At 56.3% G+C, this 144179-nt stretch overlaps 2 protein-coding genes across 2 annotated transcripts; both read left to right on the top strand.

The window, feature by feature from the left end:
- The first annotated feature begins 44958 nt into the window (after nt 1-44958).
- Nucleotides 44959-67752, top strand: LOC126285046 (nascent polypeptide-associated complex subunit alpha, muscle-specific form-like). Its single transcript, XM_049984368.1, has 4 exons — nt 44959-45741; nt 61352-62454; nt 62920-63362; nt 66251-67752. The coding sequence occupies exons 1-4, from the start codon at nt 44959-44961 to the stop codon at nt 67750-67752; spliced, it is 3831 nt and encodes a 1276-aa protein (XP_049840325.1).
- A 19134-nt stretch (nt 67753-86886) lies between these two features.
- Nucleotides 86887-93583, top strand: LOC126285044 (uncharacterized). Its single transcript, XM_049984367.1, has 2 exons — nt 86887-87786; nt 93497-93583. Exons 1-2 carry the CDS (start codon nt 86887-86889, stop codon nt 93581-93583), a joined length of 987 nt encoding a protein of 328 aa, XP_049840324.1.
- Nucleotides 93584-144179: the final 50596 nt, after the last annotated feature.

Genomic DNA, 144179 nt, shown 5'->3' with positions numbered 1-144179 from the left:
TTGTTGATGTTGGTTGTATTTTGCATTGAGTTTTACATCTCACTCAGAATATACTGTTTAAAACCTACGATGAATCGTTGTGACTGGTGCTTTTTGGCGGGGTTGGTCTTCCCCGCCGAGGGAATTTATAAGATGAAACTGTGAGTGATGACATGATGTGTAGAAGTCGATGGATTTGTGTTTGATGATGTGATAAATGGTAGGATGACCAAGCATGACTCTGACCTCCTCATTGCTGCAGTACCATGGTACCTCTGCTATTATTCTTAGTACTTTGTTTTGGAGTCTTTCTATCTTGGATAGATTTTTGTCTGCCGCCATGCTCCATACCTCTGAGCCATAGAGCACAGCTGGCAGTATTATCATTTTCCATATTTTTAATTTCGCTTCAGTTGAAAGTCCTCTACCTTTGAGGAGCGGATATAGTTTGATAAGTCTTGCCTGGCCTTTGTTGCAGGATTCTGTGATGTGTTGACCAAAGGTTAGCCTCTTATCAATCTGTAGGCCAAGATACGTAATAGAGTTTTTCCATGGTAGCTGTTTATTTCCAACTATGATGCTTCGTGTTGGTGGTTTTCTTTTGTTGGTGAAAAGTATTGCCTGGCACTTTTCCGCATTTATTTTAGTCTTCCATAGATTACACCATCTGATCACATGATTCATATGGCGTTGTAGCCTGCATACGATGTAATTTATGTTACTTCCACTATGATATAGTGCCGTGTCGTCGGCATAGAGGGCTATTTGGCCCCCCGGCTCCCGGGGCACATCATTAGTGTATAGAAGGTATAGGAGGGGACCTAACACAGACCCTTGTGGTACTCCTGCCTCTATGTCTCTGATGGGACTGTTGGCGCCATCCAACGAGGAGTAAAATTTTCTGTTTGACAGGAAGGATCTAATCATTTTTAGTATGTGCAGTGGGCAGTTAAGTTGGGACAGCTTATAAAGCAGGCCGCCATGCCACACCCTGTCGAACGCTTTCTCGATGTCCAGGAAAACGGCACCAGTGCTGTTTCCTTGTTGTCTTTCCGAACATACGTGCTCCACCAGGCGATTGGCCTGCTGGGTGGTGCTATGACCAGCACGAAAACCAAACTGTTCTGGGGTAAGGATGTTGTTGGTGGCAAGGAACTGTTGTAGTGGGATTTGTTTTAGTGTCTCAAGGAGTTTGGAGAAATGATTTAGAAGGGAGATGGGCCTGTGGTTTTGTGGGAATAAATGATTTTTGTTTGGTTTGGGAATCTAAATAATTTTTGCAACCTTCCAGGCTGAAGGGAAGTAGTTTAATTTAAGGCAGTTGTTTAGGATAGCAGTGAGGTGGGATATGGCGGACTGGGGGAGGTTTTTCAGGAAGGGTGGTTTGATATTGTCAGGGCCTGGGGCTTTAACGTTGCCGATTCGCCTGATGAGAGCACCCACTGTTTGCTCGCTGGTTTCATCGAACGAGGTGTCCGTCCTTTGTTGGAGTTTCGCTGTTAGGTGGCGTCTGACCTCCCGCTCGTTTCTCTCAACCTCCTCCTCGTCATCACCGATGTCGTTCTCCTGGAATTGGCGCTCGAGTGTGCGCGACATGGCGTCCGCTTTCTCCTCTGGTGTGTAGACTATTCCGTTTACGCCATGCAGAGGATTTATGGTCTTTTGTGGTCTTCTTCGGGTTCTGATTTTGTTCCAGAACTTTTCTGGGTTTCTCTCAGCTTCTTGTAGGCCTCTCTCCCATCGCTCGTACCTGAGCAGTTGTAGTCTTGTTCTGATTTCGCGGGCCATCCTCTCCATTGTCCTTTTGTCTTGTGGATCCCGAAATTGTTGCCACAGACGCCTCGTGCGCTTCTTGTCTCTAATTAGTTGCGCGAGGTCGGGTGGTAGATCCTCGCGTCTATGTTGGTGCGTAATTTTTATTGTGGCCCTCTCGCTGCACGTCGTCACAATGCGCGTGAACTCCTCCACTGCCGCGTCGATATCTCGCTTGTGAGGCATTTCTGGTGCAAAGTCTGGCATATGGTGGTCTACCAGTGTTTTGTACCTATCCCAGTTTGTGGTGAAGGTCACCCTCTTCCCCTTTGTAGGATCTGCCTGCTCATTTTCTAGCCTCAGGATGACGGGGTCGTGGTCGGAATCCAGCGCGTTTACGACCTCTGTCTCCGTTATGAGGTTTAGATTTTTGACCAGGAATATGTCCAGTTTATCTGGGCGGCACCTGTGGTCCCGGTGGAAATGCGTTGGTATTCCTGGGGGTATTACCTCCACTTCGGGGTGGGTGTCCAGATATCGTAGGAGTGTCCTACCACTGGTGTTCGTGGCACGACAGGTCCACGCCCTATGCTTTGCATTTAGGTCCCCTCCTATGATGACTCTATGGCTTTGGTTTAGAAGATTTGTGAGTTCTATTTCAGGTATGTTTCGGCCCGGCGGGTGGTATGCAGCAATGAGGTAGGTGGTCTGGTTTTCGATCATCATTTCAATGGCTGTTGCTTCTATTTGCTGGAGCTGTGGTAGGGGTATATGACGATGGCATAGACGTTGCTTTACTAGTACTGCCGTCCCACCACCCTGCCGGTTGGGTCGGTCAGTCCTGTAAATGACATAATTTCTGATCCGGAAGGTGTCAGTAGGTGCTAGATGGGTTTCGTTTACTAGCGCAACGTCTATTCCGTATTCGTCTAGGAACAGCTCCAGCTCGTGTCTCTGGTGACGAATGCCGTCGGCATTCCAGATGCATATAATTGGCTGTCGGTTTCTATTTGCCATTGGTGAATAGAGGCACGATTTTTGTGAGGACTACAGCGATTTTTGCCAGCATATCAGGTGCTGCACCCGCCGCACGCCGCCGCCGCACCTTTACCAGCTCGCCCTGCTGCGGCCGCCGACCAATGGGGCGCGCGCGCAACCGGCCGCCGCACCCGAGCCCATAAAGGACCCCCACCCCGCCGGCGCCGGCAAGCACTCCGCTGCTCGACTCGCTGCGGCTCGCACCGTTTGCGTTGTGCTTTTCTTTCTCGCTTCTTTCCAAACTAGCCCATCGCCATGTCCGGACGCGGAAAGGGAGGCAAAGTCAAGGGCAAGTCAAAGTCCCGCTCAAGCAGGGCTGGGCTCCAGTTCCCGGTCGGCAGAATCCACCGCCTCCTGCGCAAGGGAAACTACGCCGAGCGCGTCGGCGCCGGGGCGCCCGTCTACCTCGCCGCCGTCATGGAGTACCTCGCGGCTGAGGTGCTCGAGCTGGCCGGAAACGCGGCCCGCGACAACAAGAAGACGCGCATCATCCCGCGCCACCTGCAGCTCGCCATACGCAACGACGAGGAGCTCAACAAGCTCTTGTCGGGCGTCACCATCGCACAGGGAGGTGTCCTGCCCAACATCCAGGCCGTCCTGCTGCCAAAGAAGACCGAGAAGAAGGCCTAAAAGAGAGACAGCGCAATTCGCAACCGCCGCGTGCTCCCTTGGCACGCAGCGCGCCATTTGCCGCCTCGGCTCAAAAACAAAACACAATCGGCCCTTTTCAGGGCCACCACACAAACCTACGTCCAAAGCAGAATTCCAGTCGTTCGTCGCACCACTTTCTTTTTCTCTCTCTCTCTCTCTCTTTCTGTGTACGGTTTTTCCTTCTTACGCACACAGGCGCCGCCATCTTGTACACACGCACTTGGCCACCTCCTCCACTCCACTCCACGCACGCACAGTCTCGCGACCATTAACCAGCACACGTGGCGCACAACAACACACCTCAAAAATAACCCCTCGGCACTCAGCCGCGCCGCAACACACAGCCCATCCACCGACAAGAAGCATACAAGCAAAGAGGGAGGGGAAGGAAGGAAGGAGCTCACACAACGCAAGGGCACGCTTCCTTCCCTCCCAACCGCACCGCACACCACGTCAAAAAAAACTCCAAACAAAACTAAAAGGCCAAGTAGACTAAAAAGGAAAAGGAAAAAAAAAAAAAAAACCAGCAACACAGACTCTTTCGCACTTTTCAACTTCCGAACACTGTGGTGGCCCTGAAAAGGGCCGTTTTTCAATCTCTCTTTCCTTCCTTCGGTCTCACACCGCCTAACCGCCGAAACCGTACAGGGTGCGCCCCTGCCTCTTCAGGGCGTACACCACGTCCATGGCCGTCACAGTCTTGCGCTTGGCGTGCTCAGTGTACGTCACCGCGTCGCGGATCACGTTCTCCAGGAACACCTTCAGCACTCCGCGCGTCTCCTCGTAGATCAGACCAGAGATGCGCTTCACGCCGCCCCTGCGCGCCAGGCGGCGGATCGCGGGCTTCGTGATGCCCTGGATGTTGTCGCGCAACACCTTGCGGTGCCGCTTGGCGCCACCCTTGCCGAGCCCCTTTCCTCCCTTGCCGCGGCCTGTCATTCTTCTTCTTCAAGCGTCTCAACCACAATAATATAAAAAACAGAAAGCAAGGCAAGCTCCTCACCCGGCGCTAGCGAGTCGGCTACGGTTGTGGCGCCAGCGCGCGCGCCGCCCCCCTATATAGACTCTGGGGCCCCGCGGCCCGCCCTCCCCTCCCCCCACCACCGCGCACCGAGGGCATATAAGCGCAGCACCCGGGGCGCGCGGGCCCGTTGTCAAGGCAGCACCGGACGCCATCGTGCACGCATATCCACGCCGCATCCGCATCCGCAGTAGCCATGGCCCGGACAAAGCAAACGGCCCGCAAGTCCACCGGCGGAAAGGCGCCGCGCAAACAGCTCGCCACCAAGGCGGCGAGGAAGAGCGCGCCCGCCACCGGCGGCGTCAAGAAGCCCCACCGCTACAGGCCGGGCACCGTCGCCCTGCGAGAAATCAGGCGCTACCAGAAGAGCACAGAGCTGCTCATCCGCAAGCTGCCATTCCAGCGCCTAGTGCGCGAGATCGCCCAGGACTTCAAGACCGACCTGCGCTTCCAGAGCTCCGCAGTCATGGCCCTGCAGGAGGCCAGCGAGGCCTACCTCGTCGGCCTCTTCGAAGACACCAACCTGTGCGCAATCCACGCCAAGCGAGTCACCATCATGCCCAAGGACATCCAGCTCGCGCGCCGCATCCGCGGCGAGCGCGCCTAAACCCGCACACCGCCAAACAAACAAAACGGCCCTTTTCAGGGCCACTAACGTCTCTCCGTCGCGAGCAAAACTTTGTCGGTCGCAACGACTAGTTCCCCACTCACTCTCCAGTCCAGTCGTCCCACCCCCGGCCCGGCGCCGCCGTTTCCAAAAAAAAAAAAAGCACCGCACCGGCCGAGCCAAGTCGCAAGCGTCAATAGCGCCACCCACACAGGCCACGGCACAAAACGTGACGCCCGGAAAGCAAAGCCAAAAAAGAGTATTCCAAAACCACCACCAAGACAAACAAACAAACAAACGCGGCGCAAAATAAATAGGTAAAAATAATAAAAGTAAAATACACTTTATGTAACACCAACCGCGCGCCGCCGCCCACGCCCGCCAACGACCCCACAATCCAACCACCGCGGCACGCAAACACCATCCACACATGAAACAAACAAACGCCAGCAAGCAAGACAGACAGACAGACAGACAACAAGGCAACCGACCGACCACGACACGACAATCAACACCTTCCCGACGTGCTTTGATGGCCCTGAGAAGGGCCGTTTTTGTTTTTGTCCGGGACCGCGCGACAGCCTCTGGTTGCGCGCCGGCCACCAGGCGACGGTGTCAACCGCCAACCCTTCCCTGCCCTTTTTACTTCTTCTTCTTGGGCGAAGCCTTCGCCTTAGACGGCGTCGCCGTCGCCTTCTTCGGGCGCGGCGCCTTCGGCTTCTTCGTCGGAACCTTGGCGGCCTTCTTCGCCTTCGACGGCGACTTGGCCTTGGCCGGCTTGGCCGCAGCCGCCTTCTTCGCACCCGCGGGAGCGGCCGACGCCGCAGACGCCTTCTTGGCGGCGCCCGCCTTCCGACCGGTCGCCGCCTTCACGCCGCCAGCCTTCTTTGCGCCGGCCGCACGGGCCCCCTTCTTCTCCTTGCTGGCCGGAGCGGCGCGCTTCTTCTTCGCACCACCGCCGCCACCACGAGCCTTGCCGCCCTCGGCCGCCCCGCCGCCGGCGCCGGCAAGCTTGAAAGAGCCCGACGCGCCCTTCCCCTTCGTCTGCACCAGCTCGCCAGCCACGACGGCCGACTTGAGGTACTTCTTGATAAAGGGCGCCAGCTTCTCCGCGTCCAGCTTGTAGTGCGCGGCAATGTACTTCTTGATCGCCTGCAGCGACGACCCGCCGCGCTCCTTCAGACTCTTGATGGCGGCCGTCACCATCTCAGAGGTGCGCGGGTGCGCAGGCTTGGCGCGCGGCTTCTTCGCAGACGACGCAGACTTGGCCTTCTTCGTAGTGCCGGTGGCGGCGGGTGCCGCGGCAGTCTCGTTCGTAGCCGCCTGGTCTGCCATCTTTTGCTTGTTCTCTTTTCTTTTTTCCCCTTGGTTTCGCTTCCTTCTCTCCTTCGACGACGCACAACAGCGAGGGGCGCGCAGCAGAGAATAGCCGCGCACGCGCCTGGCCCAGCCAGTGTCGCGGGCGGCCGCGGACGGCCGAGAGAGCGGCCGCCACTCGGCGCGCCGCCGCGCCGCCGCGCCGCGCCTCCCGCGCTTGCTACCGCCCAACGTCCGACAGCCTGCGCGGAGCAGCCCCCAACCTGCGCCGCAACCACCCGCGCCATTCAAACCACCGAGGATGGGGCTACACACACCGACACCACGGTCGCCAACCAGTCGCCGCGGCGGCGCCGCCAACCACGGCCAAACTGCAGCCACCGCGCGCCACAGCCTGGGTCGGCCCGCCGAGAATCGCCGCCCCCGCCCAAATGCCGCCCCCACAGCCCCAGCCGACGACCCGCCACAATGGCCAAACCTTCGTCAAAACTCCCACACCGTCGCCGCGGCAGCCCGGCCACCGCGGCAGGCGCCACAGCCACACGAGCCGAGTCGTGCGGCGATGACGGCCGTGCACAAACGCACCTCCGCCGCCCCATCGCCTTCCGCCGTTTTCCCGATCGGCCCGCAGCCGTCGGGCCACGGCCGCGGGCCGTCCTCCTCCTCTCGCCTCGCCCGCCAACACCCACAGCCCTTCCAACACATTTTTTTTTCTTTTTTCTTTTTTTTTTTTTACTTTTTTACGATCGCCGCCTGCGCAACATGGCACCGGCCGACGGAGCGCCAACCCCCCCGCCACAGGCGAAAACAAAACAAAACAAAACAAAACAACGACAAACAAACAAACAAAATAAATTACCAGCCAGCCCCAACTGCAGACACACCGAATCTGCCCTCACAGCCGACCTTACACGCCTCAACGTCAAAACAAAGGTGGTTTCTTTCCTTCAACGGTTACCTTACCTTAGGTTACGTCAGGTTAGGCTAAGAAGGCGTCAGGGTTAGGTTAAGCGTTGACGTGACGTCACGTCTTAACGTAGGCGTTAAGCTAAGGTTGCGGTCACGTACGTTAGGTTAAGGCGACTTGCGGGTTGGCCTAAGAGCTTAGGTTAGGTTACGTTAGTTTAGGTGGCTGCGTTAAGGGCTTAAAGAAGTTTAGGAGGTTAAGGCGTCGAGGCGGCCGCACCCCCTTAGCTGCTGCGGCTCGGCCACGCCACGCCACGCCACGCTTTGGGGTTTCATAAGGTCGCGCGGCGGGTCGTCGGCACGCCGCAAAGGACAAAACTGCAAGACGACGTCGAAAAACAAACAACAGGTAAAAAATAAATAAGTAAGTAAAAATAAACGACGCCGACAGGCGGGGATCAAGCAGAACGAGCAGATTCCGGAGAGCGAACGAGACACACACGCACGCACACACACAAACCCCCCCGAGCCGAGAGAGCACAGCACCACCACGTGTCGGCCTCCGCTCACCCGACTCGGCTGGGCTGGGCTGGCGGCCGGGCCGGATGCACGTACACGTACGGCTACAGCCACTACCCGTACACAGCCGCTCTTCACGCAACACCAGCCAAATGGCGCGCCCGCGGCTCGTCGCGGTCGCGGTCGCGGTCGCAACGCCACGCCGGCACACTTTCGGCACCACCGTTTTCGCGCGCACCGCAAACAAAACGCAGCCGACACACACAGAAAAAAAAAAAAAAAAAAGAAAAAAACAGAGCGCGAGACGGGCGGCGGCGCACCTTTCGCCAGCCGGCAGGCAATCGACTCGCCCAGTACGACAAACGCGCACGCCACCCCACCCACCAACCAACCAACCAACCAACCAACCAGTCGTCTTCGTCGTCGTCGTCCTGAAATCAAACAAACTCTCAAAAGCACAGCCCCTGCTGCCAACAGACGCAGGCGCCACGCAGCTCCCTTCCCGCCACACTCGATTCGCAGCGCAACTCACCCGGCACACCGTCAAACGACGGGCTGGGCTCGCCGCATCGCCGCAACCTACACACCTTCCCCGCCACGACGCACAGCCCCACCAGACGCCCGTGCCGCAACGACACTACTGCACTACCACTACCGCACTACTCCTCTCGCCCTTGCCATACACGACACAACACGCCAAAAAATGAAAATCCAAATACAAACAAAAACACCGCCCCCACGACCCAAACACATGCACGGCGCGCCAACACACGCGAGGCAAGGCACGCAGCAAACGGCGTCCCCTCCGCGTCGCGCCATCAACCTACACACACAAGGCAACCAACAACAGCCAGCCAGCCAGCCAGCCAGCCAGCCAGCCCCACTCTCACGCCGCAAAAACAGAAAACACACCGAAACCGCCAAACGCCGCACATTCGCGCTTCGCACTTACCACACACCTCTCGGCATCCGTTTCGCACACAACGACGCGACGCACATACATCATCACGGGCTACGCACGCACACCGCGACCCACTTTTTTACGACGCCCTCGGCAGAGCACACGTGCCCACGCCCACACACAGTCGACACAACGACGCAGCGCGCAGCAGACGCGGCCGCAACACATACCTCCCCGACGACGCGCCAACACCGCCAGCCACTGCTCACTCGCCCAAGCAACCCGTGCACACAACTGCCACACGCGTCCACCACGCCGCCGCCAACCACCCGCCCGCCAGGGGGCGCTCACGTCCGCGACAACAGCGCGGCACCGCCGGACCGGACCGGACCGGGCCGGGCCGGGCCGGGCCGAACCGAGCCGAGCCGCCGCCGCCTCCTCTCCACTCGGCACGCCACGTCCTGCTTGCAAAACACATGGCTCGTCCCTCTGTACACACAACGCGCCTGCCTGCGGTCGCCGCCGGCATCTATCTACCTGAGCATCGGAGCCAGGCCGGCAAGCCCACACTTAAATAATGCACTTCACCAGCCAAACAAACCCACTCTTCCTTTCTTTGCACAGCGCATGCAACAGCAGCCCCAGGAGCCGGGCCCGCCGCCAGCGTCTCCTCCTCCTCCTCCTCCTCCTCCTCTGGGCACAGCCAGCCAGCCGTTCCCATCGCCCCGCCCCTGCTCTGCAGAACAAGAAAAAACGAAAAAGTACCAACACACGCACCCAAAGCGTAAGCCAGACAAGACCAGCCTCTCCAAGGCCACACACACGCAAAAAAAAAAACAAAAAAACAAAAACACTACAACAAAATAAAATAAAAAAAGAAAAAGCAAGCCTGTCGCCTCGCCCCCGCCCGTCCCCCCCACCACATTCGCCCCCTCCGCTTGTTTTCCTTTCTACAATTTCCCTCTTTTCCACCCAATATCGCGCCGCGGTTTACGGGCACCGGCCGATTTTGCGCCCGCCCACATGTGTGCCTACTCCCCACCACCATTCCCTCCGCAGCCCGCAGCCCGCAGCCCGCAGCCCGCTTTTCCCCCCTCCCTGCCCACACCACACCACACCGACGGTGCTGACGTCGACACGCACCCAAGACAGGGGCCACGACCGTCTTTTTTCCTGGGCCCATCCCCGCACCGCACCGCACCTCCTTCCAATCAACGCTGTGGCGCCTGCGTCCGCGCGAGACGCGTGCGCGCCGCCTCTCTCAACATCCGTCCGCCGTCCGCCGGCCGGCCCGTTTTTCGGCCCCCAGGCCATCCGTCAACCACCACTGCCCCTACCCCTGCCCCTGCCCCTGCCCGCCCCGCACCACACCACACACCGCTGCTTGCCCCGGCCGTTGCCACCAAAGGCGCCAACCGCAGCCCGCGCGCGCCAGAAAGAGATGGCAAAACTACAGGGACCCAGCCGACCGACGAAAATCAGAGCAATTGGCCGGGAGGATCAAAAAGAGAGCTCCGAAAACCACCGTAGCGAGGCGTGGGAGGAAACGTTACGAGAAGCAGAAAGGGACCAGGAAAAATTCTGGAAATTTCTTAAAACTCGTAAACTAAACACGAAACATCTACATCTACATGGGGAAGGAACGACCCCACAGACCGAGCTGAAGCACTGGCGGATTCACTAGAAAGGCAATTCCAAGCACCAGAAGCGGTAGATGACGAAACTGATGACCACCAGGAAATGGTACTCAGAAGGGTAAAACCGCATCCTAAGTGCCCCGATCAGAACATCTTTCACAATCCAATAAACGCAGAAACCCCATATCTTATCACATCACAAACATACACACATCCTAAGAAGGCATCAGGCCCAGATTCCATCAAACCGCAACTACTACATCACCTACCTCCAGCAACTATCAATTATCTATCTAACATCAATATATAATGCTTGCTTCAGACTAAACTACTTGGAAACAGGCCCGAGTCATCACATTACCAAAGCCAAACAAGGACTTATTATTTCCGCAAAACTATAGGCCAACTTCCTTGGAAAGGTTCTCGGAAAGCTCATTCAAACTGAACTGAAGAAATTCAATTCTTAAAGGATAACACCATAATCATCCCACAACAATTCCGATTCCGCGAAGAACACAGCACCACCCACCAGGTGACCAGACTAGTCGAGCACATATGTCAGGCCAGAAACATTAGACACAGTACTGGAGCAGTCCTGCTTGACATTGGAAAAGCATTCGGATAACGCCTTATCTACAAGCTCCACCACTACAACTGCCCCATCCACATTATTGGCTTCTTTTCTCCGCAACAGAGCATTCTATGTCCATGTACCAGGAGCGGCAAGTAACACTAGATCCATAGAGGCTGGAGTCCCGCAAGGCTCAGTGCTGGGGCCCATTCTCTACTCAATATACACAAACAAACAGCTGGGAGGACACTTGTCACTATTTGCAGACGACACTGCAGTCTACCGCAGCAGTTCTAACCTGCAATATAGAGTCACAAAAATAGAGCAACACCTACAATCCATCCAGAAATGGGCTAACCAATGGAAACAAAAAAAAAGAAAAAAAAACAATAAACGCGGAGAAAACCCAAGCAATACAATACGATTCACATTCAAAAAGAATACCTCCTAACCTGCATATACGCCTCAGAAATAACAATCTTCCATGGTCAGGCACAATAAAGTATCTAGGCATCAAGCTGGACAAGAGGTTGACATTTAGAGACCATGTTACACACGTTTGTAACAAGGCTGCAGCAGCAATATTCAGACTGTACCCAATCATCAAAGGAAACAGAATAAATATGCGCGCCAAAAAGAAAATCTTCAAAACCGTCATAGGAACCAGCCATCACTTACGGCTCTGAAAATCTGGTCAATGGCCGCAGACACCAACATAACAAGAGTAAAAAAGGGTGCAGAACAAATACTTCAGAATTACTGCTGATGCCGGCCGGTACCAGACAAACCGAGACATATACACAAACCATAACATACTCAAAATCCCGGAAATCATCCAAAGAAAAATCCATAAAGTTTTTTTTTTTTTTTTTTCCAAAAAACCACGGATTCGAACCACCCACTCATCAGAAATCTGGGACAAAATCCACCCGACCCAAGAACGACATTTCCCATCACGACAAAACACCACAAACTACAACATACCATGATAAACAAAAATAAAATACAAACACCATAACACTCACTTAAACAACAAACATCTACACACACCCAAGAGACCCTATCATCCCATCATTTTGTTACCCAACATAATCAGACAGAAGGCAGGGATCAAGGACAGATCCGGTCCTTCGAGTACAGGGGGTAAAAAATACCCATCAGACCAGCTCTCTCTCTCTCTCTCTCTCTCTCTCTCTCTCTCTCTCTCTCTCTCTCTCTCTCTCTCCTCCTCGCTTCTCCGTGCCGACGCTGCCCCGCACACGCGTTCGCGTTCGCGTTCGGCCGACACCACACGACAGGTCTTTGGGGCCCCGCCACTGCGCACACGCACGCCTCCTCCTCTTCCTTAGTTCTTTTTCGCTTTTCTTTTCTCCCCCGCCCCCCGCTCTCACCGCCACATCATCCCGCAACCCTTGGGGGATGTTTCCCAACATCAACGCGCCCCAATTCCACTCTCTGCCCGTGCCGCACTCTCCACTTTGCTTCTCCCCGTCCCCTACACACACGACTACCGAAACCCCGGTTGACACACCTTCTCGTAGGACAGGGGTGCGTGCGTGCGTTGTCTTGACGGTGACAGCAACAGCAACGGATCCGTCCATCCCATTCCCCCCCCACTCGGTAAAGAACCATGTTCAACCCACACTACACAACAAGGGGGGCACACACGAACGCGAAAGAAAGGGAAGGGCAGGGCAGGGCAGGGCAACTATCTCGTACACATTCTTCCTCAGAACCCACATATCACATCAACGGACGGCAGGCCAATTGCGGACTCAGCCGTGTCAGGCAAATCCAACCCAACCAACACCTCCCACGGAAACCCTGACACTGATCCAGCAGTACGTCCACATACATCGCCACACCAAATACGGGTGACGAGTGAGCAACAAATGGAACAATACACAACAAGGCTGACCTAATAAAAACTGCACGTCACGTCATACCTTCCAGACAGACGCAGTTCCGACGGGACGGCGGAACCGTATACGTACCTTTCAGCCACAACAACCGACCGACTGGACACGCCCGCGTCTCCAGCCAGCCAACCACCAGGGCCACACAGCCCGCAAGTTTCAGCGTCAACACTTCTTAACATACGTTGCAAACTTTTCAAAACATTGCCACACACACACACCACGAAAAGCGTCAACCTCTCTCACACTGGATACACTCAACACTTTTTGTCGGCGGAGCTTGAGGCCAACGGTTGACACACCCCCACCGGCCACACAGGTTTCCCTTTGAAAATTGCAGTGACGGAGACGCGGCATTACGAGAGGGTTGTTTCCGAGAGCGCGAGCTGGACGGAGCTGCGGCGCCGCCGCCGAGGGGTAATGAACGCACGCGATGCCGCATGACAGCCCATCACCCAAAGTTTCACCCACAACTGCACAGGTCGCACCCCCTTTTCGCGCCATACTAGTGTCGATCGTCAATTACAGCTCACGGTGTTCGCATTTGCCACTTGACGGGGGGGAAAAGAAAACAAACATCTGACACGCCATGTGTTTCTCTCTCTCTGTTATATCTAGGTCATTGGGCAGCCACTGTAAAAAAAAATATTTTTACGACATGGTTGGGTAAGTGATTTAAAGACAACAATTGTGGGTCACACACCATAGACCATTTCGATAGTGTTCTTGTTCTTCTCTTTTTCCTTTTTTTATCGCTCAATTGAAATAAAACCTGGGGATGATGCAATGCTGCGATATGGCACAACCGTCGTCCATTGTACACAACTCGGGAACAAAAAGAAACCAATTCAGGGAACGTTCGTTCCTTCACAACGTTTCTTTCAACGCACTTGGTCTTTACCATCCTGTATTCAACACACATTTCCTTTCATCAAACTAGGGCATTTCCATAACAGTTTGTTTCCGTTTCTGTGAGCACAATACTGCTCCTTCGACGTCATTTCACCATCTTAACTAGAGACAAACAACAAAATAGGAAAACAGCCTTGAGAACCCCGTCCACCAAATTTCAGTTAGCACGGCATCCAAGATTCTTTTCCGGGGAGCGCAGTGCAGCTGACGCTCCTCAGACCATATACCGTCGCCAGTCTCACTCAACTCTTGCGCATTCCATTCTACGCTACGTGACAATGCAAAAATGAATGAATCAAACCCGCCCAGAGAGCGTCTTGTGCGAGGGGACACACGATATAGAGAACAACAAAACACACAGGGGACACCACCAAAGTTGGAGAGAACGTTTCCACCACGGCAGCCGCGCCGTTACGCGCTTTTTTTTTTTTTTTCCTCCCCCCCACTGCACACCTCCGACACCACGGGAACGTTCACCGTCCCGTTGCCCTACACTGGCGTTTCTTTTCAACCCCCCACCCTATTCCTCGCTCCCCGGACATTCGACCGATCACAAAGTGCAACCTCTCGTTACCGTCGGGTGCCCCTCTTCATCCCCGGGGCGCCAACAACAAAACAAACAAAAACAACAAAAAAAAAACACCACCGACGCCGTCGTCTCGCGTCACCTCACTCAACTGAGCGGAAAATACACGTACATCCAGAATGACGACACCGCCTCCACAAACAAAAACCAGACGTCAGACGTCAGGTCGAAAGAGGGCACCGTACGTCGTGGCGCGTGGTCTCCTAACTCACCTCGCGCGTACAAATACAATACAATACAATACAATACAATACAATGCAATGCGTGTCACCTCACGTTCACACACACCTCCACGCTCCACTTTTACGTCGCCCAACCAACCAACTAACTTAACGCACCCGCTCGGCGTAGAAGCAGCTGTAGGCGGCAACGTGTTTCTCACCCTCGCCACCAACGGTGTGACATCCGACAATCGCGGTTTGCTTTCCGTTCCACACCTCCGGCCATACCATACAAAGGGGACAAAAAAAATATATCAAACAAGCCAACTCCAGCGATCCGCCCCCCTAACACCAACACGTCTCGAAACACCCACGCCCACGACCCGGCTGTGGCTAAAGTGCGTATCCCAACGTCACACCAAAACCAAAGGCGCCGGCGCCGCACCACACCACAAGCTACAGCTACAGCTGTGCCGCCGTCCACCCGCTCACAACAACAACAACAACAACAACAATTCCGCCCTTCCCGCAAAGGCATTTTGGTGGCCCAGAAAAGGGCCGTTTTTTTTTCTTTTCTTCGCCGCGCCGCGGACGAGCCTCCTATTTCCAAGAGCCACCTCCTTACTTGGAGCTCGTGTACTTGGTCACCGCCTTCGTGCCCTCGCTCACCGCGTGCTTGGCCAGCTCGCCAGGCAGCAAGAGCCGCACAGCGGTCTGGATCTCGCGGGACGTGATGGTCGAGCGCTTGTTGTAGTGCGCCAGGCGAGAAGCCTCGGCCGCAATGCGCTCGAAAATGTCGTTCACGAAGCTGTTCATGATGCTCATCGCCTTCGAAGAGATGCCCATGTCAGGGTGCACCTGCTTCAGCACCTTGTAGATGTAGATGGCATAGCTCTCCTTCCTCTTGCGCTTCTTCTTCTTGTCGCCCTTCGAAATGTTCTTCTGCGCCTTGCCAGCCTTCTTGGCGGCTTTCCCGCTAGTCTTGGGCGGCATCACGAACAAACAGGCAGGCAGGCAGGCACGCGCAGTCAGTCAGTCAAGCGCTCCGCTCCAGTCAGCGTCTCCCCACACAGTGGCACCCGCCGAGAGAGAGCTGGTCTGATGGGTATTTAACCCCTGTGTTCGAAGGACCGGATCTGTCTTGATCCCTGCCTTCTGTCTGATGATATGTGGTAACAAAATGATGGGATGATAGGGTCATGAGTGTATGTAAAAGTTTGTTGTTTAAGTTTAAGTGAGTGTTATGATGTTTTTATTTTATTTTATTTTTGTTTTGTATACTGTTTATCGTGGTATGTTGTAGTTTCTGGTGTTTGTCGTGATGGGAAATCTCGTTCTTGGGTCGGGTGGATTTTGTCCCAGATTTCTGATGAGTGGGTGGTTCGAATCCGTGGTTTGGTGGAAAAACTTTATGGACTTTCGTTGGATGATTTCCGGGATATTGAGTATGTTATGATTTGTGTATATGTCTCGGTTTGTCTGGTACCGGCTAGCATCAGCAGCAATTCTGAAGAATTTGTTCTGCACCCTTTGTACTTTTGTTATGTTGGTGTCTGCGGCCATTGACCAGATTTCAGAGCCGTAAGTGATGGCTGGTTCTATGATGGTTTTGAAAATCTTCTTTTTGGCGTGCATATTTATTCTGTTACCTTTAATGATGGGGTACAGTCTGAATATTGCTCCTGCAGCCTTGTTACAAATGTGTGTAACATGGTCTCTAAATGTCAACCTCTTGTCCAGCTTGATGCCTAGATACTTTATTGTGTCTGACCATGGAAGATTGTTATTTTTGAAGCGTATATGTAGGTTAGGAGGTATTCTTTTGAATGTGAATAGTATTGCTTGGGTTTTCTCCGCGTTTATTGTTATTTTCCATTGGTTAGCCCATTTCTGGATGGATTGTAGGTGTTGCTCTATTTTTGTGACTATATATTGTAGGTTTGAACTGCTGCGGTACACTGCAGTGTCGTCTGCAAATAATGACAAGTGTCCTCCCAGCTGTTTGGGGATATCATTTGTGTATATTGAGTAGAGGATGGGCCCCAGCACTGAGCCTTGCGGGACTCCAGCCTCTATGGATCTAGTGTTACTTGCCGCTCCTGGTACATGGACATAGAATGCTCTGTTGCGGAGAAAAGAAGCAATAATGTGGATGATGTGGTTGGGGCAGTTGTAGTGATGAAGCTTGTAAATAAGGCCCTGATGCCATACCTTATCGAATGCTTTTTCAATGTCAAGCAGGACTGCTCCAGTACTGTGTCTAATGTTCCTGGCCTGACATATGTGCTCGACGAGTCTGGTCACCTGGTGGATGGTACTGTGTTCTTCGCGGAATCCGAATTGTTCTGGGATGATTATGTTGTTATCCTTTAGGAATTTCTTCAGTTCCGTTTGAATGAGCTTTTCGAGGACTTTTCCTAGGAAGTCTAACAAGGAAATTGGCCTATAGTTTTGCGGAAATAATAAGTCCTTATTTGGCTTTGGTAATGTGATGATTCGGGCCTGTTTCCAAGTTTTGGGAAAGTAATTTAATCTTAAGCAAGCATTATATATTGATGTTAGATAATTGATAGTTGCTGGAGGTAGATGATGTAGTAGTTGCGGTTGGATGGAATCTGGGCCTGATGCCTTCTTAGGATGTATGTTTCTGATGTGGTATGATATGGTTTCTGCGTTTATTGGATTGAAAGATGTTCTGATCGGGGCACTTAGGATGCGGTTTACCCTTCTGAGTACCATTTCCTGGTGGTCATCACTTTCGTCATCTACCGCTTCTGGTGCTTGGAATTGCTTTTCTAGCGAATCCGCCAGTGCTTCAGCTCGGTCTGTGGGGTCGTAGACTATTCCACGTTCCCCATGGAGCGGCTGTATATATGTTTCGTTTAGTTTACGAGTTTTAAGAATTTTCCAGAATTTTTCCTGGTTCCTTTCTGCTTCTCGTAACGTTTCCTCCCATGCCTCGCTACGGTGGTTTTGGAGCTCTCTTTTGATCCTCCTGGCCAATTGTTCTGACTTTCGTCGGTCGGCTGGGTCCCTGTAGTTTTGCCATCTCTTTCTGGTGTTTCTTTTTTCCTCTATTAGGTTCCGGATGTGTGGGTGTAGTGTGTCTCTACCTGTGGTGTGGGTTATTGTTGTTGTAGATCTTTTGCTGCAATCCTTTATGATTGTTGTGATTTCTTCTATGGCTCTGTTGATTTGGGCTTTTGATTGAAGAGGAGGTAGTTCTGGAGTGTATGCTGTGAGTAGTTGGTTGTATTTTATCCAGTTTGTTGTGGATTCCTTGATGGTTCTGTTGTCATGAAAGTTGACCAGGTTTCCATTGATTTCTAATATTACGGGGTGGTGGTCCGAGTCCAAGTCGTTGACCACCTCGGTTGTCGTATTCCATGTCAGATTTTTTGATAGAAAAATATCCAGTATGTCTGGGCGGCATCTTGTGTCGTAGTGAATGTGTGTTGGCCTGTCTGGAGCTATGATGGAGATGTTCGGCTTGTTGTCCAGAAATCTACGGAGTGTTCTGCCATTGGTGTTTGTTATATGACAATTCCAGGATCTGTGTTTAGCATTTAGGTCACCACCGATCAGAACATTTTGATGCATTTGGAAAAGGTTCTCAAGGTCTTGCGGACATATGCTCCTTCCTGTAGGTGGATTGAAAGCTGCTGCTATGGTAATGGTTTTGTTGAATAATCTTGTTTCAATTGCTGTTGATTCCATTCTAGTGAGATGAGGTGAGGTGATATGTCTGTGTACAATTTTGTTTTTGACCAGAATGGCTGTTCCTCCACCTGGTCTGTTCGGTCTGTCATTTCTGTGGACCACATAATTCCTGATTTTGAAGGTCTGGTTTGGTTGCAGGTGAGTCTCTGTGATGAGCGCAATGTCGATCTTTTGCTCATCTAGGAATTCCGCTAGAGTATGTTTTTGAGTTATAATGCCATTGGCATTCCAATTCATGATTTTTACTGCTTTATTTGCCGCCAAGAATGCTAACTGCGGCTTGAAATAAAATTGTGATTTTGGTGAAATTGTCCTGTGCTTGTCTTAGCTGCTCTGCTGCTGTCTTGATTGTGTTTAATATGTTTGGAATGTCAAATTGTGTGATGAAACCTAGAAGTTCTTTGATGTCTGAACCAATTCCTGATGCTGGTTGTGATGTGGGTTCGGAGGTGTTGCTGTTTTCTTCTGTTGTGGGGGTAGCGTTTGGTTGTGCCCATCCTCTTGTTTTCCGCAGTGCTGGAAAGTTTGTGGGATTGAGTTGTACTGTTTGTTTGGCTCTTTCCTCCTCCAGCCTGTTTTGTGCAGGGGTTTTCGCTTTCTTTCTCTCTTGCTGAGTCTGCAAGAGTTTTAAATATACTGGGCATTTTTTGAAGCTACTCGTGTGTTCTCCTTTGCAGTGGTAGCAAGTTGGTTTTGCTTCTGGTTTCTTTAGGCAGTCTGCTGTTTTGTGTTGTTGTCCGCATTTGACACAATTTGGACGAAGGGTGCAGTTACGCGACCCATGTCCATAACCCTGGCAATTGTGGCATTGGGTCAAACCCTGTGGACTTCGATATGTTTCAACTGTCACCTGCATGTGAAACATTGCTTTGAGGTCGTATATTCTTTTCGCCTCTTCGGTATTTTCAAGTGTAACTTGAAAGTGACGTAAAGTCACTTTTTTCTGAGTGTTCTCATCGAATGATGTCATGTGCGCTACTTTGATGACAGGTAAGTTGTGATCTAAGAGGACCTCATGAATGATCTTGGGGTCTATGGTTGGTAGTAGCTTTTTGATAACTACTTTCAATGGCTTAAAGGCGTGCATATCGTGTGTGTAGTATTGTATGTTGTTTTCGGTCAGATATCCCTTGAATGCTAGGAAATCATCTGGGTGTGAGAATTGATATGTGATTTCGTCACTGTGACTTCTAGTTTTGAGGTCCCCTTTCAGTTTGTTGCGGAGTGCTTTGACTATTTCCAGGTATTGGGATGTTTCCTTGACAACGATCGGCGGAATACGCAGTCTCTTTGTCTGGGTTGCTTGCTGTTTTTCCCCTGTTCTGGAATTTCCCGCATCGTTATCGGGCAGTAGTTCGAACTTGTTAGAGACGGGGATCTCGTACTCCATTTGTTCGTTGTTTTCGTCTTCTGAGTTGGGGGTGGGATCATCTGTTGAGTCCTGGGTTTTCTTTTTGTTGCTGTTGTTCTGCAACTTCGTCTGACTGTCAATGGTTGCTTTGCGTTTCCCTGCTGTTTGTTTGGTAGCCGGTACAATGTTTGTGTTGTGGCTATCATTTGCTGGTGGTGTTTCTACCTGTGTTGTGGGTGAGGTGACTGGTGGTGATGTGAATGATGATGTGGATAGTTGGGGCGGTGGTTCTCCATCTGTCATGGAGGTCCCGTGGGACTCCATGGCGGAATTTGTGGTGTTACCTTGGCAAGGTGAGAATGGGGTGGCTGTTGAGAGAGAACAATCTGCCTTTGCCTCAGAGTGCGCGGGTTTACCCAACGTGAATGGGGCCCTGGTACTCTATATTCCCTGACTATCTTCCTAGCGTCCGGCTAGCCCGGAGGCATAATCTCGACACGGCGGTAACCAAGTACACAATCTCCAAGCTTCGAAGGCGGCTCGGTCGGTCGGTCGAAACGAGACGCGAGCAGCAGTCTGAATATTCCCAGCCGCAACAACACAAAGACACGCGAGCGCTGTGATAACAACGTCCGCTCTCTCCGCGCGCACGACTCGGAATGGCCTGGCTGGCACCCGCCGCACGCCGCCGCCGCACCTTTACCAGCTCGCCCTGCTGCGGCCGCCGACCAATGGGGCGCGCGCGCAACCGGCCGCCGCACCCGAGCCCATAAAGGACCCCCACCCCGCCGGCGCCGGCACGCACTCCGCTGCTCTACTCGCTGCGGCTCGCACCGTTTGCGTTGTGCTTTTCTTTCTCGCTTCTTTCCAAACTAGCCCATCGCCATGTCCGGACGCGGAAAGGGAGGCAAAGTCAAGGGCAAGTCAAAGTCCCGCTCAAGCAGGGCTGGGCTCCAGTTCCCGGTCGGCAGAATCCACCGCCTCCTGCGCAAGGGAAACTACGCCGAGCGCGTCGGCGCCGGGGCGCCCGTCTACCTCGCCGCCGTCATGGAGTACCTCGCGGCTGAGGTGCTCGAGCTGGCCGGAAACGCGGCCCGCGACAACAAGAAGACGCGCATCATCCCGCGCCACCTGCAGCTCGCCATACGCAACGACGAGGAGCTCAACAAGCTCTTGTCGGGCGTCACCATCGCACAGGGAGGTGTCCTGCCCAACATCCAGGCCGTCCTGCTGCCAAAGAAGACCGAGAAGAAGGCCTAAAAGAGAGACAGCGCAATCGGCAACCGCCGCGTGCTCCCTTGGCACGCAGCGCGCCATTTGCCGCCTCGGCTCAAAAACAAAACACAATCGGCCCTTTTCAGGGCCACCACACAAACCTACGTCCAAAGCAGAATTCCAGTCGTTCGTCGCACCACTTTCTTTTTCTCTCTCTCTCTCTCTCTTTCTGTGTACGGTTTTTCCTTCTTACACACACAGGCGCCGCCATCTTGTACACACGTACTTGGCCACCTCCTCCACTCCACTCCACGCACGCACAGTCTCGCGACCATTAACCAGCACACGTGGCGCACAACAACACACCTCAAAAATAACCCCTCGGCACTCAGCCGCGCCGCAACACACAGCCCATCCACCGACAAGAAGCATACAAGCAAAGAGGGAGGGGAAGGAAGGAAGGAGCTCACACAACGCAAGGGCACGCTTCCTTCCCTCCCAACCGCACCGCACACCACGTCAAAAAAAACTCCAAACAAAACTAAAAGGCCAAGTAGACTAAAAAGGAAAAGGAAAAAAAAAACCAGCAACACAGACTCTTTCGCACTTTTCAACTTCCGAACACTGTGGTGGGCCTGAAAAGGGCCGTTTTTCAATATCTCTTTCCTTCCTTCGGTCTCACACCGCCTAACCGCCGAAACCGTACAGGGTGCGCCCCTGCCTCTTCAGGGCGTACACCACGTCCATGGCCGTCACAGTCTTGCGCTTGGCGTGCTCAGTGTACGTCACCGCGTCGCGGATCACGTTCTCCAGGAACACCTTCAGCACTCCGCGCGTCTCCTCGTAGATCAGACCAGAGATGCGCTTCACGCCGCCCCTGCGCGCCAGGCGGCGGATCGCGGGCTTCGTGATGCCCTGGATGTTGTCGCGCAACACCTTGCGGTGCCGCTTGGCGCCACCCTTGCCGAGCCCCTTTCCTCCCTTGCCGCGGCCTGTCATTCTTCTTCTTCAAGCGTCTCAACCACAATAATATAAAAAACAGAAAGCAAGGCAAGCTCCTCACCCGGCGCTAGCGAGTCGGCTACGGTTGTGGCGCCCAGCGCGCGCGCCGCCCCCCTATATAGACTCTGGGGCCCCGCGGCCCGCCCTCCCCTCCCCCCACCACCGCGCACCGAGGGCATATAAGCGCAGCACCGGGGCGCGCGGGCCCGTTGTCAAGGCAGCACCGGACGCCGTCGCGCACGCATATCCACGCCGCATCCGCATCCGCAGTAGCCATGGCCCGGACAAAGCAAACGGCCCGCAAGTCCACCGGCGGAAAGGCGCCGCGCAAACAGCTCGCCACCAAGGCGGCGAGGAAGAGCGCGCCCGCCACCGGCGGCGTCAAGAAGCCCCACCGCTACAGGCCGGGCACCGTCGCCCTGCGAGAAATCAGGCGCTACCAGAAGAGCACAGAGCTGCTCATCCGCAAGCTGCCATTCCAGCGCCTAGTGCGCGAGATCGCCCAGGACTTCAAGACCGACCTGCGCTTCCAGAGCTCCGCAGTCATGGCCCTGCAGGAGGCCAGCGAGGCTTACCTCGTCGGCCTCTTCGAAGACACCAACCTGTGCGCAATCCACGCCAAGCGAGTCACCATCATGCCCAAGGACATCCAGCTCGCGCGCCGCATCCGCGGCGAGCGCGCCTAAACCCGCACACCGCCAAACAAACAAAACGGCCCTTTTCAGGGCCACTAACGTCTCTCCGTCGCGAGCAAAACTTTGTCGGTCGCAACGACTAGTTACCCACTCACTCTCCAGTCCAGTCGTCCCACCCCCGGCCCGGCGCCGCCGTTTCCAAAAAAAAAAAAAAAAAAAAAAAGCACCGCACCGGCCGAGCCAAGTCGCAAGCGTCAATAGCGCCACCCACACAGGCCACGGCACAAAACGTGACGCCCGGAAAGCAAAGCCAAAAAAGAGTATTCCAAAACCACCACCAAGACAAACAAACAAACAAACGCGGCGCAAAATAAATAGGTAAAAATAATAAAAGTATAATACACTTTATGTAACACCAACCGCGCGCCGCCGCCCACGCCCGCCAACGACCCCACAATCCAACCACCGCGGCACGCAAACACCATCCACACATGAAACAAACAAACGCCAGCAAGCAAGACAGACAGACAGACAGACAACAAGGCAACCGACCGACCACGACACGACAATCAACACCTTCCCGACGTGCTTTGATGGCCCTGAGAAGGGCCGTTTTTGTTTTTGTCCGGGACCGCGCGACAGCCTCTGGTTGCGCGCCGGCCACCAGGCGACGGTGTCAACCGCCAACCCTTCCCTGCCCTTTTTACTTCTTCTTCTTGGGCGAAGCCTTCGCCTTAGACGGCGTCGCCGTCGCCTTCTTCGGGCGCGGCGCCTTCGGCTTCTTCGTCGGAACCTTGGCGGCCTTCTTCGCCTTCGACGGCGACTTGGCCTTGGCCGGCTTGGCCGCAGCCGCCTTCTTCGCACCCGCGGGAGCGGCCGACGCCGCAGACGCCTTCTTGGCGGCGCCCGCCTTCCGACCGGTCGCCGCCTTCACGCCGCCAGCCTTCTTTGCGCCGGCCGCACGGGCCCCCTTCTTCTCCTTGCTGGCCGGAGCGGCGCGCTTCTTCTTCGCACCACCGCCGCCACCACGAGCCTTGCCGCCCTCGGCCGCCCCGGCGCCGGCGCCGGCAAGCTTGAAAGAGCCCGACGCGCCCTTCCCCTTCGTCTGCACCAGCTCGCCAGCCACGACGGCCGACTTGAGGTACTTCTTGATAAAGGGCGCCAGCTTCTCCGCGTCCAGCTTGTAGTGCGCGGCAATGTACTTCTTGATCGCCTGCAGCGACGACCCGCCGCGCTCCTTCAGACTCTTGATGGCGGCCGTCACCATCTCAGAGGTGCGCGGGTGCGCAGGCTTGGCGCGCGGCTTCTTCGCAGACGACGCAGACTTGGCCTTCTTCGTAGTGCCGGTGGCGGCGGGTGCCGCGGCAGTCTCGTTCGTAGCCGCCTGGTCTGCCATCTTTTGCTTGTTCTCTTTTCTTTTTTCCCCTTGGTTTCGCTTCCTTCTCTCCTTCGACGACGCACAACAGCGAGGGGCGCGCAGCAGAGAATAGCCGCGCACGACGAGGCACGACGAGGCAATGGTTGAACTTGATTGATTCCGAAGTGCCACTGGGCTGTGCCCGTCTGACTTCAAGTTGTGCGCTATGGGGTTTGGTGAAATGAGGGTTTGGTTTGTGTGCGTGTTTTTGTGTATATGTTTGATGTGTGAATTATGTTTGTGTTATCTAAATGTCCCGAAAGTGGCGTGAAAGTGTTAGTTTTGGGCGTTTGTGATGATGGTCGGGGTGTTCGCGGCCTAAGATTTGGATTAGGTTGTGGGGCGATGTTTCTGACTTCTCATAAAGTTTGACCGATTTCTCCTTTATGAGGGAGTAAATGGTTGGGTGTCCAAGAAAGTCTCTAATTTGAGTATTGCGGACGTATCTGTCAGCGCCTGTGATGACCCTGAACGTTTTGTTTTGGAGCCTTTGAAGTCGTGAGAGATTGGTGTCTGACGCCATCGACCATACCTCCGAGCCATATAAGATGGCCGGAAGCATGAGCTGGCGCCAGAGGAGCATTTTGCAATTTAACGTGAGTCCTGCACCCTTCAGAAGGGGGTATAGCTGGGATAGGAGTGCGCAACCTTTGTTCGCCGCCTTATTTATGTGCTGGGCCCATGTCAGGCGCCTGTCTATTTCAAGGCCTAGGTATGTCACGCAATTTCTCCAGGGCAGGTCCCGTCCACCAATGGTAAGTTGCTGGTCTGGGAGTTTTATTCTGCTGGTGAAATAAATGGCCTGGGACTTGTTTGCGTTTATTTTTATCTTCCACAGGTTACACCACTGTGTGATGGTGTCGAGATGGGCTTGTAGTTTTCGGCGTATGAACTCGAGGTTGCGACAACTCCTATAGATAGCTGTATCATCAGCATACAGGGCAATCTGTCCGCCGACCTGTTTGGGTATGTCGTTCGTGTAGATTGAGTACAGAATGGGACCCAGAACCGAACCTTGCGGAACTCCGGCCGCAATCGGTCGTGTCTGGCTCGACCGTGACCCACTCCTTACGAAGAATTGACGCTCCGCAAGAAATGAATCAATGATCTTTATGAGATGTTCTGGGCACCCTATTTGATCTAGTTTGTATATCAGGCCATCGTGCCAGACGCGGTCAAATGCCTTTTCTATGTCGAGGAATACTGCTCCTGTTGATTATCTCTTTGCCCTGGCCAGACAAATGTGCTCCACCAAGCGCAGGCATTGTTGGACTGTGGAGTGCTCAGCGCGGAATCCGAACTGTTCAGGTATCAGGATGTTGTTCTCAGTAAGGAACTTTTGGAGGGGTAATAGGATGAGGAGTTCAAGGATTTTGCTCAGGCCAGTGAGTAGGGAGATTGGCCTGTAGCTTTCTGGAAGGAGCAGGTTTTTATTAGGCTTGGGGAGGGTGATTACCTTAGCAGTTTTCCACGCTGAGGGGAAGTAGGTGAGTTTTAGGCAAGCGTTGAAGACGCTGGCCAGAAATGTTATGGCAGGAGGTGGAAGGTGCTTAAGGAGTGGGGTGCGGATACGGTCAGGGCCAGGAGCCTTGTGGTTTCCCTGTCGCTTGATGAGTGCACTAATTGTCCGCTCGTTAACGGGCACGAATTCTGTGTTTGGGCGCGTATTTCTTATCTGAGTCACTCGTCCGATGACTATTCTTTCCTGCCTGTCACTCTCGTCATCATCGATGACGTGAGTTCGGAATTGTGACTCTAGTGACTGTGCCATTATTTCCGCCTTTTCTTGTTCTTCATACACTAGACCGTTTTCGCCGTGGAGTGGCCTGTTTACTTTGGTGGGGGCTTTCCGCTGCCGGGCTATCTGCCAGATCTTGCGTCTACTGCTGTCGGTTTCGGCGGTTCGTAACATCTCCTCCCAGCAGCGGCTCCTGTGCTCCTGTAGTCGGAGTTTCACCTGGTCCTCAAGCCGCCTCAGCAGGCGGCGGTCAGCGGGGTCGCGATGACGCTGCCACAGCTTACGCAACCTGCGTTTGGCGACTATGAGGTCCCAGATGTCAGGGGGCAGGTCCCTGGTGCCAGGCTCTGTGGTGAGCCTGACACTTGTAGCGCGAGCACAGGCGTGGAGGACGTCTGTAAAATTTGTTATCACGTCGTCGATATCATTCTCTGTCTCCAACTGCGGGATTTCCTCCACGTGCTCACCCACCAGATATTTATAACGGTCCCAGTTTGTAATTACTTCTGTTTTTGCCATCCTCCCGGCATCGTCTTCAACACTGGCTATGTCCAGAACGACCGGGTTGTGATCAGAGTTCAGCTCGTGGTGCACACTGACTGTCGCTTCGAGAGCAAAGTTTTTTACGACGAAAATATCCAGGATGTCTGGATTTTTTGTCGGGTCTACAGGGATATGCGTAGGCTCATCGGGTGCGATGACGCTGAGGGCGGCACGCCTCTCAACGAGACTACGCAATCTCTCACCACTTCTGTTCTCGCCGCGACAGCCAAAGGCCCTATGCTTCGAGTTTAGGTCCCCTCCCACAATCACACGAACGCCAGTACCCAGTAGAGCCTGAAGGTCCCGCTGCAGTATGGTGGTGCCCGGGGGGTGATAAGCGGAAATGATTGTGTATGACTCGTTTGCAATTTTTATTTCTATACCGGCTGCCTCGATGCTGTTTGTCTGCGGTAGTTCCACGGTGCGGAAACACCTTCTGCCTTTTACGAGGACCGCTACTCCGCCGCGTTCGCGGCCTACGCGGTCAACTCTGTGTATGTTGTAATTTCTTACGGAGAAACGGTCCTCGGGCTTAAGGTGGGTCTCCGTCAGACACACTACATCGATAGCATGCCGGTCTAGGAATTCTTCGAGTACATACTTTTGTGATTTTACGCCGTTGGCGTTAAAGGTTGCTATTTTTAACTTGTTGGATTCACGGCGATCCATCTACAATTGTGAATAATGTCATTTCTCCCTCAGCGAGGGCCATAAATTTACTTAGGCCATCAGGCGCGGCACGCACGCGCGCCATGGTGTCCCTAAATGTGGTCAGTACATTTGTCAGGCTGAAGCCTGCAAACAGTTGTCGCAGCTCGTCTAAGAAGCCGAGCGGCGTTCCTGGCTGCTGGCCAGCGAACGACTGAGGCGGCGCGGCAGCTGCAGGCGCCTCAGCGTGCTGGGGGCGGGGTGGGGGTACCCAGGCGGCAGCGGCCGTCGGGGCGCGTGGTGGGGGAAGCGCAGGGAATGTTTCCCGACCCCGCACAGTCGTTCCGCGGCTGTTGGTGGCGGCAGAGCTGGCTGCCGTCGCCGTGGCCGCAGAGGTTGGCTGCGACCATGCCGCAGGCGCAGAGGCGCCTCGCGACAAAGCCGCGCCATTTGCCGACCGTGGGGGACGGGTAGACATGAGTTGTATACGTGTCGGGCAGCGACTGTAATTTGCCGGGTGGTCGCCCCCGCAGAGTGCGCATTTTGCCGGTGTTGCACGGCTCTTTTTACATGTGTTAGTTAAGTGTGGGCCGGCACACTTAAGGCACTTCGGGGGATGGTGGCATTGCTCCGCCGAGTGGAACAGTTGCTGGCATTGATGGCACTGTATAGGGCCTTCAGGCTGTCTATATTTTTCTATGGTGATTTTACAATTCATGAATAGCTCTATTTTGAGCAGTTCCCTGTTTCTCTCATCGGGGTGCAGGATCACCTTAAACGATGCTCTCTTTTTCCTTCCCTCGCCAGGGTTGCTCGGGTCAGAAGCACGCGTTTCTTGCTTCACTTCAATGACCCTGAATTGTCGTTGAAGCAGCAGTTCTTTAATTTCGGCGGGGTCTGTGTCTCGAGGGAGACCTTTAATCACCGCCTTATAGGTGTGTTTGTCAGCTATCGGGTAAGAGTGAAACGGGATCTTCTTTTGTGTGAAGTATTCCACCAGATACCTGTAGTCGGGTGGGGTAGATGGCTGAAATTTAACAGAGGAGCCCCTGCATGAGGTGTTTAGACCTCCTTTAAGGTGGGGGGCAACCTCTTTGATTATCTTCATCGTGCCGTTTACGATGGTGGCAATGATCGGCGGCACCTTTTCCCGTTTCTGCGGCGCTTGCGCACCTGAGGTTGACGGTCGGTTACGCGTCGCCTCGGTCGCTTCCGTGTTTTCGGGAGCGATCGGGGCGAAGCTATTTGATGTGGGGACATTGGCTACGACTGTTTCCCCCCCAGTGTCCATGTCATCAGCTCTTTCTGTCGTATGTTCCTCAGCGAGCCGGCTTGGGGCCGGGCGCTTAGGCGCTGGCATTACGTCCGCGACTTGTAGACGTGTCTTTGCTTTGGTAATGTTTGCTGTGGGTTGGCCGCGGGAACCCAATGACTGGGTGCCGCAGCGGACTGGGGCTTTGGGCTTACCCAATATGGCTGAATTAGCGGAACCTGAAGCCAGACATGCACTGCCAAGGGGCACTGGTTGTTCGTTCGTTGGCACCGTTAGGTCTCCCCGAACAGCGCCAGCCCTAGCATATACTACGCGCGGGTAACCGGGTAAGACCACGGGCCCTGACGTAGGAATTTCCCTACTCTCGGGGGGGCAGGGAGGATGCCCTGCGGCAGTGTCTGACCGGATCACGATGGCAGATCAGGCGACGATTGAACGAGAAAGCCGCGGCCCCCACCGCCACAGCGCTGCCAGTAGACCGGCAGCAGCTGCACCACAAAGGGACCACGTCCGAATCTGTCCACGACAATTTTGCGGCGTAATCGCGAAGCATACGCCCCCGCACACGACAATTTTGCGGCGTTGTGCGCGCACAACGCACACGACAAGTTTTGCTCGGCTACGGCTAGCGTAGCGCGCTCGACGAGACGGCCAGTAGCAGCAGCAGCTAAGCGTCCACTCTCGGCTGTCGCACTCCCTCGAAAATGCCGCGCACGCGCCTGGCCCAGCCAGTGTCGCGGGCGGGCGCGGACGGCCGAGAGAGCGGCCGCCACTCGGCGCGCCGCCGCGCCGCCGCGCCGCGCCTCCCGCGCTTGCTACCGCCCAACGTCCGACAGCCTGCGCGGAGCAGCCCCCAACCTGCGCCGCAACCACCCGCGCCATTCAAACCACCGAGGATGGGGCTACACACACCGACACCACGGTCGCCAACCAGTCGCCGCGGCGGCGCCGCAAACCACGGCCAAACTGCAGCCACCGCGCGCCACAGCCTGGGTCGGCCCGCCGAGAATCGCCGCCCCCGCCCAAATGCCGCCCCCACAGCCCCAGCCGACGACCCGCCACAATGGCCAAACCTTCGTCAAAACTCCCACACCGTCGCCGCGGAAGCCCGGCCACCGCGGCCGGCGCCACAGCCACACGAGCCGAGTCGTGCGGCGATGACGGCCGTGCACAAACGCACCTCCGCCGCCCCATCGCCTTCCGCCGTTTTCCCGATCGGCCCGCAGCCGTCGGGCCACGGCCGCGGGCCGTCCTCCTCCTCTCGCCTCGCCCGCCAACACCCACAGCCCTTCCAACACATTTTTTTTTCTTTTTTCTTTTTTACTTTTTTACGATCGCCGCCTGCGCAACATGGCACCGGCCGACGGAGCGCCAACCCCCCCGCCACAGGCGAAAACAAAACAAAACAAAACAAAACAACGACAAACAAACAAACAAAATAAATTACCAGCCAGCCCCAACTACAGACACACCGAATCTGCCCTCACAGCCGACCTTACACGCCTCAACGTCAAAACAAAGGTGGTTTCTTTCCTTCAACGGTTACCTTACCTTAGGTTACGTCAGGTTAGGCTAAGAAGGCGTCAGGGTTAGGTTAAGCGTTGACGTGACGTCACGTCTTAACGTAGGCGTTAAGCTAAGGTTGCGGTCACGTACGTTAGGTTAAGGCGACTTGCGGGTTGGCCTAAGAGCTTAGGTTAGGTTACGTTAGTTTAGGTGGCTGCGTTAAGGGCTTAAAGAAGTTTAGGAGGTTAAGGCGTCGAGGCGGCCGCACCCCCTTAGCTGCTGCGGCTCGGCCACGCCACGCCACGCCACGCTTTGGGGTTTCATAAGGTCGCGCGGCGGGTCGTCGGCACGCCGCAAAGGACAAAACTGCAAGACGACGTCGAAAAACAAACAACAGGTAAAAAATAAATAAGTAAGTAAAAATAAACGACGCCGACAGGCGGGGATCAAGCAGAACGAGCAGATTCCGGAGAGCGAACGAGACACACACGCACGCACACACACAAACCCCCCCGAGCCGAGAGAGCACAGCACCACCACGTGTCGGCCTCCGCTCACCCGACTCGGCTGGGCTGGGCTGGCGGCCGGGCCGGATGCACGTACACGTACGGCTACAGCCACTACCCGTACACAGCCGCTCTTCACGCAACACCAGCCAAATGGCGCGCCCGCGGCTCGTCGCGGTCGCGGTCGCGGTCGCAACGCCACGCCGGCACACTTTCGGCACCACCGTTTTCGCGCGCACCGCAAACAAAACGCGCACGCCACCCCACCCACCAACCAACCAACCAACCAACCAACCAGTCGTCGTCGTCGTCGTCGTCCCGAAATCAAACAAACTCTCAAAAGCACAGCCCCTGCTGCCAACGGACGCAGGCGCCACGCAGCTCCCTTCCCGCCACACTCGATTCGCAGCGCAACTCACCCGGCACACCGTCAAACGACGGGCTGGGCTCGCCGCATCGCCGCAACCTACACACCTTCCCCGCCACGACGCACAGCCCCACCAGACGCCCGTGCCGCAACGACACTACTGCACTACCACTACCGCACTACTCCTCTCGCCCTTGCCATACACGACACAACACGCCAAAAAATGAAAATCCAAATACAAACAAAAACACCGCCCCCACGACCCAAACACATGCACGGCGCGCCAACACACGCGAGGCAAGGCACGCAGCAAACGGCGTCCCCTCCGCGTCGCGCCATCAACCTACACACACAAGGCAACCAACAACAGCCAGCCAGCCAGCCAGCCAGCCAGCCAGCCCCACTCTCACGCCGCAAAAACAGAAAACACACCGAAACCGCCAAACGCCGCACATTCGCGCTTCGCACTTACCACACACCTCTTGGCATCCGTTTCGCACACAACGACGCGACGCACATACATCATCACGGGCTACGCACGCACACCGCGACCCACTTTTTTACGACGCCCTCGGCAGAGCACACGTGCCCATGCCCACACACAGTCGACACAACGACGCAGCGCGCAGCAGACGCGGCCGCAACACATACCTCCCCGACGACGCGCCAACACCGCCAGCCACTGCTCACTCGCCCAAGCAACCCGTGCACACAACTGCCACACGCGTCCACCACGCCGCCGCCAACCACCCGCCCGCCAGGGGGCGCTCACGTCCGCGACAACAGCGCGGCACCGCCGGACCGGACCGGACCGGGCCGGGCCGGGCCGGGCCGAACCGAGCCGAGCCGCCGCCGCCTCCTCTCCACTCGGCACGCCACGTCCTGCTTGCAAAACACATGGCTCGTCCCTCTGTACACACAACGCGCCTGCCTGCGGTCGCCGCCGGCATCTATCTACCTGAGCATCGGAGCCAGGCCGGCAAGCCCACACTTAAATAATGCACTTCACCAGCCAAACAAACCCACTCTTCCTTTCTTTGCACAGCGCATGCAACAGCAGCCCCAGGAGCCGGGCCCGCCGCCAGCGTCTCCTCCTCCTCCTCCTCCTCCTCCTCTGGGCACAGCCAGCCAGCCGTTCCCACCGCCCCGCCCCTGCTCTGCAGAACAAGAAAAAACGAAAAAGTACCAACACACGCACCCAAAGCGTAAGCCAGACAAGACCAGCCTCTCCAAGGCCACACACACGCAAAAAAAAACAAAAAAACAAAAACACTACAACAAAATAAAATAAAAAAAGAAAAAGCAAGCCTGTCGCCTCGCCCCCGCCCGTCCCCCCCACCACATTCGCCCCCTCCGCTTGTTTTCCTTTCTACAATTTCCCTCTTTTCCACCCAATATCCCGCCGCGGTTTACGGGCACCGGCCGATTTTGCGCCCGCCCACATGTGTGCCTACTCCCCACCACCATTCCCTCCGCAGCCCGCAGCCCGCAGCCCGCTTTTCCCCCCTCCCTGCCCACACCACACCACACCGACGGTGCTGACGTCGACACGCACCCAAGACAGGGGCCACGACCGTCTTTTTTCCTGGGCCCATCCCCGCACCGCACCGCACCTCCTTCCAATCAACGCTGTGGCGCCTGTGTCCGCGCGAGACGCGTGCGCGCCGCCTCTCTCAACATCCGTCCGCCGTCCGCCGGCCGGCCCGTTTTTCGGCCCCCAGGCCATCCGTCAACCACCACTGCCCCTGCCCCTGCCCGCCCCGCACCACACCACACACCGCTGCTTGCCCCGGCCGTTGCCACCAAAGGCGCCAACCGCAGCCCGCGCGCGCCAGAAAGAGATGGCAAAACTACAGGGACCCAGCCGACCGACGAAAATCAGAGCAATTGGCCGGGAGGATCAAAAAGAGAGCTCCGAAAACCACCGTAGCGAGGCGTGGGAGGAAACGTTACGAGAAGCAGAAAGGGACCAGGAAAAATTCTGGAAATTTCTTAAAACTCGTAAACTAAACACGAAACATCTACATCTACATGGGGAAGGAACGACCCCACAGACCGAGCTGAAGCACTGGCGGATTCACTAGAAAGGCAATTCCAAGCACCAGAAGCGGTAGATGACGAAACTGATGACCACCAGGAAATGGTACTCAGAAGGGTAAAACCGCATCCTAAGTGCCCCGATCAGAACATCTTTCACAATCCAATAAACGCAGAAACCCCATATCTTATCACATCACAAACATACACACATCCTAAGAAGGCATCAGGCCCAGATTCCATCAAACCGCAACTACTACATCACCTACCTCCAGCAACTATCAATTATCTATCTAACATCAATATATAATGCTTGCTTCAGACTAAACTACTTGGAAACAGGCCCGAGTCATCACATTACCAAAGCCAAACAAGGACTTATTATTTCCGCAAAACTATAGGCCAACTTCCTTGGAAAGGTTCTCGGAAAGCTCATTCAAACTGAACTGAAGAAATTCAATTCTTAAAGGATAACAACATAATCATCCCACAACAATTCCGATTCCGCGAAGAACACAGCACCACCCACCAGGTGACCAGACTAGTCGAGCACATATGTCAGGCCAGAAACATTAGACACAGTACTGGAGCAGTCCTGCTTGACATTGGAAAAGCATTCGGATAACGCCTTATCTACAACCTCCACCACTACAACTGCCCCATCCACATTATTGGCTTCTTTTCTCCGCAACAGAGCATTCTATGTCCATGTACCAGGAGCGGCAAGTAACACTAGATCCATAGAGGCTGGAGTCCCGCAAGGCTCAGTGCTGGGGCCCATTCTCTACTCAATATACACAAACAAACAGCTGGGAGGACACTTGTCACTATTTGCAGACGACACTGCAGTCTACCGCAGCAGTTCTAACCTGCAATATAGAGTTACAAAAATAGAGCAACACCTACAATCCATCCAGAAATGGGCTAACCAATGGAAACAAAAAAAAAAAAAAACAATAAACGCGGAGAAAACCCAAGCAATACAATACGATTCACATTCAAAAAGAATACCTCCTAACCTGCATATACGCCTCAGAAATAACAATCTTCCATGGTCAGGCACAATAAAGTATCTAGGCATCAAGCTGGACAAGAGGTTGACATTTAGAGACCATGTTACACACGTTTGTAACAAGGCTGCAGCAGCAATATTCAGACTGTACCCAATCATCAAAGGAAACAGAATAAATATGCGCGCCAAAAAGAAAATCTTCAAAACCGTCATAGGAACCAGCCATCACTTACGGCTCTGAAAATCTGGTCAATGGCCGCAGACACCAACATAACAAGAGTAAAAAAGGGTGCAGAACAAATACTTCAGAATTACTGCTGATGCCGGCCGGTACCAGACAAACCGAGACATATACACAAACCATAACATACTCAAAATCCCGGAAATCATCCAAAGAAAAATCCATAAAGTTTTTTTTTTTCCACCAAACCACGGATTCGAACCACCCACTCATCAGAAATCTGGGACAAAATCCATCCGACCCAAGAACGACATTTCCCATCACGACAAAACACCACAAACTACAACATACCATGATAAACAAAAATAAAATACAAACACCATAACACTCACTTAAACAACAAACATCTACACACACCCAAGAGACCCTATCATCCCATCATTTTGTTACCCAACATAATCAGACAGAAGGCAGGGATCAAGGACAGATCCGGTCCTTCGAGTACAGGGGGTAAAAAATACCCATCAGACCAGCTCTCTCTCTCTCTCTCTCTCTCTCTCTCTCTCTCTCTCTCTCTCTCTCCTCCTCGCTTCTCCGTGCCGACGCTGCCCCGCACACGCGTTCGCGTTCGCGCTCGCGTTCGGCCGACACCACACGACAGGTCTTTGGGGCCCCGCCACTGCGCACACGCACGCCTCCTCCTCTTCCTTAGTTCTTTTTCGCTTTTCTTTTCTCCCCCGCCCCCCGCTCTCACCGCCACATCATCCCGCAACCCTTGGGGGATGTTTCCCAACATCAACGCGCCCCAATTCCACTCTCTGCCCGTGCCGCACTCTCCACTTTGCTTCTCCCCGTCCCCTACACACACGACTACCGAAACCCCGGTTGACACACCTTCTCGTAGGACAGGGGTGCGTGCGTGCGTTGTCTTGACGGTGACAGCAACAGCAACGGATCCGTCCATCCCATTCCCCCCCCACTCGGTAAAGAACCATGTTCAACCCACACTACACAACAAGGGGGGCACACACGAACGCGAAAGAAAGGGAAGGGCAGGGCAGGGCAGGGCAACTATCTCGTACACATTCTTCCTCAGAACCCACATATCACATCAACGGACGGCAGGCCAATTGCGGACTCAGCCGTGTCAGGCAAATCCAACCCAACCAACACCTCCCACGGAAACCCTGACACTGATCCAGCAGTACGTCCACATACATCGCCACACCAAATACGGGTGACGAGTGAGCAACAAATGGAACAATACACAACAAGGCTGACCTAATAAAAACTGCACGTCACGTCATACCTTCCAGACAGACGCAGTTCCGACGGGATGGCGGAACCGTATACGTACCTTTCAGCCACAACAACCGACCGACTGGACACGCCCGCGTCTCCAGCCAGCCAACCACCAGGGCCACACAGCCCGCAAGTTTCAGCGTCAACACTTCTTAACGTACGTTGCAAACTTTTCAAAACATTGCCACACACACACACCACGAAAAGCGTCAACCTCTCTCACACTGGATACACTCAACACTTTTTGTCGGCGGAGCTTGAGGCCAACGGTTGACACACCCCCACCGGCCACACAGGTTTCCCTTTGAAAATTGCAGTGACGGAGACGCGGCATTACGAGAGGGTTGTTTCCGAGAGCGCGAGCTGGACGGAGCTGCGGCGCCGCCGCCGAGGGGTAATGAACGCACGCGATGCCGCATGACAGCCCATCACCCAAAGTTTCACCCACAACTGCACAGGTCGCACCCCCTTTTCGCGCCATACTAGTGTCGATCGTCAATTACAGCTCACGGTGTTCGCATTTGCCACTTGACGGGGGGGGAAAAGAAAACAAACATCTGACACGCCATGTGTTTCTCTCTCTCTGTTATATCTAGGTCATTGGGCAGCCACTGTAAAAAAAAATATTTTTACGACATGGTTGGGTAAGTGATTTAAAGACAACAATTGTGGGTCACACACCATAGACCATTTCGATAGTGTTCTTGTTCTTCTCTTTTTCCTTTTTTTATCGCTCAATTGAAATAAAACCTGGGGATGATGCAATGCTGCGATATGGCACAACCGTCGTCCATTGTACACAACTCGGGAACAAAAAGAAACCAATTCAGGGAACGTTCGTTCCTTCACAACGTTTCTTTCAACGCACTTGGTCTTTACCATCCTGTATTCAACACACATTTCCTTTCATCAAACTAGGGCATTTCCATAACAGTTTGTTTCCGTTTCTGTGAGCACAATACTGCTCCTTCGACGTCATTTCACCATCTTAACTAGAGACAAACAACAAAATAGGAAAACAGCCTTGAGAACCCCGTCCACCAAATTTCAGTTAGCACGGCATCCAAGATTCTTTTCCGGGGAGCGCAGTGCAGCTGACGCTCCTCAGACCATATACCGTCGCCAGTCTCACTCAACTCTTGCGCATTCCATTCTACGCTACGTGACAATGCAAAAATGAATGAATCAAACCCACCCAGAGAGCGTCTTGTGCGAGGGGACACACGATATAGAGAACAACAAAACACACAGGGGACACCACCAAAGTTGGAGAGAACGTTTCCACCACGGCAGCCGCGCCGTTACGCGCTTTTTTTTTTTTTCCTCCCCCCCACTGCACACCTCCGACACCACGGGAACGTTCACCGTCCCGTTGCCCTACACTGGCGTTTCTTTTCAACCCCCCACCCTATTCCTCGCTCCCCGGACATTCGACCGATCACAAAGTGCAACCTCTCGTTACCGTCGGGTGCCCCTCTTCATCCCCGGGGCGCCAACAACAAAACAAAAAAAAACAACAAAAAAAAAAACACCACCGACGCCGTCGTCTCGCGTCACCTCACTCAACTGAGCGGAAAATACACGTACATCCAGAATGACGACACCGCCTCCACAAACAAAAACCAGACGTCAGACGTCAGGTCGAAAGAGGGCACCGTACGTCGTGGCGCGTGGTCTCCTAACTCACCTCGCGCGTACAAATACAATACAATACAATACAATGCAATGCGTGTCACCTCACGTTCACACACACCTCCACGCTCCACTTTTACGTCGCCCAACCAACCAACTAACTTAACGCACCCGCTCGGCGTAGAAGCAGCTGTAGGCGGCAACGTGTTTCTCACCCTCGCCACCAACGGTGTGACATCCGACAATCGCGGTTTGCTTTCCGTTCCACACCTCCGGCCATACCATACAAAGGGGACAAAAAAAAATATATCAAACAAGCCAACTCCAGCGATCCGCCCCCCTAACACCAACACGTCTCGAAACACCCACGCCCACGACCCGGCTGTGGCTAAAGTGCGTATCCCAACGTCACACCAAAACCAAAGGCGCCGGCGCCGCACCACACCACAAGCTACAGCTACAGCTGTGCCGCCGTCCACCCGCTCACAACAACAACAGCAACAACAACAATTCCGCCCTTCCCGCAAAGGCATTTTGGTGGCCCTGAAAAGGGCCGTTTTTTTTTTCTTTTCTTCGCCGCGCCGCGGACGAGCCTCCTATTTCCAAGAGCCACCTCCTTACTTGGAGCTCGTGTACTTGGTCACCGCCTTCGTGCCCTCGCTCACAGCGTGCTTGGCCAGCTCGCCAGGCAGCAAGAGCCGCACAGCGGTCTGGATCTCGCGGGACGTGATGGTCGAGCGCTTGTTGTAGTGCGCCAGGCGAGAAGCCTCGGCCGCAATGCGCTCGAAAATGTCGTTCACGAAGCTGTTCATGATGCTCATCGCCTTCGAAGAGATGCCCGTGTCAGGGTGCACCTGCTTCAGCACCTTGTAGATGTAGATGGCATAGCTCTCCTTCCTCTTGCGCTTCTTCTTCTTGTCGCCCTTCGAAATGTTCTTCTGCGCCTTGCCAGCCTTCTTGGCGGCTTTCCCGCTAGTTTGGGCGGCATCACGAACAAACAGGCAGGCAGGCAGGCACGCGCAGTCAGTCAGTCAAGCGCTCCGCTCCAGTCAGCGTCTCCCCACACAGTGGCACCCGCCGCACGCCGCCGCCGCACCTTTACCAGCTCGCCCTGCTGCGGCCGCCGACCAATGGGGCGCGCGCGCAACCGGCCGCCGCACCCGAGCCCATAAAGGACCCCCACCCCGCCGGCGCCGGCACGCACTCCGCTGCTCGACTCGCTGCGGCTCGCACCGTTTGCGTTGTGCTTTTCTTTCTCGCTTCTTTCCAAACTAGCCCATCGCCATGTCCGGACGCGGAAAGGGAGGCAAAGTCAAGGGCAAGTCAAAGTCCCGCTCAAGCAGGGCTGGGCTCCAGTTCCCGGTCGGCAGAATCCACCGCCTCCTGCGCAAGGGAAACTACGCCGAGCGCGTCGGCGCCGGGGCGCCCGTCTACCTCGCCGCCGTCATGGAGTACCTCGCGGCTGAGGTGCTCGAGCTGGCCGGAAACGCGGCCCGCGACAACAAGAAGACGCGCATCATCCCGCGCCACCTGCAGCTCGCCATACGCAACGACGAGGAGCTCAACAAGCTCTTGTCGGGCGTCACCATCGCACAGGGAGGTGTCCTGCCCAACATCCAGGCCGTCCTGCTGCCAAAGAAGACCGAGAAGAAGGCCTAAAAGAGAGACAGCGCAATCGGCAACCGCCGCGTGCTCCCTTGGCACGCAGCGCGCCATTTGCCGCCTCGGCTCAAAAACAAAACACAATCGGCCCTTTTCAGGGCCACCACACAAACCTACGTCCAAAGCAGAATTCCAGTCGTTCGTCGCACCACTTTCTTTTTCTCTCTCTCTCTCTCTCTTTCTGTGTACGGTTTTTCCTTCTTACGCACACAGGCGCCGCCATCTTGTACACACGTACTTGGCCACCTCCTCCACTCCACTCCACGCACGCACAGTCTCGCTACCATTAACCAGCACACGTGGCGCGCAACAACACACCTCAAAAATAACCCCTCGGCACTCAGCCGCGCCGCAACACACAGCCCATCCACCGACAAGAAGCATACAAGCAAAGAGGGAGGGGAAGGAAGGAAGGAGCTCACACAACGCAAGGGCACGCTTCCTTCCCTCCCAACCGCACCGCACACCACGTCAAAAAAAACTCCAAACAAAACTAAAAGGCCAAGTAGACTAAAAAGGAAAAGGAAAAAAAAAACCAGCAACACAGACTCTTTCGCACTTTTCAACTTCCGAACACTGTGGTGGCCCTGAAAAGGGCCGTTTTTCAATCTCTCTTTCCTTCCTTCGGTCTCACACCGCCTAACCGCCGAAACCGTACAGGGTGCGCCCCTGCCTCTTCAGGGCGTACACCACGTCCATGGCCGTCACAGTCTTGCGCTTGGCGTGCTCAGTGTACGTCACCGCGTCGCGGATCACGTTCTCCAGGAACACCTTCAGCACTCCGCGCGTCTCCTCGTAGATCAGACCAGAGATGCGCTTCACGCCGCCCCTGCGCGCCAGGCGGCGGATCGCGGGCTTCGTGATGCCCTGGATGTTGTCGCGCAACACCTTGCGGTGCCGCTTGGCGCCACCCTTGCCGAGCCCCTTTCCTCCCTTGCCGCGGCCTGTCATTCTTCTTCTTCAAGCGTCTCAACCACAATAATATAAAAAACAGAAAGCAAGGCAAGCTCCTCACCCGGCGCTAGCGAGTCGGCTACGGTTGTGGCGCCCAGCTCGCTGCAGCTCATCGACGAAGACTTCGGTGATGTCCTCGGTGGCTGTGAAGTATTAGCATTCCTGCTTCGCCTTCAACATAGAAATTCTTTACATTATATGAATAAAATAATATACATAATTTTTGTGGAAGCATAGATGATGTTTTCTTACTGCTGTGATTTTCATAGGGTGCTACTTGCAGTAGCGGTTTTTTTTTTTTTTTTTTTTTAATAGTGATGTGGCCTTAAGTACTAGTATGTGCATGAGGTGGTTGGTCCTTAGAGCATGATGCTTTACAATTGTCGGACCTTTACAGCGGACAATATCGCTGTCTGTGCTTGGATGGATGTGAGTGATTGGTTGTGATGTGATACTAATGCCTAGGGGGGAGGTTTGTGCTTACACTAGGATGGATATGAGGTGTCCATGTAGCTCTAGGCTTTACAAAGTTCGGACGATTACAGCGGACAAAATCGCTGTCTGTGCTGTGATGGATATGAATGATAGGGTGGTGGTGGTGGTGGTGGAGGCATGTGCATTGTTATCTATTCGTCCTCCACCTGTAGTAGGTCTGGCCATCTGGTCGTGGCCATGCGGTGTACTTTTCTTCCCAGCTGCTGGATGAGGGGGTTTGGGGATTCCCTCGTCTTTTCGTAGAAATTCCTCGCCGACTGTCGGAATCTCTTTGTTAGTTGTGGGACTTCCGCCATACGGTGCAGTTCTTCTGTGGAAAAGCGGTGTGGCAGCTTTAGGGCACGTTTTAGTGCGCGGTTTTGCACGGTTTGCAGCTTTTTGAGTGAGGTTGCAGCGGCGTTGCCCCACACAACTGCGGCGTATTCGAGGATGGGCCTCACCTGCGTGAGGTATAGTATTACCCCGATTCTTGGTGGTAGTGTCGACGTTGGGTTCATCACTGGGTACAGCGCCTGTAGTTTGTTGAGTGCTTTCTTCCGGACCTCTTCAATGTGAGGGGCCCATGTGAGTCGTCGATCGATTGTGACACCCAGGTATTTTGCTGTTGTCCCCCATGGGACTGGGGTGCCCCTGACTTGGATTTGCTGGTAGTCTGCTCGTATTTGTTTTTTCCCTATCGGGATGGCTTGGGTTTTGGTGGCGTTGAAGGTTAGTCTCCACTTTGTGGCCCATTCTGTTAATGTGTTGCAGGCGTTTTGCAGCCTCCTTTGCAGGTGGTTGGCGTTGGTGCTTCGGGAGTACAGGGCAGTGTCGTCTGCATATAGGGCCAGGTGTACTCTGTCGACTGTAGGTGTGTCGGCAGTGTACATGATGTACAGGAGTGGTCCTAGGACGCTGCCCTGTGGTACTCCTGCATTGATGTGGCGCACAGTGGATGTTCCGTCTTGGGCACGGACGTGGAATGTTCTTCCTTCTATATAGCTTTTCAGGAGCGCTACGTGTGACACTGGTACCCCCTGTACTAGGAGTTTGTACAGGAGGCCCTCGTGCCACACTGAGTCGAACGCTCGTGATACGTCTAGAAATACGGCTGCGAAGTATTCCTTCCGTTCGACGGCGTCTAGGGCTTCTTCTATCAGTCTTAGTAGCTGGTGGGTGGTAGCATGTCCGCATCTGAAGCCGAATTGGACGTCCGGTAGTACCCTTTCGTCACTGATGTGTCTCATGAGCCTCCTCGCATATATTCTTTCGAATATTTTTGACAGGGCGGGCAGGAGGCTAATGGGCCTGTAGCTTGCTGGTAGTCGGTGGTCTTTGCCTGGTTTGGGGATGGCCACTATTTCTGCATGCTTCCATGAAGTTGGATATTGGCCAGTCGATATGATGATGTTGAATATGGTTGTTAGAATAGGGATGACTGCTGGTGGCATTTGTCTCATTAGCTGGTTGGTTAGTAGGTCTGGTCCCCCAGCTTTCTTCGTGTTGAGGCAGCGGATTTGGGCCTCTACCTCTTCTGTGGTTATTTCTTCGATGACGTCGTCCTCTGCGCGGTTTGCTAGGTACAGTGGCAGTCTTTCTGTAACCATGGCGATGTGTTCTGGGTCAATGGGGTCATTGACTGGCTGGAAGTTTTGCTCGAATGTGTCCGCTAACGCATCGGCCTTGGCGTCGGGTTCGCAGACTACGTCGTTTCCTACAATTAGCGGGGGTATTCTGCTTGTCTTGTTGAGTAGTTGTCTCGTGACTTTCCATGTGGATTGGTCGTGTAGGTTTAATGTGGCGACTTTGTTCTCCCATTCTGTGTTCCTGTGTTTCTGGATTTCGTATTTAACTTCACGCTGAAGTCTATTTACCTCTCTCTTTGTTGCTGGGAGTCTGGTTTCCTGCCATTCCCTTATTAGGCGGTTTTTGGTGCGTATTTTGTCTAGTATTTCTGGAGGGAGTTGTTTGTAGTTGTCCCTTTCTTGTTTTCTTCTTTGGGGGACCGCTGTGGCTGCTGCATCTAGTGCCAGGGTTGTTATGTGTAGCAGTGCAGCTTCCGTGCCTGCCGCTTGCGGATCGGGAACTGTGGTGAGTGTGTCTTCTAGTGTGTTCTGGTAGGTTCTCCAGTTGATGCCTTTCAGATCAATGCCTCTGTGTTCTTTCTTGGTGCCATCTAGGTTGATGTGGAAGATTACTGGTGCATGGTCTGATGTGAGTTTCCTGACTGTGGTTGCTTCTGTGTCCAGATAGATCCCTTTGATGATTGCGAAGTCAATTATGTCCGGTTGACCTCTGTTTCGTGGGTATATCGTGGGCCCGTGGGGTGCAACAGTGACTGCGTCGTGTCTGATGATACTTCTGGCCAGTCTTCTGCCACAGAGATTTGTCAGGCGGCTATTCCACAGTGTGTTTTTGGCATTGAAGTCGCCTCCCAGGAATATGTTGCCTGGCATTGATAGTATGGTTTCGAAGTCTTGTGCTTCCAGTCTCCTAGCAGGTCGCCTATACAGTGAGATGAATTTGATCATACCTCTCGAGGTGTGAACTGCTACCCCTGTAGCTTCCGTTGTGGTGAGGTCCGGTAGGTTTATGAGGTGGTGTTTTAGGCAGGTGCGTACGTATATTGCCGTTCCACCACCTTGGGTTAGTCTGTCGTTCCTGTAGCAATTGTAGTTTGCCGCTTTGACTTGTGTTCCAGGTTTTAGGTTGGTTTCCTGGACTAGGCATATGTCTACCCGCTCTTCGTGCAGGAATTGCTTAAATTCGCCTGCTTGGTGAATTAGCTTTGCTTTGGCGTTCCAGGTGGCTATTGTTAGTCCATGTTGTCTGATGGCCATACTAGTGTTTGGGGTTTGGACTGGGTACGGCCGCCAGGGCGGCTTGAATCACTGCGTTGATTTGTTGCGGGATGGTCTTCATTAAGGCTTCCATGGCGGATGCAACTGCTGCTGCTACTGTCTCTTTCAGTATTGCCATGGTTACTGGTGTCTCGTCGGTCGAGTGGGCCTGTGCGGTTGTGACCGTTCTGCTTGTAGGTCCTTCTTCCGATCTTGGTGTTGGTGCTGGCTTTGTTGGGACTGGGGGCGCTGGCCTGTGCGGGATGCTCTGCTTGCGTGGTTCTTGCGTGGTTGCATTGGCGTATGATACGCCGGTGCGTCTGTTGGCGGTTGGTCTTGACACGCCACGCTGTCTGGCGACGTGTTTCTTAACTTCCTCGCATCCCATATAGTTGGCTGGGTGCTCTTTGGAGCAACGGGCGCAAGTAGCGGGTGTGTTGCGTTCTTTGGTGCAGTCGTCTGTAGAGTGGTTGCCTGCGCATTTCAGGCATCTAACTTGCATGGTGCAGTGGCTAGCCACGTGGTCTAGTCCCTGGCACCTGTAGCAGCGTCGAGGGCCCCTTTTCTTCCTTGGTTTCTCTAGTGTGACGTCTGTGTTGGCTAGGTGCGTTATGGTTCGCAGCCGTTGGTTTTCTGGTGTGTCAGTGGCCACTATTTGGAGGAGTGGCGTGTCCTTTTTGGTCTTGGGAGATTGTACTCTTGTTATGGAGCGCGGGGTAATCTGTAGCTTGGCTAGCTCTGACTTCACTTTCTCTATACTGATTTTGAAGGGGAGACCCCTCATTATCAGGTCTATTGGCTTGGTGCTGGTGGTTGGATATGTGTAGTATCCCCATTTTTTCCCTTCTAGTACTTTGGTCACTCTCTCAAAGTCTGCTGGAGACTTGGTGAAGAGTCTGTAGGTGTCCTTTCCCGCCGTTTTAAACTGGAAGGGCGAGGTGGTTGCAGACCTTACTGCTTCTAGGAGGTCGTCATATTGGCCTTCGAAGTGGATGACGATAGGGGGTGGTGCCTTCGGTCTTGCGTTGTTCTGGGGGGGTTGCACTGTTGTTGCCTCTGCGGAGTCGAGTGCCTGGTAGGCATTCTTTGTAGGGGCAGGTGTGGCAGTGTGCAGCTTCATGGCGGGGGCTGTTCTGGTGGCTTTGGTGAAGCCCTCGGAGTCGGTTGTCCCCTTGGCTCGCTTACGGTTTACTATTGGTCCATTTACCAGTGCTGGGACGGTGGGCGGAGTCTCGTTCTTGCGTTTTCTCGACTCCGTCTCGACGTCCATGGGGGTTGTGGGTTGGCTGGGAGTGGTAGCCGCAGGCTGCTTGTCCACCACAGTGGTGGTCCCGTCGGTGGCTTGTGTTGAGCAGGACTCGGCGATTTCGTCTTCTGTGGCGGGCTCCAGGTTGGGGTAGCACCCCAGGCCATACCTGAAGCAGTTCGGAGACTCTAGTTGTTCTGCCTCAGCAGCTTCCTGTAGGGCAGAGAAGAGTTCTTCTTGGTCCTCCAGATGGTCATCTGGAGAAGGTGATGGAGGTTTTTGTGTGTCCCTAACCATGGTGGCGTGTTGAAGTGGGGACTATAGAAGATAGAACTGCCTGGCCTAGTGACCGCGGGCTGGTCCCACGTGAAGGGGGCCCTGGATCACGTCGTTCCCTAACAGTCCCTAGGTGCGCTGCGAATTGTTGCTGAACAATTCACAGATCAACCGCTCTGAGTGTACTGCAGATTGTCCTGACAATCTGCAGTCACGTAGGAAGAAATTGCAGCAAGCTGCGGGAGCTGCGAGTCCGAAAAACTCGCACACGACAATTTTGCTGTCCACACAGTTGTGTGGTGGTGGTAGTAGCTGCTGGAGCTGTCTCGATGTTCTCGGAGTTTCGGAGATCTGCAAGGTGCTGGGATGAGGTCTTGACACCGTCTTCCCTGAAGTCCCCCTGGTGTGGAGAAATTCTTCTCCTTTGATGTCTTCTTCCCCCTTGTGTCCTCTGCCTTTTTCCTTGGCTAGCTCTGTTCGCGACGCAAGCGTCCTCTGGGGAGCGACCCCTGGAGAAAGGTGAGAAGGGCGGAGGTGGCTTCGGCCACCGAAGTGGCTTCTGCGGCTTCCCGCTGGCTTCTGGCTGGAGCGCCGGTGTTGCGCCCTCTTATAGGCGCGTCTGCCTCGCGACGGTGGCGCGCGCGGTGGTGGGCGCCGGAACTACTGCGGAGTTGTCGGCGCTAGGTGTGCACGGGCGCGGACGTCCTGGAGAGCGTCCTGGCGGCGAGCGAGCTGGAGATGTGTGCCAATCCAGAGGCTTGGCGGCGTGAGCATCTGTACAGCTCGGAGTCTCCACTCGGAATGTGGCGTGGCGCCCAGCGCGCGCGCCGCCCCCCTATATAGACTCTGGGGCCCCGCGGCCCGCCCTCCCCTCCCCCCACCACCGCGCACCGAGGGCATATAAGCGCAGCACCCGGGGCGCGCGGGCCCCCCCATTCCGAGCTGCGATGTCGAACCAATCGAACGCATGTACAGGAGCTGAGGGTGTGGCGGATCGCCGCCAGGCGGAGCTTGCTTCGTCGGCGGCCCCATCCGGCCCCCCACTGAAGACAACCCGGCGCATTCACCCGGCTCACGAATTGGACGATTCTCCGGTTCTTCCAGCTGCAGAAGGAAGTGCTGCGTCCCCCGGCGGCGAACTGCCGCCGTCGCAGCCTACACTGGACGTCACAACTGGGCGATGCGGCATCGATTCAGGAATCGATGAAGCCGCCCTTAGGGAGTTAGATAGGGCAAATGGCGCGTCAGTGCCCCCTTCACGTGGGACCAGCCCGCGCGCGCCGAGGCAAAGGCAGTGTTCCACGAGTGTCCCCCGCCCCTCGCCCGCCCCACTCGATATGCCAGACATTTCCGATGCCGTCTGCGTCTCTGAGTCGGACAGTGACTCCGTCACTGGCTACATCGACGACAGCGACATCGCGGAGGGCCTAGAAGAGAGTCTTATCGCCCTCCGCGACGCCGCGGAAGAGGAGGGACTGCCCTGTGACCCCGCTCTGCGGGCGCGGATTCTCTTCCCTAACGCCGCTGCCGCTGACGCCGACGGCGACGCCATGCAATGCGAGATGGAGTCGCGTAAGAGGAAACCAGCGGCCGCCTCTTCCGACTCCGAAGCTGCCCCCTCCGAGGCCGCTCGTGGGAAGAAGCAGAAGGCCGCCGCCGACGCTGAGGGCTTCGCCGTCCCCAGGAAGACGGCACCCCGCCGCCGCATTGTCAAGACGCCGGTCCTCCCGGTGCACAATCAATTTGCGGCGCTTTCCGACGGTGCGGCGGACTCCTCTCCACCCCCTCCACCCCCATCCACAACTCCCCACCCCAATCCTACCCGTCCCCCTCCCCTCACAATCGAATATGCGGAGTCCTACAAATCCCTGCACGACCTGCTCATTCACGTCACTGACTCCGATTTCCGAGTGAAGACGATTGGCGAAAACTTGTACCGCCTCTATCTCCAGACGCCTGTTGACCTCCAGAAGGTCTACCACGTCCTTGGGTCCCACAGCATCGGCTACAGCACCCCCCCTGAGAGGTCCAAACGGATTAGGGTCGTCGTCCGCGGTCTCCCCTTTAAATATACGGACGACGACCTCCGGGAAGCGCTGACAGCTCTCAATATTACTCCTGCTGTCATTTCCCGAGTAGTCTCCCCCCGCACTAAACTCCCCACCCCCCTTTTCTTCGTCTCAGCCGACGATACCCCGGCCAACCAAGTCCTTATGCACCTGACCTCCATTGACAATTGCACGGTCACCATGGAGAAGCCCCGTTCCAGGCGCCTCATTCTAATATGCTACCGGTGCCAGGGCCTGGCGCACTTTGCGAGTAATTGTACTCGTGCGGTGCGCTGTGTCAAGTGCGCCGGCGGCCACGCCTCCTCCACTTGCGTCAAACCCCGCGAGGTCCCCCCTACCTGTGCTCGCTGTAATGGGGCGCACACGGGCAACTACTTGGGTTGTCCGGCAGTCAAAGCCCACCGCGCCAATCTGCGTCGCTCCGTCGCCCCTCCAACGATGGAGCGTCGTGGACTTACTTATGCGACTGCCCTTGGGCGGTCGGAACCCTCTCCCGCCCATACCCCCCGCCCCCCCCCGTTTCCCACGATCATACCACCCTGCCCCGCCCCCACTCCTCTCTATCCCCATCCCCCCTCCTGACTCCCACACCCCCTGTCCCTACCCCCAACACTCCGTATCCACCCCAATTCCCCCCCCACCCCCTCCCCTCCTTCCTCACGTCCATCCCGGTCCTTCCCCGCACCCTCCACCCTCCTCCCCTGTCCACCCGGTCTTTGGTGACCTCATTTCCAGTGTTGTGGAGGCATTGACCTCTGCACTCACTGGGGCACTAGACACCATCCTCACCTCCATTCCCCAGCAGATTGCTACTGCCCTTTCCCATTCCATCTCCCCCATCACCACCGCCCTCCCCACCACCCAACATGGCCATTAGACTCCATGGCCTTACCGTACTAATCTGGAATGCCAATGGCATCTACCGCCAGCAAGGTGAGTTTCGGCAGTTCCTCCTTGATGAGGGGGTAGACATCTGTCTTGTTGCCGAAACCCACCTTAAACCTGGGGTGAACGCCAGGGTACCAAACTTCTGCTGCTACCGGTCAGACCGGCCGACAGCACGAGGCGGCACGGCAGTATACGTACGTGCCTCCCTCCGCCACCACCCCGTCACCCTCCCTGCCCTTGCCACAATAGAGGCCACTGGTGTCGTGGTGCACACCGTGCGTGGCCCCATCACCTTTGTGGCGCTTTACAGGCCGCCCCACCGCGGCGTTCTCCACGGCCCTGACTTTGCTCAGGTCCTGTCACTTGGCCACTCCCTCTTCGTTGGGGGCGACTGTAATGCCAAGCATGCCGCCTGGCACAGTCGCCTAACCAACAACGATGGCCGTCGCCTCCTCCGTGTGGTGGAAGCCCACGCCGCCCATGTTGTTGCCCCCTTCGACCCCACCATCTTCCCGACAAATGGCCCTCCTGACGTCCTTGACATTGCATTGGTTAAAGGACTCCCCCTCCCTATCACTGCCACTACCCGTGCTGCCCTTGCCTCCGACCACGTCCCAGTAATTTGCACGGTCGACCTTGTCGGCTCCCTAGTGCCACCACGTGACACCTTGGACCTCCGTGGCATCGACTGGGCGTCTTATCGGAGACGGGTCGAGGCAGCACTCCCTACCATACCCGACGCCGCCAGGGTGGGGGCTGACCTCACCCTCGCACAGTTCACGGACGCCGCCATCACTGCTGCAGTTGCAGCAACGCCTCCACATCCCCCGCGCCCTCCGACCCATGTGCGCCCTCTCCCCCTAGCCCTCCGCGCACTCATCACCGAGAAAAACAGGGTCATCCGCGAATGGCAAAGAACACGAGACCCTGCCACTAAGCGCCGGATAAATCGCATGCAGCGGGAGATCCGTGCTGCCATTCAGACCCACTGCAGTCAGGACTGGGAGCGAAAAATCTCCGCCCTTGACCTGAGCAATGCATCCGCATGGCGCCTGGTCTCCCGCATCATCCACAAACGCCCGCAAATTCCCCCCCTCCTGGTCGGCGCTGAGGCTGTGTGCGATCCTGATGCTAAGGCCAATGCCTTGGCTGATGTGTTCGCACGCAGCTTCACCCCTGTCACCGACCCCGTTGACCCCGACCATATCCAAATGGTCACCGCACGAGTCCACCAGTTCCTCACCGCCCAGGATCCGGAAGACCATATCACCCCCGTCACGGATGAGGAGATTGCCCGGGAGCTTAAGTCCCTCCACTCCCGAAAAGCCGGTGGCCCAGACAGACTCACCAATCAGCTTCTCAAGCAGCTTCCCCCAGCCTCTGTTCCCGTCCTTACTTCTACTTTCAATTCCATCCTCTCCTCTAGGCAGTTTCCTTCCGTGTGGAAACACGCGGAGGTGATTGCCATCCCCAAACCTGGGAAAGACCCTCGATCCCCTTCCAGCTATCGTCCCATCAGCCTCCTTCCCGCCCTCTCCAAGCTGTTTGAGAGGCTGTATCTCAAACGTGTCCTGATCCACGTCGCTCGGGAGCGGGTACTCCCCGACGTTCAGTTTGGCTTCCGGCGAGGACACTCCACCACCCACCAACTCCTCCGTCTTGTTGAGGAAGCACTGGAGGCCATTGAGCGTCGGGAGTACTTCGGGGCCGTCTTCCTCGATGTCTCCCGGGCGTTCGATTCTGTCTGGCACGAGGGGCTACTTTACAAGCTCTTCGGGCACGGCTTCTCCATCTCCCATGTGCGCCTCATCGCCACCTACTTAGAAGGTCGTACATTCCATGTCCGGATCCCGGGAGGTACCTCCACCAGGCGTCGTATCAGGGCGGGTGTTCCACAGGGGAGCGTGCTCGGCCCTGTTCTATACAGTCTGTTCACAGCCGACACGCCCACCGTGCCTCGTGTGCATCTCGCCCTGTATGCGGATGATACCGCGGTTTTTGCTCGCTCCCGGAGCAAGGCGCTCCTCCGGCAGAAACTACAACAGGCCATCGACTCTGTTGTCGATTATGCCAAACGTTGGCGCCTGGCCTTCAACCCGGCAAAGACGCAGGCACTCATCATTTGTCGGCGGCGGTGGCCGGTCGCCTATCCCCCTGTCACTGTGCTCGGCACCCCCGCCCCCTGGGCCAGAACAGCTATGTACCTGGGGGTCACCCTGGATAGGGCCCTCACCTGGCGTCCCCACATAGAGGCCATCCGGCGGAAGGCCTTGGGGCGCATCGGCCAACTCTACCCTTTTATGAACCCTACCTCTACCCTTCCCATTCCTCTTGCCCTCCTCCTCTACACATCCCTCATCCGCCCCCTCCTGGAGTATGCCTCGGTTGTGTGGGGCAATGCCGCGCCTACGCATCTCCACCGCCTGCAGACAGTACAGAATCGTGCCCTTCGAATTGCCCTTCGCCTCCCTTACCGTTGCCCAACCCGTGAACTTCACCTCCTTGCCAATATCCCCCTCCTTCAAGACCGTGTCCGATCCTCCGCCATCTCCTTCTATGACCAATCCCGTCATTCCCCCAATCCACTCATTGTCTCTCTTGGCACCCGCCTCCATCGCCTGGCCACCACTCGCTGGCCCGACCTCCTTTCCCGCCCCCCCTGACACCTCCCATCCACCCCCCCATCCTGTTACTTCTTCCTCTTCCTACCACTTCACCTTTTTTGTCACACCATCCTGAAATATCTGCCGCCACCGTCATCGCCGTCGCCAAGAAGATCTGGCCAGGACGAAGGCCTTTCGTTTTCTTCATCCTCTTCCTGTCATCTTTCACTATTCTTTCGTCTGTCACTCAACGTTTCTTTTCCGGCTAGTCAATGGAGCCGTTCGTTTTCCTCTATCTCTCACTATTCCTTTTACTGTTCTGTCACCTGTTACTGTTAATTACCGTGCAACGGCCAGTCAATTGGGCCTTTCGTTTTCCTGCTTCTCTAACTATCCCTCTCACTATTCTTTCATCTTAAAAAAAAAAAAAAAAAAAAAAAAAAAAAACCAAAATGCACAACGTCAAGCAAACCATACCGCCAATTCCACTTCTTCACCACCCGTCAAGAGGAAGGCGAAGCGCGCCAGCGCTAGTACTTCCTATACGAGTCGAGGGACCACCCTCTCCTGTGCAGCGTGGCGTGGCGTGGCGTGGCGCGCGGGCCCGTTGTCAAGGCAGCACCGGACGCCGTCGCGCACGCATATCCACGCCGCATCCGCATCCGCAGTAGCCATGGCCCGGACAAAGCAAACGGCCCGCAAGTCCACCGGCGGAAAGGCGCCGCGCAAACAGCTCGCCACCAAGGCGGCGAGGAAGAGCGCGCCCGCCACCGGCGGCGTCAAGAAGCCCCACCGCTACAGGCCGGGCACCGTCGCCCTGCGAGAAATCAGGCGCTACCAGAAGAGCACAGAGCTGCTCATCCGCAAGCTGCCATTCCAGCGCCTAGTGCGCGAGATCGCCCAGGACTTCAAGACCGACCTGCGCTTCCAGAGCTCCGCAGTCATGGCCCTGCAGGAGGCCAGCGAGGCCTACCTCGTCGGCCTCTTCGAAGACACCAACCTGTGCGCAATCCACGCCAAGCGAGTCACCATCATGCCCAAGGACATCCAGCTCGCGCGCCGCATCCGCGGCGAGCGCGCCTAAACCCGCACACCGCCAAACAAACAAAACGGCCCTTTTCAGGGCCACTAACGTCTCTCCGTCGCGAGCAAAACTTTGTCGGTCGCAACGACTAGTTCCCCACTCACTCTCCAGTCCAGTCGTCCCACCCCCGGCCCGGCGCCGCCGTTTCCAAAAAGAAAAAAAAAAAAAAAAAGCACCGCACCGGCCGAGCCAAGTCGCAAGCGTCAATAGCGCCACCCACACAGGCCACGGCACAAAACGTGACGCCCGGAAAGCAAAGCCAAAAAAGAGTATTCCAAAACCACCACCAAGACAAACAAACAAACAAACGTGGCGCAAAATAAATAGGTAAAAATAATAAAAGTAAAATACACTTTATGTAACACCAACCGCGCGCCGCCGCCCACGCCCGCCAACGACCCCACAATCCAACCACCGCGGCACGCAAACACCATCCACACATGAAACAAACAAACGCCAGCAAGCAAGACAGACAGACAGACAGACAACAAGGCAACCGACCGACCACGACACGACAATCAACACCTTCCCGACGTGCTTTGATGGCCCTGAGAAGGGCCGTTTCTGTTTTTGTCCGGGACCGCGCGACAGCCTCTGGTTGCGCGCCGGCCACCAGGCGACGGTGTCAACCGCCAACCCTTCCCTGCCCTTTTTACTTCTTCTTCTTGGGCGAAGCCTTCGCCTTAGACGGCGTCGCCGTCGCCTTCTTCGGGCGCGGCGCCTTCGGCTTCTTCGTCGGAACCTTGGCGGCCTTCTTCGCCTTCGACGGCGACTTGGCCTTGGCCGGCTTGGCCGCAGCCGCCTTCTTCGCACCCGCGGGAGCGGCCGACGCCGCAGACGCCTTCTTGGCGGCGCCCGCCTTCCGACCGGTCGCCGCCTTCACGCCGCCAGCCTTCTTTGCGCCGGCCGCACGGGCCCCCTTCTTCTCCTTGCTGGCCGGAGCGGCGCGCTTCTTCTTCGCACCACCGCCGCCACCACGAGCCTTGCCGCCCTCGGCCGCCCCGCCGCCGGCGCCGGCAAGCTTGAAAGAGCCCGACGCGCCCTTCCCCTTCGTCTGCACCAGCTCGCCAGCCACGACGGCCGACTTGAGGTACTTCTTGATAAAGGGCGCCAGCTTCTCCGCGTCCAGCTTGTAGTGCGCGGCAATGTACTTCTTGATCGCCTGCAGCGACGACCCGCCGCGCTCCTTCAGACTCTTGATGGCGGCCGTCACCATCTCAGAGGTGCGCGGGTGCGCAGGCTTGGCGCGCGGCTTCTTCGCAGACGACGCAGACTTGGCCTTCTTCGTAGTGCCGGTGGCGGCGGGTGCCGCGGCAGTCTCGTTCGTAGCCGCCTGGTCTGCCATCTTTTGCTTGTTCTCTTTTCTTTTTTCCCCTTGGTTTCGCTTCCTTCTCTCCTTCGACGACGCACAACAGCGAGGGGCGCGCAGCAGAGAATAGCCGCGCACGCGCCTGGCCCAGCCAGTGTCGCGGGCGGGCGCGGGCGGCCGAGAGAGCGGCCGCCACTCGGCGCGCCGCCGCGCCGCCGCGCCGCGCCTCCCGCGCTTGCTACCGCCCAACGTCCGACAGCCTGCGCGGAGCAGCCCCCAACCTGCGCCGCAACCACCCGCGCCATTCAAACCACCGAGGATGGGGCTACACACACCGACACCACGGTCGCCAACCAGTCGCCGCGGCGGCGCCGCAAACCACGGCCAAACTGCAGCCACCGCGCGCCACAGCCTGGGTCGGCCCGCCGAGAATCGCCGCCCCCGCCCAAATGCCGCCCCCACAGCCCCAGCCGACGACCCGCAACAATGGCCAAACCTTCGTCAAAACTCCCACACCGTCGCCGCGGCAGCCCGGCCACCGCGGCCGGCGCCACAGCCACACGAGCCGAGTCGTGCGGCGATGACGGCCGTGCACAAACGCACCTCCGCCGCCCCATCGCCTTCCGCCGTTTTCCCGATCGGCCCGCAGCCGTCGGGCCACGGCCGCGGGCCGTCCTCCTCCTCTCGCCTCGCCCGCCAACACCCACAGCCCTTCCAACACATTTTTTTTTTCTTTTTTCTTTTTTTTTTTTTTTTACTTTTTTACGATCGCCGCCTGCGCAACATGGCACCGGCCGACGGAGCGCCAACCCCCCGCCACAGGCGAAAACAAAACAAAACAAAACAAAACAACGACAAACAAACAAACAAAATAAATTACCAGCCAGCCCCAACTACAGACACACCGAATCTGCCCTCACAGCCGACCTTACACGCCTCAACGTCAAAACAAAGGTGGTTTCTTTCCTTCAACGGTTACCTTACCTTAGGTTACGTCAGGTTAGGCTAAGAAGGCGTCAGGGTTAGGTTAAGCGTTGACGTGACGTCACGTCTTAACGTAGGCGTTAAGCTAAGGTTGCGGTCACGTACGTTAGGTTAAGGCGACTTGCGGGTTGGCCTAAGAGCTTAGGTTAGGTTACGTTAGTTTAGGTGGCTGCGTTAAGGGCTTAAAGAAGTTTAGGAGGTTAAGGCGTCGAGGCGGCCGCACCCCCTTAGCTGCTGCGGCTCGGCCACGCCACGCCACGCCACGCTTTGGGGTTTCATAAAGTCGCGCGGCGGGTCGTCGGCACGCCGCAAAGGACAAAACTGCAAGACGACGTCGAAAAACAAACAACAGGTAAAAAATAAATAAGTAAGTAAAAATAAACGACGCCGACAGGCGGGGATCAAGCAGAACGAGCAGATTCCGGAGAGCGAACGAGACACACACGCACGCACACACACAAACCCCCCCGAGCCGAGAGAGCACAGCACCACCACGTGTCGGCCTCCGCTCACCCGACTCGGCTGGGCTGGGCTGGCGGCCGGGCCGGATGCACGTACACGTACGGCTACAGCCACTACCCGTACACAGCCGCTCTTCACGCAACACCAGCCAAATGGCGCGCCCGCGGCTCGTCGCGGTCGCGGTCGCGGTCGCAACGCCACGCCGGCACACTTTCGGCACCACCGTTTTCGCGCGCACCGCAAACAAAACGCAGCCGACACACACAGAAAAAAAAAAAAAAAAAACAACACAGAGCGCGAGACGGGCGGCGGCGCACCTTTCGCCAGCCGGCAGGCAATCGACTCGCCCAGTACGACAAACGCGCACGCCACCCCACCCACCAACCAACCAACCAACCAACCAGTCGTCGTCGTCGTCGTCGTCGTCGTCCCGAAATCAAACAAACTCTCAAAAGCACAGCCCCTGCTGCCAACGGACGCAGGCGCCACGCAGCTCCCTTCCCGCCACACTCGATTCGCAGCGCAACTCACCCGGCACACCGTCAAACGACGGGCTGGGCTCGCCGCATCGCCGCAACCTACACACCTTCCCCGCCACGACGCACAGCCCAACCAGACGCCCGTGCCGCAACGACACTACTGCACTACCACTACCGCACTACTCCTCTCGCCCTTGCCATACACGACACAACACGCCAAAAAATGAAAATCCAAATACAAACAAAAACACCGCCCCCACGACCCAAACACATGCACGGCGCGCCAACACACGCGAGGCAAGGCACGCAGCAAACGGCGTCCCCTCCGCGTCGCGCCATCAACCTACACACACAAGGCAACCAACAACAGCCAGCCAGCCAGCCAGCCAGCCAGCCAGCCCCACTCTCACGCCGCAAAAACAGAAAACACACCGAAACCGCCAAACGCCGCACATTCGCGCTTCGCACTTACCACACACCTCTCGGCATCCGTTTCGCACACAACGACGCGACGCACATACATCATCACGGGCTACGCACGCACACCGCGACCCACTTTTTTACGACGCCCTCGGCAGAGCACACGTGCCCACGCCCACACACAGTCGACACAACGACGCAGCGCGCAGCAGACGCGGCCGCAACACATACCTCCCCGACGACGCGCCAACACCGCCAGCCACTGCTCACTCGCCCAAGCAACCCGTGCACACAACTGCCACACGCGTCCACCACGCCGCCGCCAACCACCCGCCCGCCAGGGGGCGCTCACGTCCGCGACAACAGCGCGGCACCGCCGGACCGGACCGGACCGGGCCGGGCCGGGCCGGGCCGAACCGAGCCGAGCCGCCGCCGCCTCCTCTCCACTCGGCACGCCACGTCCTGCTTGCAAAACACATGGCTCGTCCCTCTGTACACACAACGCGCCTGCCTGCGGTCGCCGCCGGCATCTATCTACCTGAGCATCGGAGCCAGGCCGGCAAGCCCACACTTAAATAATGCACTTCACCAGCCAAACAAACCCACTCTTCCTTTCTTTGCACAGCGCATGCAACAGCAGCCCCAGGAGCCGGGCCCGCCGCCAGCGTCTCCTCCTCCTCCTCCTCCTCCTCCTCCTCCTCCTCCTCCTCCTCCTCTGGGAACAGCCAGCCAGCCGTTCCCACCGCCCCGCCCCTGCTCTGCAGAACAAGAAAAAACGAAAAAGTACCAACACACGCACCCAAAGCGTAAGCCAGACAAGACCAGCCTCTCCAAGGCCACACACACGCAAAAAAAAAACAAAAAAACAAAAACACTACAACAAAATAAAATAAAAAAGGAAAAAGCAAGCCTGTCGCCTCGCCCCCGCCCGTCCCCACCACCACATTCGCCCCCTCCGCTTGTTTTCCTTTCTACAATTTCCCTCTTTTCCACCCAATATCCCGCCGCGGTTTACGGGCACCGGCCGATTTTGCGCCCGCCCACATGTGTGCCTACTCCCCACCACCATTCCCTCCGCAGCCCGCAGCCCGCAGCCCGCTTTTCCCCCCTCCCTGCCCACACCACACCACACCGACGGTGCTGACGTCGACACGCACCCAAGACAGGGGCCACGACCGTCTTTTTTCCTGGGCCCATCCCCGCACCGCACCGCACCTCCTTCCAATCAACGCTGTGGCGCCTGTGTCCGCGCGAGACGCGTGCGCGCCGCCTCTCTCAACATCCGTCCGCCGTCCGCCGGCCGGCCCGTTTTTCGGCCCCCAGGCCATCCGTCAACCACCACTGCCCCTGCCCCTGCCCGCCCCGCACCACACCACACACCGCTGCTTGCCCCGGCCGTTGCCACCAAAGGCCCCAACCGCAGCCCGCGCGCGCCAGAAAGAGATGGCAAAACTACAGGGACCCAGCCGACCGACGAAAATCAGAGCAATTGGCCGGGAGGATCAAAAAGAGAGCTCCGAAAACCACGGTAGCGAGGCGTGGGAGGAAACGTTACGAGAAGCAGAAAGGGACCAGGAAAAATTCTGGAAATTTCTTAAAACTCGTAAACTAAACACGAAACATCTACATCTACATGGGGAAGGAACGACCCCACAGACCGAGCTGAAGCACTGGCGGATTCACTAGAAAGGCAATTCCAAGCACCAGAAGCGGTAGATGACGAAACTGATGACCACCAGGAAATGGTACTCAGAAGGGTAAAACCGCATCCTAAGTGCCCCGATCAGAACATCTTTCACAATCCAATAAACGCAGAAACCCCATATCTTATCACATCACAAACATACACACATCCTAAGAAGGCATCAGGCCCAGATTCCATCAAACCGCAACTACTACATCACCTACCTCCAGCAACTATCAATTATCTATCTAACATCAATATATAATGCTTGCTTCAGACTAAACTACTTGGAAACAGGCCCGAGTCATCACATTACCAAAGCCAAACAAGGACTTATTATTTCCGCAAAACTATAGGCCAACTTCCTTGGAAAGGTTCTCGGAAAGCTCATTCAAACTGAACTGAAGAAATTCAATTCTTAAAGGATAACAACATAATCATCCCACAACAATTCCGATTCCGCGAAGAACACAGCACCACCCACCAGGTGACCAGACTAGTCGAGCACATATGTCAGGCCAGAAACATTAGACACAGTACTGGAGCAGTCCTGCTTGACATTGGAAAAGCATTCGGATAACGCCTTATCTACAAGCTCCACCACTACAACTGCCCCATCCACATTATTGGCTTCTTTTCTCCGCAACAGAGCATTCTATGTCCATGTACCAGGAGCGGCAAGTAACACTAGATCCATAGAGGCTGGAGTCCCGCAAGGCTCAGTGCTGGGGCCCATTCTCTACTCAATATACACAAACAAACAGCTGGGAGGACACTTGTCACTATTTGCAGACGACACTGCAGTCTACCGCAGCAGTTCTAACCTGCAATATAGAGTCACAAAAATAGAGCAACACCTACAATCCATCCAGAAATGGGCTAACCAATGGAAACAAAAAAAAAAAAAAAACAATAAACGCGGAGAAAACCCAAGCAATACAATACGATTCACATTCAAAAAGAATACCTCCTAACCTGCATATACGCCTCAGAAATAACAATCTTCCATGGTCAGGCACAATAAAGTATCTAGGCATCAAGCTGGACAAGAGGTTGACATTTAGAGACCATGTTACACACGTTTGTAACAAGGCTGCAGCAGCAATATTCAGACTGTACCCAATCATCAAAGGAAACAGAATAAATATGCGCGCCAAAAAGAAAATCTTCAAAACCGTCATAGGAACCAGCCATCACTTACGGCTCTGAAAATCTGGTCAATGGCCGCAGACACCAACATAACAAGAGTAAAAAAGGGTGCAGAACAAATACTTCAGAATTACTGCTGATGCCGGCCGGTACCAGACAAACCGAGACATATACACAAACCATAACATACTCAAAATCCCGGAAATCATCCAAAGAAAAATCCATAAAGTTTTTTTTTTTTTTCCACCAAACCACGGATTCGAACCACCCACTCATCAGAAATCTGGGACAAAATCCACCCGACCCAAGAACGACATTTCCCATCACGACAAAACACCACAAACTACAACATACCATGATAAACAAAAATAAAATACAAACACCATAACACTCACTTAAACAACAAACATCTACACACACCCAAGAGACCCTATCATCCCATCATTTTGTTACCCAACATAATCAGACAGAAGGCAGGGATCAAGGACAGATCCGGTCCTTCGAGTACAGGGGGTAAAAAATACCCATCAGACCAGCTCTCTCTCTCTCTCTCTCTCTCTCTCTCTCTCTCTCTCTCCTCCTCGCTTCTCCGTGCCGACGCTGCCCCGCACACGCGTTCGCGTTCGCGTTCGGCCGACACCACACGACAGGTCTTTGGGGCCCCGCCACTGCGCACACGCACGCCTCCTCCTCTTCCTTAGTTCTTTTTCGCTTTTCTTTTCTCCCCCGCCCCCCGCTCTCACCGCCACATCATCCCGCAACCCTTGGGGGATGTTTCCCAACATCAACGCGCCCCAATTCCACTCTCTGCCCGTGCCGCACTCTCCACTTTGCTTCTCCCCGTCCCCTACACACACGACTACCGAAACCCCGGTTGACACACCTTCTCGTAGGACAGGGGTGCGTGCGTGCGTTGTCTTGACGGTGACAGCAACAGCAACGGATCCGTCCATCCCATTCCCCCCCCACTCGGTAAAGAACCATGTTCAACCCACACTACACAACAAGGGGGGCACACACGAACGCGAAAGAAAGGGAAGGGCAGGGCAGGGCAGGGCAACTATCTCGTACACATTCTTCCTCAGAACCCACATATCACATCAACAGACGGCAGGCCAATTGCGGACTCAGCCGTGTCAGGCAAATCCAACCCAACCAACACCTCCCACGGAAACCCTGACACTGATCCAGCAGTACGTCCACATACATCGCCACACCAAATACGGGTGACGAGTGAGCAACAAATGGAACAATACACAACAAGGCTGACCTAATAAAAACTGCACGTCACGTCATACCTTCCAGACAGACGCAGTTCCGACGGGACGGCGGAACCGTATACGTACCTTTCAGCCACAACAACCGACCGACTGGACACGCCCGCGTCTCCAGCCAGCCAACCACCAGGGCCACACAGCCCGCAAGTTTCAGCGTCAACACTTCTTAACGTACGTTGCAAACTTTTCAAAACATTGCCACACACACACACCACGAAAAGCGTCAACCTCTCTCACACTGGATACACTCAACACTTTTTGTCGGCGGAGCTTGAGGCCAACGGTTGACACACCCCCACCGGCCACACAGGTTTCCCTTTGAAAATTGCAGTGACGGAGACGCGGCATTACGAGAGGGTTGTTTCCGAGAGCGCGAGCTGGACGGAGCTGCGGCGCCGCCGCCGCCGAGGGGTAATGAACGCACGCGATGCCGCATGACAGCCCATCACCCAAAGTTTCACCCACAACTGCACAGGTCGCACCCCCTTTTCGCGCCATACTAGTGTCGATCGTCAATTACAGCTCACGGTGTTCGCATTTGCCACTTGACGGGGGGGAAAAGAAAACAAAACAAACATCTGACACGCCATGTGTTTCTCTCTCTCTGTTATATCTAGGTCATTGGGCAGCCACTGTAAAAAAAAATATTTTTACGACATGGTTGGGTAAGTGATTTAAAGACAACAATTGTGGGTCACACACCATAGACCATTTCGATAGTGTTCTTGTTCTTCTCTTTTTCCTTTTTTTATCGCTCAATTGAAATAAAACCTGGGGATGATGCAATGCTGCGATATGGCACAACCGTCGTCCATTGTACACAACTCGGGAACAAAAAGAAACCAATTCAGGGAACGTTCGTTCCTTCACAACGTTTCTTTCAACGCACTTGGTCTTTACCATCCTGTATTCAACACACATTTCCTTTCATCAAACTAGGGCATTTCCATAACAGTTTGTTTCCGTTTCTGTGAGCACAATACTGCTCCTTCGACGTCATTTCACCATCTTAACTAGAGACAAACAACAAAATAGGAAAACAGCCTTGAGAACCCCGTCCACCAAATTTCAGTTAGCACGGCATCCAAGATTCTTTTCCGGGGAGCGCAGTGCAGCTGACGCTCCTCAGACCATATACCGTCGCCAGTCTCACTCAACTCTTGCGCATTCCATTCTACGCTACGTGACAATGCAAAAATGAATGAATCAAACCCGCCCAGAGAGCGTCTTGTGCGAGGGGACACACGATATAGAGAACAACAAAACACACAGGGGACACCACCAAAGTTGGAGAGAACGTTTCCACCACGGCAGCCGCGCCGTTACGCGCTTTTTTTTTTTTTTTTCCTCCCCCCCCCCACTGCACACCTCCGACACCACGGGAACGTTCACCGTCCCGTTGCCCTACACTGGCGTTTCTTTTCAACCCCCCACCCTATTCCTCGCTCCCCGGACATTCGACCGATCACAAAGTGCAACCTCTCGTTACCGTCGGGTGCCCCTCTTCATCCCCGGGGCGCCAACAACAAAACAAAAAAAAAACAACAAAAAAAAAACACCACCGACGCCGTCGTCTCGCGTCACCCCACTCAACTGAGCGGAAAATACACGTACATCCAGAATGACGACACCGCCTCCACAAACAAAAACCAGACGTCAGACGTCAGGTCGAAAGAGGGCACCGTACGTCGTGGCGCGTGGTCTCCTAACTCACCTCGCGCGTACAAATACAATACAATACAATACAATACAATACAATGCAATGCGTGTCACCTCACGTTCACACACACCTCCACGCTCCACTTTTACGTCGCCCAACCAACCAACTAACTTAACGCACCCGCTCGGCGTAGAAGCAGCTGTAGGCGGCAACGTGTTTCTCACCCTCGCCACCAACGGTGTGACATCCGACAATCGCGGTTTGCTTTCCGTTCCACACCTCCGGCCATACCATACAAAGGGGACAAAAAAAATATATCAAACAAGCCAACTCCAGCGATCCGCCCCCCTAACACCAACACGTCTCGAAACACCCACGCCCACGACCCGGCTGTGGCTAAAGTGCGTATCCCAACGTCACACCAAAACCAAAGGCGCCGGCGCCGCACCACACCACAAGCTACAGCTACAGCTGTGCCGCCGTCCACCCGCTCACAACAACAACAACAACAACAACAATTCCGCCCTTCCCGCAAAGGCATTTTGGTGGCCCTGAAAAGGGCCGTTTTTTTTTTCTTTTCTTCGCCGCGCCGCGGACGAGCCTCCTATTTCCAAGAGCCACCTCCTTACTTGGAGCTCGTGTACTTGGTCACCGCCTTCGTGCCCTCGCTCACCGCGTGCTTGGCCAGCTCGCCAGGCAGCAAGAGCCGCACAGCGGTCTGGATCTCGCGGGACGTGATGGTCGAGCGCTTGTTGTAGTGCGCCAGGCGAGAAGCCTCGGCCGCAATGCGCTCGAAAATGTCGTTCACGAAGCTGTTCATGATGCTCATCGCCTTCGAAGAGATGCCCGTGTCAGGGTGCACCTGCTTCAGCACCTTGTAGATGTAGATGGCATAGCTCTCCTTCCTCTTGCGCTTCTTCTTCTTGTCGCCCTTCGAAATGTTCTTCTGCGCCTTGCCAGCCTTCTTGGCGGCTTTCCCGCTAGTCTTGGGCGGCATCACGAACAAACAGGCAGGCAGGCAGGCACGCGCAGTCAGTCAGTCAAGCGCTCCGCTCCAGTCAGCGTCTCCCCACACAGTGGCACCCGCCGCACGCCGCCGCCGCACCTTTACCAGCTCGCCCTGCTGCGGCCGCCGACCAATGGGGCGCGCGCGCAACCGGCCGCCGCACCCGAGCCCATAAAGGACCCCCACCCCGCCGGCGCCGGCCGCACGCACACACGCACGCAGTGCTGTTCGAGATGTCGTTGAGAGAGGTTGCTTTACCTGCGAAGGGTGTGGCGGATCGCCGCCCGTCGGGGCCAGCTCGGGCGACTGAGCTGATCCCGGTGGCGGCCCCATCCGGCCCCCCACTTATGACGAACCGGCTTACGACAACTGACCACGACAGGAATGACTCTTCGGATTCTGATGTGCTCTCTCGTGATCGAGTGTTCATCCTTATGAACAAACTCGCTCACGGGGGTTCCTACCCGGGTCGAAAGGACGACGAGGCGACTATACTCGCCTTCTGTCACATTCGGAAGGGTGCCACTCTGCCGTACACGAGGCAGCAAGTGTCGGGTGTGCCACCGAGAGCCCCGCCGGTTGAATCGCGCGAGTCTGCGGTCCCGGCGGTGGCGGCCTCGGCGGGAGTTGCGCCGCTGGCCTCGACCACTGAAGAGGTCGATGTGCCCCCGGCTGCACCCCTGGTCCCCAAGACACGAGAAGAGCCCGTGGCTACGCTAGCTGCGGCCGCCGAGATGCAGGATATCGACCTGCCTGACGCAAATTTGGCTGAGGCCATTGCCGAGTCAGAGCGCCGTGACACTGACTCTGACGCTGCCCGTGCGCCCAGAAAGCGCCGGGCTATGACGCATGACGACTCCGACACTCCCTCTCAGACGTCCGACACAGCGAGGCCGCGGAAGAAGGCCTCGAGGGCTTCCCGCCCTTCCACCACGGAGTCTGGGACGACTATCGCGGGCTCCTCCGCGAGCGCCGCCTCGCCGAGACCGACGAAGACGCGGCGGCCCACTCGTCCACCTGCCACCTCCCGGCAGCCGGATGAGGATGGTTTTGTCGCCCCTCCCAGGCGGCGCACTGCCAGGGCTGCTGCGCTGCAGCAACCGACGCCGCTGCCGACCGCCAACGCGTTCGCGGGGGCCAGTGTGGACGCGACTGAAGATGGTGCCGCGCCTCCTGTGTCGGCCCAAAAGAAGCCCTCGCCCATCGTCATCCAATGGGCGGGAGGGTACAAGGAGTTCCAGCAAAAACTAGACAGGGCGGCCACGTCCGCCACTGTCAAGACTGCTGGCCGTGACCTCTACAAGGTCACGGTGTCCTCCAACGAGGAGTACCGCGCGGTGATGGACACCATCTCCAGAGATGGCCTCCCGTGCTACACGCACCCCTCTGAGCCGCTCAAACTTCTGAAGGTGGTGTTCCGCCACCTTCCACTGAAGTTTGGGGCGGACTATCTTCGAGAAGAACTCGAAGACATGGGCTTCGGCGTCCGGTCCACCGGACTGATGAAGTCCCCACGCACGCACCGCGACATGCCACTGTACCAGGTTGTCCTCGTCGACAACCTGGAAAATCGGAAGATTTTCCAGGTGCAGCGAGTCGGCCGGGTCAGGGTCGCGGTGGAACCTCTCCGAGCCAAAGGCAAGAGGGCCCAGTGCTTTTCCTGCCAGAGGCTCGATCATGTCTCCCGCTACTGCTCTATGTTGCCCCGCTGCGTCAAATGCGCGGGACAGCACGAGAGCAAGTCTTGCGGGCTTGCCAAGGAAGAGAAGCCGACGTGCTGCAACTGCGGCGGCGCGCACGTTGCCAGCTACAGAGGCTGTTCGGCCTTTAAAAGGGGCCGAAACCACCGGAGCGGAGGGGCTGCTCCCTCTCGTAAGGTGCACCCATCCACCAGCTTTGCTGCCGCCACCAAGGGCGGACCATCAACCGCCACCGCCCGACGTTCGGAACTGGCGGCGGGCGAGACGAGGCAACCGGCCGCGCCGTCCCCGGCTTCGCCCGGGGGGGAGGCCAACCCAACACCCACGCAGAGCGCGCGGGTTGCCGCCCCGCGCAGGCGTCGCCGGCGCGCGGGCCGGGCCACCCATGCCGCTGCACGCCGGACTGCCGATGACACACTGCCGCAACAGACGACAGCACCTCGTGCTACGCCGCCACCGGCTGCCGACGCTCCGCGGCAGTCGTCTACTACGGAGTTGCCGCAACCGGCCTCCCCAGTGGCGGAGGCCGCCCCAGCGGCCAACGCCGCCCCCTCGGCCACCGATGCAGCCGAGCTCCGTTCGCTCTTGCGGTCGTTGAGCCAGCTGCTAGAGCAGCTACCGGTGATCGTCACCGCGGTCACGTCGGCCCTTCAGGCCGGCGTTGCAACCCCGCCGCGTCATGGATAATCGCCACATCCATGGCCTCACCGTTTGCGCTTTCAACGCAAACAGTTTGGTCCCCCAACAAGGGGAATTCAGGGAGTTCTTGCGCGACGAGGCAATTGACATCTGCCTCGTGTGCGAGACCTTTCTGAAGCCGGGGATACATGTCAAGGTGGCCAACTATCGGTGCTACCGCACCGACAGGTTGACGCATGGCGGGGGGACGGCTATTTATATCAAGGCGTCCCTCAAGCACCATGACGTCCCGCTTCCGCCCCTCACTGCAGTGGAGGCCACTGGGGTGGCTGTCACCACGACGGCAGGGGTGATCACCTTCGTTGCGGCCTACAGGCCGCCGAGGGGACTGCTTCAGGAGGCCGACATCGACGCCCTGCTGGCTCTGCGCGGGAAAGTCTTCATTGCGGGTGACTTGAATGCCAAGCACACGCAGTGGAACTCCCGCATTACCAATGCCAGCGGCCGCCGACTCCTCCGCGCCACACAGCGGCATGGCGCGATTGTACTGGGGCCTTATGATCACACTGTCTTCCCCCATCGAGGCCAGTCAGATGTGCTCGACATCGCCGTGCTCAAAGGTGTTGGGCACTTCACTTCGGCCACCGTTCGATGTGCCATGTCGTCCGATCACCTCCCGGTGGTCTTCGACATGGACGTCATCGGTGCATCTCTGCCGTCCGTCCGCCGCAACTTCCGTGGCATCGACGAGACGCGCTTCCGTGACGAGGTCCTTGCCCGACTCGAGGGCGCGCCAGATCCCGCTGTGCATGGGGCTGAAGAAGCGTTAGCCTTCTTCACGCGGCACACACTAGCTGCGGCGGAGGCGGCCACCCCCAGGCGGCCGGACCGGTCGCGAGACATGTCGCGCCAACTCCCGCCGCCTATCCTGGAGGCGATAACAAACAAGAATCGCCTCTTCCGGGAGTGGCAGCTCACACGGCAGCCAGAAACGAAGCGCCGCCTCAACAGGGCGCGACGCGAGATTCGGGCAGCCATCGATGAACATCGGAATCGGGACTGGGCGGGCTTGGTGGCCACCCTAACTACGACGGATGGTAGTGCCTGGCGGACCGCCAAGCGCTTCCTTCGTCGTCGCCAGCGAGTCCCGCCTCTCCATGCGGGCGCGGACGTTGTCTGCGAGCCGGATGCTAAAGCCAGCATCCTCGCGGACACGTTCGCGGAAAATTTTCGTCCTGTTGATGGTGTGCTCGATCCCGATCATGTTCGTCTGGTGGAGGATCGCCTGCCGGTCTTCCTCGCTGCAAGGGAGGCTGACGATGTGATCGAGGAGATAACACCCGAGGAAGTGGACCTGCAGCTCCGTCGCCTCAATCCGAGGAAGGCGGGTGGCACCGATGGTGTCACCAACCACCTGTTGAGGATGATACCGCCGGAGGTACACCAATCTCTGGCGGACATCTTTAACAGTATCCTCCGCACTGGGACCTTCCCTTCCGCATGGAAACATGCGGAAGTGGTTGCCATCCCCAAGAGCGGCAAGGATCCGCGACTGGCAGCGCACTACAGGCCGATCAGTCTGCTCCCGTCCCTCTCAAAAGTGTTTGAGAGGTTGTACGTGGAGCGGCTGCTGCGCATCGTGACAGAGCAGCAACTCCTTCCCGAGGAGCAGTTTGGTTTCCGGCGGGGCCACTCTACCACACAGCAGCTGTTGCGCCTCGTGGAGCAGGCGATGCGTGCGCTGGAGACGCGAGAGTACCTAGGGGCGGTACTTCTCGACGTCTCCAAAGCCTTCGACTGCGTGTGGCACGACGGCCTCGTGTACAAACTTTTTGTGCACGGGGTACCGACGTCGCACGTGGTCCTGCTGCGCTCGTATCTCTCGGGGCGCACTTTCCACGTCCGAGCTGATGAGGGCACATCCACCGACCGGCAGATTCGGGCGGGAGTGCCGCAGGGGTCGGTCCTCGGTCCCCTGCTGTACTCCCTGTACACCGCCGACGCCCCGCGGGTGGCACGCGTGGAGTTGGCGCTTTATGCTGACGACACGGCGCTGTTCACCCGCAGCATGAACGCGGCCGAGATGCGCCGCCGCCTCCAGCTCGGATGTGACGTCCTGGGTGCCTGGTCCACGAAATGGCGCCTTAAGTTTAACGCTGCGAAGAGCCAGGCTGTCATCTTTAGCAGAAGGATGATGCCACCGGACCTACCGCCGGTCACGATCATGGGGGGCCCCATTCCATGGTTGCGGACCGGCAAATATCTCGGGGTGACATTGGACAGACACCTGACGTGGCTGCCACACATCCGCGACGTCAGAGGGCGGGCAGTGGGGCGCCTTCGTGCGCTTTACCCATTCCTCAATCCCTCATCGACGCTTCCTCCACGCCACGGCCTCACCATGTATCTGTCCCTCGTCCGACCGGTACTGGAATATGCGGCCGTGGTGTGGGGTAACGCGGCAGCGACGCACATTGCGACGCTTCAACGCGTGCAAAATAGGGCGCTGCGACTTGCGCTCCACAAGCCGCCTCGCTACCCAGCAAGGCTGCTCCATGAGGAAGCGGGCATCCCTTTCCTACGGGATCGCTTCCGGCAAATCGCCAGGGTGTTCTACAGCGATGCAGAACACTCTGCCAGTCGCCTGATTCGTGGTCTGGGCCGCCAGGTCCACCACAGGCCAACGACTCGATGGCCAGATCTACTGCGAGAGTAATTTCTCTCGCAGCACGATGTCGGTAACAAATATGGCGTCGCAATGACTGACGCCTAGTGAGGACAGCTCACTCTGTTAGGAATAAAAGCACCCTGAAGATGTCACTGCAGGAACAGCAGCACCGCTGCTTAACCTGCCCCTACACCTGGCATATGAAGCCAGCGTTTTACAGCGAGCGAGCGAGCGAGCGAGCGGCGCCGGCCGCAACCCACTAATACAAAATGTGCTTCCACACCTCGACCCAGAAGACGAGAGAAAACTGATGCAGGCGGTCGTGCGAACAGAAAAACGTAGGGAAATGAGGAGAATGGAGCAAAAAAGGGAACAGATAAAACAGGAGACCAAATTCATCAGGGAAATAGGCAGGAAAGCAGACAGGAAAATTCTCCCAAAGACGACAGCCAAACTGCTCGTCAGGGAGAAAAGAAAGCGCGCGAAGTCACCCAAGCGCAAACCCGGAACATCAGAGCCTCTCCCCCTACTATTTGAAACACACCCGACCACAGATACGGCGGACGAAGCTGCAGAGACGGCCACTCCAGGCCCAAGCAACGCATCTGCGGGAGAAACGATCGTGACGGACGGGTCTCCCGCAGAAGCGTCAACGCCAGCAGTAACAACAAACGAAAATCCCAAACCTAGCACGTCCTCCCTAGTACAAGACGCTACACACGACACGCAAGACGCACCACCCACGAACTCGCCCCAGAGCCCAGAGCCGGCACACGCAAACGTCACCGCAGCAGCCGAGCACGCGCCCGCCACAGCCGAGGAGCCGGAAGCTAACGGTACCTTCGAGCTGGCGCGGCGCACGGCCAAGGTCAAGCCGCCACCAGCCGCGGCCGGCACTGCCTGCGCCACAAGCAACAAATACGACGCGCTCGATGAAGACGCGCAAACACCCCCAGCCCCACCACCACCAAAGACACAACAAAACACGCAACATCCCAAACATGAAAGACTACCACCCATAGTCGCCACGTATCCAGATACATACAAAAAAATGTACGATCTTATCACTGCCGCCATAGGCGACGAACGCTTCCACGCAAAATCTGCCGGCGGTGATAAGATCAAAATCACACTGAAAACGATAGACGACTACAACACAACAAAAAACACATTAAAACAACACCATATACCGCACTACACGTACCCCACAGGCGCACAAAAGACTTTGAAAGTCGTCTTAAGAGGCTTCCCCACACGCACCGACCCCGCCGACATCAAGGACGCCATAACGGCGAAAGGATACGACGTAAGGTCGGTGCGCAAACAGGGCTCGAACAACAGAGACCCACTGTATTGTGCAACGTTAATCGACACACAACAGCATCGGAAGTTGTTCCAGGAAACCCGACTAATGGGCCTTGGAATAACGACCGAACCACTGAAACAAAGAGCTAGAGCACCACAGTGCTTTAACTGTCAAGTGATCGGCCACGTAAATTATTACTGCGACATGCCGCCACGCTGCGTGCGGTGCGCTGGAGGCCACGCGTCCAGGGAGTGCAAAATGTCACCCCAGGACAAGCCAAAATGCGCTAACTGCAGCGGCGCCCACACGGCCAGTTACCGAGGCTGTCCAGCACACAAAAGAGCCAAGGCCTGACAAACTGGGCAGATCACAAACACAAAAAACGTAAACCAAGCACAAACACGAAACAACACCAAAAAACCAACCAACACCACTCAAAACATGCAAACAGAAGACACCAAAACAAAAACACGAAAGAAAGAGAAAGACGACAACACAAACACGCAAACACCCGGCACAAGCACACGAACACAGGACGCTACAAGATCCTATGCAAGAGCAGTATCCCCCGCACAGACCCCCAAAGTAGAAACAACAAAGCCAGCAACAACAACACAAACAAGCAACTCACAAGACACACCAATACACCACTTCTCCCAAGCCCTGACGGAAGTAATCAAGCTCATGGACAAGCTGATGCAGACCATGACAAAAAACTTCGATAAATTATCCGCCGAAATTTCATCGGCAGTTAGGCCCTCGCAGCCCACTGCGACAACAAGTGTCACAACACCTCATCATGGCTAGGCCAGCAATTCAGGGTTTTAAACTATGCACGTTTAATGCCATGAGCCTCTTCCCCCAGGGTCTAGAATTCAGACAATTCCTGGCGGAAGAAGAAATAGACATATGCATGGTGCAGGAGACCAACCTGAAACCGGGAATCAGAGTTTCTGCACCAAACTACCTCTGCTACAGACGAGACCGACCAACTGCAGGGGGCGGGGTAGCAATATACATAAAAAGGGGGATTCCGCACCACCAGATTCATACGCCAGAAATGACACAGTTGGAAACAGTAGCACTAGAGGTACAGACATCCACAGGTCCGGTAACTGTGGTGTCAGCATATCGACAACCCAACACCCACAGGTTAGTTAAAGACGACATCGTCAAATTAGGACAAATTGGAGGCAAGCTGATACTTGGAGGAGATCTTAACTCCAAGCACTCTGACTGGAACTCCAGGAGGACGAACCAAGCTGGCCGACAATTAAAAAGCATCGCGCGCATCCACCACATGCACGTATGGGCCCCAGAGGAGCCCACACACTTTCCCAGAAATGGGAATAACCCGGACGTAATCGACGTAGCAATCACCAAAGGTCTCGCAGGATTCGTGACGGCGATTTCACTAAATAGAATGTCGTCTGATCACAATCCTGTTACATTCGAGATTGACGTGGGCGGCTGGCTACCGCCAATCCAGCGCCCAACCTCGTACAAACGCATCGATTGGGAAAAATTTCAAACACATGTAATGGAAGAATTCACCAACACCCCGCTCCCGACAGAGGACACCGAACAAACGCTGAGTAGTTTCACCGACACGGTCCTCCAAGCAGCTCAGGGCGCAACACCAGAACCCCCAACCCTTCCACCCCCCACACAGCGACTGCCACCCCAGCTGCTTGCCCAGATTAGGCACAAAAACAGGACCGCGAAGGAATGGAAACTTACGCGAAACCCGGACACCAGGAGGCTGCTCAATAGATTACAGAGAGAACTTAAGGTCGCGCTCACTGAGCACAGAAACCAGCAATGGTCAAACCGCCTTACATCTCTCAAAGTGCAGGACAACAGCCTTTGGCAAGCAACTAAGCAGTTCACTAAAAGACGCGCAAGGATGCCGCCTCTGCACGGCGAGAGAGGACTAGTGTTCAGCGCTCAAGACAAAGCCAACGCACTCGCCGACGTCTTCGAGAAGCAATTCACACCAGCAGAGGCGCAGGACCACGAACATGAAAGAATGGTCCGCAGACAACTAACCGCATTTCTGGCAGCAGACGATGACGTCGATGAAGTTCCACCTACCTTCTCAACGGAGGAGGTAGCGGTAGCCATCAAATCGCTGCCCAACAAGAAAGCCCCAGGTCACGATCTCCTCACCAATGAACTGCTTAAGCACCTGCCCCAGCTAGCGATAGAAAAACTGACAGAAACGTTCAATGAAATCACGCGATCACAAAAATTCCCGAAACAGTGGAAACACGCGGAAGTGGTCGCGATCGCCAAGCCTGGAAAAGACCCCATCTTTCCCCAGCACCATCGCCCCATAAGCTTACTCCCAACGCTGAGTAAGCTGTACGAGCGCCTCCTCTTAGTGCACATTGACAGGCACATAAAAAGAGAGAACATGCTCCCCAAATTCCAGTTCGGATTTCGCAACCAACACTCAGCACCCCAACAACTCATGCGAGTGGTCGAAGCCGCCACAGAAGCCTTTAACCGGAAAGGCTACTGTGGTCTAGTGCTGCTAGACGTAGCCAAGGCGTTCGACAGTGTGTGGCACACTGGACTACTGTACAAATTGTACACATTAGGTTTCCCTGGCCATGTCGTTAAGCTCCTGAAGAGCTACCTAGCCAACCGCACATTTTGTGTCAAAGTGGACACTGCGAGGTCCTCGAAACGCACCGTCAGGGCCGGAGTACCACAGGGCTCGGTGCTAGGCCCAGTACTGTATAACCTATACACGGCCGACACACCGTCTGCCCCACAGACCCATACAGCCCAATACGCCGACGACACGGCATTCTTCGCCGTCAGTACAAATAGGAGGGTGGTTACAGCGAGACTCCAAAACATACTACATCAGACAGAAGCTTGGGCCAGGAAATGGCGAATAACAATAAACGGGGAGAAAACACAAGCATTGATGCTCACCCAAAGAAAAGGCAAACGAAACCCTGCCCACCGCCTACGTGACAACAGACCACTAAGACTGCACAGACGTGACATCCCATGGAGGGCCACGGCCAAATACCTGGGTGTCACCCTTGACAAAAGACTGACTTGGCGCACACACATCGAAGACATAAGGAGGAAGACCAGCGCCAGACTCAACAACATTTACCCCCTCCTCAACATTGAAAGCAGCTTGGCGGCAACTACAGGAGTAAGGCTGTACTGTACGCTTGTCCGCCCTATCATTGAGTATGCCTGCCCAGTCTGGGGCTATGCAGCCAAATCTCACCTGCTGAGACTGCAGAGAGTACAAAATAGAGCACTCAGACGGGCAATTCATGTCAGGACGCGCTTCCCCACTGCAGACACCCACGAAGCAACGGAAGTGAAAGCACTAACCGAAAGATTCAGAGAACTCGCGGTAGCATTCTACCAAACCGCGAGTCACTCTGAAAACGACCTGATAAATAGCCTTGGGAATTATCCCACCGATAATCTCAAATACAGGAGGCCAAAGTGCATCCTACACTAAAAAACGATTAACAATCAAACACCAACAGACAACAGTGGTTTATTAAAAATCGCATTAAAAGTTAGGCCAAAATCAAAAAGTAAGGTGCATGACAAATGCAAAAACGAAGAACATACTTGTTTGGAGCAAATGTCAAAGGACAACAAACCTCCACCACAAGACTGCTCAAAGTCCGAGCATGTCAAAATATGCGAAGCGCGCCGGCGCCGGCACGCACTCCGCTGCTCGACTCGCTGCGGCTCGCACCGTTTGCGTTGTGCTTTTCTTTCTCGCTTCTTTCCAAACTAGCCCATCGCCATGTCCGGACGCGGAAAGGGAGGCAAAGTCAAGGGCAAGTCAAAGTCCCGCTCAAGCAGGGCTGGGCTCCAGTTCCCGGTCGGCAGAATCCACCGCCTCCTGCGCAAGGGAAACTACGCCGAGCGCGTCGGCGCCGGGGCGCCCGTCTACCTCGCCGCCGTCATGGAGTACCTCGCGGCTGAGGTGCTCGAGCTGGCCGGAAACGCGGCCCGCGACAACAAGAAGACGCGCATCATCCCGCGCCACCTGCAGCTCGCCATACGCAACGACGAGGAGCTCAACAAGCTCTTGTCGGGCGTCACCATCGCACAGGGAGGTGTCCTGCCCAACATCCAGGCCGTCCTGCTGCCAAAGAAGACCGAGAAGAAGGCCTAAAAGAGAGACAGCGCAATCGGCAACCGCCGCGTGCTCCCTTGGCACGCAGCGCGCCATTTGCCGCCTCGGCTCAAAAACAAAACACAATCGGCCCTTTTCAGGGCCACCACACAAACCTACGTCCAAAGCAGAATTCCAGTCGTTCGTCGCACCACTTTCTTTTTCTCTCTCTCTCTCTCTCTTTCTGTGTACGGTTTTTCCTTCTTACGCACACAGGCGCCGCCATCTTGTACACACGTACTTGGCCACCTCCTCCACTCCACTCCACGCACGCACAGTCTCGCGACCATTAACCAGCACACGTGGCGCACAACAACACACCTCAAAAATAACCCCTCGGCACTCAGCCGCGCCGCAACACACAGCCCATCCACCGACAAGAAGCATACAAGCAAAGAGGGAGGGGAAGGAAGGAAGGAGCTCACACAACGCAAGGGCACGCTTCCTTCCCTCCCAACCGCACCGCACACCACGTCAAAAAAAACTCCAAACAAAACTAAAAGGCCAAGTAGACTAAAAAGGAAAAGGAAAAAAAAAAAAAAACCAGCAACACAGACTCTTTCGCACTTTTCAACTTCCGAACACTGTGGTGGCCCTGAAAAGGGCCGTTTTTCAATCTCTCTTTCCTTCCTTCGGTCTCACACCGCCTAACCGCCGAAACCGTACAGGGTGCGCCCCTGCCTCTTCAGGGCGTACACCACGTCCATGGCCGTCACAGTCTTGCGCTTGGCGTGCTCAGTGTACGTCACCGCGTCGCGGATCACGTTCTCCAGGAACACCTTCAGCACTCCGCGCGTCTCCTCGTAGATCAGACCAGAGATGCGCTTCACGCCGCCCCTGCGCGCCAGGCGGCGGATCGCGGGCTTCGTGATGCCCTGGATGTTGTCGCGCAACACCTTGCGGTGCATCTACCAACCCACTTTTATTGGCCACCGAGGAACGTCAGCGCCCGACCATATCCTGTACAGCCCTACCATGAGCGACACAATAGCCAATGCGGAAGTCGGCAACTCCATAACAAGTGACCACCTTCCCATCCTCTTCTCCACAAACGCAATAGCCCCACCGAATCCCTCACCAATCAGACGAACTGTACGACAGTACTCAAACGCCGACTGGAATAAATACAAAGACGTACTCGAACAAGAACTATCCATCCCCATGACCGTGACAGACCACCACGACCTTGAACTCGCCACGACGAAAATAGAATCAGCTTTTAAACACGCAATCGAGGAAGCCATACCGCAAATTACCATAGACAACTGGAAGCCTACTATCCCCCGAGAAGCTCTCGACCTTATACAAAGGAAAAAACGACTACAAAGAGAGATGAGACGAACCAACAACCAGAACTTACGACAAACCTGGAACCGACTGAACAATCGCGTCAAACAGATCATCTCGACACATCGACAAAGACAATGGGAAGAAACATGCGAGAGACTTAACTACAGAAACGGAGGACAATTTTGGAAACGATTTAAAACACTGACGGGACAAAGAGCAACAACTACCAACACATTAATTACAAACAACGAGCCAACGACAGACCCACAACAACAAGCTGACATTTATAAAGACGTGCTAGAAGAAGTATACTCCTTCCCACACGACAACAACTTCGACGAAGTCTTCCGACGAACAGTAGAGCTCCGACTCCCACGACTACTTAACACACACACAGTAGAGACAGAAAACGAAAACTCTCTAACCAAACCTATAACTGACAAGGAAATAATGGACGCGATACTGACGGGACGGAACTCAGCGCCGGGCCAAAACGACATACGACGAATTCACCTACAAAAGGCACCCCTCCTTACCCTCATCCCTATCCTCTCTCTCATTTTCAACTATTGCATTAGCACAGAGACCATCCCAACTGCCTGGAAAACAAGCAAGACAATCATGATCCCTAAACCAGACAAACTAAGAACAGACCCACGATCCTACAGACCCATCTCTCTTTTAGACGTACTGGGAAAAACCTATGAGAGAATCATCACAGACAGACTCAAGACATACGTAGAACAGAAAGAACTCCTTCCCCTGATCCAAGCTGGCTTCCGCAGTAAGCACTCCACGAATGATCCACTGTTCAAACTCGTGAACGGAATCACACAGGGCTTTAATAATGGACGGTGCACCCTCGCAATATTCCTGGATATTGAGAGGGCGTTCGACAAGCTATGGCATGACGGACTCCTGTACAAGCTGTGCGAGATGGGGATTCCTATCAAAATGGTCCGGCTCGTAAAAGCATACCTCACCGACCGAGTGTGCAAGACACATGTATACAACGCCTCCTCCCAACCTTTCACCCCACAAGCAGGAGTGCCACAGGGCGGCATCCTGTCCCCACTACTGTACGCGCTGTACACAGCAGATATACCGACCACCCAATCCCCAGACGAAACAATAGCCCTTTACGCAGACGACACAGCTTATTGGTGCACATCACTCAGGACATCAACTATACAAAGAAAGACGGACGAATACCTAAAACGACTCGAAGACTGGATGAAGAAATGGAGAATTAGACCAAACCCAGCAAAGACACAAACTGTACTCTTTCGACACAGAAACTTGACCAAAAAGAGACAACAAAACGACAACGACATACAATTAACACTCTGGAACACGCCACTCAGACTTGTCAACACTGCCAGATACCTTGGCGTGTTCCTAGACAAACACATGAACTGGCTGACGCACCTGAACTACCTTCTCGACAAGACCAGAAAACGCCAAGGACTGATACGACAAGTACAAGGACGCCTCCGTGGCTGCAGCATGGAAACAGCCGTACACACTTACAAAACCTTTATCAGACCTGTCCTTGAATACGCCAGCGCCCCGCTGGGAGGCATCCCGCACACGGTAGCAGACAGACTATATAGCACAGAACGACGACTGCTCCGTAACCTCGCGAGACTCCCGGCAAGGACGCCCAGCAATGACGTATACGAAATAGTGAATGTAGAACCACTCCAAACACGACTGACAAAACTGCGCGCGAACTACGGACAACGAATACTAACGCAAAGACCTGACATGGAAAACCTAATTACAACAAGACCTCATACTCAGCGACTCCCCAAACACAAATATATCTGCCCAGCGTGTACAGTAGCACAAAACACATCAACCCACTTCCCAGATTTAGCCCCCACCATGGAACCGTTGATAACCCATACCACTACCCCTCCGCACCTAGACGTCAGACAATAAAACATGACAGACACATAACACAGAAACCAACACCCAATCACATCTCACACTCACTCTCTCTCCCTCTCCTTCTTCTATGGCACACACACCCTCACACACACACACACACACACACACACACACACACACACACACACACACACACACACACACACACACACACACACACCCACACACACACACACAAAACCACAAGACAACTACACTCGCACACTTAAACTAGCCGGAGTACTCTACAACTACTAAATCCTGATCTGCCACTGCCAAATATGACAATATGAAAATAGGAAATAGCCATAATCGTACAACAAAACTAGTAACAATAGTAACACCACTATATGTCACCCATAGACTAACTTCTTCTCATTTGCTCCGATCCACAACCGAACACAGACTTAAATCAAGAAATATCACACACAAATCACACACAGAAACTCTAGTACTATTCTATTATTATAAACATTGTAAACTCTAGTAAAATATACATTGAGAAACCAACATAACTCCTAATTATTTCTAATTATTTCTCATTGTTAAAACCTACATACTTTGTTAAACCGAAATATAACCTTGCTAAATATATATATTTGTTATTGATGTATTATTATATTATTTGTTACTTGTTTGTTAATCAAAATGTATACTGTAAATGACCACAATAAGTGCAAAAAAACTTGTAAAGCACCTTTCTGCAAGCACTTCAATTGTAATAAAAATAAAATTAACTTGTAAATCACGCCTATGGCTAAAAAGTGCAATGCAAGCACTAGAATAGCCCGCCCTCCCCCTTAAGGGAAGGGAATGAAATGTGCTAAAAAAAAAATAAAAAAAAAAAAAAAAAAAAAAAAAGGCGCGCGGGCCCGTTGTCAAGGCAGCACCGGACGCCGTCGCGCACGCATATCCACGCCGCATCCGCATCCGCAGTAGCCATGGCCCGGACAAAGCAAACGGCCCGCAAGTCCACCGGCGGAAAGGCGCCGCGCAAACAGCTCGCCACCAAGGCGGCGAGGAAGAGCGCGCCCGCCACCGGCGGCGTCAAGAAGCCCCACCGCTACAGGCCGGGCACCGTCGCCCTGCGAGAAATCAGGCGCTACCAGAAGAGCACAGAGCTGCTCATCCGCAAGCTGCCATTCCAGCGCCTAGTGCGCGAGATCGCCCAGGACTTCAAGACCGACCTGCGCTTCCAGAGCTCCGCAGTCATGGCCCTGCAGGAGGCCAGCGAGGCCTACCTCGTCGGCCTCTTCGAAGACACCAACCTGTGCGCAATCCACGCCAAGCGAGTCACCATCATGCCCAAGGACATCCAGCTCGCGCGCCGCATCCGCGGCGAGCGCGCCTAAACCCGCACACCGCCAAACAAACAAAACGGCCCTTTTCAGGGCCACTAACGTCTCTCCGTCGCGAGCAAAACTTTGTCGGTCGCAACGACTAGTTCCCCACTCACTCTCCAGTCCAGTCGTCCCACCCCCGGCCCGGCGCCGCCGTTTCCAAAAAGAAAAAAAAAAAAAAAAAAAGCACCGCACCGGCCGAGCCAAGTCGCAAGCGTCAATAGCGCCACCCACACAGGCCACGGCACAAAACGTGACGCCCGGAAAGCAAAGCCAAAAAAGAGTATTCCAAAACCACCACCAAGACAAACAAACAAACAAACGCGGCGCAAAATAAATAGGTAAAAATAATAAAAGTAAAATACACTTTATGTAACACCAACCGCGCGCCGCCGCCCACGCCCGCCAACGACCCCACAATCCAACCACCGCGGCACGCAAACACCATCCACACATGAAACAAACAAACGCCAGCAAGCAAGACAGACAGACAGACAGACAACAAGGCAACCGACCGACCACGACACGACAATCAACACCTTCCCGACGTGCTTTGATGGCCCTGAGAAGGGCCGTTTTTGTTTTTGTCCGGGACCGCGCGACAGCCTCTGGTTGCGCGCCGGCCACCAGGCGACGGTGTCAACCGCCAACCCTTCCCTGCCCTTTTTACTTCTTCTTCTTGGGCGAAGCCTTCGCCTTAGACGGCGTCGCCGTCGCCTTCTTCGGGCGCGGCGCCTTCGGCTTCTTCGTCGGAACCTTGGCGGCCTTCTTCGCCTTCGACGGCGACTTGGCCTTGGCCGGCTTGGCCGCAGCCGCCTTCTTCGCACCCGCGGGAGCGGCCGACGCCGCAGACGCCTTCTTGGCGGCGCCCGCCTTCCGACCGGTCGCCGCCTTCACGCCGCCAGCCTTCTTTGCGCCGGCCGCACGGGCCCCCTTCTTCTCCTTGCTGGCCGGAGCGGCGCGCTTCTTCTTCGCACCACCGCCGCCACCACGAGCCTTGCCGCCCTCGGCCGCCCCGCCGCCGGCGCCGGCAAGCTTGAAAGAGCCCGACGCGCCCTTCCCCTTCGTCTGCACCAGCTCGCCAGCCACGACGGCCGACTTGAGGTACTTCTTGATAAAGGGCGCCAGCTTCTCCGCGTCCAGCTTGTAGTGCGCGGCAATGTACTTCTTGATCGCCTGCAGCGACGACCCGCCGCGCTCCTTCAGACTCTTGATGGCGGCCGTCACCATCTCAGAGGTGCGCGGGTGCGCAGGCTTGGCGCGCGGCTTCTTCGCAGACGACGCAGACTTGGCCTTCTTCGTAGTGCCGGTGGCGGCGGGTGCCGCGGCAGTCTCGTTCGTAGCCGCCTGGTCTGCCATCTTTTGCTTGTTCTCTTTTCTTTTTTCCCCTTGGTTTCGCTTCCTTCTCTCCTTCGACGACGCACAACAGCGAGGGGCGCGCAGCAGAGAATAGCCGCGCACGCGCCTGGCCCAGCCAGTGTCGCGGGCGGGCGCGGACGGCCGAGAGAGCGGCCGCCACTCGGCGCGCCGCCGCGCCGCCGCGCCGCCGCGCCGCGCCTCCCGCGCTTGCTACCGCCCAACGTCCGACAGCCTGCGCGGAGCAGCCCCCAACCTGCGCCGCAACCACCCGCGCCATTCAAACCACCGAGGATGGGGCTACACACACCGACACCACGGTCGCCAACCAGTCGCCGCGGCGGCGCCGCAAACCACGGCCAAACTGCAGCCACCGCGCGCCACAGCCTGGGTCGGCCCGTCGAGAATCGCCGCCCCCGCCCAAATGCCGCCCCCACAGCCCCAGCCGACGACCCGCCACAATGGCCAAACCTTCGTCAAAACTCCCACACCGTCGCCGCGGCAGCCCGGCCACCGCGGCCGGCGCCACAGCCACACGAGCCGAGTCGTGCGGCGATGACGGCCGTGCACAAACGCACCTCCGCCGCCCCATCGCCTTCCGCCGTTTTCCCGATCGGCCCGCAGCCGTCGGGCCACGGCCGCGGGCCGTCCTCCTCCTCTCGCCTCGCCCGCCAACACCCACAGCCCTTCCAACACATTTTTTTTCTTTTTTCTTTTTTTTTTTTTACTTTTTTACGATCGCCGCCTGCGCAACATGGCACCGGCCGACGGAGCGCCAACCCCCCCGCCACAGGCGAAAACAAAACAAAACAAAACAAAACAACGACAAACAAACAAACAAAATAAATTACCAGCCAGCCCCAACTACAGACACACCGAATCTGCCCTCACAGCCGACCTTACACGCCTCAACGTCAAAACAAAGGTGGTTTCTTTCCTTCAACGGTTACCTTACCTTAGGTTACGTCAGGTTAGGCTAAGAAGGCGTCAGGGTTAGGTTAAGCGTTGACGTGACGTCACGTCTTAACGTAGGCGTTAAGCTAAGGTTGCGGTCACGTACGTTAGGTTAAGGCGACTTGCGGGTTGGCCTAAGAGCTTAGGTTAGGTTACGTTAGTTTAGGTGGCTGCGTTAAGGGCTTAAAGAAGTTTAGGAGGTTAAGGCGTCGAGGCGGCCGCACCCCCTTAGCTGCTGCGGCTCGGCCACGCCACGCCACGCCACGCTTTGGGGTTTCATAAGGTCGCGCGGCGGGTCGTCGGCCCGCCGCAAAGGACAAAACTGCAAGACGACGTCGAAAAACAAACAACAGGTAAAAAATAAATAAGTAAGTAAAAATAAACGACGCCGACAGGCGGGGATCAAGCAGAACGAGCAGATTCCGGAGAGCGAACGAGACACACACGCACGCACACACACAAACCCCCCCGAGCCGAGAGAGCACAGCACCACCACGTGTCGGCCTCCGCTCACCCGACTCGGCTGGGCTGGGCTGGCGGCCGGGCCGGATGCACGTACACGTACGGCTACAGCCACTACCCGTACACAGCCGCTCTTCACGCAACACCAGCCAAATGGCGCGCCCGCGGCTCGTCGCGGTCGCGGTCGCGGTCGCAACGCCACGCCGGCACACTTTCGGCACCACCGTTTTTGCGCGCACCGCATACAAAACGCAGCCGACACACACAGAAAAAAAAAAAAAAAGAAAAAAACAGAGCGCGAGACGGGCGGCGGCGCACCTTTCGCCAGCCGGCAGGCAATCGACTCGCCCAGTACGACAAACGCGCACGCCACCCCACCCACCAACCAACCAACCAACCAACCAACCAGTCGTCGTCGTCGTCGTCGTCCCGAAATCAAACAAACTCTCAAAAGCACAGCCCCTGCTGCCAACGGACGCAGGCGCCACGCAGCTCCCTTCCCGCCACACTCGATTCGCAGCGCAACTCACCCGGCACACCGTCAAACGACGGGCTGGGCTCGCCGCATCGCCGCAACCTACACACCTTCCCCGCCACGACGCACAGCCCCACCAGACGCCCGTGCCGCAACGACACTACTGCACTACCACTACCGCACTACTCCTCTCGCCCTTGCCATACACGACACAACACGCCAAAAAATGAAAATCCAAATACAAACAAAAACACCGCCCCCACGACCCAAACACATGCACGGCGCGCCAACACACGCGAGGCAAGGCACGCAGCAAACGGCGTCCCCTCCGCGTCGCGCCATCAACCTACACACACAAGGCAACCAACAACAGCCAGCCAGCCAGCCAGCCAGCCAGCCAGCCCCACTCTCACGCCGCAAAAACAGAAAACACACCGAAACCGCCAAACGCCGCACATTCGCGCTTCGCACTTACCACACACCTCTCGGCATCCGTTTCGCACACAACGACGCGACGCACATACATCATCACGGGCTACGCACGCACACCGCGACCCACTTTTTTACGACGCCCTCGGCAGAGCACACGTGCCCACGCCCACACACAGTCGACACAACGACGCAGCGCGCAGCAGACGCGGCCGCAACACATACCTCCCCGACGACGCGCCAACACCGCCAGCCACTGCTCACTCGCCCAAGCAACCCGTGCACACAACTGCCACACGCGTCCACCACGCCGCCGCCAACCACCCGCCCGCCAGGGGGCGCTCACGTCCGCGACAACAGCGCGGCACCGCCGGACCGGACCGGACCGGGCCGGGCCGGGCCGGGCCGAACCGAGCCGAGCCGCCGCCGCCTCCTCTCCACTCGGCACGCCACGTCCTGCTTGCAAAACACATGGCTCGTCCCTCTGTACACACAACGCGCCTGCCTGCGGTCGCCGCCGGCATCTATCTACCTGAGCATCGGAGCCAGGCCGGCAAGCCCACACTTAAATAATGCACTTCACCAGCCAAACAAACCCACTCTTCCTTTCTTTGCACAGCGCATGCAACAGCAGCCCCAGGAGCCGGGCCCGCCGCCAGCGTCTCCTCCTCCTCCTCCTCCTCCTCCTCTGGGCACAGCCAGCCAGCCGTTCCCACCGCCCCGCCCCTGCTCTGCAGAACAAGAAAAAACGAAAAAGTACCAACACACGCACCCAAAGCGTAAGCCAGACAAGACCAGCCTCTCCAAGGCCACACACACGCAAAAAAAAACAAAAAAACAAAAACACTACAACAAAATAAAATAAAAAAAGAAAAAGCAAGCCTGTCGCCTCGCCCCCGCCCGTCCCCCCCACCACATTCGCCCCCTCCGCTTGTTTTCCTTTCTACAATTTCCCTCTTTTCCACCCAATATCCCGCCGCGGTTTACGGGCACCGGCCGATTTTGCGCCCGCCCACATGTGTGCCTACTCCCCACCACCATTCCCTCCGCAGCCCGCAGCCCGCAGCCCGCAGCCCGCTTTTCCCCCCTCCCTGCCCACACCACACCACACCGACGGTGCTGACGTCGACACGCACCCAAGACAGGGGCCACGACCGTCTTTTTTCCTGGGCCCATCCCCGCACCGCACCGCACCTCCTTCCAATCAACGCTGTGGCGCCTGTGTCCGCGCGAGACGCGTGCGCGCCGCCTCTCTCAACATCCGTCCGCCGTCCGCCGGCCGGCCCGTTTTTCGGCCCCCAGGCCATCCGTCAACCACCACTGCCCCTGCCCCTGCCCCTGCCCCTGCCCGCCCCGCACCACACCACACACCGCTGCTTGCCCCGGCCGTTGCCACCAAAGGCGCCAACCGCAGCCCGCGCGCGCCAGAAAGAGATGGCAAAACTACAAGGACCCAGCCGACCGACGAAAATCAGAGCAATTGGCCGGGAGGATCAAAAAGAGAGCTCCGAAAACCACGGTAGCGAGGCGTGGGAGGAAACGTTACGAGAAGCAGAAAGGGACCAGGAAAAATTCTGGAAATTTCTTAAAACTCGTAAACTAAACACGAAACATCTACATCTACATGGGGAAGGAACGACCCCACAGACCGAGCTGAAGCACTGGCGGATTCACTAGAAAGGCAATTCCAAGCACCAGAAGCGGTAGATGACGAAACTGATGACCACCAGGAAATGGTACTCAGAAGGGTAAAACCGCATCCTAAGTGCCCCGATCAGAACATCTTTCACAATCCAATAAACGCAGAAACCCCATATCTTATCACATCACAAACATACACACATCCTAAGAAGGCATCAGGCCCAGATTCCATCAAACCGCAACTACTACATCACCTACCTCCAGCAACTATCAATTATCTATCTAACATCAATATATAATGCTTGCTTCAGACTAAACTACTTGGAAACAGGCCCGAGTCATCACATTACCAAAGCCAAACAAGGACTTATTATTTCCGCAAAACTATAGGCCAACTTCCTTGGAAAGGTTCTCGGAAAGCTCATTCAAACTGAACTGAAGAAATTCAATTCTTAAAGGATAACAACATAATCATCCCACAACAATTCCGATTCCGCGAAGAACACAGCACCACCCACCAGGTGACCAGACTAGTCGAGCACATATGTCAGGCCAGAAACATTAGACACAGTACTGGAGCAGTCCTGCTTGACATTGGAAAAGCATTCGGATAACGCCTTATCTACAAGCTCCACCACTACAACTGCCCCATCCACATTATTGGCTTCTTTTCTCCGCAACAGAGCATTCTATGTCCATGTACCAGGAGCGGCAAGTAACACTAGATCCATAGAGGCTGGAGTCCCGCAAGGCTCAGTGCTGGGGCCCATTCTCTACTCAATATACACAAACAAACAGCTGGGAGGACACTTGTCACTATTTGCAGACGACACTGCAGTCTACCGCAGCAGTTCTAACCTGCAATATAGAGTCACAAAAATAGAGCAACACCTACAATCCATCCAGAAATGGGCTAACCAATGGAAACAAAAAAAAAAAAAAAAACAATAAACGCGGAGAAAACCCAAGCAATACAATACGATTCACATTCAAAAAGAATACCTCCTAACCTGCATATACGCCTCAGAAATAACAATCTTCCATGGTCAGGCACAATAAAGTATCTAGGCATCAAGCTGGACAAGAGGTTGACATTTAGAGACCATGTTACACACGTTTGTAACAAGGCTGCAGCAGCAATATTCAGACTGTACCCAATCATCAAAGGAAACAGAATAAATATGCGCGCCAAAAAGAAAATCTTCAAAACCGTCATAGGAACCAGCCATCACTTACGGCTCTGAAAATGTGGTCAATGGCCGCAGACACCAACATAACAAGAGTAAAAAAGGGTGCAGAACAAATACTTCAGAATTACTGCTGATGCCGGCCGGTACCAGACAAACCGAGACATATACACAAACCATAACATACTCAAAATCCCGGAAATCATCCAAAGAAAAATCCATAAAGTTTTTTTTTTTTTCCACCAAACCACGGATTCGAACCACCCACTCATCAGAAATCTGGGACAAAATCCACCCGACCCAAGAACGACATTTCCCATCACGACAAAACACCACAAACTACAACATACCATGATAAACAAAAATAAAATACAAACACCATAACACTCACTTAAACAACAAACATCTACACACACCCAAGAGACCCTATCATCCCATCATTTTGTTACCCAACATAATCAGACAGAAGGCAGGGATCAAGGACAGATCCGGTCCTTCGAGTACAGGGGGTAAAAAATACCCATCAGACCAGCTCTCTCTCTCTCTCTCTCTCTCTCTCTCTCTCTCTCTCTCTCTCTCTCTCTCTCTCTCTCTCTCTCTCTCCTCCTCGCTTCTCCGTGCCGACGCTGCCCCGCACACGCGTTCGCGTTCGCATTCGGCCGACACCACACGACAGGTCTTTGGGGCCCCGCCACTGCGCACACGCACGCCTCCTCCTCTTCCTTAGTTCTTTTTCGCTTTTCTTTTCTCCCCCGCCCCCCGCTCTCACCGCCACATCATCCCGCAACCCTTGGGGGATGTTTCCCAACATCAACGCGCCCCAATTCCACTCTCTGCCCGTGCCGCTCTCTCCACTTTGCTTCTCCCCGTCCCCTACACACACGACTACCGAAACCCCGGTTGACACACCTTCTCGTAGGACAGGGGTGCGTGCGTGCGTTGTCTTGACGGTGACAGCAACAGCAACGGATCCGTCCATCCCATTCCCCCCCCACTCGGTAAAGAACCATGTTCAACCCACACTACACAACAAGGGGGGCACACACGAACGCGAAAGAAAGGGAAGGGCAGGGCAGGGCAGGGCAACTATCTCGTACACATTCTTCCTCAGAACCCACATATCACATCAACGGACGGCAGGCCAATTGCGGACTCAGCCGTGTCAGGCAAATCCAACCCAACCAACACCTCCCACGGAAACCCTGACACTGATCCAGCAGTACGTCCACATACATCGCCACACCAAATACGGGTGACGAGTGAGCAACAAATGGAACAATACACAACAAGGCTGACCTAATAAAAACTGCACGTCACGTCATACCTTCCAGACAGACGCAGTTCCGACGGGACGGCGGAACCGTATACGTACCTTTCAGCCACAACAACCGACCGACTGGACACGCCCGCGTCTCCAGCCAGCCAACCACCAGGGCCACACAGCCCGCAAGTTTCAGCGTCAACACTTCTTAACGTACGTTGCAAACTTTTCAAAACATTGCCACACACACACACCACGAAAAGCGTCAACCTCTCTCACACTGGATACACTCAACACTTTTTGTCGGCGGAGCTTGAGGCCAACGGTTGACACACCCCCACCGGCCACACAGGTTTCCCTTTGAAAATTGCAGTGACGGAGACGCGGCATTACGAGAGGGTTGTTTCCGAGAGCGCGAGCTGGACGGAGCTGCGGCGCCGCCGCCGAGGGGTAATGAACGCACGCGATGCCGCATGACAGCCCATCACCCAAAGTTTCACCCACAACTGCACAGGTCGCACCCCCTTTTCGCGCCATACTAGTGTCGATCGTCAATTACAGCTCACGGTGTTCGCATTTGCCACTTGACGGGGGGGAAAAGAAAACAAACATCTGACACGCCATGTGTTTCTCTCTCTCTGTTATATCTAGGTCATTGGGCAGCCACTGTAAAAAAAATATTTTTACGACATGGTTGGGTAAGTGATTTAAAGACAACAATTGTGGGTCACACACCATAGACCATTTCGATAGTGTTCTTGTTCTTCTCTTTTTCCTTTTTTTATCGCTCAATTGAAATAAAACCTGGGGATGATGCAATGCTGCGATATGGCACAACCGTCGTCCATTGTACACAACTCGGGAACAAAAAGAAACCAATTCAGGGAACGTTCGTTCCTTCACAACGTTTCTTTCAACGCACTTGGTCTTTACCATCCTGTATTCAACACACATTTCCTTTCATCAAACTAGGGCATTTCCATAACAGTTTGTTTCCGTTTCTGTGAGCACAATACTGCTCCTTCGACGTCATTTCACCATCTTAACTAGAGACAAACAACAAAATAGGAAAACAGCCTTGAGAACCCCGTCCACCAAATTTCAGTTAGCACGGCATCCAAGATTCTTTTCCGGGGAGCGCAGTGCAGCTGACGCTCCTCAGACCATATACCGTCGCCAGTCTCACTCAACTCTTGCGCATTCCATTCTACGCTACGTGACAATGCAAAAATGAATGAATCAAACCCGCCCAGAGAGCGTCTTGTGCGAGGGGACACACGATATAGAGAACAACAAAACACACAGGGGACACCACCAAAGTTGGAGAGAACGTTTCCACCACGGCAGCCGCGCCGTTACGCGCTTTTTTTTTTTTTCCTCCCCCCCACTGCACACCTCCGACACCACGGGAACGTTCACCGTCCCGTTGCCCTACACTGGCGTTTCTTTTCAACCCCCCACCCTATTCCTCGCTCCCCGGACATTCGACCGATCACAAAGTGCAACCTCTCGTTACCGTCGGGTGCCCCTCTTCATCCCCGGGGCGCCAACAACAAAACAAAAAAAAACAACAAAAAAAAAACACCACCGACGCCGTCGTCTCGCGTCACCTCACTCAACTGAGCGGAAAATACACGTACATCCAGAATGACGACACCGCCTCCACAAACAAAAACCAGACGTCAGACGTCAGGTCGAAAGAGGGCACCGTACGTCGTGGCGCGTGGTCTCCTAACTCACCTCGCGCGTACAAATACAATACAATACAATACAATACAATACAATGCAATGCGTGTCACCTCACGTTCACACACACCTCCACGCTCCACTTTTACGTCGCCCAACCAACCAACTAACTTAACGCACCCGCTCGGCGTAGAAGCAGCTGTAGGCGGCAACGTGTTTCTCACCCTCGCCACCAACGGTGTGACATCCGACAATCGCGGTTTGCTTTCCGTTCCACACCTCCGGCCATACCATACAAAGGGGACAAAAAAAATATATCAAACAAGCCAACTCCAGCGATCCGCCCCCCTAACACCAACACGTCTCGAAACACCCACGCCCACGACCCGGCTGTGGCTAAAGTGCGTATCCCAACGTCACACCAAAACCAAAGGCGCCGGCGCCGCACCACACCACAAGCTACAGCTACAGCTGTGCCGCCGTCCACCCGCTCACAACAACAACAACAACAACAACAATTCCGCCCTTCCCGCAAAGGCATTTTGGTGGCCCTGAAAAGGGCCGTTTTTTTTTTCTTTTCTTCGCCGCGCCGCGGACGAGCCTCCTATTTCCAAGAGCCACCTCCTTACTTGGAGCTCGTGTACTTGGTCACCGCCTTCGTGCCCTCGCTCACCGCGTGCTTGGCCAGCTCGCCAGGCAGCAAGAGCCGCACAGCGGTCTGGATCTCGCGGGACGTGATGGTCGAGCGCTTGTTGTAGTGCGCCAGGCGAGAAGCCTCGGCCGCAATGCGCTCGAAAATGTCGTTCACGAAGCTGTTCATGATGCTCATCGCCTTCGAAGAGATGCCCGTGTCAGGGTGCACCTGCTTCAGCACCTTGTAGATGTAGATGGCATAGCTCTCCTTCCTCTTGCGCTTCTTCTTCTTGTCGCCCTTCGAAATGTTCTTCTGCACTGTGTGGGGAGACGCTGACTGGAGCGGAGCGCTTGACTGACTGACTGACAGGACGCACGACGCACACGCACTTGCGCTGTGGATGCCGAAGCGAGCGGACGCTCTTAGCTGACGCTACCGAGGCTATTCCTTTGTTTGGCGGTTGTGTTGCAATCGGCTGCGCGGGTTCACGCATTTGGCTTCTCGCCTTGCGTGTTCTCGTTCACCGGTGTTTCCTTTTTTTTCCTTCTAGGTTCGGATCAGCCTGCTAGGGACTCAGGTGGCAAATTCCACGTGGCGTGACCCCACAATCTGAAAAGCAAAATCTGTCGTCTTTTCTAAAAAAGCAAAGTTGTCGTGTTGGGGTCGCGACATGGAGGAGGAGCTGCAGCGAGATGATCGCTCCGGCGAGACGCAGGGCGCGGTGGATGGCCGTCCAAGGGAGGTCTCCCTAACGGCGGCAGCATCTGACCCGCCATCACCGACGAGGACGACGAGCGAGAGTGCTGCACGTGGCCGCCGTGGTGGCGCGGAAATTTCCGCGAACGCACGTGGCCGCTCCCGCACACTCTCAGGACCGCGACGACGGCCAGAGCCGCCGGTTCCCCTAACAAAGGAGGAATTTGCCGCCGCCATCGCGCGCCTGACTGCAGAGGAGAGCTTCAGCTGTATGCAGCGGCTGGCCACGGGGACAGAAGAGGTCAGGGCGGGGGCACTATTGAAACTCCGGTCTTTGGTGCCCGCGGACATGCGCGCACATGTAACCGCCACGACAGCTGCCGTGCCAGCAGTCACGCCGGCCACAGAGCCCGCCACGCCATCGCCAGCGTGCAGTCTGGCAGAACCGGACAAGCCTTCAGAGGTAGAGCAAACCTCACGGAAGCGCCCAGCCGCGGCCGTAGAGGACACTCCCTCCCCCCAGGCAAGTTCCGGTCGCGCCAGGCGGAAGAAGAGGGCGCGCCGTAGGACGACCACGTCACCGAGGCAACCCGATGGAGAAGGCTTCATCGCGCCCCCCCGGCGCCATACAGCGAGAGCCAGGGCGTTCGAACTGGTGACGCCAGAAGCGGTCCAGGCTGCAAACCGGTTCGCGGGCCTGCCGGAAGTAGCCGAGACCGACGGGGACGGGACACAGCCGACCACGGCGACGAAACCGCCCCGCCGCCCGCCGCATATCTCTATTCAGTTTCCCGGCAGCTATACCGAGCTGAAGGGCAAGCTGTACGCTGTCGCAAAACCGCGAAAGATGATCGCGGGCAACGACACGTACAAGGTTCGACCAGACTGCATGGAGGACCACGCGAAACTCATGCAGCTCTGCGAATCGGAGAAGTGGCACTGCTTTACGCAGAGCACCGATCAGCTGAAGCAGCTGAAGGCAGTTATTCGCCATCTGCCTATGAAGATGGAACCGGAGTTCCTACAGCGGCAGCTGGAAGAGATCGGCTTCCAGACCCGCCACATCGGCTTGATGAAGTCACCCAGGACCCACAGGGACATGCCCTTGTCCCTAGTGGTTCTGGTTGACAACGTTGACAACCGGAAAATTTTTCAGGTTGACAGCATTGCCGACTTCGACGTAAAAGTCGAACCACTCCGGGCGAAAGGCAGGCGAGCCCAGTGCTTCAACTGCCAACGCATGGACCATGTGTCCAAATTTTGCAGGATGCCGGAGCGCTGCTGCAAATGTGGAGGGCAACACCAGTCGCGGGACTGCCCCAAGAAGAAGGAAGACCAGCCGACGTGCTGCAATTGCGGCGGGGACCACGTCGCGTGCTACCGAGGGTGCGTCGCCTTCAAGCGAGGGAAGCGCACCAGCCGCGTAAACCCGGGTCGCAGCTTTGCGGATGCAGCTAAGGGGAAGCCGGCCGCCCCCTCCGAGCGGCCTGGGCCGCTCGCGGGGGGGGCCGCACCGGCACCGCAGCCGTCGCAGCTGCCCTCGCCGGCGGCACCGCCTGCGGTCGGGGGTGTCGGCTTGCCGGCGCCCGCGGCTGCTAGGATGGTTGCCGCCCGCGCAGGGCGTTCTCAGCACGCCGCTCCGCTGCCGACTACGGGAAACGTCGCGATGGAGTCGAACCTTCCCGAAACAGTGAAGGATGACTCCACCGAGCTGGCCGCGCTTCTGCAGTCGCTCAACCAGCTGATGACTCAGCTACCGGTGCTCGTGGGAGCAGTGACGGCGGCCCTCCAGGCCACCGCCGGGAGAAGCCAGCCCTAATATGGATAACGACCATATTTATGGGTTAACCATCTGCACGTTTAACGCTCGGGGTCTCCACCCTCAGCAGGGCGAGTTTCGCCAATTCCTACGGGACGAGGCGGTCGACATCTGCCTTGTGCAGGAGACCTTCCTCAAACCCGGGGTCGACGTGCGAGCAGCAAACTTTTGCTGCTACCGAGATGACAGAGCCACCCATGGGGGCGGCACTGCCATCTACGTGAAGAAGTCACTGCGCCACCACCGAGTTCAACTGCCAGCGCTCAACGCGCTGGAAGCCACGGGAGTGGCCGTCAACACCACCGCCGGAAAGATCCTTTTCGTGTCGGTCTATCGGCAGCCTAGCAGACCGCTAGACGAAGCCGACTTCGACGTCCTGCTGTCGCTGGAGGGGCGAGTTTTCATTGCCGGGGATTTCAATGCGAAACACACCGAATGGAACTCGCGAACTGTTAGCCGCAGCGGGCGCCGCCTCTCCCGCGTTGTTCACCGCAACGGCGCGATCACCGTGGGGCCGTTTGACCCCACGATCTTCCCTGCACGGGGACAGCCCGACGTGCTCGACATTGCCCTTCTGAAGGGCATCGGGCACTTCGCGACCGCTGAGACGCGGAACGCTCTCTCCTCCGACCACGTACCAGTCATCTTTGGCCTCGACGTGGCCGGAACTTCTCTTCCAGACAGCCGTCCGAGCTATCGTAGGCTCGACGCCGAGCGCTTTCGGATGAAAGCGCTCGAACTGCTCGAGGACGCGCCAAACCCCACCGTGGTAGGGGCAGACGCCGCCCTAGCATTCTTCACCCGAAGAATACTCCGAGCAGCTGAGGAAGCCACGCCGAGACGTCGCCAGGGAACACGAGACTTCTCGCGACAGCTACCGCGCCCTATATTGGACGCGATCACTGAGAAGAACCGACTGTTTCGTGAATGGCAGCTCACTCGCCTACCAGACACGAAGCGCCGATTAAACCGCATGAGACGGGAAATCAAGGCAGCAGTCGAGCATCACCGGAACCAGGAATGGGAAGACCTTGTGTCTACCCTCAATCCTGAGGATGGCAGTGCATGGAGGGTGGTAAAGTCCTTCCTACGCCGGCGACAGCGAATACCGCCTTTACAGGTCGGGAACGACTTCGCCAGCGACCCCGACGCGAAAGCCAGCGTCCTGGCTGACGCCTTTGCAGCCAACTTTACACCGGTGGCCGACGTCATCGACGACGACCACATGCGGCGAGTCCACGAGCAACTGCCAACCTTCCGCGGCGCAAGGGAGGAAGGCGACGTTATCGAGCCGATAACGGAGGAGGAAGTTGCGGTGCAACTTCGCTCGCTGAACCCCAAGAAGGCCGGAGGCAGCGACGGCGTCACAAACCTCCTGCTGAAGAACCTTCCACCGGGCCTACACCGGCAACTTGCCGATGTTTTCAACGAGATTCTCCGATCGGGTGACTACCCCTCTGCGTGGAAACACGCGGAGGTCGTGGCCATCCTGAAATCTGGCAAGGACCCACGCCAGGCATCGAGCTACCGACCCATCAGCCTACTCCCGTCCCTCTCGAAAGTTTTCGAGAGGCTGTACGCGAGAAGACTGATGCGACACGTCACCCAGGAGGGCATCATCCCGGACGAGCAGTTCGGATTCCGAGAAGAGCATGCCACTTCCCACCAGCTGTTGCGGGTGGTAGAACCGGCCATGAGGGCACTGGAGACAAGGGAATTCCTTGGCGCAGTGTTCCTCGACGTCTCCCGAGCGTTTGACTCGGTGTGGCACGACGGTCTCGAGTTCAAACTCTTTGAGCAAGGGATACCGACGTCTCACATGACGTTGCTGCGGTCGTACCTGTCCGAACGGACCTTCCACGTGAGGGCTGACGACGGTACGTCCACAGACCGGCAGATACGTGCAGGAGTGCCGCAGGGGTCGGTTCTCGGCCCCTCGCTGTACTCCCTGTACACTGCAGACGCGCCGAAAGTGGCAGGAGTCGAACTGGCGCTGTATGCTGATGATACAGCCCTGTTCACGCGCAGCATGAATGCCCAGGTGCTGAGAAACCGCCTCCAACGCGGGTGTGACGCCTTGGGCTCATGGGCAACAAAGTGGCGGTTGAAATTCAACGCCACAAAGAGCCAGGCAGTCGTCTTCACTCGAAGACTTCTGCCGCCAGGGCTTACGCCGCTCGAAATCCTGGGAGAACCCATCCCATGGAGTGGGACGGCAAAATACCTAGGGGTTACCCTAGACCGCAGGCTCACCTGGAAGCATCACATCCGTGATGTGAAAGGGAGAGCAGTTGGACGCCTCCGCGCCCTGTATCCACTGCTAAACCCGCAGTCAACTTTGCCACCGCTTTACCTAGCATTGGTTCGCCCACTGTTAGAGTATGCGGCCGTGGTCTGGGGGAAAGCCGCAGATGCTCACATTGTGACTCTGCAACGGATACAGAACCGCGCCCTGAAGACTGCTATGCATCTTCCAAGGCGCTTTTCGACGCGCCAACTCCACGAGGACACCGGAATCCTGCCTCTTCGAGAAAGGTTCCGCACCATCGCCAGGAAATTCTACGAGAGGACAGAACACTCCCGTAACCGGCTCATCCGTGGACTGGGCCAACAACCACATCACAGGCCAAGCACGCGCTGGCCTGACCTGCTGAGGGATTAAGTTTTTACTAATCCCCCAGCAGAGTGTGTTACTTTTTCTCTTACAGGTCACACCAGCATGGAAAAATCAACAAGTGTGTTAATATATTTTTCTTCTCTCTTCCACAGGAACCGCAGGAATGACAAATCTGTCTAGACTGCACCATTCTCGAGCCAAGGATCGGCTCGTCTTTACAGCGTCAGCGTCAGCGTCAGCGAAATGTTCTTCTGCGCCTTGCCAGCCTTCTTGGCGGCTTTCCCGCTAGTCTTGGGCGGCATCACGAACAAACAGGCAGGCAGGCACGCGCAGTCAGTCAGTCAGTCAGGCGCTCCTCTCCAGTCAGCGTCTCCCCACACAGTGGCACCCGCCGCACGCCGCCGCCGCACCTTTACCAGCTCGCCCTGCTGCGGCCGCCGACCAATGGGGCGCGCGCGCAACCGGCCGCCGCACCCGAGCCCATAAAGGACCCCCACCCCGCCGGCGCCGGCACGCACTCCGCTGCTCGACTCGCTGCGGCTCGCACCGTTTGCGTTGTGCTTTTCTTTCTCGCTTCTTTCCAAACTAGCCCATCGCCATGTCCGGACGCGGAAAGGGAGGCAAAGTCAAGGGCAAGTCAAAGTCCCGCTCAAGCAGGGCTGGGCTCCAGTTCCCGGTCGGCAGAATCCACCGCCTCCTGCGCAAGGGAAACTACGCCGAGCGCGTCGGCGCCGGGGCGCCCGTCTACCTCGCCGCCGTCATGGAGTACCTCGCGGCTGAGGTGCTCGAGCTGGCCGGAAACGCGGCCCGCGACAACAAGAAGACGCGCATCATCCCGCGCCACCTGCAGCTCGCCATACGCAACGACGAGGAGCTCAACAAGCTCTTGTCGGGCGTCACCATCGCACAGGGAGGTGTCCTGCCCAACATCCAGGCCGTCCTGCTGCCAAAGAAGACCGAGAAGAAGGCCTAAAAGAGAGACAGCGCAATCGGCAACCGCCGCGTGCTCCCTTGGCACGCAGCGCGCCATTTGCCGCCTCGGCTCAAAAACAAAACACAATCGGCCCTTTTCAGGGCCACCACACAAACCTACGTCCAAAGCAGAATTCCAGTCGTTCGTCGCACCACTTTCTTTTTCTCTCTCTCTCTCTCTCTTTCTGTGTACGGTTTTTCCTTCTTACACACACAGGCGCCGCCATCTTGTACACACGTACTTGGCCACCTCCTCCACTCCACTCCACGCACGCACAGTCTCGCGACCATTAACCAGCACACGTGGCGCACAACAACACACCTCAAAAATAACCCCTCGGCACTCAGCCGCGCCGCAACACACAGCCCATCCACCGACAAGAAGCATACAAGCAAAGAGGGAGGGGAAGGAAGGAAGGAGCTCACACAACGCAAGGGCACGCTTCCTTCCCTCCCAACCGCACCGCACACCACGTCAAAAAAAACTCCAAACAAAACTAAAAGGCCAAGTAGACTAAAAAGGAAAAGGAAAAAAAAAAAAAACCAGCAACACAGACTCTTTCGCACTTTTCAACTTCCGAACACTGTGGTGGCCCTGAAAAGGGCCGTTTTTCAATCTCTCTTTCCTTCCTTCGGTCTCACACCGCCTAACCGCCGAAACCGTACAGGGTGCGCCCCTGCCTCTTCAGGGCGTACACCACGTCCATGGCCGTCACAGTCTTGCGCTTGGCGTGCTCAGTGTACGTCACCGCGTCGCGGATCACGTTCTCCAGGAACACCTTCAGCACTCCGCGCGTCTCCTCGTAGATCAGACCAGAGATGCGCTTCACGCCGCCCCTGCGCGCCAGGCGGCGGATCGCGGGCTTCGTGATGCCCTGGATGTTGTCGCGCAACACCTTGCGGTGCCGCTTGGCGCCACCCTTGCCGAGCCCCTTTCCTCCCTTGCCGCGGCCTGTCATTCTTCTTCTTCAAGCGTCTCAACCACAATAATATAAAAAACAGAAAGCAAGGCAAGCTCCTCACCCGGCGCTAGCGAGTCGGCTACGGTTGTGGCGCCCAGCTCGCTCGCTCGCTCGCTGTAAAATGCTGGCTTCATATGCCAGGTGTAGGGGCAGGTTAAGCAGCGGTGCTGCTGTTCCTGCAGTGACATCTTCAGGGTGCTTTTATTCCTAACAGAGTGAGCTGTCCTCACTAGGCGTCAGTCATTGCGACGCCATATTTGTTACCGACATCGTGCTGCGAGAGAAATTACTCTCGCAGTAGATCTGGCCATCGAGTCGTTGGCCTATGGTGGACCTGGCGGCCCAGACCACGAATCAGGCGACTGGCAGAGTGTTCTGCATCGCTGTAGAACACCCTGGCGATTTGCCGGAAGCGGTCCCGTAGGAAAGGGATGCCCGCTTCCTCATGGAGCAGCCTTGCTGGGTAGCGAGGCGGCTTGTGGAGCGCAAGTCGCAGCGCCCTATTTTGCACGCGTTGAAGCGTCGCAATGTGCGTCGCTGCCGCGTTACCCCACACCACGGCCGCATATTCCAGTACCGGTCGGACGAGGGACAGATACATGGTGAGGCCGTGGCGTGGAGGAAGCGTCGATGAGGGATTGAGGAATGGGTAAAGCGCACGAAGGCGCCCCACTGCCCGCCCTCTGACGTCGCGGATGTGTGGCAGCCACGTCAGGTGTCTGTCCAATGTCACCCCGAGATATTTGCCGGTCCGCAACCATGGAATGGGGCCCCCCATGATCGTGACCGGCGGTAGGTCCGGTGGCATCATCCTTCTGCTAAAGATGACAGCCTGGCTCTTCGCAGCGTTAAACTTAAGGCGCCATTTCGTGGACCAGGCACCCAGGACGTCACATCCGAGCTGGAGGCGGCGGCGCATCTCGGCCGCGTTCATGCTGCGGGTGAACAGCGCCGTGTCGTCAGCATAAAGCGCCAACTCCACGCGTGCCACCCGCGGGGCGTCGGCGGTGTACAGGGAGTACAGCAGGGGACCGAGGACCGACCCCTGCGGCACTCCCGCCCGAATCTGCCGGTCGGTGGATGTGCCCTCATCAGCTCGGACGTGGAAAGTGCGCCCCGAGAGATACGAGCGCAGCAGGACCACGTGCGACGTCGGTACCCCGTGCACAAAAAGTTTGTACACGAGGCCGTCGTGCCACACGCAGTCGAAGGCTTTGGAGACGTCGAGAAGTACCGCCCCTAGGTACTCTCGCGTCTCCAGCGCACGCATCGCCTGCTCCACGAGGCGCAACAGCTGCTGTGTGGTAGAGTGGCCCCGCCGGAAACCAAACTGCTCCTCGGGAAGGAGTTGCTGCTCTGTCACGATGCGCAGCAGCCGCTCCACGTACAACCTCTCAAACACTTTTGAGAGGGACGGGAGCAGACTGATCGGCCTGTAGTGCGCTGCCAGTCGCGGATCCTTGCCGCTCTTGGGGATGGCAACCACTTCCGCATGTTTCCATGCGGAAGGGAAGGTCCCAGTGCGGAGGATACTGTTAAAGATGTCCGCCAGAGATTGGTGTACCTCCGGCGGTATCATCCTCAACAGGTGGTTGGTGACACCATCGGTGCCACCCGCCTTCCTCGGATTGAGGCGACGGAGCTGCAGGTCCACTTCCTCGGGTGTTATCTCCTCGATCACATCGTCAGCCTCCCTTGCAGCGAGGAAGACCGGCAGGCGATCCTCCACCAGACGAACATGATCGGGATCGAGCACACCATCAACAGGACGAAAATTTTCCGCGAACGTGTCCGCGAGGATGCTGGCTTTAGCATCCGGCTCGCAGACAACGTCCGCGCCCGCATGGAGAGGCGGGACTCGCTGGCGACGACGAAGGAAGCGCTTGGCGGTCCGCCAGGCACTACCATCCGTCGTAGTTAGGGTGGCCACCAAGCCCGCCCAGTCCCGATTCCGATGTTCATCGATGGCTGCCCGAATCTCGCGTCGCGCCCTGTTGAGGCGGCGCTTCGTTTCTGGCTGCCGTGTGAGCTGCCACTCCCGGAAGAGGCGATTCTTGTTTGTTATCGCCTCCAGGATAGGCGGCGGGAGTTGGCGCGACATGTCTCGCGACCGGTCCGGCCGCCTGGGGGTGGCCGCCTCCGCCGCAGCTAGTGTGTGCCGCGTGAAGAAGGCTAACGCTTCTTCAGCCCCATGCACAGCGGGATCTGGCGCGCCCTCGAGTCGGGCAAGGACCTCGTCACGGAAGCGCGTCTCGTCGATGCCACGGAAGTTGCGGCGGACGGACGGCAGAGATGCACCGATGACGTCCATGTCGAAGACCACCGGGAGGTGATCGGACGACATGGCACATCGAACGGTGGCCGAAGTGAAGTGCCCAACACCTTTGAGCACGGCGATGTCGAGCACATCTGACTGGCCTCGATGGGGGAAGACAGTGTGATCATAAGGCCCCAGTACTATCGCGCCATGCCGCTGTGTGGCGCGGAGGAGTCGGCGGCCGCTGGCATTGGTAATGCGGGAGTTCCACTGCGTGTGCTTGGCATTCAAGTCACCCGCAATGAAGACTTTCCCGCGCAGAGCCAGCAGGGCGTCGATGTCGGCCTCCTGAAGCAGTCCCCTCGGCGGCCTGTAGGCCGCAACGAAGGTGATCACCCCTGCCGTCGTGGTGACAGCCACCCCAGTGGCCTCCACTGCAGTGAGGGGCGGAAGCGGGACGTCATGGTGCTTGAGGGACGCCTTGATATAAATAGCCGTCCCCCCGCCATGCGTCAACCTGTCGGTGCGGTAGCACCGATAGTTGGCCACCTTGACATGTATCCCCGGCTTCAGAAAGGTCTCGCACACGAGGCAGATGTCAATTGCCTCGTTGCGCAACAACTCCCTGAATTCCCCTTGTTGGGGGACCAAACTGTTTGCGTTGAAAGCGCAAACGGTGAGGCCATGGATGTGGCGATTATCCATGACGCGGCGGGGTTGCAACGCCGGCCTGAAGGGCCGACGTGACCGCGGTGACGAGCACCGGTAGCTGCTCTAGCAGCTGGCTCAACGACCGCAAGAGCGAACGGAGCTCGGCTGCATCGGTGGCCGAGGGGGCGGCGTTGGCCGCTGGGGCGGCCTCCGCCACTGGGGAGGCCGGTTGCGGCAACTCCGTAGTAGACGACTGCCGCGGAGCGTCGGCAGCCGGTTGCGGCGTAGCACGAGGTGCTGTCGTCTGTTGCGGCAGTGTGTCATCGGCAGTCCGGCGTGCAGCGGCATGGGTGGCCCGGCCCGCGCGCCGGCGACGCCTGCGCGGGGCGGCAACCCGCGCGCTCTGCGTGGGTGTTGGGTTGGCCTCCCCCCCGGGCGAAGCCGGGGACGGCGCGGCCGGTTGCCTCGTCTCGCCCGCCGCCAGTTCCGAACGTCGGGCGGTGGCGGTTGATGGTCCGCCCTTGGTGGCGGCAGCAAAGCTGGTGGATGGGTGCACCTTACGAGAGGGAGCAGCCCCTCCGCTCCGGTGGTTTCGGCCCCTTTTAAAGGCCGAACAGCCTCTGTAGCTGGCAACGTGCGCGCCGCCGCAGTTGCAGCACGTCGGCTTCTCTTCCTTGGCAAGCCCGCAAGACTTGCTCTCGTGCTGTCCCGCGCATTTGACGCAGCGGGGCAACATAGAGCAGTAGCGGGAGACATGATCGAGCCTCTGGCAGGAAAAGCACTGGGCCCTCTTGCCTTTGGCTCGGAGAGGTTCCACCGCGACCCTGACCCGGCCGACTCGCTGCACCTGGAAAATCTTCCGATTTTCCAGGTTGTCGACGAGGACAACCTGGTACAGTGGCATGTCGCGGTGCGTGCGTGGGGACTTCATCAGTCCGGTGGACCGGACGCCGAAGCCCATGTCTTCGAGTTCTTCTCGAAGATAGTCCGCCCCAAACTTCAGTGGAAGGTGGCGGAACACCACCTTCAGAAGTTTGAGCGGCTCAGAGGGGTGCGTGTAGCACGGGAGGCCATCTCTGGAGATGGTGTCCATCACCGCGCGGTACTCCTCGTTGGAGGACACCGTGACCTTGTAGAGGTCACGGCCAGCAGTCTTGACAGTGGCGGACGTGGCCGCCCTGTCTAGTTTTTGCTGGAACTCCTTGTACCCTCCCGCCCATTGGATGACGATGGGCGGGGGCTTCTTTTGGGCCGACACAGGAGGCGCGGCACCATCTTCAGTCGCGTCCACACTGGCCCCCGCGAACGCGTTGGCGGTCGGCAGCGGCGTCGGTTGCTGCAGCGCAGCAGCCCTGGCAGTGCGCCGCCTGGGAGGGGCGACAAAACCATCCTCATCCGGCTGCCGGGAGGTGGCAGGTGGACGAGTGGGCCGCCGCGTCTTCGACGGTCTCGGCGAGGCGGCGCTCGCGGAGAAGCCCGCGATAGTCGTCCCAGAGTCCGTGGTGGAAGGGCGGGAAGCCCTCGAGGCCTTCTTCCGCGGCCTCGCTGTGTCGGACGTCTGAGAGGGAGTGTCGGAGTCGTCATGCGTCATAGCCCGGCGCTTTCTGGGCGCACGGGCAGCGTCAGAGTCAGTGTCACGGCGCTCTGACTCGGCAATGGCCTCAGCCAAATTTGCGTCAGGCAGGTCGATATCCTGCATCTCGGCGGCCGCAGCTAGCGTAGCCACGGGCTCTTCTCGTGTCTTGGGGACCAGGGGTGCAGCCGGGGGCACATCGACCTCTTCAGTGGTCGAGGCCAGCGGCGCAACTCCCGCCGAGGCCGCCACCGCCGGGACCGCAGACTCGCGCGATTCAACCGGCGGGGCTCTCGGTGGCACACCCGACACTTGCTGCCTCGTGTACGGCAGAGTGGCACCCTTCCGAATGTGACAGAAGGCGAGTATAGTCGCCTCGTCGTCCTTTCGACCCGGGTAGGAACCCCCGTGAGCGAGTTTGTTCATAAGGATGAACACTCGACCACGAGAGAGCACATCAGAATCCGAAGAGTCATTCCTGTCATGGTCAGTTGTCGTAAGCCGGTTCGTCATAAGTGGGGGGCCGGATGGGGCCGCCACCGGGATCAGCTCAGTCGCCCGAGCTGGCCCCGACGGGCGGCGATCCGCCACACCCTTCGCAGGTAAAGCAACCTCTCTCAACGGCATCTCGAACAGCACTGCGTGCGTGCGTCGTCCGTCGACGTCGACGCGTGGTTGTGGCGCCCAGCGCGCGCGCCGCCCCCCTATATAGACTCTGGGGCCCCGCGGCCCGCCCTCCCCTCCCCCCACCACCGCGCACCGAGGGCATATAAGCGCAGCACCCGGGGCGCGCGGGCCCTGGCGCCTGGCCTTCAACCCGGCAAAGACGCAGGCACTCATCATTTGTCGGCGGCGGTGGCCGGTCGCCTATCCCCCTGTCACTGTGCTCGGCACCCCCGCCCCCTGGGCCAGAACAGCTATGTACCTGGGGGTCACCCTGGATAGGGCCCTCACCTGGCGTCCCCACATAGAGGCCATCCGGCGGAAGGCCTTGGGGCGCATCGGCCAACTCTACCCTTTTATGAACCCTACCTCTACCCTTCCCATTCCTCTTGCCCTCCTCCTCTACACATCCCTCATCCGCCCCCTCCTGGAATATGCCTCGGTTGTGTGGGGCAATGCCGCGCCTACGCATCTCCACCGCCTGCAGACAGTACAGAATCGTGCCCTTCGAATTGCCCTTCGCCTCCCTTACCGTTTCCCAACCCGTGAACTTCACCTCCTTGCCAATATCCCCCTCCTTCAAGACCGTGTCCGATCCTCCGCCATCTCCTTCTATGACCAATCCCGTCATTCCCCCAATCCACTCATTGTCTCTCTTGGCACCCGCCTCCATCGCCTGGCCACCACTCGCTGGCCCGACCTCCTTTCCCGCCCCCCCTGACACCTCCCATCCACCCCCCCGTCCTGTTACTTCTTCCTCTTCCTACCACTTCACCTTTTTTGTCACACCATCCTGAAATATCTGCCGCCACCGTCATCGCCGTCGCCAAGAAGATCTGGCCAGGACGAAGGCCTTTCGTTTTCTTCATCCTCTTCCTGTCATCTTTCACTATTCTTTCGTCTGTCACTCAACGTTTCTTTTCCGGCTAGTCAATGGAGCCGTTCGTTTTCCTCTATCTCTCACTATTCCTTTTACTGTTCTGTCACCTGTTACTGTTAATTACCGTGCAACGGCCAGTCAATTGGGCCTTTCGTTTTCCTGCTTCTCTAACTATCCCTCTCACTATTCTTTCATCTTATTAAAAAAAAAAAAAAAAAAAAAAAAAAAAAAAAAAAAAAACCAAAATGCACAACGTCAAGCAAACCATACCGCCAATTCCACTTCTTCACCACCCGTCAAGAGGAAGGCGAAGCGCGCCAGCGCTAGTACTTCCTATACGAGTCGAGGGACCACCCTCTCCTGTGCAGCGTGGCGTGGCGTGGCGTGGCGTGGCGCGCGGGCCCGTTGTCAAGGCAGCACCGGACGCCGTCGCGCACGCATATCCACGCCGCATCCGCATCCGCAGTAGCCATGGCCCGGACAAAGCAAACGGCCCGCAAGTCCACCGGCGGAAAGGCGCCGCGCAAACAGCTCGCCACCAAGGCGGCGAGGAAGAGCGCGCCCGCCACCGGCGGCGTCAAGAAGCCCCACCGCTACAGGCCGGGCACCGTCGCCCTGCGAGAAATCAGGCGCTACCAGAAGAGCACAGAGCTGCTCATCCGCAAGCTGCCATTCCAGCGCCTAGTGCGCGAGATCGCCCAGGACTTCAAGACCGACCTGCGCTTCCAGAGCTCCGCAGTCATGGCCCTGCAGGAGGCCAGCGAGGCCTACCTCGTCGGCCTCTTCGAAGACACCAACCTGTGCGCAATCCACGCCAAGCGAGTCACCATCATGCCCAAGGACATCCAGCTCGCGCGCCGCATCCGCGGCGAGCGCGCCTAAACCCGCACACCGCCAAACAAACAAAACGGCCCTTTTCAGGGCCACTAACGTCTCTCCGTCGCGAGCAAAACTTTGTCGGTCGCAACGACTAGTTCCCCACTCACTCTCCAGTCCAGTCGTCCCACCCCCGGCCCGGCGCCGCCGTTTCCAAAAAGAAAAAAAAAAAAAAGCACCGCACCGGCCGAGCCAAGTCGCAAGCGTCAATAGCGCCACCCACACAGGCCACGGCACAAAACGTGACGCCCGGAAAGCAAAGCCAAAAAAGAGTATTCCAAAACCACCACCAAGACAAACAAACAAACAAACGCGGCGCAAAATAAATAGGTAAAAATAATAAAAGTAAAATACACTTTATGTAACACCAAACGCGCGCCGCCGCCCACGCCCGCCAACGACCCCACAATCCAACCACCGCGGCACGCAAACACCATCCACACATGAAACAAACAAACGCCAGCAAGCAAGACAGACAGACAGACAGACAACAAGGCAACCGACCGACCACGACACGACAATCAACACCTTCCCGACGTGCTTTGATGGCCCTGAGAAGGGCCGTTTTTGTTTTTGTCCGGGACCGCGCGACAGCCTCTGGTTGCGCGCCGGCCACCAGGCGACGGTGTCAACCGCCAACCCTTCCCTGCCCTTTTTACTTCTTCTTCTTGGGCGAAGCCTTCGCCTTAGACGGCGTCGCCGTCGCCTTCTTCGGGCGCGGCGCCTTCGGCTTCTTCGTCGGAACCTTGGCGGCCTTCTTCGCCTTCGACGGCGACTTGGCCTTGGCCGGCTTGGCCGCAGCCGCCTTCTTCGCACCCGCGGGAGCGGCCGACGCCGCAGACGCCTTCTTGGCGGCGCCCGCCTTCCGACCGGTCGCCGCCTTCACGCCGCCAGCCTTCTTTGCGCCGGCCGCACGGGCCCCCTTCTTCTCCTTGCTGGCCGGAGCGGCGCGCTTCTTCTTCGCACCACCGCCGCCACCACGAGCCTTGCCGCCCTCGGCCGCCCCGCCGCCGGCGCCGGCAAGCTTGAAAGAGCCCGACGCGCCCTTCCCCTTCGTCTGCACCAGCTCGCCAGCCACGACGGCCGACTTGAGGTACTTCTTGATAAAGGGCGCCAGCTTCTCCGCGTCCAGCTTGTAGTGCGCGGCAATGTACTTCTTGATCGCCTGCAGCGACGACCCGCCGCGCTCCTTCAGACTCTTGATGGCGGCCGTCACCATCTCAGAGGTGCGCGGGTGCGCAGGCTTGGCGCGCGGCTTCTTCGCAGACGACGCAGACTTGGCCTTCTTCGTAGTGCCGGTGGCGGCGGGTGCCGCGGCAGTCTCGTTCGTAGCCGCCTGGTCTGCCATCTTTTGCTTGTTCTCTTTTCTTTTTTCCCCTTGGTTTCGCTTCCTTCTCTCCTTCGACGACGCACAACAGCGAGGGGCGCGCAGCAGAGAATAGCCGCGCACGCGCCTGGCCCAGCCAGTGTCGCGGGCGGGCGCGGACGGCCGAGAGAGCGGCCGCCACTCGGCGCGCCGCCGCGCCGCCGCGCCGCCGCGCCGCGCCTCCCGCGCTTGCTACCGCCCAACGTCCGACAGCCTGCGCGGAGCAGCCCCCAACCTGCGCCGCAACCACCCGCGCCATTCAAACCACCGAGGATGGGGCTACACACACCGACACCACGGTCGCCAACCAGGCGGCGCCGCAAACCACGGCCAAACTGCAGCCACCGCGCGCCACAGCCTGGGTCGGCCCGCCGAGAATCGCCGCCCCCGCCCAAATGCCGCCCCCACAGCCCCAGCCGACGACCCGCCACAATGGCCAAACCTTCGTCAAAACTCCCACACCGTCGCCGCGGCAGCCCGGCCACCGCGGCCGGCGCCACAGCCACACGAGCCGAGTCGTGCGGCGATGACGGCCGTGCACAAACGCACCTCCGCCGCCCCATCGCCTTCCGCCGTTTTCCCGATCGGCCCGCAGCCGTCGGGCCACGGCCGCGGGCCGTCCTCCTCCTCTCGCCTCGCCCGCCAACACCCACAGCCCTTCCAACACATTTTTTTTTTCTTTTTCCTTTTTTTTTTTTACTTTTTTACGATCGCCGCCTGCGCAACATGGCACCGGCCGACGGAGCGCCAACCCCCCCGCCACAGGCGAAAACAAAACAAAACAAAACAAAACAACGACAAACAAACAAACAAAATAAATTACCAGCCAGCCCCAACTACAGACACACCGAATCTGCCCTCACAGCCGACCTTACACGCCTCAACGTCAAAACAAAGGTGGTTTCTTTCCTTCAACGGTTACCTTACCTTAGGTTACGTCAGGTTAGGCTAAGAAGGCGTCAGGGTTAGGTTAAGCGTTGACGTGACGTCACGTCTTAACGTAGGCGTTAAGCTAAGGTTGCGGTCACGTACGTTAGGTTAAGGCGACTTGCGGGTTGGCCTAAGAGCTTAGGTTAGGTTACGTTACTTTAGGTGGCTGCGTTAAGGGCTTAAAGAAGTTTAGGAGGTTAAGGCGTCGAGGCGGCCGCACCCCCTTAGCTGCTGCGGCTCGGCCACGCCACGCCACGCCACGCTTTGGGGTTTCATAAGGTCGCGCGGCGGGTCGTCGGCACGCCGCAAAGGACAAAACTGCAAGACGACGTCGAAAAACAAACAACAGGTAAAAAATAAATAAGTAAGTAAAAATAAACGACGCCGACAGGCGGGGATCAAGCAGAACGAGCAGATTCCGGAGAGCGAACGAGACACACACGCACGCACACACACAAACCCCCCCGAGCCGAGAGAGCACAGCACCACCACGTGTCGGCCTCCGCTCACCCGACTCGGCTGGGCTGGGCTGGCGGCCGGGCCGGATGCACGTACACGTACGGCTACAGCCACTACCCGTACACAGCCGCTCTTCACGCAACACCAGCCAAATGGCGCGCCCGCGGCTCGTCGCGGTCGCGGTCGCGGTCGCAACGCCACGCCGGCACACTTTCGGCACCACCGTTTTCGCGCGCACCGCAAACAAAACGCAGCCGACACACACAGAAAAAAAAAAAAAAAAAAAAGAAAAAAAGAAAAAAACAGAGCGCGAGACGGGCGGCGGCGCACCTTTCGCCAGCCGGCAGGCAATCGACTCGCCCAGTACGACAAACGCGCACGCCACCCCACCCACCAACCAACCAACCAACCAACCAACCAGTCGTCGTCGTCGTCGTCGTCCCGAAATCAAACAAACTCTCAAAAGCACAGCCCCTGCTGCCAACGGACGCAGGCGCCACGCAGCTCCCTTCCCGCCACACTCGATTCGCAGCGCAACTCACCCGGCACACCGTCAAACGACGGGCTGGGCTCGCCGCATCGCCGCAATCTACACACCTTCCCCGCCACGACGCACAGCCCCACCAGACGCCCGTGCCGCAACGACACTACTGCACTACCACTACCGCACTACTCCTCTCGCCCTTGCCATACACGACACAACACGCCAAAAAATGAAAATCCAAATACAAACAAAAACACCGCCCCCACGACCCAAACACATGCACGGCGCGCCAACACACGCGAGGCAAGGCACGCAGCAAACGGCGTCCCCTCCGCGTCGCGCCATCAACCTACACACACAAGGCAACCAACAACAGCCAGCCAGCCAGCCAGCCAGCCAGCCAGCCCCACTCTCACGCCGCAAAAACAGAAAACACACCGAAACCGCCAAACGCCGCACATTCGCGCTTCGCACTTACCACACACCTCTCAGCATCCGTTTCGCACACAACGACGCGACGCACATACATCATCACGGGCTACGCACGCACACCGTGACCCACTTTTTTACGACGCCCTCGGCAGAGCACACGTGCCCACGCCCACACACAGTCGACACAACGACGCAGCGCGCAGCAGACGCGGCCGCAACACATACCTCCCCGACGACGCGCCAACACCGCCAGCCACTGCTCACTCGCCCAAGCAACCCGTGCACACAACTGCCACACGCGTCCACCACGCCGCCGCCAACCACCCGCCCGCCAGGGGGCGCTCACGTCCGCGACAACAGCGCGGCACCGCCGGACCGGACCGGACCGGGCCGGGCCGGGCCGGGCCGAACCGAGCCGAGCCGCCGCCGCCTCCTCTCCACTCGGCACGCCACGTCCTGCTTGCAAAACACATGGCTCGTCCCTCTGTACACACAACGCGCCTGCCTGCGGTCGCCGCCGGCATCTATCTACCTGAGCATCGGAGCCAGGCCGGCAAGCCCACACTTAAATAATGCACTTCACCAGCCAAACAAACCCACTCTTCCTTTCTTTGCACAGCGCATGCAACAGCAGCCCCAGGAGCCGGGCCCGCCGCCAGCGTCTCCTCCTCCTCCTCCTCCTCCTCCTCTGGGCACAGCCAGCCAGCCGTTCCCACCGCCCCGCCCCTGCTCTGCAGAACAAGAAAAAACGAAAAAGTACCAACACACGCACCCAAAGCGTAAGCCAGACAAGACCAGCCTCTCCAAGGCCACACACACGCAAAAAAAAACAAAAAAACAAAAACACTACAACAAAATAAAATAAAAAAAGAAAAAGCAAGCCTGTCGCCTCGCCCCCGCCCGTCCCCCCCACCACATTCGCCCCCTCCGCTTGTTTTCCTTTCTACAATTTCCCTCTTTTCCACCCAATATCCCGCCGCGGTTTACGGGCACCGGCCGATTTTGCGCCCGCCCACATGTGTGCCTACTCCCCACCACCATTCCCTCCGCAGCCCGCAGCCCGCAGCCCGCAGCCCGCTTTTCCCCCCTCCCTGCCCACACCACACCACACCGACGGTGCTGACGTCGACACGCACCCAAGACAGGGGCCACGACCGTCTTTTTTCCTGGGCCCATCCCCGCACCGCACCGCACCTCCTTCCAATCAACGCTGTGGCGCCTGTGTCCGCGCGAGACGCGTGCGCGCCGCCTCTCTCAACATCCGTCCGCCGTCCGCCGGCCGGCCCGTTTTTCGGCCCCCAGGCCATCCGTCAACCACCACTGCCACTGCCCCTGCCCCTGCCCCTGCCCGCCCCGCACCACACCACACACCGCTGCTTGCCCCGGCCGTTGCCACCAAAGGCGCCAACCGCAGCCCGCGCGCGCCAGAAAGAGATGGCAAAACTACAGGGACCCAGCCGACCGACGAAAATCAGAGCAATTGGCCGGGAGGATCAAAAAGAGAGCTCCGAAAACCACCGTAGCGAGGCGTGGGAGGAAACGTTACGAGAAGCAGAAAGGGACCAGGAAAAATTCTGGAAATTTCTTAAAACTCGTAAACTAAACACGAAACATCTACATGTACATGGGGAAGGAACGACCCCACAGACCGAGCTGAAGCACTGGCGGATTCACTAGAAAGGCAATTCCAAGCACCAGAAGCGGTAGATGACGAAACTGATGACCACCAGGAAATGGTACTCAGAAGGGTAAAACCGCATCCTAAGTGCCCCGATCAGAACATCTTTCACAATCCAATAAACGCAGAAACCCCATATCTTATCACATCACAAACATACACACATCCTAAGAAGGCATCAGGCCCAGATTCCATCAAACCGCAACTACTACATCACCTACCTCCAGCAACTATCAATTATCTATCTAACATCAATATATAATGCTTGCTTCAGACTAAACTACTTGGAAACAGGCCCGAGTCATCACATTACCAAAGCCAAACAAGGACTTATTATTTCCGCAAAACTATAGGCCAACTTCCTTGGAAAGGTTCTCGGAAAGCTCATTCAAACTGAACTGAAGAAATTCAATTCTTAAAGGATAACAACATAATCATCCCACAACAATTCCGATTCCGCGAAGAACACAGCACCACCCACCAGGTGACCAGACTAGTCGAGCACATATGTCAGGCCAGAAACATTAGACACAGTACTGGAGCAGTCCTGCTTGACATTGGAAAAGCATTCGGATAACGCCTTATCTACAAGCTCCACCACTACAACTGCCCCATCCACATTATTGGCTTCTTTTCTCCGCAACAGAGCATTCTATGTCCATGTACCAGGAGCGGCAAGTAACACTAGATCCATAGAGGCTGGAGTCCCGCAAGGCTCAGTGCTGGGGCCCATTCTCTACTCAATATACACAAACAAACAGCTGGGAGGACACTTGTCACTATTTGCAGACGACACTGCAGTCTACCGCAGCAGTTCTAACCTGCAATATAGAGTCACAAAAATAGAGCAACACCTACAATCCATCCAGAAATGGGCTAACCAATGGAAACAAAAAAAAAAAAAAACAATAAACGCGGAGAAAACCCAAGCAATACAATACGATTCACATTCAAAAAGAATACCTCCTAACCTGCATATACGCCTCAGAAATAACAATCTTCCATGGTCAGGCACAATAAAGTATCTAGGCATCAAGCTGGACAAGAGGTTGACATTTAGAGACCATGTTACACACGTTTGTAACAAGGCTGCAGCAGCAATATTCAGACTGTACCCAATCATCAAAGGAAACAGAATAAATATGCACGCCAAAAAGAAAATCTTCAAAACCGTCATAGGAACCAGCCATCACTTACGGCTCTGAAAATCTGGTCAATGGCCGCAGACACCAACATAACAAGAGTAAAAAAGGGTGCAGAACAAATACTTCAGAATTACTGCTGATGCCGGCCGGTACCAGACAAACCGAGACATATACACAAACCATAACATACTCAAAATCCCGGAAATCATCCAAAGAAAAATCCATAAAGTTTTTTTTTTTTCCACCAAACCACGGATTCGAACCACCCACTCATCAGAAATCTGGGACAAAATCCACCCGACCCAAGAACGACATTTCCCATCACGACAAAACACCACAAACTACAACATACCATGATAAACAAAAATAAAATACAAACACCATAACACTCACTTAAACAACAAACATCTACACACACCCAAGAGACCCTATCATCCCATCATTTTGTTACCCAACATAATCAGACAGAAGGCAGGGATCAAGGACAGATCCGGTCCTTCGAGTACAGGGGGTAAAAAATACCCATCAGACCAGCTCTCTCTCTCTCTCTCTCTCTCTCTCTCTCTCTCTCTCTCTCTCTCTCTCCTCCTCGCTTCTCCGTGCCGACGCTGCCCCGCACACGCGTTCGCGTTCGCGTTCGGCCGACACCACACGACAGGTCTTTGGGGCCCCGCCACTGCGCACACGCACGCCTCCTCCTCTTCCTTAGTTCTTTTTCGCTTTTCTTTTCTCCCCCGCCCCCCGCTCTCACCGCCACATCATCCCGCAACCCTTGGGGGATGTTTCCCAACATCAACGCGCCCCAATTCCACTCTCTGCCCGTGCCGCACTCTCCACTTTGCTTCTCCCCGTCCCCTACACACACGACTACCGAAACCCCGGTTGACACACCTTCTCGTAGGACAGGGGTGCGTGCGTGCGTTGTCTTGACGGTGACAGCAACAGCAACGGATCCGTCCATCCCATTCCCCCCCCACTCGGTAAAGAACCATGTTCAACCCACACTACACAACAAGGGGGGCACACACGAACGCGAAAGAAAGGGAAGGGCAGGGCAGGGCAGGGCAACTATCTCGTACACATTCTTCCTCAGAACCCACATATCACATCAACGGACGGCAGGCCAATTGCGGACTCAGCCGTGTCAGGCAAATCCAACCCAACCAACACCTCCCACGGAAACCCTGACACTGATCCAGCAGTATGTCCACATACATCGCCACACCAAATACGGGTGACGAGTGAGCAACAAATGGAACAATACACAACAAGGCTGACCTAATAAAAACTGCACGTCACGTCATACCTTCCAGACAGACGCAGTTCCGACGGGACGGCGGAACCGTATACGTACCTTTCAGCCACAACAACCGACCGACTGGACACGCCCGCGTCTCCAGCCAGCCAACCACCAGGGCCACACAGCCCGCAAGTTTCAGCGTCAACACTTCTTAACGTACGTTGCAAACTTTTCAAAACATTGCCACACACACACACCACGAAAAGCGTCAACCTCTCTCACACTGGATACACTCAACACTTTTTGTCGGCGGAGCTTGAGGCCAACGGTTGACACACCCCCACCGGCCACACAGGTTTCCCTTTGAAAATTGCAGTGACGGAGACGCGGCATTACGAGAGGGTTGTTTCCGAGAGCGCGAGCTGGACGGAGCTGCGGCGCCGCCGCCGAGGGGTAATGAACGCACGCGATGCCGCATGACAGCCCATCACCCAAAGTTTCACCCACAACTGCACAGGTCGCACCCCCTTTTCGCGCCATACTAGTGTCGATCGTCAATTACAGCTCACGGTGTTCGCATTTGCCACTTGACGGGGGGGAAAAGAAAACAAACATCTGACACGCCATGTGTTTCTCTCTCTCTGTTATATCTAGGTCATTGGGCAGCCACTGTAAAAAAAAAATATTTTTACGACATGGTTGGGTAAGTGATTTAAAGACAACAATTGTGGGTCACACACCATAGACCATTTCGATAGTGTTCTTGTTCTTCTCTTTTTCCTTTTTTTATCGCTCAATTGAAATAAAACCTGGGGATGATGCAATGCTGCGATATGGCACAACCGTCGTCCATTGTACACAACTCGGGAACAAAAAGAAACCAATTCAGGGAACGTTCGTTCCTTCACAACGTTTCTTTCAACGCACTTGGTCTTTACCATCCTGTATTCAACACACATTTCCTTTCATCAAACTAGGGCATTTCCATAACAGTTTGTTTCCGTTTCTGTGAGCACAATACTGCTCCTTCGACGTCATTTCACCATCTTAACTAGAGACAAACAACAAAATAGGAAAACAGCCTTGAGAACCCCGTCCACCAAATTTCAGTTAGCACGGCATCCAAGATTCTTTTCCGGGGAGCGCAGTGCAGCTGACGCTCCTCAGACCATATACCGTCGCCAGTCTCACTCAACTCTTGCGCATTCCATTCTACGCTACGTGACAATGCAAAAATGAATGAATCAAACCCGCCCAGAGAGCGTCTTGTGCGAGGGGACACACGATATAGAGAACAACAAAACACACAGGGGACACCACCAAAGTTGGAGAGAACGTTTCCACCACGGCAGCCGCGCCGTTACGCTCTTTTTTTTTTTTTTTTCCTCCCCCCCACTGCACACCTCCGACACCACGGGAACGTTCACCGTCCCGTTGCCCTACACTGGCGTTTCTTTTCAACCCCCCACCCTATTCCTCGCTCCCCGGACATTCGACCGATCACAAAGTGCAACCTCTCGTTACCGTCGGGTGCCCCTCTTCATCCCCGGGGCGCCAACAACAAAACAAAAAAAAACAACAAAAAAAAAACACCACCGACGCCGTCGTCTCGCGTCACCTCACTCAACTGAGCGGAAAATACACGTACATCCAGAATGACGACACCGCCTCCACAAACAAAAACCAGACGTCAGACGTCAGGTCGAAAGAGGGCACCGTACGTCGTGGCGCGTGGTCTCCTAACTCACCTCGCGCGTACAAATACAATACAATACAATACAATGCAATGCGTGTCACCTCACGTTCACACACACCTCCACGCTCCACTTTTACGTCGCCCAACCAACCAACTAACTTAACGCACCCGCTCGGCGTAGAAGCAGCTGTAGGCGGCAACGTGTTTCTCACCCTCGCCACCAACGGTGTGACATCCGACAATCGCGGTTTGCTTTCCGTTCCACACCTCCGGCCATACCATACAAAGGGGACAAAAAAAAATATATCAAACAAGCCAACTCCAGCGATCCGCCCCCCTAACACCAACACGTCTCGAAACACCCACGCCCACGACCCGGCTGTGGCTAAAGTGCGTATCCCAACGTCACACCAAAACCAAAGGCGCCGGCGCCGCACCACACCACACCACAAGCTACAGCTACAGCTGTGCCGCCGTCCACCCGCTCACAACAACAACAACAACAACAACAATTCCGCCCTTCCCGCAAAGGCATTTTGGTGGCCCTGAAAAGGGCCGTTTTTTTTTTCTTTTCTTCGCCGCGCCGCGGACGAGCCTCCTATTTCCAAGAGCCACCTCCTTACTTGGAGCTCGTGTACTTGGTCACCGCCTTCGTGCCCTCGCTCACCGCGTGCTTGGCCAGCTCGCCAGGCAGCAAGAGCCGCACAGCGGTCTGGATCTCGCGGGACGTGATGGTCGAGCGCTTGTTGTAGTGCGCCAGGCGAGAAGCCTCGGCCGCAATGCGCTCGAAAATGTCGTTCACGAAGCTGTTCATGATGCTCATCGCCTTCGAAGAGATGCCCGTGTCAGGGTGCACCTGCTTCAGCACCTTGTAGATGTAGATGGCATAGCTCTCCTTCCTCTTGCGCTTCTTCTTCTTGTCGCCCTTCGAAATGTTCTTCTGCGCCTTGCCAGCCTTCTTGGCGGCTTTCCCGCTAGTCTTGGGCGGCATCACGAACAAACAGGCAGGCAGGCAGGCACGCGCAGTCAGTCAGTCAAGCGCTCCGCTCCAGTCAGCGTCTCCCCACACAGTGGCACCCGCCGCACGCCGCCGCCGCACCTTTACCAGCTCGCCCTGCTGCGGCCGCCGACCAATGGGGCGCGCGCGCAACCGGCCGCCGCACCCGAGCCCATAAAGGACCCCCACCCCGCCGGCGCCGGCATTCGCTGAGTAGCTTCTGGAGAGTGCGGACGCGTGTGCAGGGCTGCGCTAGCACTTTCCCTCTTCGTTGCTACTCAGCCATAGGAACCTGCTTGCGGGTTTAGTCGCTGATTGTCCTAGCGTACTAGCTGGACGGCTCGGCACTAAGGCTTCCGAGCTCTTGATTTTTTCAAATCTGGAGCGGAGTTGCGAGAAGATTACGGCGCAGGCGGCTGAATTGGCAGCTGCTTGTGAGCATAATTGTCGTTGTGGGTTGCGGGCTGTGGGTTGGCGCGCGCTGGTGCGCGTCCTGTTGCTGCTGCCGGCCGCTTTTCCGGCAACGTCGTGCGCCTCAGTCGTCGCGGGCGCTCCTGCTGCCGCAGAGGCTAGCTCTGCCCCTCCTAGTTCAGGGAAATTTGCACGCCAGGGCCTGGTCGCTGGCCAGTTACCCGCGCGTGATAGGCCGATTAGGGTCGGACTCGCCTGCTTGAGACCTAACGGTGCCAACCAAGGCAGCGACCGACACTCCCTTGGCAGCCTCTCTCTCCGTTCCGGTCATGGCATTACCACCAGTCTTACTTACGATCTCGAGGCAAGAAAATTCCCCTGGCAGTTACGAGGTCCACAGGACTGACCAGACGATCAGCCAAGGTGAAATAAGCCCCAAATCTCGACTCCTACTCGCGAACGCGATAGCGGGATTGACGGGGAAAGATAGGAAGAAATATGAGCGACGTCTCGAGCGGGCTCTCAAACCACGTCCCGCGTGCGAAACGACACCACCCCGTCCTCACCCAATAAAATCAAACTCGAAGAACAACAATAAAAAGTCCCCCAAAAGACAGCGAAAACCGCCGCTGAGAAAAACAGCGTCAAAGACGAGAATAACTCAGCGCGCGGAAAGACCGGCAAGCCCGAGTAAGGCACAGCCGGCCGAGTCAGCGCAGGACGCGCCCGAGCGGACAAAGGCCGCCACGTGCACAGGTAGCGGGGAGGGCGGCCCCGCACAGGTACAATGCGCCGAGGAGCGAGGCGAGCACAATGGCCCGACCGCGTCACCCGGCCCCTCGCGGGAACAAAGCCGCGACGCAGGTATCACGCCAGCACCGGCGTCCGCCGTGCGGGACGCTGCTGCGGGCAAGCCGCGGCATGAAAATGCAGCGGAGGGCGAGCAGCGGTGCGAGGGCGCGGCGGACGCCGAGGCTGACGCACCTCACATCGCAAGTCCAGTAAAAGACGACGAGGACGGATTCCAGAGGCCAAAAAGAACCGCCGGCCGCTCCACAGTGTTGCACACAGGCTCCCCTGTGGCAACAAGTAACAGGTTCTCCCCTATAGAAGACCCCCCTCTCACTCAGGAAAACACAGTACAGACAACAGACACAGACGGTGACAAAGAGGAGAGACGATATCGGATCCCACCCCTTGTCATCCATTACGAGAAGTCATACTCCGAGTTGTATGGTAACATAAATACAATCCTTGGACAAAATAAATTCATAGCGAAAACAACTGGGGAGGACCAACTCAAGGTCACCTTACAAACCATTGACGACTACAAAGCGGTGAAAGCCATGCTTAAGGAAACGAAAACCCATTTCTACACCTTCCCCATAGCGGCAAAAAAACCTATTAAAATAGTATTCCGGGGCATGCCGCACAATACAGACATGGGGGATATAAAAAGATACCTAGAAGGAGAGGGATTCGAAGTTAGCTCGGTTGTTAAGACAAACCCGAGAAGACCGTGGCCGCTACATACAGTCACCTTACCAGACTCCGCCCAGAATAGAAAGATATGGGAAGTGACAATGATAATGAGGGTAGCTGTCACACCAGAGAAACTGAAGAAAAGATCGGGCCCAGGGCGGTGCTTTAATTGCCAAAAAATAGGGCACATGGCTAGGGACTGCGACATGCCAATGAGGTGTGTCAGGTGCGGCGAAAAGCACAAGTACGAGGAATGCCCGGTACCGCAGGGGGAGGGCAAGGAGAAGTGCTGCAATTGTGCAGGCGCGCATCCTGCCAGCTACCTGGGGTGTCCGGAATTCCGCAAGGCTAGGGATCGCCTAAGGGGAAAGCACCCACTGTCAGCAGGGGCAAAGTATCGCACCGCACCTCCACCACCTCCAAGCCGATATCCAAGACCCACAGCCACAAGGGTATTCCAATCCAGGACATACTCGTCAACTGTCAGTCCCCCAACTCATCCTCCTCCTCCCAACCAGGTTCCTGTCAACGGAGGATCACCTAGGGAAGCCCCCCCCTACACACTAGAGCCCAGTCTGCGTGAAACGCCACAGAACATCTCGGTGGATCAACTAGCAGCGACCATAAAGGCCCTTCAGGCTCAGGTGAATCAACTGGCAAACATCTTGGCCACCATGACTCAACACCCCGCCGATCACTCATCGGCAGCAAAGCAGGCGCCCTCATCGGCGATGACATCAGGAAACCCCACCCCTCGTCATGGATAGACGACCTAACATACAAGGTCTCAAAATGTGTGTCTTCAACGCAAATGGTCTATTCCAACAAGCCCTCGAATTCAGGGAATTCATAAAAGAGGAAGACATTGACATATGCCTAGTGGCCGAAACACACCTGAAGCCAGGTGTAAGAGCATCGGTAGCTAACTACAACTGCTACAGACGCGATCGGCCTACTGCAGGAGGCGGGGTTGCAGTATATGTCAAACGAGGTATTAGACACCACCAAGTGTACCCACCAGCCACACGCCAAATTGAAACAGTCGCAATAGAAATTGCCACTGTAACAGGGCCTCTAACAGTCGTTGCAGCTTACCGCCCCCCTTCCCAAACGTTAGAAGAAGAGGACATCGATGCACTAGGGCGAATAAGAGGCAAGCTCCTAATAGGAGGGGACCTCAATGCCAAGCACGCAGACTGGCACTCACGAGTAAGCAACAGAGCTGGTCGACAACTGCAACGACTCGCGCTCATCCACCAGTTTCAGATATGGGGCCCTGACGAGCCCACCCACTTCCCGAACAACGGGAACAGGGCGGACGTCCTCGACATCGCACTCACGAAACACGTTACGGGTTTCGTGTCTGCCAGTTCGATCAACAGGTTGTCGTCGGACCACAATCCAGTTATCCTAGAGGTCGACATGGGAGAATGGCTCTCGCTCCCACAGCGCACCACAACATACAAAAGAACAAACTGGGAACAGTTCAGCAACGGAATAGCTGCTGAACTAGCCCAAGCCCCGCCTCCAACAGCAGAGACTGCTGAACAAGCGCTGGAAGACTTCACCAAAGCGATCCTGCAAGCAGCTGAGGAAGCAACACCTGCGCCAGCAGCGGGACCCCCCCGCTCCAGGCAGCTCCCCCAGCACTTGCTTGCCCAAATCAGACACAAAAACAGGATCGCCAAAGAATGGAAACTTACTAGGAACAAAAACACAAGGAGGCTCCTCAACAGACTACAAAGAGAGTTGAAAGTTGCACTCACTGAGTATCGCAACCAGCAATGGTCAGAACGACTATCAACTCTTAAACTAGACGACCACAGCTTGTGGCAAGCCACAAAGCAGTTCACGAGAAGACGCGCAAAAATGCCCCCTCTGCATGGAGAACGTGGACTGCAATTCAGCACTGAAGCTAAAGCAAATGCGCTAGCAGACGTGTTCGAAAAACAGTTTACGCCAGCGGAGGTACAGGACAGAGAACACGCCGCAACAGTTCGCAGACAACTGGCCACCTTTTTAGAGGCAGACGACGACGATGAATACACGCCGCTCTTCAGTTCCGAAGACGTGGCGAGTGTCATCAAATCACTGCCAACAAAAAAGGCACCAGGCCACGACCAGCTCACAAACGAACTATTAAAACATATCCCGCCCATGGCAATAACACACTTAGCAGATATCTTAAACGAAATTACGCGATCGCTAAAATTCCCGACACAGTGGAAACACGCTGAAGTAGTCTCGATCGCAAAACCTGGAAAAGACCCGGTGTTCCCGCAACACTACAGACCAATTAGTCTACTGCCTACCCTCAGTAAACTATACGAGCGCCTCCTCTTAGTACCGATACAGGATCACATCAGAAGAGAGCAAATCCTGCCCAAATTCCAGTTTGGGTTTCGACCACAACATTCGGCTCCCCAACAAATAATGAGGGTGGTTGAAGCAGCCACTGAAAGCTTCAACCGCAAGGGCTACTGCGGAATCGTCTTACTAGACGTGGCAAAAGCCTTTGATTCGGTTTGGCACACCGGGCTACTCCACAAAATGTACACCCAGGGCTTCCCCGGAAAGATTGTTAAACTTATGAAAAGCTATCTCTCCGGTAGGACATTCTCCGTGAAAGTGGAAACATCACTGTCAAGCAGGAGAAGAATACATGCAGGGGTACCACAGGGCTCGGTTCTTGGACCAACCCTGTACAGTCTCTACACCGCAGACATACCAACCACTCAACACGTACAAACAGCACAGTATGCTGACGACACGGCATTCTTCTCCTGCTCAACAAACAGGAACCTGGTCACGAGACGTCTTCAAACCGCCCTAAACAAGACAGACGAATGGGCCAAACAATGGCGTATCTCACTAAACTCTGAGAAGACCCAAGCCATGCTGATGACTAGACGTCTCGGTAAACGCCGCCCCCCCAGAAGACCCTACCAAATGCTGCACCTGCAGGGCCAAAACCTCCCCTGGAGAAACACTGCGAGGTACCTCGGTGTGACACTAGACAAGCGCCTGACTTGGAAGTGCCACATCGAGGAAGTTCGCAACAAGGCCCTAGGCAGGATGCAGATCCTATACCCAATACTGAACAGTACGAGTTCCCTTGACCCGAGCACAGGAGTAGCCGTCTATCGAAGTCTAATTAGACCGATACTAGAGTATGCGTGCCCCGTATGGGGTTACGCAGCCAGATCGACGGTAGAACGGCTACAAAAGATCCAGAACAGAGCGCTCAGAAGAGCTCTACACACACCGCCGCGGTACCCGACAGAAGACCTCCACATAGCGGCTGACATCGACACGTTAAATACGCGATTCCGTACCCTGGCGGAGCAGTTTTACGCCAACGCGGAAAGATCGCAAAACGAACTGATAAACTCACTGGGTCGGTACAACAACGTGCCGGACCGGTATAAAAGACCAAAGACAATACTCTTCGATTAAAAATTAAAAATAAATAAATAAAAATATATATATACAAATAAAATAAAAACAAGAAATCGTTACAACTAAAGTAACAGAAAAGAAACCGCAACACTCTAAAGAAAAGAATACACAAAAGACAAGCACATCCAAACACAACCCAAAAAAAAAAAAAAAAAAAAAAAAAAACAGTAATTGAAGGAAATGTCCGAATGAGACAATAACCTTCGCAACAACCACCTCTGAGGACAGAGGAAGAAACTAGAGTGACAGCAGCCGGCGCCGGCATTCGCTGAGTAGCTTCTGGAGAGTGCGGACGCGTGTGCGGGGCTGCGCTAGTACTCTCCCTCTTCGTTGCAACTCAGCCATAGGAACTCGCTTGCGAGTTTAGTCGCTGATTGTCCTAGCGCTCTAGCTGGACGGTTCGGCACTAAGGCTTCCGAGCTCCTGATTTTCTCAAATTAGGAGCGGAGTTGCAAGAAGATTGCGGGGCAAAGGGCTGATTTGTCGGCGGCTTGCGAGCAAATTGTCGTTGCGTGTTGCGGGCTGTGGGTTGGCGCGTTTTGGTGCGCGTCTTCTTGCTGCCGCGGTTCGCTTTTTCGGCCGGTTCGAGCACTTCGGCTGCGACAGGTACTCCTGCTGCCGCGGAGACTAGCTCTGCTCCCCCCCAAGAGTAGGGAAGTTACACGTCAGGGCCTGGTGAACGGCCAGATACCCGCGCGTGTTAGAATTGTTAGGGTCGGACTGTTCTGCCTGATACCTAACGGTGCCAACAGACAGCAGACACCGACACCCCCTGGCAGCCATCCCTCCGAGTCTGGACATGGACACCCCAGTGAAACTGACGGTCACGGAGAAAGAAAACGCCCCTGGTTGCTACGAGGTCAACAGGACGGACCTAACGGGCAGCCAGGGCGGGATCAGCCCGAGCTCGCGATTGCTGTTGCTTAACGCAATCGCGGGCCTCACCGGCAAGGATAAGGTCAAATATCAAAAGAAGCTCGAAAGAGCTTGGAAAGAGCCGAGGATACTGCCCAAGGGTGACAAAACACCATCGAATGCCCGCCTAATTAAGGCGAAAACAAATAAATCACCCAAAAGAAACAAAAAGGTCAAAACTGGGTCACCGGCAAAGAAGCGAAAGACCACCTCGCGTAAACCCGCCGCAGAGCGGCGGCCGGACGTGGCGGACGCGGTCGGGTCAGCCGCGCCTGGGCCGTCCGTACCTGCCAACACAAAGGCCGACCTGGCCACGTGTAGCGGCGGCCGGCAGGGGCAGGTAGCAGAACAAAGCGCCGGCGCTGCGGCGGCTAGCGCGCGCCCCGAGGCGGCCACGCGGCTGCGCGCCGAGGTGAATGCGCAAAAGCAGGAAGGCGCGGAGGCGGGTGCGCGCGTTCGGCGGAAGCAATCTGATACCGCCGGCGCGGGCTCGCCGCCGCGAGAGAATGCCGTAGCGGGGGAACCTCGGAGCGTTGCCGAGGGGAGCGAGCGATGCGCAAGTGACGTAGGGACCGCCGCGCAAGAAACAGACGACGAGGGATTCCAGCTGGCACGAAAAACCGCCAGTCGATCTCCCACCGTAGTGACACCAGCCCCAATCATCATCGCCAACAGATTCGATGTAATGGGAGAATCTGAACGAGACGAGTCGCAACGTACAAACGACACTGAGGAAAATGACCAAAAAAGCCTCAGAATCCCACCGATAGTCGTACAGTTTGAAAACAACTATAAAGCACTGTACGACGTCATATCGAACTCGATAGGGGAAAGCAGGCTCACCGCCAAAACAACAGGCGGTGACAAAGTTAAAATCACGCTAAAGAACGTTGACGACTACAAGGCAGTGAGGAAGGTGCTCGAGGAGCGGAAGTTTCACTTCTACACCTTCCCACTAGCAGCGAGAAGGCCAATTAGACTGGTCTTCCGCGGAGTGCCACACACCACCGACACAGCTGACATCAAAAAGTTTCTACAGGAGGAAGGTTTTGAGGTCAGCTCGGTGGTGTTGACGCGACCGAATCGACCCTGGCCCCTCCATACGGTCACCCTCCCAGATTCTGCACAAAATCGAAAGATCTGGGAGGTCAAAAGGATACTGGCCCTAAAGGTCACTCCTGAGAAACTTAAGAAGAAATCGGGCCCAGGGCGATGCTACAACTGCCAGGCCCTTGGGCACATCGCGCGAGATTGCACGATGCCAGTGGTGTGCGTCAGATGCACGGAGCAGCACACGTACGACCAGTGCAAATTGCCAAGGGGGGAGGGAAAAGAAAAGTGCGCTAATTGTAAAGGAGCGCACCCCGCCAGTTACCTAGGATGCCCTGAATACAGAGCTCTGAGGGACAGGCAGAGGGGCAAAAACATCAGTAAAGCCCCGAATCACACCAAAAACATACCAGCGCCCAGGCCACCTCCCCCACCTCCCCAGAGAAGACAACACGATACCGTAAAGACGCAGGTCTTCGCATCCACCGCATATTCCCGCGCGCTTGCCGGTGACCCACCTGACCCGCCGAACCACCCACTACCACCACAACACAGCAGCAACCAGGTTCCCCAAGCTGAAGAAAGTCCTAGGGAAGCCAGTCCTCCATGCCACCCACAAACCAGTCCGCGAGAAGCAGTCGAGTCTGCTACAATCCAGCAACTCGCGTCGTCCATCCAGCTGCTACAGGCACAGATGACCCAGCTAGTAGGTATACTAGCAACATTGACGCAACTCCCCGCCGACCTCAGATCGGCAGCACAGCAGTCGCCTGTAGCAGCGACAGCCCCAGGGAAAACTGTCCCCCACCATGGATAGGAGACCTAATATACAAGGTCTCAAAATATGCGCGTTTAACGCAGACAACCTCACTCGCCAACCCATGGAGTTTAGAGAATTCATACAGGACGAAAACGTTGACATATGCCTAGTGGGAGAAACATTCCTCAAACCAGGACTAAGAGTTTCTGTACCAAACTACATTTGCTACAGAAACGACCGACCCACTCACGGAGGCGGGGTCGCGATATATGTCAAAAAAGGAATCAGACACCACCAAGTATACCCCCCAAATACAACAGAAATAGAAACGGCGGCAATCGAAGTGGCCACAGTAACTGGCCCCCTAACAGTCGTTGCAGTGTATCGCCCCCCTTCCCAAAGACTAGAAGAGGACGACATAGCTGCACTTAGCCGTATTAGAGGCAAACTGCTAATAGCAGGGGACCTAAACGCCAAGCACGCGGACTGGAACTCGAGACACCGAAACCAAGCTGGTCAACAGCTGCAACGACTCGCGCGCACACACCAGTTACAAATATGGGGCCCAGAGGAACCGACACACTTCCCAAAGAACGGAGGAAGACCGGACGTCCTCGACATAGCCATCACAAAGAATCTGGTGGGCTTTGTATCCGCGACATCGGTAAACAGAATGTCGTCGGACCACAATCCCGTGATTTTTGAGGTCGATATGGGAGAATGGCTCTCTATCCCACAACGACATGCGACGTACAAGCGCATCAATAAAGAGCAATTCAGCAACGCAATAGCAACTGAACTTGCCCAGACCCCGCCTCCAACTGCAGAGACAGTAGAACAGGCACTAGACGACCTCACAAGAGCGATCCTGCAAGCTGCTGAGGGAGCCACACCGCCTCAAGTGGGGCCCCACCGCTCCAGGCAACTCCCCCCGCACTTGCTTGCGCAAATACAGTACAAAAACAGGATCGCCAAAGAGTGGAAGCTCACCAGAAACAAGGTCACGCGGAGGCTACTCAATAGGCTACAGAGAGAGCTGAAAGCAGATCTCAATGAATACCGCAACCAACAATGGTCAGCAAGGCTCTCAGCTCTCAAACTAGAAGACAATAGCTTATGGCAAGCCACCAAACAGTACACAAAAAGACGCGCGAAAATGCCACCACTGCATGGCGAACGCGGACTGCAGTTCAGCCCCATTGACAAAGCTAACGCACTAGCCGACGTGTTCGAAAAACAGTTCAGACCAGCAGAAGTACAGGACAGAGAACACGTTGCAACAGTCCGCCGAGAACTGGCCGTGTTCCTGGAAGCAGACGACGAAGATGACTACACGCCACTCTTCAGTACTGAAGACGTGGCGCACTGCATCAAGTCGCTGCCCACCAGGAAGACCCCGGGTCACAACCAGGTCACAAATGAATTGCTGAAACTCCTCCCGCCTCTGGCAATCACCCACCTGACCGATATAGTTAATGAACTGACGCGATCACAAAAATTCCCGGCGCAGTGGAAACACGCAGAAGTCATTGCGATCGCAAAACCAGGAAAAGACCCGGTGTTCCCGCAACACTATAGACCAATTAGTCTACTGCCTACCCTCAGTAAACTTTATGAGCGCCTCCTACTAACCCCCATACAGGACCATATCACAAGAGAGCAGATTCTGCCGAAATTCCAATTCGGATTCAGGCAAAGACACTCCGCCCCCCAGCAAATTATGAGGGTGGTTGAAGCAGCTACGGACAGCTTCAACCGAAAGGGCTACTGCGGGCTTGTCTTGCTAGACGTGGCAAAAGCCTTCGACTCAGTCTGGCACACCGGGATACTACACAAGATGTACACCCTAGGCTTCCCCGGAAAGATCGTCAAAATAGTTAAAAACTATCTCTCCGGTAGGACTTTTTCAGTTAAGATCGATGGATCCCTGTCGACCAGGAGAAGAATCGGTGCAGGTGTGCCCCAGGGCTCCGTCCTGGGACCCATCCTCTACAGTGTCTACACTGCTGACATCCCTATGACTCAGCATGTACACACTGCACAATATGCAGATGACACTGCATTCTTCTCCTGCTCGACAAACAGGAACCTGGCTACAAGGCGTCTGCAAACCGCCCTAAACAGGACGGAAAACTGGGCCAAGCAGTGGCGAATAACAATAAACTCGGAAAAAACACAAGCCATGCTGCTCACCAGACGTTACGGGAAACGCCGACCCCCAAGAAGACCATACCAACTGCTGCGATTACAGGGGCAGAACTTGCCATGGAGAAATTCTGCGAAGTACCTCGGTGTCACACTTGACAGACGCCTGACATGGAAGTGTCACATAGAGGAACTTCGCAGAAAGACTCACGCCAGGATGCAGATCCTGTACCCTGTATTAAACAGCACCAGTTCCCTCGACCCCGCAACAGGAGTAGCTATCTATCGAAGTCTAATTCGACCGATACTGGAATATGCGTGCCCTGTATGGGGCTATGCAGCCAGATCGACGATAGATCGCTTACAGAAGGTCCAAAACAGAGCGCTAAGACGGGCCTTACACGTCCCCACACGCTTCCCCGCGGCGGACCTGCACGAAGCTGCAGGCATAGAGCCGCTAACAACACGGTTTCGTGCCATGGCAGAAGTTTTCTACGCCACGGCACGAAATTCACAAAATGACCTAATAAACACCCTTGGGCAATACGAACAGAATGGGAACAGATACAAAAGACCTAAGTCGCTACTCCTGCAGTAGCAAAATTAGTTAAATGACATCTCTAAAAAAAAACAGCAAAACACAAAAGACCAGAATTAAAAACAACAAAAAAGAAAAGAGGAGGAAATGTCCAAAATGGACAACAACCTCCACCAACACCCCCCTCTAACAGTAGAGGAAAAAAAAAAAGAGAGGAGAGAGAGCCGGCGCCGGCACGCACTCCGCTGCTCGACTCGCTGCGGCTCGCACCGTTTGCGTTGTGCTTTTCTTTCTCGCTTCTTTCCAAACTAGCCCATCGCCATGTCCGGACGCGGAAAGGGAGGCAAAGTCAAGGGCAAGTCAAAGTCCCGCTCAAGCAGGGCTGGGCTCCAGTTCCCGGTCGGCAGAATCCACCGCCTCTTGCGCAAGGGAAACTACGCCGAGCGCGTCGGCGCCGGGGCGCCCGTCCACCTCGCCGCCGTCATGGAGTACCTCGCGGCTGAGGTGCTCGAGCTGGCCGGAAACGCGGCCCGCGACAACAAGAAGACGCGCATCATCCCGCGCCACCTGCAGCTCGCCATACGCAACGACGAGGAGCTCAACAAGCTCTTGTCGGGCGTCACCATCGCACAGGGAGGTGTCCTGCCCAACATCCAGGCCGTCCTGCTGCCAAAGAAGACCGAGAAGAAGGCCTAAAAGAGAGACAGCGCAATCGGCAACCGCCGCGTGCTCCCTTGGCACGCAGCGCGCCATTTGCCGCCTCGGCTCAAAAACAAAACACAATCGGCCCTTTTCAGGGCCACCACACAAACCTACGTCCAAAGCAGAATTCCAGTCGTTCGTCGCACCACTTTCTTTTTCTCTCTCTCTCTCTCTCTTTCTGTGTACGGTTTTTCCTTCTTACGCACACAGGCGCCGCCATCTTGTACACACGTACTTGGCCACCTCCTCCACTCCACTCCACGCACGCACAGTCTCGCGACCATTAACCAGCACACGTGGCGCACAACAACACACCTCAAAAATAACCCCTCGGCACTCAGCCGCGCCGCAACACACAGCCCATCCACCGACAAGAAGCATACAAGCAAAGAGGGAGGGGAAGGAAGGAAGGAGCTCACACAACGCAAGGGCACGCTTCCTTCCCTCCCAACCGCACCGCACACCACGTCAAAAAAAACTCCAAACAAAACTAAAAGGCCAAGTAGACTAAAAAGGAAAAGGAAAAAAAAAAAAAAAAAACAGCAACACAGACTCTTTCGCACTTTTCAACTTCCGAACACTGTGGTGGCCCTGAAAAGGGCCGTTTTTCAATCTCTCTTTCCTTCCTTCGGTCTCACACCGCCTAACCGCCGAAACCGTACAGGGTGCGCCCCTGCCTCTTCAGGGCGTACACCACGTCCATGGCCGTCACAGTCTTGCGCTTGGCGTGCTCAGTGTACGTCACCGCGTCGCGGATCACGTTCTCCAGGAACACCTTCAGCACTCCGCGCGTCTCCTCGTAGATCAGACCAGAGATGCGCTTCACGCCGCCCCTGCGCGCCAGGCGGCGGATCGCGGGCTTCGTGATGCCCTGGATGTTGTCGCGCAACACCTTGCGGTGCCGCTTGGCGCCACCCTTGCCGAGCCCCTTTCCTCCCTTGCCGCGGCCTGTCATTCTTCTTCTTCAAGCGTCTCAACCACAATAATATAAAAAACAGAAAGCAAGGCAAGCTCCTCACCCGGCGCTAGCGAGTCGGCTACGGTTGTGGCGCCCAGCGCGCGCGCCGCCCCCCTATATAGACTCTGGGGCCCCGCGGCCCGCCCTCCCCTCCCCCCACCACCGCGCACCGAGGGCATATAAGCGCAGCACCCGGGGCGCGCGGGCCCGTTGTCAAGGCAGCACCGGACGCCGTCGCGCACGCATATCCACGCCGCATCCGCATCCGCAGTAGCCATGGCCCGGACAAAGCAAACGGCCCGCAAGTCCACCGGCGGAAAGGCGCCGCGCAAACAGCTCGCCACCAAGGCGGCGAGGAAGAGCGCGCCCGCCACCGGCGGCGTCAAGAAGCCCCACCGCTACAGGCCGGGCACCGTCGCCCTGCGAGAAATCAGGCGCTACCAGAAGAGCACAGAGCTGCTCATCCGCAAGCTGCCATTCCAGCGCCTAGTGCGCGAGATCGCCCAGGACTTCAAGACCGACCTGCGCTTCCAGAGCTCCGCAGTCATGGCCCTGCAGGAGGCCAGCGAGGCCTACCTCGTCGGCCTCTTCGAAGACACCAACCTGTGCGCAATCCACGCCAAGCGAGTCACCATCATGCCCAAGGACATCCAGCTCGCGCGCCGCATCCGCGGCGAGCGCGCCTAAACCCGCACACCGCCAAACAAACAAAACGGCCCTTTTCAGGGCCACTAACGTCTCTCCGTCGCGAGCAAAACTTTGTCGGTCGCAACGACTAGTTCCCCACTCACTCTCCAGTCCAGTCGTCCCACCCCCGGCCCGGCGCCGCCGTTTCCAAAAAGAAAAAAAAAAAAAAAAAGCACCGCACCGGCCGAGCCAAGTCGCAAGCGTCAATAGCGCCACCCACACAGGCCACGGCACAAAACGTGACGCCCGGAAAGCAAAGCCAAAAAAGAGTATTCCAAAACCACCACCAAGACAAACAAACAAACAAACGTGGCGCAAAATAAATAAGTAAAAATAATAAAAGTAAAATACACTTTATGTAACACCAACCGCGCGCCGCCGCCCACGCCCGCCAACGACCCCACAATCCAACCACCGCGGCACGCAAACACCATCCACACATGAAACAAACAAACGCCAGCAAGCAAGACAGACAGACAGACAGACAACAAGGCAACCGACCGACCACGACACGACAATCAACACCTTCCCGACGTGCTTTGATGGCCCTGAGAAGGGCCGTTTTTGTTTTTGTCCGGGACCGCGCGACAGCCTCTGGTTGCGCGCCGGCCACCAGGCGACGGTGTCAACCGCCAACCCTTCCCTGCCCTTTTTACTTCTTCTTCTTGGGCGAAGCCTTCGCCTTAGACGGCGTCGCCGTCGCCTTCTTCGGGCGCGGCGCCTTCGGCTTCTTCGTCGGAACCTTGGCGGCCTTCTTCGCCTTCGACGGCGACTTGGCCTTGGCCGGCTTGGCCGCAGCCGCCTTCTTCGCACCCGCGGGAGCGGCCGACGCCGCAGACGCCTTCTTGGCGGCGCCCGCCTTCCGACCGGTCGCCGCCTTCACGCCGCCAGCCTTCTTTGCGCCGGCCGCACGGGCCCCCTTCTTCTCCTTGCTGGCCGGAGCGGCGCGCTTCTTCTTCGCACCACCGCCGCCACCACGAGCCTTGCCGCCCTCGGCCGCCCCGCCGCCGGCGCCGGCAAGCTTGAAAGAGCCCGACGCGCCCTTCCCCTTCGTCTGCACCAGCTCGCCAGCCACGACGGCCGACTTGAGGTACTTCTTGATAAAGGGCGCCAGCTTCTCCGCGTCCAGCTTGTAGTGCGCGGCAATGTACTTCTTGATCGCCTGCAGCGACGACCCGCCGCGCTCCTTCAGACTCTTGATGGCGGCCGTCACCATCTCAGAGGTGCGCGGGTGCGCAGGCTTGGCGCGCGGCTTCTTCGCAGACGATGCAGACTTGGCCTTCTTCGTAGTGCCGGTGGCGGCGGGTGCCGCGGCAGTCTCGTTCGTAGCCGCCTGGTCTGCCATCTTTTGCTTGTTCTCTTTTCTTTTTTCCCCTTGGTTTCGCTTCCTTCTCTCCTTCGACGACGCACAACAGCGAGGGGCGCGCAGCAGAGAATAGCCGCGCACGCGCCTGGCCCAGCCAGTGTCGCGGGCGGGCGCGGACGGCCGAGAGAGCGGCCGCCACTCGGCGCGCCGCCGCGCCGCCGCGCCGCGCCTCCCGCGCTTGCTACCGCCCAACGTCCGACAGCCTGCGCGGAGCAGCCCCCAACCTGCGCCGCAACCACCCGCGCCATTCAAACCACCGAGGATGGGGCTACACACACCGACACCACGGTCGCCAACCAGTCGCCGCGGCGGCGCCGCAAACCACGGCCAAACTGCAGCCACCGCGCGCCACAGCCTGGGTCGGCCCGCCGAGAATCGCCGCCCCCGCCCAAATGCCGCCCCCACAGCCCCAGCTGACGACCCGCCACAATGGCCAAACCTTCGTCAAAACTCCCACACCGTCGCCGCGGCAGCCCGGCCACCGCGACCGGCGCCACAGCCACACGAGCCGAGTCGTGCGGCGATGACGGCCGTGCACAAACGCACCTCCGCCGCCCCATCGCCTTCCGCCGTTTTCCCGATCGGCCCGCAGCCGTCGGGCCACGGCCGCGGGCCGTCCTCCTCCTCTCGCCTCGCCCGCCAACACCCACAGCCCTTCCAACACATTTTTTTTTCTTTTTTCTTTTTTTTTTTTTTTACTTTTTTACGATCGCCGCCTGCGCAACATGGCACCGGCCGACGGAGCGCCAACCCCCCCGCCACAGGCGAAAACAAAACAAAACAAAACAAAACAACGACAAACAAACAAACAAAATAAATTACCAGCCAGCCCCAACTACAGACACACCGTATCTGCCCTCACAGCCGACCTTACACGCCTCAACGTCAAAACAAAGGTGGTTTCTTTCCTTCAACGGTTACCTTACCTTAGGTTACGTCAGGTTAGGCTAAGAAGGCGTCAGGGTTAGGTTAAGCGTTGACGTGACGTCACGTCTTAACGTAGGCGTTAAGCTAAGGTTGCGGTCACGTACGTTAGGTTAAGGCGACTTGCGGGTTGGCCTAAGAGCTTAGGTTAGGTTACGTTAGTTTAGGTGGCTGCGTTAAGGGCTTAAAGAAGTTTAGGAGGTTAAGGCGTCGAGGCGGCCGCACCCCCTTAGCTGCTGCGGCTCGGCCACGCCACGCCACGCCACGCTTTGGGGTTTCATAAGGTCGCGCGGCGGGTCGTCGGCACGCCGCAAAGGACAAAACTGCAAGACGACGTCGAAAAACAAACAACAGGTAAAAAATAAATAAGTAAGTAAAAATAAACGACGCCGACAGGCGGGGATCAAGCAGAACGAGCAGATTCCGGAGAGCGAACGAGACACACACGCACGCACACACACAAACCCCCCCGAGCCGAGACAGCACAGCACCACCACGTGTCGGCCTCCGCTCACCCGACTCGGCTGGGCTGGGCTGGCGGCCGGGCCGGATGCACGTACACGTACGGCTACAGCCACTACCCGTACACAGCCGCTCTTCACGCAACACCAGCCAAATGGCGCGCCCGCGGCTCGTCGCGGTCGCGGTCGCGGTCGCAACGCCACGCCGGCACACTTTCGGCACCACCGTTTTCGCGCGCACCGCAAACAAAACGCAGCCGACACACACAGAAAAAAAAAAAAAAAAAGAAAAAAACAGAGCGCGAGACGGGCGGCGGCGCACCTTTCGCCAGCCGGCAGGCAATCGACTCGCCCAGTACGACAAACGCGCACGCCACCCCACCCACCAACCAACCAACCAACCAACCAACCAGTCGTCGTCATCCCGAAATCAAACAAACTCTCAAAAGCACAGCCCCTGCTGCCAACGGACGCAGGCGCCACGCAGCTCCCTTCCCGCCACACTCGATTCGCAGCGCAACTCACCCGGCACACCGTCAAACGACGGGCTGGGCTCGCCGCATCGCCGCAACCTACACACCTTCCACGCCACGACGCACAGCCCCACCAGACGCCCGTGCCGCAACGACACTACTGCACTACCACTACCGCACTACTCCTCTCGCCCTTGCCATACACGACACAACACGCCAAAAAATGAAAATCCAAATACAAACAAAAACACCGCCCCCACGACCCAAACACATGCACGGCGCGCCAACACACGCGAGGCAAGGCACGCAGCAAACGGCGTCCCCTCCGCGTCGCGCCATCAACCTACACACACAAGGCAACCAACAACAGCCAGCCAGCCAGCCAGCCAGCCAGCCAGCCCCACTCTCACGCCGCAAAAACAGAAAACACACCGAAACCGCCAAACGCCGCACATTCGCGCTTCGCACTTACCACACACCTCTCGGCATCCGTTTCGCACACAACGACGCGACGCACATACATCATCACGGGCTACGCACGCACACCGCGACCCACTTTTTTACGACGCCCTCGGCAGAGCACACGTGCCCACGCCCACACACAGTCGACACAACGACGCAGCGCGCTGCAGACGCGGCCGCAACACATACCTCCCCGACGACGCGCCAACACCGCCAGCCACTGCTCACTCGCCCAAGCAACCCGTGCACACAACTGCCACACGCGTCCACCACGCCGCCGCCAACCACCCGCCCGCCAGGGGGCGCTCACGTCCGCGACAACAGCGCGGCACCGCCGGACCGGACCGGACCGGGCCGGGCCGGGCCGGGCCGAACCGAGCCGAGCCGCCGCCGCCTCCTCTCCACTCGGCACGCCACGTCCTGCTTGCAAAACACATGGCTCGTCCCTCTGTACACACAACGCGCCTGCCTGCGGTCGCCGCCGGCATCTATCTACCTGAGCATCGGAGCCAGGCCGGCAAGCCCACACTTAAATAATGCACTTCACCAGCCAAACAAACCCACTCTTCCTTTCTTTGCACAGCGCATGCAACAGCAGCCCCAGGAGCCGGGCCCGCCGCCAGCGTCTCCTCCTCCTCCTCCTCCTCCTCCTCCTCCTCCTCCTCCTCTGGGCACAGCCAGCCAGCCGTTCCCACCGCCCCGCCCCTGCTCTGCAGAACAAGAAAAAACGAAAAAGTACCAACACACGCACCCAAAGCGTAAGCCAGACAAGACCAGCCTCTCCAAGGCCACACACACGCAAAAAAAAACAAAAAAACAAAAACACTACAACAAAATAAAATAAAAAAAGAAAAAGCAAGCCTGTCGCCTCGCCCCCGCCCGTCCCCCCCACCACATTCGCCCCCTCCGCTTGTTTTCCTTTCTACAATTTCCCTCTTTTCCACCCAATATCCCGCCGCGGTTTACGGGCACCGGCCGATTTTGCGCCCGCCCACATGTGTGCCTACTCCCCACCACCATTCCCTCCGCAGCCCGCAGCCCGCAGCCCGCTTTTCCCCCCTCCCTGCCCACACCACACCACACCGACGGTGCTGACGTCGACACGCACCCAAGACAGGGGCCACGACCGTCTTTTTTCCTGGGCCCATCCCCGCACCGCACCGCACCTCCTTCCAATCAACGCTGTGGCGCCTGTGTCCGCGCGAGACGCGTGCGCGCCGCCTCTCTCAACATCCGTCCGCCGTCCGCCGGCCGGCCCGTTTTTCGGCCCCCAGGCCATCCGTCAACCACCACTGCCCCTGCCCCTGCCCCTGCCCCTGCCCGCCCCGCACCACACCACACACCGCTGCTTGCCCCGGCCGTTGCCACCAAAGGCGCCAACCGCAGCCCGCGCGCGCCAGAAAGAGATGGCAAAACTACAGGGACCCAGCCGACCGACGAAAATCAGAGCAATTGGCCGGGAGGATCAAAAAGAGAGCTCCGAAAACCACCGTAGCGAGGCGTGGGAGGAAACGTTACGAGAAGCAGAAAGGGACCAGGAAAAATTCTGGAAATTTCTTAAAACTCGTAAACTAAACACGAAACATCTACATGTACATGGGGAAGGAACGACCCCACAGACCGAGCTGAAGCACTGGCGGATTCACTAGAAAGGCAATTCCAAGCACCAGAAGCGGTAGATGACGAAACTGATGACCACCAGGAAATGGTACTCAGAAGGGTAAAACCGCATCCTAAGTGCCCCGATCAGAACATCTTTCACAATCCAATAAACGCAGAAACCCCATATCTTATCACATCACAAACATACACACATCCTAAGAAGGCATCAGGCCCAGATTCCATCAAACCGCAACTACTACATCACCTACCTCCAGCAACTATCAATTATCTATCTAACATCAATATATAATGCTTGCTTCAGACTAAACTACTTGGAAACAGGCCCGAGTCATCACATTACCAAAGCCAAACAAGGACTTATTATTTCCGCAAAACTATAGGCCAACTTCCTTGGAAAGGTTCTCGGAAAGCTCATTCAAACTGAACTGAAGAAATTCAATTCTTAAAGGATAACAACATAATCATCCCACAACAATTCCGATTCCGCGAAGAACACAGCACCACCCACCAGGTGACCAGACTAGTCGAGCACATATGTCAGGCCAGAAACATTAGACACAGTACTGGAGCAGTCCTGCTTGACATTGGAAAAGCATTCGGATAACGCCTTATCTACAAGCTCCACCACTACAACTGCCCCATCCACATTATTGGCTTCTTTTCTCCGCAACAGAGCATTCTATGTCCATGTACCAGGAGCGGCAAGTAACACTAGATCCATAGAGGCTGGAGTCCCGCAAGGCTCAGTGCTGGGGCCCATTCTCTACTCAATATACACAAACAGCTGGGAGGACACTTGTCACTATTTGCAGACGACACTGCAGTCTACCGCAGCAGTTCTAACCTGCAATATAGAGTCACAAAAATAGAGCAACACCTACAATCCATCCAGAAATGGGCTAACCAATGGAAACAAAAAAAAAAAAAACAATAAACGCGGAGAAAACCCAAGCAATACAATACGATTCACATTCAAAAAGAATACCTCCTAACCTGCATATACGCCTCAGAAATAACAATCTTCCATGGTCAGGCACAATAAAGTATCTAGGCATCAAGCTGGACAAGAGGTTGACATTTAGAGACCATGTTACACACGTTTGTAACAAGGCTGCAGCAGCAATATTCAGACTGTACCCAATCATCAAAGGAAACAGAATAAATATGCGCGCCAAAAAGAAAATCTTCAAAACCGTCATAGGAACCAGCCATCACTTACGGCTCTGAAAATCTGGTCAATGGCCGCAGACACCAACATAACAAGAGTAAAAAAGGGTGCAGAACAAATACTTCAGAATTACTGCTGATGCCGGCCGGTACCAGACAAACCGAGACATATACACAAACCATAACATACTCAAAATCCCGGAAATCATCCAAAGAAAAATCCATAAAGTTTTTTTTTTTTTTCCACCAAACCACGGATTCGAACCACCCACTCATCAGAAATCTGGGACAAAATCCACCCGACCCAAGAACGACATTTCCCATCACGACAAAACACCACAAACTACAACATACCATGATAAACAAAAATAAAATACAAACACCATGACACTCACTTAAACAACAAACATCTACACACACCCAAGAGACCCTATCATCCCATCATTTTGTTACCCAACATAATCAGACAGAAGGCAGGGATCTAGGACAGATCCGGTCCTTCGAGTACAGGGGGTAAAAAATACCCATCAGACCAGCTCTCTCTCTCTCTCTCTCTCTCTCTCTCTCTCTCTCTCTCTCTCTCTCTCTCCTCCTCGCTTCTCCGTGCCGACGCTGCCCCGCACACGCGTTCGCGTTCGCGTTCGGCCGACACCACACGACAGGTCTTTGGGGCCCCGCCACTGCGCACACGCACGCCTCCTCCTCTTCCTTAGTTCTTTTTCGCTTTTCTTTTCTCCCCCGCCCCCCGCTCTCACCGCCACATCATCCCGCAACCCTTGGGGGATGTTTCCCAACATCAACGCGCCCCAATTCCACTCTCTGCCCGTGCCGCACTCTCCACTTTGCTTCTCCCCGTCCCCTACACACACGACTACCGAAACCCCGGTTGACACACCTTCTCGTAGGACAGGGGTGCGTGCGTGCGTTGTCTTGACGGTGACAGCAACAGCAACGGATCCGTCCATCCCATTCCCCCCCCACTCGGTAAAGAACCATGTTCAACCCACACTACACAACAAGGGGGGCACACACGAACGCGAAAGAAAGGGAAGGGCAGGGCAGGGCAGGGCAACTATCTCGTACACATTCTTCCTCAGAACCCACATATCACATCAACGGACGGCAGGCCAATTGCGGACTCAGCCGTGTCAGGCAAATCCAACCCAACCAACACCTCCCACGGAAACCCTGACACTGATCCAGCAGTACGTCCACATACATCGCCACACCAAATACGGGTGACGAGTGAGCAACAAATGGAACAATACACAACAAGGCTGACCTAATAAAAACTGCACGTCACGTCATACCTTCCAGACAGACGCAGTTCCGACGGGACGGCGGAACCGTATACGTACCTTTCAGCCACAACAACCGACCGACTGGACACGCCCGCGTCTCCAGCCAGCCAACCACCAGGGCCACACAGCCCGCAAGTTTCAGCGTCAACACTTCTTAACGTACGTTGCAAACTTTTCAAAACATTGCCACACACACACACCACGAAAAGCGTCAACCTCTCTCACACTGGATACACTCAACACTTTTTGTCGGCGGAGCTTGAGGCCAACGGTTGACACACCCCCACCGGCCACACAGGTTTCCCTTTGAAAATTGCAGTGACGGAGACGCGGCATTACGAGAGGGTTGTTTCCGAGAGCGCGAGCTGGACGGAGCTGCGGCGCCGCCGCCGCCGAGGGGTAATGAACGCACGCGATGCCGCATGACAGCCCATCACCCAAAGTTTCACCCACAACTGCACAGGTCGCACCCCCTTTTCGCGCCATACTAGTGTCGATCGTCAATTACAGCTCACGGTGTTCGCATTTGCCACTTGACGGGGGGGAAAAGAAAACAAAACAAACATCTGACACGCCATGTGTTTCTCTCTCTCTGTTATATCTAGGTCATTGGGCAGCCACTGTAAAAAAAAAAAAAAAAAAAAAAAATATTTTTACGACATGGTTGGGTAAGTGATTTAAAGACAACAATTGTGGGTCACACACCATAGACCATTTCGATAGTGTTCTTGTTCTTCTCTTTTTCCTTTTTTTATCGCTCAATTGAAATAAAACCTGGGGATGATGCAATGCTGCGATATGGCACAACCGTCGTCCATTGTACACAACTCGGGAACAAAAAGAAACCAATTCAGGGAACGTTCGTTCCTTCACAACGTTTCTTTCAACGCACTTGGTCTTTACCATCCTGTATTCAACACACATTTCCTTTCATCAAACTAGGGCATTTCCATAACAGTTTGTTTCCGTTTCTGTGAGCACAATACTGCTCCTTCGACGTCATTTCACCATCTTAACTAGAGACAAACAACAAAATAGGAAAACAGCCTTGAGAACCCCGTCCACCAAATTTCAGTTAGCACGGCATCCAAGATTCTTTTCCGGGGAGCGCAGTGCAGCTGACGCTCCTCAGACCATATACCGTCGCCAGTCTCACTCAACTCTTGCGCATTCCATTCTACGCTACGTGACAATGCAAAAATGAATGAATCAAACCCGCCCAGAGAGCGTCTTGTGCGAGGGGACACACGATATAGAGAACAACAAAACACACAGGGGACACCACCAAAGTTGGAGAGAACGTTTCCACCACGGCAGCCGCGCCGTTACGCGCTTTTTTTTTTTTTTTTCCTCCCCCCCACTGCACACCTCCGACACCACGGGAACGTTCACCGTCCCGTTGCCCTACACTGGCGTTTCTTTTCAACCCCCCACCCTATTCCTCGCTCCCCGGACATTCGACCGATCACAAAGTGCCACCTCTCGTTACCGTCGGGTGCCCCTCTTCATCCCCGGGGCGCCAACAACAAAACAAAAAAAAACAACAAAAAAAAACACCACCGACGCCGTCGTCTCGCGTCACCTCACTCAACTGAGCGGAAAATACACGTACATCCAGAATGACGACACCGCCTCCACAAACAAAAACCAGACGTCAGACGTCAGGTCGAAAGAGGGCACCGTACGTCGTGGCGCGTGGTCTCCTAACTCACCTCGCGCGTACAAATACAATACAATACAATACAATGCAATGCGTGTCACCTCACGTTCACACACACCTCCACGCTCCACTTTTACGTCGCCCAACCAACCAACTAACTTAACGCACCCGCTCGGCGTAGAAGCAGCTGTAGGCGGCAACGTGTTTCTCACCCTCGCCACCAACGGTGTGACATCCGACAATCGCGGTTTGCTTTCCGTTCCACACCTCCGGCCATACCATACAAAGGGGACAAAAAAAAATATATCAAACAAGCCAACTCCAGCGATCCGCCCCCCTAACACCAACACGTCTCGAAACACCCACGCCCACGACCCGGCTGTGGCTAAAGTGCATATCCCAACGTCACACCAAAACCAAAGGCGCCGGCGCCGCACCACACCACAAGCTACAGCTACAGCTGTGCCGCCGTCCACCCGCTCACAACAACAACAACAACAACAACAATTCCGCCCTTCCCGCAAAGGCATTTTGGTGGCCCTGAAAAGGGCCGTTTTTTTTTTCTTTTCTTCGCCGCGCCGCGGACGAGCCTCCTATTTCCAAGAGCCACCTCCTTACTTGGAGCTCGTGTACTTGGTCACCGCCTTCGTGCCCTCGCTCACCGCGTGCTTGGCCAGCTCGCCAGGCAGCAAGAGCCGCACAGCGGTCTGGATCTCGCGGGACGTGATGGTCGAGCGCTTGTTGTAGTGCGCCAGGCGAGAAGCCTCGGCCGCAATGCGCTCGAAAATGTCGTTCACGAAGCTGTTCATGATGCTCATAGCCTTCGAAGAGATGCCCGTGTCAGGGTGCACCTGCTTCAGCACCTTGTAGATGTAGATGGCATAGCTCTCCTTCCTCTTGCGCTTCTTCTTCTTGTCGCCCTTCGAAATGTTCTTCTGCGCCTTGCCAGCCTTCTTGGCGGCTTTCCCGCTAGTCTTGGGCGGCATCACGAACAAACAGGCAGGCAGGCAGGCACGCGCAGTCAGTCAGTCAAGCGCTCCGCTCCAGTCAGCGTCTCCCCACACAGTGGCACACGCCGCACGCCGCCGCCGCACCTTTATCAGCTCGCCCTGCTGCGGCCGCCGACCAAGGGGGCGCGCGCGCAACCGGCCGCCGCACCCGAGCCCATAAAGGACCCCCACCCCGCCGGCGCCGGCACGCACTCCGCTGCTCGACTCGCTGCGGCTCGCACCGTTTGCGTTGTGCTTTTCTTTCTCGCTTCTTTCCAAACTAGCCCATCGCCATGTCCGGACGCGGAAAGGGAGGCAAAGTCAAGGGCAAGTCAAAGTCCCGCTCAAGCAGGGCTGGGCTCCAGTTCCCGGTCGGCAGAATCCACCGCCTCCTGCGCAAGGGAAACTACGCCGAGCGCGTCGGCGCCGGGGCGCCCGTCTACCTCGCCGCCGTCATGGAGTACCTCGCGGCTGAGGTGCTCGAGCTGGCCGGAAACGCGGCCCGCGACAACAAGAAGACGCGCATCATCCCGCGCCACCTGCAGCTCGCCATACGCAACGACGAGGAGCTCAACAAGCTCTTGTCGGGCGTCACCATCGCACAGGGAGGTGTCCTGCCCAACATCCAGGCCGTCCTGCTGCCAAAGAAGAGCGAGAAGAAGGCCTAAAAGAGAGACAGCGCAATCGGCAACCGCCGCGTGCTCCCTTGTCACGCAGCGCGCCATTTGCCGCCTCGGCTCAAAAACAAAACACAATCGGCCCTTTTCAGGGCCACCACACAAACCTACGTCCAAAGCAGAATTCCAGTCGTTCGTCGCACCACTTTCTTTTTCTCTCTCTCTCTCTCTCTTTCTGTGTACGGTTTTTCCTTCTTACGCACACAGGCGCCGCCATCTTGTACACACGTACTTGGCCACCTCCTCCACTCCACTCCACGCACGCACAGTCTCGCGACCATTAACCAGCACACGTGGCGCACAACAACACACCTCAAAAATAACCCCTCGGCACTCAGCCGCGCCGCAACACACAGCCCATCCACCGACAAGAAGCATACAAGCAAAGAGGGAGGGGAAGGAAGGAAGGAGCTCACACAACGCAAGGGCACGCTTCCTTCCCTCCCAACCGCACCGCACACCACGTCAAAAAAAACTCCAAACAAAACTAAAAGGCCAAGTAGACTAAAAAGGAAAAGGAAAAAAAAAAAACCAGCAACACAGACTCTTTCGCACTTTTCAACTTCCGAACACTGTGGTGGCCCTGAAAAGGGCCGTTTTTCAATCTCTCTTTCCTTCCTTCGGTCTCACACCGCCTAACCGCCGAAACCGTACAGGGTGCGCCCCTGCCTCTTCAGGGCGTACACCACGTCCATGGCCGTCACAGTCTTGCGCTTGGCGTGCTCAGTGTACGTCACCGCGTCGCGGATCACGTTCTCCAGGAACACCTTCAGCACTCCGCGCGTCTCCTCGTAGATCAGACCAGAGATGCGCTTCACGCCGCCCCTGCGCGCCAGGCGGCGGATCGCGGGCTTCGTGATGCCCTGGATGTTGTCGCGCAACACCTTGCGGTGCCGCTTGGCGCCACCCTTGCCGAGCCCCTTTCCTCCCTTGCCGCGGCCTGTCATTCTTCTTCTTCAAGCGTCTCAACCACAATAATATAAAAAACAGAAAGCAAGGCAAGCTCCTCACCCGGCGCTAGCGAGTCGGCTACGGTTGTGGCGCCCAGCGCGCGCGCCGCCCCCCTATATAGACTCTGGGGCCCAGCGGCCCGCCCTCCCCTCCCCCCCCCCCCCCCCCCGCGCACCGAGGGCATATAAGCGCAGCACCCGGGGCGCGCGGGCCCGTTGTCAAGGCAGCACCAGACGCCGTCGCGCACGCATATCCACGCCGCATCCGCATCCGCAGTAGCCATGGCCCGGACAAAGCAAACGGCCCGCAAGTCCACCGGCGGAAAGGCGCCGCGCAAACAGCTCGCCACCAAGGCGGCGAGGAAGAGCGCGCCCGCCACCGGCGGCGTCAAGAAGCCCCACCGCTACAGGCCGGGCACCGTCGCCCTGCGAGAAATCAGGCGCTACCAGAAGAGCACAGAGCTGCTCATCCGCAAGCTGCCATTCCAGCGCCTAGTGCGCGAGATCGCCCAGGAATTCAAGACCGACCTGCGCTTCCAGAGCTCCGCAGTCATGGCCCTGCAGGAGGCCAGCGAGGCCTACCTCGTCGGCCTCTTCGAAGACACCAACCTGTGCGCAATCCACGCCAAGCGAGTCACCATCATGCCCAAGGACATCCAGCTCGCGCGCCGCATCCGCGGCGAGCGCGCCTAAACCCGCACACCGCCAAACAAACAAAACGGCCCTTTTCAGGGCCACTAACGTCTCTCCGTCGCGAGCAAAACTTTGTCGGTCGCAACGACTAGTTCCCCACTCACTCTCCAGTCCAGTCGTCCCACCCCCGGCCCGGCGCCGCCGTTTCCAAAAAGAAAAAAAAAAAAAAAAAAGCACCGCACCGGCCGAGCCAAGTCGCAAGCGTCAATAGCGCCACCCACACAGGCCACGGCACAAAACGTGACGCCCGGAAAGCAAAGCCAAAAAAGAGTATTCCAAAACCACCACCAAGACAAACAAACAAACAAACGCGGCGCAAAATAAATAGGTAAAAATAATAAAAGTAAAATACACTTTATGTAACACCAACCGCGCGCCGCCGCCCACGCCCGCCAACGACCCCACAATCCAACCACCGCGGCACGCAAACACCATCCACACATGAAACAAACAAACGCCAGCAAGCAAGACAGACAGACAGACAGACAACAAGGCAACCGACCGACCACGACACGACAATCAACACCTTCCCGACGTGCTTTGATGGCCCTGAGAAGGGCCGTTTTTGTTTTTGTCCGGGACCGCGCGACAGCCTCTGGTTGCGCGCCGGCCACCAGGCGACGGTGTCAACCGCCAACCCTTCCCTGCCCTTTTTACTTCTTCTTCTTGGGCGAAGCCTTCGCCTTAGACGGCGTCGCCGTCGCCTTCTTCGGGCGCGGCGCCTTCGGCTTCTTCGTCGGAACCTTGGCGGCCTTCTTCGCCTTCGACGGCGACTTGGCCTTGGCCGGCTTGGCCGCAGCCGCCTTCTTCGCACCCGCGGGAGCGGCCGACGCCGCAGACGCCTTCTTGGCGGCGCCCGCCTTCCGACCGGTCGCCGCCTTCACGCCGCCAGCCTTCTTTGCGCCGGCCGCACGGGCCCCCTTCTTCTCCTTGCTGGCCGGAGCGGCGCGCTTCTTCTTCGCACCACCGCCGCCACCACGAGCCTTGCCGCCCTCGGCCGCCCCGCCGCCGGCGCCGGCAAGCTTGAAAGAGCCCGACGCGCCCTTCCCCTTCGTCTGCACCAGCTCGCCAGCCACGACGGCCGACTTGAGGTACTTCTTGATAAAGGGCGCCAGCTTCTCCGCGTCCAGCTTGTAGTGCGCGGCAATGTACTTCTTGATCGCCTGCAGCGACGACCCGCCGCGCTCCTTCAGACTCTTGATGGCGGCCGTCACCATCTCAGAGGTGCGCGGGTGCGCAGGCTTGGCGCGCGGCTTCTTCGCAGACGACGCAGACTTGGCCTTCTTCGTAGTGCCGGTGGCGGCGGGTGCCGCGGCAGTCTCGTTCGTAGCCGCCTGGTCTGCCATCTTTTGCTTGTTCTCTTTTCTTTTTTCCCCTTGGTTTCGCTTCCTTCTCTCCTTCGACGACGCACAACAGCGAGGGGCGCGCAGCAGAGAATAGCCGCGCACGCGCCTGGCCCAGCCAGTGTCGCGGGCGGGCGCGGACGGCCGAGAGAGCGGCCGCCACTCGGCGCGCCGCCGCGCCGCCGCGCCGCGCCTCCCGCGCTTGCTACCACCCAACGTCCGACAGCCTGCGCGGAGCAGCCCCCAACCTGCGCCGCAACCACCCGCGCCATTCAAACCACCGAGGATGGGGCTACACACACCGACACCACGGTCGCCAACCAGTCGCCGCGGCGGCGCCGCAAACCACGGCCAAACTGCAGCCACCGCGCGCCACAGCCTGGGTCGGCCCGCCGAGAATCGCCGCCCCCGCCCAAATGCCGCCCCCACAGCCCCAGCCGACGACCCGCCACAATGGCCAAACCTTCGTCAAAACTCCCACACCGTCGCCGCGGCAGCCCGGCCACCGCGGCCGGCGCCACAGCCACACGAGCCGAGTCGTGCGGCGATGACGGCCGTGCACAAACGCACCTCCGCCGCCCCATCGCCTTCCGCCGTTTTCCCGATCGGCCCGCAGCCGTCGGGCCACGGCCGCGGGCCGTCCTCCTCCTCTCGCCTCGCCCGCCAACACCCACAGCCCTTCCAACACATTTTTTTTTTCTTTTTTCTTTTTTTTTTTTTTACTTTTTTACGATCGCCGCCTGCGCAACATGGCACCGGCCGACGGAGCGCCAACCCCCCCCGCCACAGGCGAAAACAAAACAAAACAACGACAAACAAACAAACAAAATAAATTACCAGCCAGCCCCAACTACAGACACACCGAATCTGCCCTCACAGCCGACCTTACACGCCTCAACGTCAAAACAAAGGTGGTTTCTTTCCTTCAACGGTTACCTTACCTTAGGTTACGTCAGGTTAGGCTAAGAAGGCGTCAGGGTTAGGTTAAGCGTTGACGTGACGTCACGTCTTAACGTAGGCGTTAAGCTAAGGTTGCGGTCACGTACGTTAGGTTAAGGCGACTTGCGGGTTGGCCTAAGAGCTTAGGTTAGGTTACGTTAGTTTAGGTGGCTGCGTTAAGGGCTTAAAGAAGTTTAGGAGGTTAAGGCGTCGAGGCGGCCGCACCCCCTTAGCTGCTGCGGCTCGGCCACGCCACGCCACGCCACGCTTTGGGGTTTCATAAGGTCGCGCGGCGGGTCGTCGGCACGCCGCAAAGGACAAAACTGCAAGACGACGTCGAAAAACAAACAACAGGTAAAAAATAAATAAGTAAGTAAAAATAAACGACGCCGACAGGCGGGGATCAAGCAGAACGAGCAGATTCCGGAGAGCGAACGAGACACACACGCACGCACACACACAAACCCCCCCGAGCCGAGAGAGCACAGCACCACCACGTGTCGGCCTCCGCTCACCCGACTCGGCTGGGCTGGGCTGGCGGCCGGGCCGGATGCACGTACACGTACGGCTACAGCCACTACCCGTACACAGCCGCTCTTCACGCAACACCAGCCAAATGGCGCGCCCGCGGCTCGTCGCGGTCGCGGTCGCAACGCCACGCCGGCACACTTTCGGCACCACCGTTTTCGCGCGCACCGCAAACAAAACGCAGCCGACACACACAGAAAAAAAAAAAAAAAAAAAAAAAAAACAGAGCGCGAGACGGGCGGCGGCGCACCTTTCGCCAGCCGGCAGGCAATCGACTCGCCCAGTACGACAAACGCGCACGCCACCCCACCCACCAACCAACCAACCAACCAACCAACCAGTCGTCGTCGTCGTCGTCGTCCCGAAATCAAACAAACTCTCAAAAGCACAGCCCCTGCTGCCAACGGACGCAGGCGCCACGCAGCTCCCTTCCCGCCACACTCGATTCGCAGGGCAACTCACCCGGCACACCGTCAAACGACGGGCTGGGCTCGCCGCATCGCCGCAACCTACACACCTTCCCCGCCACGACGCACAGCCCCACCAGACGCCCGTGCCGCAACGACACTACTGCACTACCACTACCACACTACTCCTCTCGCCCTTGCCATACACGACACAACACGCCAAAAAATGAAAATCCAAATACAAACAAAAACACCGCCCCCACGACCCAAACACATGCACGGCGCGCCAACACACGCGAGGCAAGGCACGCAGCAAACGGCGTCCCCTCCGCGTCGCGCCATCAACCTACACACACAAGGCAACCAACAACAGCCAGCCAGCCAGCCAGCCAGCCAGCCAGCCCCACTCTCACGCCGCAAAAACAGAAAACACACCGAAACCGCCAAACGCCGCACATTCGCGCTTCGCACTTACCACACACCTCTCGGCATCCGTTTCGCACACAACGACGCGACGCACATACATCATCACGGGCTACGCACGCACACCGCGACCCACTTTTTTACGACGCCCTCGGCAGAGCACACGTGCCCACGCCCACACACAGTCGACACAACGACGCAGCGCGCAGCAGACGCGGCCGCAACACATACCTCCCCGACGACGCGCCAACACCGCCAGCCACTGCTCACTCGCCCAAGCAACCCGTGCACACAACTGCCACACGCGTCCACCACGCCGCCGCCAACCACCCGCCCGCCAGGGGGCGCTCACGTCCGCGACAACAGCGCGGCACCGCCGGACCGGACCGGACCGGGCCGGGCCGGGCCGGGCCGAACCGAGCCGAGCCGCCGCCGCCTCCTCTCCACTCGGCACGCCACGTCCTGCTTGCAAAACACATGGCTCGTCCCTCTGTACACACAACGCGCCTGCCTGCGGTCGCCGCCGGCATCTATCTACCTGAGCATCGGAGCCAGGCCGGCAAGCCCACACTTAAATAATGCACTTCACCAGCCAAACAAACCCACTCTTCCTTTCTTTGCACAGCGCATGCAACAGCAGCCCCAGGAGCCGGGCCCGCCGCCAGCGTCTCCTCCTCCTCCTCCTCCTCCTCCTCCTCCTCCTCCTCCTCTGGGCACAGCCAGCCAGCCGTTCCCACCGCCCCGCCCCTGCTCTGCAGAACAAGAAAAAACGAAAAAGTACCAACACACGCACCCAAAGCGTAAGCCAGACAAGACCAGCCTCTCCAAGGCCACACACACGCAAAAAAAAACAAAAAAACAAAAACACTACAACAAAATAAAATAAAAAAAGAAAAAGCAAGCCTGTCGCCTCGCCCCCGCCCGTCCCCCCCACCACATTCGCCCCCTCCGCTTGTTTTCCTTTCTACAATTTCCCTCTTTTCCACCCAATATCCCGCCGCGGTTTACGGGCACCGGCCGATTTTGCGCCCGCCCACATGTGTGCCTACTCCCCACCACCATTCCCTCCGCAGCCCGCAGCCCGCAGCCCGCAGCCCGCTTTTCCCCCCTCCCTGCCCACACCACACCACACCGACGGTGCTGACGTCGACACGCACCCAAGACAGGGGCCACGACCGTCTTTTTTCCTGGGCCCATCCCCGCACCGCACCGCACCTCCTTCCAATCAACGCTGTGGCGCCTGTGTCCGCGCGAGACGCGTGCGCGCCGCCTCTCTCAACATCCGTCCGCCGTCCGCCGGCCGGCCCGTTTTTCGGCCCCCAGGCCATCCGTCAACCACCACTGCCCCTGCCCCTGCACCTGCCCCTGCCCGCCCCGCACCACACCACACACCGCTGCTTGCCCCGGCCGTTGCCACCAAAGGCGCCAACCGCAGCCCGCGCGCGCCAGAAAGAGATGGCAAAACTACAGGGACCCAGCCGACCGACGAAAATCAGAGCAATTGGCCGGGAGGATCAAAAAGAGAGCTCCGAAAACCACCGTAGCGAGGCGTGGGAGGAAACGTTACGAGAAGCAGAAAGGGACCAGGAAAAATTCTGGAAATTTCTTAAAACTCGTAAACTAAACACGAAACATCTACATCTACATGGGGAAGGAACGACCCCACAGACCGAGCTGAAGCACTGGCGGATTCACTAGAAAGGCAATTCCAAGCACCAGAAGCGGTAGATGACGAAACTGATGACCACCAGGAAATGGTACTCAGAAGGGTAAAACCGCATCCTAAGTGCCCCGATCAGAACATCTTTCACAATCCAATAAACGCAGAAACCCCATATCTTATCACATCACAAACATACACACATCCTAAGAAGGCATCAGGCCCAGATTCCATCAAACCGCAACTACTACATCACCTACCTCCAGCAACTATCAATTATCTATCTAACATCAATATATAATGCTTGCTTCAGACTAAACTACTTGGAAACAGGCCCGAGTCATCACATTACCAAAGCCAAACAAGGACTTATTATTTCCGCAAAACTATAGGCCAACTTCCTTGGAAAAGTTCTCGGAAAGCTCATTCAAACTGAACTGAAGAAATTCAATTCTTAAAGGATAACAACATAATCATCCCACAACAATTCCGATTCCGCGAAGAACACAGCACCACCCACCAGGTGACCAGACTAGTCGAGCACATATGTCAGGCCAGAAACATTAGACACAGTACTGGAGCAGTCCTGCTTGACATTGGAAAAATATTCGGATAACGCCTTATCTACAAGCTCCACCACTACAACTGCCCCATCCACATTATTGGCTTCTTTTCTCCGCAACAGAGCATTCTATGTCCATGTACCAGGAGCGGCAAGTAACACTAGATCCATAGAGGCTGGAGTCCCGCAAGGCTCAGTGCTGGGGCCCATTCTCTACTCAATATACACAAACAAACAGCTGGGAGGACACTTGTCACTATTTGCAGACGACACTGCAGTCTACCGCAGCAGTTCTAACCTGCAATATAGAGTCACAAAAATAGAGCAACACCTACAATCCATCCAGAAATGGGCTAACCAATGGAAACAAAAAAAAAAAAAAACAATAAACGCGGAGAAAACCCAAGCAATACAATACGATTCACATTCAAAAAGAATACCTCCTAACCTGCATATACGCCTCAGAAATAACAATCTTCCATGGTCAGGCACAATAAAGTATCTAGGCATCAAGCTGGACAAGAGGTTGACATTTAGAGACCATGTTACACACGTTTGTAACAAGGCTGCAGCAGCAATATTCAGACTGTACCCAATCATCAAAGGAAACAGAATAAATATGCACGCCAAAAAGAAAATCTTCAAAACCGTCATAGGAACCAGCCATCACTTACGGCTCTGAAAATCTGGTCAATGGCCGCAGACACCAACATAACAAGAGTAAAAAAGGGTGCAGAACAAATACTTCAGAATTACTGCTGATGCCGGCCGGTACCAGACAAACCGAGACATATGCACAAACCATAACATACTCAAAATCCCGGAAATCATCCAAAGAAAAATCCATAAAGTTTTTTTTTTTCCACCAAACCACGGATTCGAACCACCCACTCATCAGAAATCTGGGACAAAATCCACCCGACCCAAGAACGACATTTCCCATCACGACAAAACACCACAAACTACAACATACCATGATAAACAAAAATAAAATACAAACACCATAACACTCACTTAAACAACAAACATCTACACACACCCAAGAGACCCTATCATCCCATCATTTTGTTACCCAACATAATCAGACAGAAGGCAGGGATCAAGGACAGATCCGGTCCTTCGAGTACAGGGGGTAAAAAATACCCATCAGACCAGCTCTCTCTCTCTCTCTCTCTCTCTCTCTCTCTCTCTCTCTCTCTCTCTCTCTCTCTCTCCTCCTCGCTTCTCCGTGCCGACGCTGCCCCGCACACGCGTTCGCGTTCGCGTTCGGCCGACACCACACGACAGGTCTTTGGGGCCCCGCCACTGCGCACACGCACGCCTCCTCCTCTTCCTTAGTTCTTTTTCGCTTTTCTTTTCTCCCCCGCCCCCCGCTCTCACCGCCACATCATCCCGCAACCCTTGGGGGATGTTTCCCAACATCAACGCGCCCCAATTCCACTCTCTGCCCGTGCCGCACTCTCCACTTTGCTTCTCCCCGTCCCCTACACACACGACTACCGAAACCCCGGTTGACACACCTTCTCGTAGGACAGGGGTGCGTGCGTGCGTTGTCTTGACGGTGACAGCAACAGCAACGGATCCGTCCATCCCATTCCCCCCCCACTCGGTAAAGAACCATGTTCAACCCACACTACACAACAAGGGGGGCACACACGAACGCGAAAGAAAGGGAAGGGCAGGGCAGGGCAGGGCAACTATCTCGTACACATTCTTCCTCAGAACCCACATATCACATCAACGGACGGCAGGCCAATTGCGGACTCAGCCGTGTCAGGCAAATCCAACCCAACCAACACCTCCCACGGAAACCCTGACACTGATCCAGCAGTACGTCCACATACATCGCCACACC

Source organism: Schistocerca gregaria, chromosome 8 (assembly GCF_023897955.1).
Source record: "Schistocerca gregaria isolate iqSchGreg1 chromosome 8, iqSchGreg1.2, whole genome shotgun sequence".
In the NCBI taxonomy this organism is placed as follows: Eukaryota; Metazoa; Arthropoda; class Insecta; order Orthoptera; family Acrididae; genus Schistocerca; species Schistocerca gregaria.
The sequence above is the reverse complement of the archived record's forward strand: the minus strand, read 5'-3'. Positions and strand labels throughout refer to the sequence as shown.

Bases quoted from the DNA above. Each gene is read 5' to 3' on its own strand.
- LOC126285046 (XM_049984368.1), top strand. From the start codon at position 44,959: ATGTCGAACCAATCGAACGCATGTACAGGAGCTGAGGGTGTGGCGGAT. The intron at 45,742-61,351 runs GTGCACAATCAA...TTACCTGCGAAG, and splicing joins TCAAGACGCCGGTCCTCCCG to GGTGTGGCGGATCGCCGCCC. The intron at 63,363-66,250 runs GTTCGCTCTTGC...ATGTCACTGCAG, and splicing joins CACCGATGCAGCCGAGCTCC to GAACAGCAGCACCGCTGCTT.
- LOC126285044 (XM_049984367.1), top strand. From the start codon at position 86,887: ATGGAGGAGGAGCTGCAGCGAGATGATCGCTCCGGCGAGACGCAGGGC. The intron at 87,787-93,496 runs GTTCGACCAGAC...TATTCCTAACAG, and splicing joins CGGGCAACGACACGTACAAG to AGTGAGCTGTCCTCACTAGG.